Source organism: Theobroma cacao, chromosome 6 (assembly GCF_000208745.1).
Source record: "Theobroma cacao cultivar B97-61/B2 chromosome 6, Criollo_cocoa_genome_V2, whole genome shotgun sequence".
Taxonomy (NCBI): Eukaryota; Viridiplantae; Streptophyta; class Magnoliopsida; order Malvales; family Malvaceae; genus Theobroma; species Theobroma cacao.
In genome coordinates, this window is record NC_030855.1 from 13723408 (window position 1) to 13833164 (window position 109757).

The following is a 109757-nucleotide window of genomic DNA, read 5'->3' on the forward strand; positions in this document are numbered from 1 at the left end:
AAAATAAGGAGAAATGCTTAAGGAAAATAGATTTCAAGTTTAAATTGAGAAATCCTACCTTTTTCACTTGTTTTCCTTGATTTTCCACACTTTTTCTCTTGAAATTCTCCACATAGGGTTCTTGTTCTTTCTTTTCTTCCTTTGTTCTTCTTTGGCCGGCCATATGAATGAGAATGGGCTGATTTTGTGCTAATTTATAAGGAAAATAATGAATGGATGAGATTTTGCGCATGTCACCATTCCATTGATCCATGTGTCATACTTAGCCATTAAGCAATCTCTCTCCACCACTTAAATTTTCTCAATTATCCATGATAATATTGGGTAAAATCCATGTACTGGACAAGTGTTGGGTGGTGTAAAATTACAATTTTGCCATTGGGGTGGCAAACTGACTATTTTACCCCTATGCTTGAAAAAATGCCGAAATTAAAATTCTTCACTTCTCAAACTCAAATTATACTCCCAATGATCAATCTCAGTCAAAAATTCCAGCCAACACTCACATCTTAACCTCGGGTGGTAAAATGACCATTTTGCCCCTGAGTCATAAAAATTCCAATTTGAGTCCAAATCGGTCCTCGAACTCCGAATCACCATTTTAAGTCATTCTAAGGTTTTAAAATTCTTAATTTCATCTTAAAATCTCTATTCATACTAGTTCGACGCTTAATTCAACTTAATTGTACCATTTGGTACAATATTGTCTTTTAACAATTTTTAAGGTATCCAAGTAAGCAAACATGCATTCTTATGTAAGAATGGCATAATAAACATATTGTATAGTTGGGCTTGACATAAGATATATGATGAGGGAATGAATTACACTGACAAACTGCACATTGAAAAGTTGTCCAGGAATCCTTTGACTCTCTTAACAATTGGATGGCGATGATGCATTGCTAGATGTCAATCTTGGTCTATGGAATTGAATTAGTCAATTTAAAATTGAATATGATTCATTTAAATTAATTAATTAATAAAATTACAATTCAATTTCATTGCCAACATGTTAGGAACCTAATAGGTCACACATAAAGGTTGCAATTTGGATTAAATTGAAAGTGTGATTATTTAAGTTAGACTTAAATCAAATTCTAGATTTTAACTACTAAGGACCTAATTAAAAGAGTTTAATTCAAAAATAGTTAAATATTATAATTGTTATAACATTAAGGACTTATTTTGTACATTTTAATAAGTCTAATAATAAAATTAAACCTAAATATAAACATCACGTTATAGCCACTTTTGTCTAGGGCAACAAAAGAAAAAAAAACTAATAGTTTTTCTCTTGAGTGTTGCCACTCTTGGGAGGGTTTTTTCAGAAAAACTTGTCCATTGATTCTTTGCTAGAAATCAAAGAAGAAAAGAGGACAAATTGTTATCCATTTCCTAGTACAAGCTCGTGGCATAAAGCTTTCTTCTTGAGAAAGATCTGTTGTAATCGTGTGCACAACATTAGAGGCCAAATGATTGAGTGGTTGGAATTCTTTCACACAAGAAGGTGCTTGCGTATTTTAGCACCAAAAGGAATTCATTTGATTATGATATTATTTAGAAAGGTAAAAACCTTTTTCTTATTTCATATGGTGTTTAACTTTGCATTAAACAACCAATGTAATTCAAAGGTAACAGGCATGGTTTTTATTTTGTTTCAATTTTTGTTAGTCCTCTACATTAATACTCAAATCATGTTGTTCCTAGCAATGTAACATAATCTTGACGCATTTAATGATATCGTTAAAATCACGAAGTCTCATATTCTAGCTGTGAATGCTTCAACTAATATTGTTATTCTTGAAGGACTGGTTGAAATGGATCAAAATGGCCCACACTTGAAGCGTGGAAAACGAATACTATCAAAAGACAATGCCCTTCGAAAACGAAATGGGAAGAATAAGGAATTCACTCCAAAAGAACCTAGTATTGAGCTTGTTCCAAAAGAGCTTATTGATCTTAAAGAGGCACAAACCCATGAAACGATCATTGACCTTGGGAATACTGAGATCTTTATTACATATTGTAATGAGATTTGAGATCAAAATGAGATAATCATTGATGATGTTTTTGCACTTTCAATTGCTTATGAGATTTTGAACAATGATTATGAATCATGATCTATTATCGAATGTCGTCAAAAGCAAGATTAGCCCAAGTAGGAAAAAGCAATCCAGACTGAATTGGCTTCCCTAGCTAAGCAAGAGGTTTTCGGACCTGTAGCTCAATCCCTGACACTGTAAAGCCTGTTGGATACAAGTGCGTCTTTGTTTGAAAACGAAATGAGAAATATGAGGTCGTGAGGTATAAAGTCTGACTTGTAGCCTAAGGCTTCTCTCAGAGATGGATACGATTATCTTTTGTTTCCTTATTAGCCTAGCTATTTCAGAAAAATTAGAAATGTGTCTTATGGACGTTGCGGCGGCGTATCTATATAGTTCATTAGTCTCTGATATTTATATGAAAATTCTTGATGGGTTCAAAATGCTTGAAGCATACATTCCCTGCAACTTATTCTCAATAAAGTTACAAAGATCTTTATACGGGTTAAAGCAATCTAGTCGCATGTGGTATCAAAGCTTAAGTGAGTATCTAATTAAGAAAGGGTACAAGAATGATTCTATGTGCCCGTGCGTGTTTCTTAAGAAATCGAAAATTGGATTTGCTATGGTAGTAGTTTATGTCAACAATATGAATTTGATTAGAACTTTATAAGAGTTATCTAAAATTGCTGAATATTTGAAAAAGGAGTTTGAAGTTAAAGATTTGGGTAAAACCAAACTTTGTTTTGGACTAAAGCTTGAGCACAAAGAAAATGGGATACTTGTCCATCAATCAGCATACATTGAGAGATTACTTAGACATTTTAACATGGATAAAGCTCATCCATTGAGCAGCTCTATGGTTGTGAAGCTCTAAATTCTTATAAGGATTTGTTTCGTCCTAAAGAACCAGATGAGGAGATACTTGGTCTTGAAGTGCCATATCTCAATGCAATTAAGGCTTTGATGTACTTGGCACAATGTACGAGACCAAATATCATTTTTATGATAAATTTGTTGGCACATTTTAGTTCTAAGCCAACTCGAAGACACTGGAATGGGATAAAACATATCTTTGTTACCTCTGAGGAGCCATAGATTTTGGATTATATTATTCCAAGGATTCCGTTAAGTTTGGTTTAGTTAGATATGCTAATGCAGGATATAAATCTAATCCACAGAAGACTTTATCTCAAACTAGTTATTTATTTTGCTATAACAATTCCTCCATTTCTTGGCACTCTACTAAGCAAACACTAATAGCTACATCCGCCAACCACTCCAAAATTATTGCTCTATATGAAGTTGGAAAAGAATGTTTTTGGTTGAGATCATGATAACACGTATTCATAATTCTTGTTGTTTAACACCAGTTACAAATTCTCCCACCATAATTTATGAAGATAATGCTACTTGTGTTGCACAAGTCAGCGGAGGATATATTAAAAGTGATAAGACCAAGCATATCTGGTCCAAATTTTTCTATACTCATGAACTCTTAGGAAAGTCGACAAGTTGACGTTAAAGAGATTCGCTCCACCAATAAACCTGCAGATCTTTGTACTAAGTCATTGCCAACGTCAACATTTGAGAAATTAGTATATGGCATTGGAATATGGCAAAAGATTGATTTTTGCCCTTGGAGTGGCAAAGTGTCACAGCCCAAAACCCGAGCCATGACCGACGCATGGGCCCAATAAGCATAGCCGACCAGGCCCAAGCAAACCTCTCTATGTAAACCCGTTAGTAGTCCATCTATCACTTCTTTTTTGAAGGATCTAAAAATCATAATTTTTAATAACACTCTCTTCAAAATTTAAATCGTGAAAACCAAGTACATACAAAGTTTACAACAAATCTCACAATTTACATTAAACCATCACATACAAACATTCAACAGACCTTTGACAACCAGCGGAGTGACTCTGAGCATGGGTGCTATCATTGAGAGTCGTAGTGAACCTACCGAAAGATGAATAGGAGGGAGCACCTTGACATAGGATCCAATTACCTTCGATCCTGAAAACCAAAACATGAAGTTGAAAAGGGTGAGTATAAACCCAGTGAGTGAACATAGGAAGGGAACAAGTAAACGATCGAAAGATCTTTAGAAAACACGATGCACTTGTATTGAAACCATGCAATTTGTATAACATAAACAAAACTCGATGCCATGTTGACTTTTAAATCATTTTAAAATGTTTAGGAAATTCAACTTTCAACATTCAGTGCAATCACATTTCAAACATGCATGAAACACATCAAGGTCAATCCCAACTAGACAACATGGCTCAACTCACACAACTGCCATCCTCAACTCAGCTCATGTGCACTACCACACCGCACATAGCTAATATCCTCATGTGCACTCTCACACCGCACATAGCAAATATCATGTGGACTCCCACACCGCACATGGCAAATATCATGTGCACTCCCACACAGCACATGGCATATATCATGGGCACTCCCACACCTCACATGGCATATATCATCATCATCATGTGCACTACCACACCGCACACCACATCCCCATCATGTGCACTCCCACACCGCACATGGCAAATATCATCATCGTGTGCACTCCCACACCGCACACCACCATCATCGTTATGTGCACTCCTACACCGCACACGCACGGTTATCATTATCACTCAATATTACATTTTAATGAATGACACACATAACAACATGTAACAAGAATCTTTGCATGACAATACATCACATGCCATAATTCAGCTGGCAATTCAACATAATATTTCAAATACGTAATTCATCACATTATACGTTTAAATACGTAGAAGTATCACTTGTGAAAAACTTGTTCTCATGCATAAATTTTAAACGAGTAAACCAATGATATTCTAACATTTCATTCAACACATATGCATTTGTTCAAAACCTTTTAAATGCAAGTTCACTCACCTTAATAATGTCACCTTACAAAACTAACACCCACTGTTAGCTTTAAAATTATTATAGTTTTGATTATGACAAAATGATCAAATTTGCTTGAACATTATTTAACTAATCCTTGACAATTTCTTGAAATGATTTAACTCCCATACATTTGTTCTTACATAGACACAAGCTTGACCCTTGAAGTTATTGAACTATATCTATAAGCTTGTATGACTTAGGTGTATGAGTGCTTATAATTCTCATTCATTAAAGTTTGATTTAAAGATTAAGGGAAAATCTTGATGCACTCATTAAGGGGGAGTTTTGAATCTCTTGTTTAATGACAAAAAGAAAGAGAAGGAAAACTAAGTTAAATTGAGTGTGATAAGTTTTCATGTTTAATTTATGTGTGTGATGCTTAGTTATGGTTTTGTTGAATATTATGTGCTAGTTGCTTTCTACTGTGGATATTGTTATCTTGTTTAGCTATTATAGATATTATAAAAATTTTATTCAAAATCTTTAAAGAAAACTAGATGCATTGACTAAGGGGGAGCAACTCATTATGCGTAAAGATATGAAGCATTCATATTAAACATAAACATTGCATTCTTAACGTTGGAATGTTTTGTCATCATAAAAGATAAAAGACAGAGAATGTTGACTCTATATGGTTTTTATGGTAGCAAAATATTCTCATTCATTGGTGTCTAACTATATTGCTTAAGTGTGCAAGAAAATTAATACATGAAATTAATTAATTTACTCTTCAAAGACTATATCAAAAAAAAAAAAGAGGGATAAAAATAACAAGATGCAACTATCTAAAAAGGAGGAAGCTTATTAGTGAAACAAGGAAGAATGTTGGTTGACCAAGTTTCAAAATTGGAGAAATGGCGGGCTGAAGAGTTTGAGAAACAGAACCAACTTAGTCGACCAAATCAGTCGACTGACTGCTCTCTGCTAGAATTTGAAACTTGAAACAGAACCTACTTAGTCGACTAAGAGCTCTTTGTCTGCAATTTGAACTAAAGTACTACAAGATAAATTAACGGCTAGAACTCATCCTCAACTATTTCCAACGGCCATAAACTATCAAATTGCCGTCAGAGTTGTTTCTCTAAGTATAAAAGGGTCTTCCAATGGTTAGAAATCAGTTTTTGAGAGAATTGAAGGCTTTCAAATGATTTAAAGCTGAAAAACCAAAAAATCCTCTCTACACCTTGCTACACTTAAATGCCAATCTTTGTAATAGAGTTCAGCACTTCATCTTGTACCATCTAGATCAAGTCAGTGATCATAGGTACTTATTTATTTCTTCTCTTCATGTACACTTAGAGTGAGCGAGTCACTGTAAGGGATTTATTCAAGCTTGGATTGCTTGATTGAGTGTAAAGGTTCCAACTTAGCCTAGAAAAGTTGGTTGTTGGGTTTTGGTTGATCCCGGTAAAACCATTGTTCTAGGTTGTGGTTGAGCCTTGGAAAAACCACTTTGGGTTTTAGTTTAGCCCATGAAAAACTAGTGTAAAATGTTGTGGTTGAGCCTTTGAAAAACCACTTTGGGTTTTGGTTGATCCCGTGAAAAACCATTGCTAAAGGTTGTGGCTAAGCTTGCGAAAAGCCATTGTAAAGCTTGGTGAAAGCTTGTGAATTTCACCGGTCCATAGTGAATTTGTGGGAAAATTCTTGGTTGGATAATCAAGGTAGTGGATGTAGGTCTTGGACCGAACTACTCTAAATTGTTGTGCATCTTATACTCTGTTTTTATTTTCTTAAGTTCTGAAAATTAGTTTCCAATATTGTTAAGAGCCAAATTGTGCTATTCACCCCCCCTCTAGCAAATATTATAAGGACCAACTGTTAGTTAAAATCCTACTACACAAGTATATGTATCGAATAGATAGTATATTAGCAAGCAGGGTATCGATCTCACAGGGAATTGATTTAAAACTTTACTAATTACTAAAATTAGAACAATTCAATCTTATCCAAATAATCAAAATTTATTAATTAACTAAAACTACTGAACTAAAATTAAAACCAACAAGAAAAATCGAAGTAATAATAACTTGAGAAAATATCAAATCAAACAAGCCTAGGATCACAATATCCCTCACACTTCATCTAAATCTTACCTCTCTTTCTTAACTTATTTCAATGGGTTGAATTGCTAACCTAGAGTCCTAAATAATTTATAAGGGTCTCCCGACTCAACCTATAAAAATATCTATTTTAACCAAAACACTAAATCCCTATGTGATTTGAAATTAAAAGAGACTCATTAAGTGCAAGCTCTAATCTGGCTACATACGGCTTATAAGTATATCCCTATCCTATACGCAAATCAATTAATTTGATCATATATTATCCCAATTTTAGTCTACTCTAAACTCCCTTTCCCAAGTTTGTTTAGGTTCCTAGGTCAATTTAATTGGTGTCCAAGCAATTAAAAGCATTAAGAACAAATTGGAATAAACAATTCAAATCCCATTAAAAATAAGTAAGAAAGAGATTTAAAAATTTAGACTACATATGAGTTCAATGGCAACCCTAGAAAAAGAAAATTAGCTACTCATAACTGCAAAATAAAATAACATTGTATAAAATTCAATCATTGAAAGTATCAAGAATGATAAAAGCTAAGGAAGAAAACAAAACAATATTTTCCGCCTTGATCTCCAAGTTTCAGCTCAACTTCTAGTTTCTTGAATCTTTCAAAGGTTGTCTGTCTAATATTGTTAAACATATCTTGTTTATACTAATAAACTTAACTTAAAGTTCCTTAAGCTGACCTAGGGTTTAATTGGGCTTAAAAGTATAATAAGAGGCCCAAAATTCAATTGTCAATCTTTACAAATTTCCATTCCTGGCATAGTACGTCTAGCTATTTTCCAACGCAATTTTCTCTATCTTCAAAGCAGAACTGGGCAAAGTGATCTTCATAAAAGTTGTATCTCTGTCTCTTAGTTTTCCACTGATCCATGAATCGCATCATTTGGAGTCCTGTAGCTCGAGATATGGCCAAAATACTGAAGCCTATGCAAGCAGATTCTAGGTCTTTTAACATCTTACTTTTCAAAATTAAGCCCAATTACTTTTAATCCTACAAAAGAAATATAAAAACTAATAAATCATAACCAAATTAAAAGGAATAACATAAAATTAAAATAATTAACTTAAAAGTAACCTAATTATAAAAACAGCTAAAAATAAGTAAATTATAATTAAAAATTGAGGACTTAGCTAATATTTAATAATAAAATTAGAATAAAATAATTTCATAAAATAGAATTATCACCAACAAGTGGTATCAGAGCTAGTTCCCTGTTATTAAGGCTTAACATTTTTAGCATATATCCAAATGGCTCTAGAAAATTTTGTTGATGCTGAGGGTCAATGCATAAATATGCCTCCTCTATTTAATGGATCAAACTATTCTTATTGGAGTGCTAGAATGTCCATTTATGTTAGGGCTTATGACAATAAGATATGGGATGTCATTACTGTTGGTCCTTTCATTCCTATGATAACTAATTCGGTCAATGGTAAGAAAATTCTCAAAGATAGAAATAAATGGACAGAAGCTGAAATGAGAAGAGCACAAATCAATTCTAAGGCCATGCACACTCTCATTTGTGCACTTGATTATAGAGAATATAATAAAGTGTCCATGTGCAAAAGTGCCTAGGAAATTTGACAAAAATTAGAAGAGTTATATGGAGAAGCAAATATGGAAAAAGAATTGGAAGACAACTCTTACAAGGATCAATGCTCAACAAGCAACATGGCAAATGGAGACAAGGAATCAAGTGAAGATGAATCCTCAAATCGAATTGAATTATGCTTCATGGCTCTTGAAGAGTTAAAGGTAACTTCTTCATCATGTGAGCTTAATTCATGTGCTTTTGATGAATTACATGATGCTTTTGAGGATTTAGCATTAGAGTTTGAAAAAATAAATATGAAGAATAAGAAAATCATTTCCACACTCGATGTTGAAAATGAATTTTTGATGAAAACAAAATTTGATTTGGAAAAGGAAAATGAAAATTTGGAAAAGGATTTTAAAGCTTACCAAGAGCAAATTGATTTTTTGGAAAAAAGAAATTTTGACGTGAAAATAAAATTTAAAGATTTATTAAATAAGAAAGTGGAAGAAATATCAAACTTGTGCTTAATGGCCAGAGATGATGAATCCGAGGTGTCTTCTACTTCTTGTGATATTTCAATTGATGAGCTGCAAGATGAATATGAATGTCTCTATGATGAGTTTTAAAAGCTTGCATCAAAATATAAAATTTTGAAAAGAAAAGCTGCATCTCTTGAAAATGATTTGGAAAAGATAAGACATGATTTCAACTCCGTTTTTTAGCAAAGAAATTTTCTACAAATTGAATTAGAACATTCAAAAACAGATTTTGAAAATCTATAATTGGAGTTGAAAAACAAAACATATGCTTTACAAGTTGTAGTTGCTGAAAATACTGCTCTTAAGAATTTAAGAAAAGAATCATCAAGAAAGAGCACAAATTTCATAAGAAATGCTAATGATTTCTCACCTAGATGCTTTATATGTGATAGAACTAGACATTTATCCTATGATTCCTTTAAAAAAAGAAATGTGCAGAAAATTAGAAAAATTTAGGTTCCAAAAGGAACTTTATGCAACGAGACTAACTTTCAAGGATCCAAAGCAATTTGGATACCAAAGATCAAATGAAAAATGTCTCTTGCAGGTGTGCTAGAGCAAGGAGGAACAATTCTTGAAGAATGGATGCTCTCTAGTCACACATAAAGGAGAATGGGTGTTTTCAATGCTAAATTTTTTTTTAATGAGAATCTTGATTGCTTATTTATTGAATGTTTCATTCATTTGGCTTGGTTTCTAAAATTGTTTGCTTTTCTACATTGAAAATTTTAGTTGCCTATTCTTGCTTGAATATTAAGTGCAAAATTCTTTGAGCTTTATTGATAAATATTGGCTATGCAACTTGATTTGATATGATACATACTATAAGTTGCAAAGAAGTAAGAATCTAATGATTGAGTATGTACTTATATTTGATCTTGAATATATTATCATTCTTATTTTGAGAAAATTGTTGTATTAAGATTGATTGATTATGAAAAATTGTTTCAATAAAATTTCCTCATGATTTATGACATTGTTTCTATACTACTTCTTCGAGGAAAAATTATTTTTGTGGATAATTTTGAAACATGAAAGGTTAGACAATGTGATAGAAATATGAGCATACTTGATGACTTACACTCACACCTATTCAAGTAGCCTAAGACAAGGAAAATTGTGTTAAAAAAAATTATCTTTGATTTCCTTGTGCTTAACATAAGTTGACCATTTGAACAATCTTGATTTACATTCTAGAACTTGCTTGAATAGTTCAAGATGGTTGACAACGAACTTGAAAGTTTTAACTACTTTGATTGGTACTTTTAAAGCAAAATGAGCTTAAATGAGAAAAATGTTGCCATCCTTTAAGTTTAGAATGATTTATGAATTGAACAAGTGTGTTTCATAATGAAAATACTCATGACTTGTTCTTATTGGATGTGCATGCTTGCTTGTTAGCTTGAATGGTCATAAGGGCATTTTTGGAACATAATTGTGAGATATTTGCAAATGACCCTTGACATGCATATACATGATTCATTATGCCCATTACATATTTCATAAATCATTTAAAGCGTAATGAAACAAAATTGAGTGACATTGAACTCATGATTTTTCACAAAGCAAGTCTAATCTTGAATGTTTCAAGTTAAAAGTTTGCAAAGAAAGATTAAATCTTTATCAATTGATTTTCTTGCAAAATCTTTTTATTCTCTTTGATCGAAATTCATTCATTGTTTTTGATGATATAGCATGGTTGAGCAAAATTGATTTGATACATGAATTGCATAAATTCCATTTTTCTAAGTATTTCTCTCATGATTAGTGAAATTGATTGAAAGGGATTTCTTAAGCATGATTTTGAGTGTGATAATTTGGTATTAATGGCATTTTTCAAGCAAAGGAACAAACCTTCTTATAATGCTTGAGGCTTCAATGATTTCAATGATATAAAATTTGAACAAGTGTGCCTTATGTTGAAAATGCTATTATAACTTGATCTTATTGCAAATGATTGCTTGAATGACCTCAAGGGCATTTTTGTCCATATGCTAAAAAATTGTAAAAAATGCTAAATTTGATGCTTATTATGCTTAAACATTGTTTAAATGCTTGTTGTACATGTTTTAAGTCATAGTCACACATCATGATGTAAATTTAATATGTTTGAGCATATTAAAGACATGATTCTTCAAATGACCATTTCAACTTTTAAGCACTTGTGAACAATGAGCAATAAAAGCCAAAATTGAGTTCACATGTTTTTCTTGAAGAATCTTTGATCATACATGTCCAAAATGATGTTTTAACATGGTTAAAATGAAATTCTAAATTGTTCTCACACTAATCCATCTTTTGAGATCTTTATACCATGAAACATTGCATGTTTTGCACCTTTTTCTAGCTTTTCAATATGCAGGAATCAAGCATGATTAACTCCTTAGTATAGTTAGTCGATTGTTGTAGAAGAAAATGCAAACAGTGCTGTTGGAATAAAAAAAAAAAGGACCCAAGGGATATATAGTCGACTTTTGAGTACTTTAAAGCCAAAATGGACAGGTTTTGAGTTCTAAAATGTCTTTTTACTTTACATCTTGTCCATTACAATATTTTCTTCTCTGAATTTCCTTTCAAAGATGATTCTTGACTCTTAAAAACATGCATTATGTATACTCTTATGATCATTTGGTGCAAGTACATGCTCTTGAAATTGTAACATTTGTTGAAAAATGGGAAAACTTTCTTGATTACTTAAACCTATCTATTCCCAAGCATGACATTCATATTGATTCCATAAATTCTCATGCATTTACAACAACAAAATAGAAATATGAGAAATTGGTCATCAATGCTTGAATTTGTTAATCCAACTGGATTTTCATGTGCATATATTGAAAATATCTTCTCATGAAAATTGAAATATTCAAATACTAATCTAGGAACAATTCTTGAAATATATTTTACGTTTGTGCTTAAATGATTGTTTCAAAATTGATTTCTTGATTATGCATACTTATTCGATTAGGATGAACTCATTGAACTTAATGAAAATATTCTTGGTTCATCTACTGTATTGGTCAAGACACATGCTTATATGATTTTTCTTTATGCTTGACCTTAAAGTTTTGAAGTCTAAAACCTGACTTGAGCTATGCATTTGATTATGAATGTAATTGTCAAGTTTGATCATGGCATATATTGTGAGTTGACATAGTTGAAATTTATTTTGAATATGCATTTAAATGTTAACTATGTCTTTATTTAGCATTAACATTTACATGATCTAAAGATTTTGTGTGCATCCAACTTTAGCTTATAGGTGACCATAAACAACTTGACATGTCAAATAAAATATGGCCTATAGCTTTAGTTAACAATGAATGCCTAATGTGCTTTGATTAAATATATCTTTTTTTCTTGATAATTGGTATTCATTGATGATTGAATGTTGACTTTGAATATTCATGAGTTGAGTGCTTTACTCTCAACATTCTATAACAATTGATATCACTCATGAATCATGAATTATTGAGAAATTGTATGTACCTTGAACTTCAGTGGTTGCATATTTTTTCAATGGGTACATGTCTATATTGACCTCATGCTTGCATTTTGATGAACAAAATTGGAATCATTATTAAGGAAGATGGCCATGTTATTTCTTGTAATTATGTTTGTGCTTATTTGATCATAACTCTCATACATGATTGCAATAAATGCAAAATGCCTTAGTCATGCTTCATTAATAATGATATGCCTTTTTCGAAAGTTCTCCTTGCATTGACAATTTCATATATATTTTTGAGAATACATCTTGCAATGCTTGCTTTAAAATGACTTGTATGAATGAACAATTGAAAATAATTTGGAAGAATACTCACTAAAAATGCTTAATGATGATATTTTTTAACTTCTCCTTGAGTTGCTATTTTTTAGGAAATTTCCTGGAAATGCTTGATTAATACTACTCGGCTGATTGATATTGAGAATAAGTAATGAAAGTTTGATGATGATTGATAATACTTGATGATAATTGACAATAGTTGTCATGATCCGAAACTCCTATCGAGCTTGTGACAACCGCCGCGACGTCCCGATAGACATTCATTACCCGAAATATCAATTGAAACCTTGCAAGGCTTAACATCAGTTTTTCTCGCTTCCCCTGTGAGTATTAGTTACTAAAATTATGTTTTGCAAGATTATAAACATTTTTCAAATCAAAACAATAGAAAAATAATTTTTTTCTCATAAGGGCATTTCGGTTATTTTTCTTCAAAAATCTCGAAATCCACTAAAAATGTAGTATGCTGGTGCAAAACACATATTTCATAATCAAAAATAAATTTGGATGTCTAAAACATTCATTTAAAATGAAATTATGACTATTAAAATAAAATAAAATATTGAATAAAATATTCAATTTTCTCATAAAACAATATTTTTAGAACACTGCATAAATAATTTTTTACAGCGTAAAAGCAAAATAAATTCATATATATCGTAATACAGCAAGCCAGAGTATTTAATTTAATTTATAGTAACAAGTGGGCCCTCGAATAACCGAAAGTACGAAAAATTGTGAACCTACAGTTTGGAGGATGCATATCCAATAGTGGTCCTCGATGAAATCAGCTATCTATAGACTATCCTGAGCTTGAAATGGGTGAAAAAATGGGTGGTGAGATTATATAATCCCAATGAGTAAACAAATACCATCTAAAATATCTAAAGCCGAGTAAATGGAGACAGATAAAACAATTTAACATACTGTAATTCATCACCTTTCAACTTGTTTCAATCAAATAAAATCAATTCATATAAATCGAGTAATCAACATGGCTTATGAATTTCTTAAAACTTTGGCTCGTGCCAAAACCATTCTCATACCCAGTTATCAAGGATGCCTTGATCGAGGGCTATCCCAACTGAGTCCGCCAAGGCTGTTAAAAAGTTATGTATGCATAAATCATGTTTTTATTTTGAAAACATAGCCGTTCCTTGGCGTTGGCTGAGTTCCCCCTCACGTGGTGGTTTGACGTGAAGTGAACTCTAAAGTTTGACCTCGGGAGTTACCTTACATGCCTCTCCAATCGAGGTACATATATATGACCAAGTTTCGTGCACCTCTAATAGGTTGGTCCACAGAACTAGCCCACTGCAGCAAGCTAAACCCACCATACAATAAAAATTCAACAGCATGATATGGCAATTTTATCATTATCCAGCTTATCAAGGCAAACAACAGTTTATACATTTCAACACAAATACCAATTCAGCCATTCATGCCAATATTGTCATAAGCCAATCAATTAGAACCATAAATTCACAATACATCAAATGGTCTCCAATTACTCTATTTTCAAAGCCTTCATTCAATTTCAAGACCATTTATGAAATCATTTTATTTAAACATATTTTGTTTATAAAACCTAAAAATTTACTATTTAAACTCATTTTCCATAAAATCACAAAATCAGATAAAAACTACTCTAGATAATTAAGACGATAGTAAGGTTACTCACTATTTCGGGAGTCAAATTCCAAGTACTCCGATTCTTGATTCCGCGGGTACTATCTCTTTACTTTTGCCAGAATGCTCACCACCTAGACATAATGCACAATAAGTCATTTACTACATTATGCTAAATTGTTATAAAACCAATTCAAGCTTTATACTAATGTATGAAATGGGATGCAAATTGTTTGGATTACTGTTTAAACACGGTATTCTACACAAATTCATTTGGGTTCCTAATTAAATCGGTATTGGCCTAATTCGATCTATCACTCGATTAATTGGCCAATATGTCCAATTCAACTCCAATTAACTCCATTTTTCTCCCAATACTCCAAATCATTAAACACAGTTTAAATAACTTGAAATGTGGAAAAATCATCCTCACATTTTCTCTTGAAAAATTCGACCATTTTGAGTGCATTAACACCATGATTTTTCCTACTTGATTCTCACACCACAAATCACTAATTCCTAACCAAATCACTTGAAATAAAATCAAAATCATTATCAATATTCTACATGGAGAATTCGGCCAATGATGGGTTATGGGAGAAAATGAATTTTTCTTATTTGATTTTCATGCTACACATCACTAACTAACTAAAAACACTAGAATATCTTAAAATCTAAGCAAAACAACCATCAAATCTTCTCTCTCTAAATTCGATCAGCCATGAATCCTTCATGATATCTTGTGATTCAACCATGGAAAATGCAAAATAATGCATGGGAAAGGTAGATCACAAGTCAAAATCAAGAAATTTTACCTTTGATTGCTTGATTACTTGAAATCCACCAATTTTTCTCTTGAATTTTCACCTTAGGGTTCTTGTTCTTTCTTTTCTTCCTTTGTTCTTCTTTGGCCGGCCATATGAATGAGAAATGGGCTGATTTTATGCTGATTTTTAAGCCAAAAAAATAAAAGGATATAAATTTGACACATGTCACCATTCTATTGGTCCATGTGTCATACTTAGCCATTAAACAATCTCTCTCTGCCACTTAAATTTCCTCAATTATCCATGATAATATTGGGTAAAATCCATGTGCTGGACAAGTGTTGGGTGATGTAAAATTACAATTTTGTCCCTGGGTGGCAAAATGACTATTTTACCCTTATGATCGAAAAAATATCGAAATTAAAATTCTTCACTTTTTTAAACTCAAATTATACTCCAAATGATCAATCTTAGTCAAAAATTTCATCAAACATTCCAATTTTAAACCTCAGGTGGCAAAATGACCATTTTGCCCCTAGGTCATGAAAATTTCAATTTGACTCCAAATCGGTCCTCGAACTCCGAATCACCATTTTAAGTCATTCTGGGGTTTTAAAATTCTCAATTTCATCTTAAAATCTCTATTTGGACTAGTTCGAGGCTTAAATCAACTTAGTTGTACTATTTGATACATTGTCGTCCTTTAACGATTTTTGAGGTACCCAAGTAAGCAAACATGCATTCTTATGTAAGAATGGCATAATAAACATATTGAAGAGTCAGGCTTGACAATAGTGCTTGAAGACTAATGATATCTTAGACATGCCTAGGAACTACTTGGCAAATACTTCTTGAAAATATGAGTATGTGATGAATATGTTGAACATCTATTCAAATGCTCATATTTTTATTGGTTCCATGAATACTTGAGTATTAGGGAAATAAATTGAATATCCATATGAATGCTCATTTATTCTAGGCTCATAATTTCTCTCCTAATGTTTGATCTATTAAGGATCTCTAACAATTTGTGTTGAGCTTATGATTTCTTAAGGGAGAGTCAATCATTGTCATTGATATCATAACGAATTAAGATCTTCAACAACAAGGTTTGGTGAGAATTCAACATTTGGTGTTCTTCGTTACCGGTAACATCTTTCTAAACACCAAAATAGATATTGTGCCTTATATCGCCTCTCACTTAAACTTGAATGTTGAAATGCATAATTGGTATCAAGCCTTAAGTTTTCTCAATAATTGTCTAGCTTTAAAATTAGTATCAAGCTTTATAATTGTCTCTTCTCTCTTGAGCTTTAAATTTAATCATATCTTTCTTAAATATTTTGAGCCTTGAAGTTGATATGCTTGGAATGTTTAATGATAAGGGAAGTCTTTACTAGTACTTTACCAATTGATATAATGAGCTTTAAAATGATTCCATCTCTCATAATTGATATCATGCTTTTACAAAATGGGAGATTTTACTTATATGTATCAATTGGTATATTGAGCTTTAACAATTTGTATTGGAGTTTAAACATGGCTTATGTGCTTATTGAACATCTTTATGATCATCTTTGTTGGACTTCATAATCATTATGAGCACATTTTGCTTATAGTATATATTCATGTGGTTAAGTGCATATATATGATGACTTGGTGACTTTACGGTTACATATCCATGGTCTTAACGCTTATATTCTTGATGGATTTTGCTAACCATTATTTCTTAAGCTTAAATGTTTACTGCTCACTCTTATTAACCTTTTTGATATAACAAAAAGGGGGCGAAGGTTTATGAGAAAATTTAATTTTATGCTTATGTTGAAAGGGAGATTTTAAAATCATTTCAAATGCAAATTATGCTCAAAGTTTTGTCTTATCAAAAAAAGGGAGATTGTTAGCTTTAAAATTATTATAGTTTTGATTATGACAAAATGATCAAATTTGCTTGAACATTATTTGACTAATCCTTGATAATTTCTTGAAATGATTTAACTCTCATACATTTGTTCTTACATAGACACAAGTTTGACTCTTGAAGTTATTGAACTATATCTATAAGCTTGTATGACTTAGGTGTATGAGTGCTTATGATTCTCATTCATTAAAGTTTGATTTAAAGATTAAGGGAAAATCTTGATGCACTCATTAAGGGGGAGTTTTGAATATCTTGTTTAATGACAAAAAGAAAGAGAAGGAAAACTAAGTTAAATTGAGTATGATAGGTTTTCATGTTTAATTTATGTGTGTAATGCTTAGTTATGGTTTTGTTGAATATTATGTGCTAGTTGCTTTCTACTGTGGATATTGTTATCTTGTTTAGCTATTATAGATATTATAAAAATTTTATTGAAAATCTTTAAAGAAAACTAGATGCATTGACTAAGGGGGAGCAACTCATTATGCGTAAAGATTTGAAGCATTCATATTAAACATAAACATTCCATTCTTAATGTTGGAATGTTTTGTCATCATCAAAAATAAGAGATAGAGAATGTTGACTCTATATGTTTTTTAGATAGCAAAATATTCTCATTCATTGGTGTCTAACTATATTGCTTAAGTGTGCGGGAAAATTAATACATGAAATTAATTAATTTACTCTTCAAAGAGTATATCAAAAGAAAAAGAGGGATAAAAATAACAAGATGCAACTATCTAACAAGGAGGAAGCTTATAAGTGAAACAAGGAAGAATGTTGGTTGACCAAGTTTCAAAATTAGAGGAATGGCGGGCTGAAGAGTTTGAGAAATAGAACCAACTTAGTCGACTAAGTCAGTCGACTGACTGCTCTCTGCCAGAATCTGAAACTTGAAACAGAACCTACTTAGTCGACCAAGTCAGTCGACTAAGAGCTCTCTGTCTGCAATTTGAACCAGAGCACTACAAGACATATTAACGGCTAGAACTCATCCTCAATTGTTTCCAACGGTCATAAATTGTCAAATTGCCATCAGAGTTGTTTCTTCAAGTATAAAAGGGTCTTCCAATGATCAGAAATCAGTTTTTGAGAGAATTGAAGGCTTCCAAGTGATATAAAGTTGAAAAACTAGAAAATCCTCTCTGCACCTTACTGCACTTAAACGTCGATCTTTGTAATAGAGTTCAGCACTTCATCTTGTACCATCTAGATTAAGTAAGTGATCATAAGTACTTCTTTATTTCTTCTCTTCTTGTACACTTAGAGTGAGTGAGTCACTCTAAGGGATTTATTCAAGCTTGAATTGCTTGATTGAGTGTAAAGGTTACAACTTAGCCTAGAAAAGTTGGTTCTTGGATTTTGGTTGATTGCGGTAAAAACCATTGTTGTAGGTTGTGGTTGAGCCTTGGAAAAACCACTTTGGGTTTTAGTTTAGCCCGTGAAAAACTAGGGTAAAAGGTTGTGGTTGAGCTTTTGAAAAATCACTTTGGCTTTTGGTTGATCCCGTGAAAACCCATTACTAAAGGTTATGGCTGAGCCTGCGAAAAGCCATTGTAAAGCTTGGTGAAAGCTTGTGAATTTCACCGGTCCATAGTGAATTTGTGGGAAAATCCTTGGTTGGATAATCAAAGTAGTAGATGTAAGTCTTGGACCGAACCACTCTAAATTATTGTGCATCTTATACTCTTATTTTATTTTCTTAAGTTCTGGAAATTAATTTTCAATATTGTTTAGAGTCAAATTGTGCTATTCACCCCCCCTCTAGCACATATTATAGGGACCAACACCCACAAGATCTTAATCCAAGTAAGTCCTAAAATACCATCAGAACCTATATTTACAATTAAACCATGACAGCCTCTAATAAGTCATGAATTTGAACTTAAAAATTCTAACGAATATACACTAGCTAAATTGCATTTTAACCTAACATTTAATCTAGAATTCTAGTCTAATTCACAAACCCATTAAATTGGCTATTCAAATTTAAGGTTTCTTTACCTTGATGAACTTGGAGGCACAAAGATCAATAAAAACCTAATTTTTCCAAGAAAAAGAATTTGAAGAAATTAGGAAATAAAATTGAAAAATATAACCATAAATTCAAAAATTTCAAGAGTTGGAAATATATACCTTTTGGCTTTAAAAATGAAGATTTGAAGCTGAAAAACTCAAGTGTTGATGAGGGTGGAGTAGAAATAGAAAATGAAAGAAAGAAAAAGAGATTTTTCTCTCTCTCTCTCTCCCCTAGGGTTTAGTTATGCTAAAAAATGGGGTTAGAAGCTATGGTTTTTGTGCACAAATTTTTCTCTCTCACTCTCCTAGGGTTTAGCTTATGAGGAGAAAGAAGAAGTAAGAAAAGAAAGGAAAGGAAAAGAAAATGAAAAATTTAATTTCCATGGTGGTAAGGTGAAAATGGCGTGGGAGCATGAAGGAGAAAAAGAAAATATCTTTTGGGTGGATAAGAACTGGTCATGGGAGAAAAAGATAAGAGTCAAAGCTTCTTTTGGTAGCTTTGACCAAACTAATGATAAAATTACCATTTTACCCTTCATGGTTTTTTTCCCTTTTTAATTAAGTCCTCCCACAATCTTTTAATTCCAATTTCTTTCTATTTTTCCTCCTTAACACTTGTACCAATAAAATATCAAGTTCACAATTCAACGCGGTATCACATAATATTTAAATATATACTTATCTGCACTAATTTTATTTAATAAAGACACGCGAGCCCCCACTAACGTCATTTTTCTTTGAAATTCTCTCGTTCTTCTTCTCCCCCACTTAGATTGACCATATAATCCTCCTTCATGACCAATTTCAACATCGAATAAACTATTAATATTTTAATATTATTTTATTAATAAAATATTATTTTATTTCAAAATTTTTCACTTGTCTTTTTGGTACCCAAAATGTCCTATTGTGCCCCGATTCAATTCCGAATCACTTTTTATCTTGCCAATTCATCCTCAATAAAAATATTATTATTTAATTATTATTTATTCGAGTGTGAAATATTTTATTCCAAACTATGCCTTTCACCCTTCATCACTTTTAAACACTCTAATTAACCTCAATTGGCATCTGATAAGCTTTATTAGCCAACATATCAAAGTACGAGGTGTTACAGCCTCTCCCACTTAAAACGAATTCATCCTCGAATTCGAATTGACGTAGGCGAATAATCAAAGTCTTAAAATTCTGCCACATCACTTTCGTCGGGCATTCTTAACTTAGTATCTTGGCTTCATACGTTATATCGTCTTCCAATCTTTATAGAAAACTCGACAATTTCATAAAATATAATTATGCGTACTACACTTCTTGGATCAAAACAATATCATTTTTCATCTTATAAAGAGAATTCAAATGTGTCATTAATTCTAGTTGCCCCGCAATCAAATCAACCTTAAATTATCAATCATGCATGTTTACATAACCATTTACAATTCCTCTACCTTGATCTTTTATCAAACCTTCCAACATTCAAGCATTTATTCCACCATTGACTATGGGTCTAATTTATCAACCAATCTCTATTTTGTTTTACATACTTCCATACAAATCTCATTCAAGCATTTCATAATACGTAAGGATCAGAACAAGCTTTATTTATTCATATATGTTCTAGATCATGGATGATTCAAAATCGATAACCATTAGTAACCATATTTCCAAAAACAGAACTCCAGTACTTTCATGATCGATTACTTACTAAGTAGATCTCAACTCTTACAACAATGCATTTCAATAAATAATGACATTTTGCACACATCTTTATAGTCTTAGCCAATCTCTTTAATCAATAGCTCAACCACTCAAGGTTAAAATTGCTCAAAATTTTTTCTTTAAAGTTCTTTTCCAAGTCTCATCTTGATTACTAACCATTTCTATAATTCCAAAATCATAGTTAATTTATTAGTCATAAGCCACATACAAATATACCTAACTTGAGATTCCTCTAAGTCATTTTAGATGATGAATCTCACGGCCTCATTAGTTCATCATCCCGAAAATGAAACTAGACACTTATCTTTCCTTAAATGCACTTTAAAATTGAAGAATAATCTACTAAGACCTTTCCGAAATTAACTTCTTTTAGCCTTTTTACCTTAGAATATTAAATCCATAATTATTCATTCTCAATCATGGGCTTTATGTCAAACAAGGCAAATTTTAAAGTTTTCTTACATAAATTCAAATGCACAACTTTCATGCATAAGTTATAAATTTTTCCCCAAATCTTCATATATGAAAACTATATATTGGAGCTATACCAAAACTGATACATTGTTTTCCATTGCCCCTTAGGATATTAAATTCATGGCATACTTATCTATTTGTGTACTTCATAATAGCCTAACAAAGTCTAGCTTACAATTAGGCTAGTTCATATGCCAAGCCTCTCAGGCTATATCAAAAACACCAAGCTAATCACGATATGATAGAATTTTATGAACTCGTACCAAAAGTATAAACACTTACCTTCAAGCTGACAGCATTATAATTAACTTGTTCTCTACCAAGATCACCAATAGATTATCTTAGTCATTATCTAGTGCTATAACCATTGACAGAATATCATCATCGAATCAAATTATAACTAACTCCGTATGAGTTTTTGTACCAATTTGCAACAATATATTCATATATATATTTCCAAAAATTTCAACTTCAAGTAGTCTTAGGCATATCAAGCTCAATAAGCCACTTGTAATACTGAAATAACTAATAAATCAAGTTTAGGATCATCTCCTCTTATGTTTAATCAGATCGTGCTCACCGTCACATGGGGAATACTCAAAACCAGTTTATGTGTTCTATTTTCATACAAGAGTCAATCACTAATTAGCATCATCCCCAAGCACCACGTATCTTAAAAGCTGATTTTTCTTAGCCAGAATTCATATTCTAATATCATGCCTCTAGGTCATAGCTCATTACCAAAGTCTTCACTCGTATACGAAAACTTAAAATCTCAAATCATCATCTCTTTTCTAAGTAGATCTCTACAATTTTCATAGTGTATTTCTATTCCCTCACCAAGGGTAGTATCATCTAATCAGACCATATCATCATCGTTCTCTAAGCATTTGAAGCACAATTCAACCTTTGCCTTCCCTTAACAAGCACTTTACCTTGATAATTACTCAAAATAATTTGAAACTTGTGGGGGAAGCACGTTTCACAATTTATGCCTTGCATCTGCAAGTATATCGAGACCGCAACCTCATTAGGTCTACATAATGGCAAGATAATCATTGCCTCAAACCAACATTTCCAAACATCCTTATATTTTCAACACATCTTTATACTTCTGAGACATATCAGTCACGAGCCCCAACTTGACTAGATAGCCATTTGCTCTTTGAGTTTTAATGTTTTCTCATTGTGAAAAATCTCTTGAATTTATCTCACCAGGGTGTCCACAAAGTGGATACAAGTCCATAACTTACAGTCAATGCCTAATGTAGTGAACACTATCTCATCATTAAAGTTCTACGCTAGATCATATTATACAAAATATAATCTCATAATGATGACAATGAAATTCTAAGGTTCCACCCTTATCTATCAATCATAGCTCCCTTTATGAGCATATACTTATACACTGTTTGATTGTTCACAAGCCACTCATGGCCATCCAAATTCGACCTCTTATAGTAAGTTAAACTAGTATATTGTTCTTATGCTTTTCAATACACTTCCAAAACACTTAAACACATCCTTTAATAGAATTCTGTTGAGGACTTACACAATTAAAAGCTTATCTTCAAGGCCACTCATAACTTTAACAATTTAATGTATGTTCGATAACATTTAGCTCATTGACCCCATTGGACATTATTTTAAGATCTCCCAAGGTGTCTTTGCTATTATTCGAACCGAACCAAACTAACTTAATATATTTGCATTGATTATCCTTAAGCTTCTTATGCTCATCATAACAACTTCTATGTTTCACCTATCATTCATCTTAATGACTTTCGGACTTTCACAACACACTTCTCGTACATGTTAGGGCATTCTCAATCTCATGCCAAGCCTATAGTCATGTAACCACCAATTAGGCTAAATCCTTCTATGGGACATCTCCTTCCATACGATGCATGCGAATCACAAGATGTACAACTCCAAGTGTATGCCTACATATTGATAACCTCCATATATTTCATGGTCATGAAAACCACAATGTGCAAAACTAGCTTTCTATCACAAGTTCGCGATTGGAACATTAATCTCAACATATCTCATTTTGGACATATTTCACTACTAATATTCATATACCTTTACCATAACATTTAGTGCAAATTTGATTAAGCAATGATCTCTAAATAACTCTTAGGGACATAAATATCAAAGTGTACATCACCTTGCATTGCGATCTTAACTTTACTCACCAATCCTTAACCATTAACATTGGCAAGGTAGACAATTCACTTAATTGTTGCATCTTGCCTTTGTAGCCATAAGATCCAAATTTGTAAACTTAGGATGCAAAAGCTCCCTCCTCGAGCTTATCCAAAAGTCAACATTTTCTAAATCTTTTACCTTTGGAGAAATCAAATTCAAGACTAATCATTTACATCATAGGTTGCATACTGAACCATATAGACTTTTGAATTTATCTTTAAAGAAACTTGTATATTAAGCTCAAACATAGAACTCCATATGACATCTAGACTAAAATCAACACTTCTAAGTCATTTAACTTTAAGCTACCAAATCCACAACTTGTCGTTTAATCCTTTGGCTTCACTCTAAGCATAGCAAAATTCAAGCTCATCTTTAGAGCAGATTTGTTTACTAGCCTTTTACTTGATGACCACACATCATTTATAACAATCACAATTTATTCAAGTCAAAATATGCCCCTTATTACCATTATCACGCGTGCTGGTTTATATTGACCTCAAATACAATTCATAGTTATCTAATTTTCTTCTCATCGACCATCATGGAATCAAATTATAACTCCACCAAATTAACAAGTTATTACAGACCTATTAGTCCAACTCCACTTTCCTCCATACTTAGTCGAAGGGATATATCATTATATTAACCTTTTATTAGAAGCATTTGCTTAAAATTTTTTCAACAATCGCTTGTGTCTCAGGTGGCATCTAAAACCTAGACGATGGCATCACTTATGACCTTTATGTGACGTTAGCAAAAGGGTAGGTTACTTGGAATAACAATTTATATAACCTCTTGTCTATGACTTGTGCTGAAGTCACAAACCATAAACAAGACTCTACATTAACTCCGACAACTCCACTGACTGACACGAGAATTCTTAGGACTCGATTAAACCTAGGGCTCTGACACCAACTTTGTCACAGCCCAAAACCCAGGCCATGACCGGTGCATGGGCCCAATAGGCATAGCCCACCACGCCTAAGCAAGCCTCTCTATGTAAACCCATAAGTAGTCCATCTATCACTTCTTTTTCTTAAGGATCTAAAACTCCTAATTTCTAATAACAATCTCTTCAAAATTTAAATCGTGAAAACCAAGTACATAAAAATTTCACAACAAATCTCACAATTTACATTAAACCATCACATATAAACATACAACAAACCCTTGACAACCAGCAGAGTGACTCTGAGCGTGGGTGCTATCATTGAGAGTCGTAGAGAACCTACCGAAAGATGAATAGGAGGGAGCACCTCGACCTAGGATCTAATTACCTTCGATCCTGAAAACTAAAACATGGAGTCGAAAAAGGTGAGTATAAACCCAGTGAGTGAACATAGAAAGGGAACAAGCAAACGATACGAAAGATCTTTAGGAAACACGATGCAATTGTAGTGAAACCATGCAATTTGTATATCATAAACAAAACTCAATGCCATGTTGACTTTTAAATCATTTTAAAATGTTTAGGAAATTCAACTTTCAACATTCAATGCAATCACATTTCAAACATGCATGAAACACATCAAGGTCAATCCCAACTAGACAACATGGCTCAACTCACACAACTTCCATCCTCAACTCAGCTCATGTGCACTCCCACACCGCATATAGCTAATATCCTCATGTGCACTCCCACACCGCACATGGCAAATATCATCATCATCGTGTGCACTCCCACATTGCACACCACATCCCCATCATGTGCACTCCGACACTGCACATGGCAAATATCATCATTGTGTGCACTCCCACACCGCACACCATCATCACCGTCATGTGCACTCCCACACCACACACGCACGGTTATAATTATCACTCAACATTACATTTCAATGCATGGCACATATAACAACATGTATCAAGAATCTTTGCATGACAATACATCACATGCCATAATTCAATTGAAAATTCAACATAATATTTCAAATACGTAATTCATCACATTATACGTTTAAATACATAGAAGTATCACTTGTGAAAAGCTTGTTCCTGTGCATAAATCTTAAAAAAGTCAACTAAGGATATTCTAGCATTTCATTCAACACATATGCATTTGTTCAAAACCTTTTAAATGCAAGTTCACTCACCTTAATAATGTCACTTTACAAAACTATCACCCACAAGATCTTAATCCAAGTAAGTCCTGAAATACCATCAAAACCTATATTTACAATTAAACCATGACAGCCTCAAATAAGTCATGAATTTGAACTTAAAAATTCTAATGAATATACACTAGCTAAATTGCCTTTTAACCTAACATTTAATCTAGAATTCTAGTCTAATTCACAAACCCATTAAATTGGCTATTCAAATTTAAGGTTTCTTTACCTTAATGAGCTTGGAGGCACAAAGATCAATAAAAACCTAATATTTTCAAGAAAAAGAATTTGAAGAAATTAGGAAATAAAATTTGAAAATATAACCATAAATTCAAAAATTTCAAGAGTTGGAAATATATACCTTTTGGCTTTAAAAATGAAGATTTGAAGTTGAAAACTCAAGTGTTGATGAAGGTGGAGTAGAAATAGAAAATGAAAGAAAGAAAGAAAGATATTTCTCTCTCTCTCTCTCTCTCCTAGGGTTTAGATGTGCTAAAAAATGGGGTTAGAAGCTATGGTTTTGGTGCATAATAAGATAGGAGAAGGAAAAAGTAAGAAAAAAAAGGAAAGGAAAAGAAATGAAAATTTTGATTTCAATGGTGGTAGGGTGAAATGGCATGGGAGCATGAAGGAGAAGAAGAAAATATCTTTTGGGTGGATAAGAACCAGTCATGGGAGAAGAAGATAAGAGTTTGGAAGCTTTGACCAAACTAATGGTAAAATTACCTTTTTACCCTCCATGGTTTTTTTTTTCTTTTTAATTAAGTCCTCCCACAATCTTTTAATTCCAATTTCTTTCTATTTTTCCTCCTTAACACTTGTACCAACAAAATATCAAGTTCACACTTTAATGCAGTATCACTATAATATTTAAATATATACTTACCCGCACTAATTTTATTTAATAAAGACACACGGGCCCCACTAACGTCATTTTTCTTTGAAATTCCCTCGTTCTTCTTCTCCCCCACTTAAATTGATGATATACTCCTCCTTCAGGACCAATTTTGACATCAAATAAAATATTAATATTTTGATATTATTTTATTAATAAAATATTATTTTATTTCAAAATTTTTCACTTGTCTCGTTGGTACCCAAAATGTTCTATTATGCCTTGATTCACTTTTGAATCACTTTTTATCTCGCTAATTCATCCTCGATAAAAATATTATTATTTAATTATTATTTCTTCGTGTGCGAAATATTTTATTTCAAACTATGCCTTTCACTTTTCATCACTTTTAAATATTCTAATTAACCTCAATTGGCATCCGATAAGCTTTACTAGCCAACATATCAAAGTACGAGGTGTTACACAAAGTATCAATTACCCCATGTTGATTCAATATGTTTTTGATGATAACAAAACAATTTTCATTCATTAATGTTTAACTTCATTATTTAAGTGTGCAGGATAAAGTAAATTCCCTTAATAAAATGAATGATTAAAAGTAAAATCATATAATAAATAGGCTAATCAGTTAAAGTGAGATAGATGGAAAGAGTTAGTCAAGACAGAGCTTTTGTAACTGATTATCAAAAGGCCTTAATCAATTAAGGAATGGTTGGGCTACAAGTTATAGCAAAACAAAAAAATCATAATCAATTAGCACTAAGCTTAACAAAGGTGTGAAGTTGGACAATGGAAAACAAAGGTGTGCTAATTGGTTAAGGCATGAAATTAATTGGTTAGATTTCAAGACTTAAATAATCTCCAAAACACCAAAATTCAAATTTAAAGTGAAGTGGACAATTGAATGGAGCCAAAATGAATAAGTGCAAATTTGAAGATGTTTTAATTTATTAGAGCTTGTGTTAATTGGTTAAGTGTAAAAGAAGTAAAACTCCAATCAGTTAAGGGGATAATTAACTAGTTAGAGGAAGTCTGCTAAAGTAGAAAAGCCTGAAGACAAAGATCTCTTAATCAGTTAAAATCTCCTGTAATCGATTAATGCAGAGTACTCAACAGCATGACAGTACAAGTAAAGAAGCCATAATTAGAGTTGCTTATAACTAGTTAGCCGAACTCTGTCTACCTATTTGAATTTAAGCATTAGAGGATAAAATAATAGATAGAATGGCATCAAAGCTGTCTCAAATGACTAGAAACTACTCCTAACAAAAAAATCTGACTTTCTAAGTATGAAAAAAAGGTCCAACAGTCAAAGATGTAAGATTAAATGAGAAGAGAACCATTTTGAGAAAAAAGCCAAATATTTTTCACCAAAAAAAACACTTGTCCTTCATTCCAATTCCAGAAAAAGTATTTGAACTTGGTTGTAATCTTTTCAGAAAATTAGAGTGTGAGAAGTACTCTAAAGCTTGTTGAAATGGATTAAAGCTTGGTTTAAAAGCTCACCTTGTAAAAGCTTGGTGGAAGCTGTTAATTCTACTAGTATAGTGAAGTTGGGTTGAAAATCCTTAATTGGGATATCAAAGTAGTGGATGTAGGTTAAGGAAATCGAACCACTATAAATAGTCTTGCATTGTTCACTTCTATCTACCGTTCCTTACTTGGTGCCTTTTAGCTATCACAAGCTTTACATCCATCTTCCTATAATTAGTTAAAAGTTCTATCATTCAAAAAGGGCTGATCTTTAAAATTTTTAATACTATTCACCCCTTCTAGCACTTCAACTAGACCAAAAATTGGTATTAAAGCCATACCCTCAAATTTAAGGCTTAACATCCTTAGGGGAGATCCATATGGCTTTGCAAAAGTCAGTTGTTGCTGAGGGTCAATCCACAAATAGGCCTCTTCTATTTGATGGATCAAATTATGCTTATTAGAGCGTTAGGATGTCTATATACATTAGAGCCCTTGACTATGAAATGTAAGATGTAATCACAGGAGAACCTTATGTTCCCACCTCACTTAGTTTTGTCATTGGTGAGAGAATGCCTAAGCCAAAAGCTGAGTGGACTAAAGCTGAAGTTAAAAAGGTCCAAACAAATTTTAAAGCAATCAACACTTTTCACTGCACACTGACTCCTATTGAATTCAACAAAATCTCTAGTTATACAACAGTTAAAGAGATTTGGGATAAACTCAAAGTCATTCATGAAGGGACTTCACAAGTAAAGGAGTCCAAAATTGCCTTACTCATCCATAATTATGAAATGTTCAAAATAAAACCAGATGAAGATATCTCTACCATGTTCAATAGGTTTACCAATATTACAGACAAGCTCAATCAATTTGAAAAAACTATCCCTAAATATGAGTTAGGAAAAGAATACTTAGATACCTCTTAAAAAGTTGGAAAATCGAAGGTCACTACCTTCCGAGAAGCCAAGGATCTCAATGTAGTCACACTAGATGAAATTTATGGCCCACTCCTCACACATGAACTTAAAATAAAGAAAAAAGAAAATGAAGAAAAGAAAAAAGAAAAAAAGAAAAGAAAAAATGTTATACTCAAGATTAGTACACTTGAGGAAGAACTTGAAGAATTGTCAAGTGATGATGATGAAGAATTAGCAATGATGGCCAGAAGGTTTAAAAAGCTGATGGGATAAAAAGACAGAAAATTTGGAAGGAAAAATTATAAGAAAGACCAAGGTCTCTCTTGAAAAAATAAACACAAGGGTGATTTCAACAAGAAAGATGAGATGATTTACTTTGAATGTAAGAAACCAAGACATTTCAGATCAGAATGTCCAATGCTAAAAGAAGAATCTTCAAAAATGATGAAGAAACCAAAGAAAGTAATGGTAGCAACAACATGGTCAGATAGTGACTCCTCAAACTCGGAAAAAGAAAAAGAAAAATTAGAAGAAAAAATAAATTTCTGCTTAATAGCAAGAGAAGAAGAAGTTAAGGTAGCATCTAATTCATGTGATATTTTCTATGATGATCTATAAGATGAATATGATGGCTTATATGTTGAATTTGAAAAACTTGCTTTGAAATATAAAACTATGAGAAAAAAAAAGTTGTAGCATTGAATGAAGAATTAGCAAAAATTAAGTATAAGTATGACTCTATTTTGGATCAAAAGAATATGTTTCAAATTGAAGTTGAATAGTCCAAAACTAATTTTGAATTCTTGAAGCTTAAATTAGAAAACATTAATTTAAAATTACAAAGAGTTGTTGATAAAAATGTTACACTTAAAGTTAAAAAAGAAGAAAGATCAAAACTGAAATCAAAAGATGAAGAAAAGCATAAAAAACAAATAAGTCTTAGAAGAAAAATTAATGCAGTCTCATGTCACTGTCATGTATGTAGTAAAAAAGGTCATATGTGTTCTGAATGTTGTCATTTGAATAAAAACTTTCTTAAAACCAAATTGGTTTAGGTTCCTAAAGGGCCAATGGTTTGAAGTTCAACTAAAAGAGAGGCAACCTTGGTTCTTAAACAGTGACTGCTTTAGACACATGATTGAAAATGATAAACTATTCTCAAAGTTTGATAAGAGGAATAGTTGTAGTGTTTCCTTTGGTGATGACTTCAAAGGTATTATCCACGAAATTGGAACCATTGATAACATCTCTCAAACTAAAATCAAGCATGTTTTACTATAAAAGGTCTAAAGCATAATCTACTAAGCATTAGTCAACTTTGTGATAGGGGTTTTAGAGTATGCTTTGATTCCCATGGATGTCAAATGATTGATTTTGATAGTAACAAAGTTGCATTCATTGGCAAAAGAATTAAAAATATGTATGTCATCTTTCTTGATGAAATTGAGCCTAGTGAATCTTGCCTTATTGCCAATGATGTATGTGATAATTGGTTGTAGCATAGAAGGCTAAGACATACTAGCATGCACACCATATCAAAACTCTTAAGAAACAACCTAGTGATTGGACTTCCAAAGATATCATTCGAAAATGACAAGGTTTGTGATGCATGTAAATTTGGGACATAAGTTAAAAGTTCATTTAAATCTAAGAAAGTCAAATCAACCTTTAGGCCACTTGACCTATTGCATGTTGACTTGTATGGACCAATCACTGTTACTAATCTACGAGGCAAGTCATATAGTTTTGTTATTGTAGATGATTACTCTAGATATACATGGGTATATTTTCTTACTCATAAAGATGATGCATTGCTAACTTTTGTTAAACATTGTAGAAGAGTTCAAAATGCAAAAAGCCTCATCATTGTTAGTGTTAGGAGTGATCATGGTGGTGAATTCGAAAGTGATAATTTTGAAATTTTTTATAATGAAAATGGTGTTGATCACAATTTTCTGCTCCTATAACTCCACAACAAAATGGAGTTGTTACAAGAAAGAGTAAGACTTTAAAAGAAATGGCAAGAATAATGCTTTGTGAAAATAACTTGCCAAAGTACTTTTGGTCTAAAGCTGTTAATACTGCAACTTATATTTTGAACAAAGTTTTCATTGGAGCCATGATTTCTAAAACCCCTTATCAGCTTTACAAAGGAAAAAAACCAAATATTTCTCACCTAAGGAGTTTAAGATGCAAATGTTTTGTTTTAAATAATGAAAAACACACATTGGGAAAGTTTGATGCTAGGAGTGATGAGGTAATTTTCCTAGGCTATGCATTGAACTCTAAAGCATATAGAGTGTTTAACAAAGAACTTTAGTTACAGAAGAGTTAATTCATATTGTTTTTTATGAGACTAATGCTGCACAAAGGAAGGTAGTGTTTGATGATGATGATGCAGATGACAGTGAGAAGAAAATGGAGAAAATGAGCTTGAATAACAAAAAGAATGATGGAGAAAGCTTGAAGGAAAAAAACGATGATGAACCACCATTAGAAGACTTGCAAAGAATTGAAGAACAGCACAACAATCTTCTTAGAAGTTGGAGATTTCTAAGGAATTATCTTTAAGAACTAATCATTGGTGATCCCTCGAAAGGTGTCAAAATTAGAAGGGGATTAAGAAAAGCTTGTGAGTATCTTGCTTTCATATGACAAATGGAACCTAAAACTTTTGAGGAAGCTAAAAAGGAAGAAAGTTGGATAATAGCCATGCAAAAAGAGCAGGGCCAATTTGAAAAGAGCAAAGTATGGACTCTAGTTCTAAGGCCAACCAACCACTCAATTGTTGGTACAAAATGGGCATTCAAGAACAAGATGGATGAGTTGGGAAATGGGGTAAGAAACAAGGCAAGGTTAGTTGCTCAAGGCTACAATCAAGAAAAAGGTATTGACTAGGATGAAACCTTTGCCCATGTAGCTAGATTAGAAGCTATTAGGCTTTTACTTGCCTATGCATGCTTCATAAACTTTAAATTGTTTCAAATGGATGTTAAAAGTGCATTTCTTAATGGTTCTATACAAGAAAAGGTTTATGTTGAATAGCCCCCTGGTTTTAAAGTGTTTGATAAAATTTATCATGTATATAAATTGCATAAAGCTCTATATGGATTGAAACAAGCTCCTAGAGCTTGGTATGAAAAACTTTCTAAATTTTTAATCGAAAGGGATATTCTAGGGGGAGTGTAGATAATACACTGTTTGTTAAGAAAAATAAGATTGATTTAATTGTAGTTCAAATTTATATTGATGATATAGTATTTGGTGCTATTAATGAAAGGTTATGTGAGAATTTTGCCAAGAAAATGCAGGGAGAATTTGAAATAGCATGATGGGAGAACTAAAGTTTTTCCTTAGTCTATAAATCAAGCAATGTGACGATGGAATATTCATCAACTAAGAAAAGTATACCAAAGAAACACTGAAGAAATATGGTGTGATGAATTGAAATCAATTGGAACTCTTATAAGCCCCTTCACAAAGCTTGACAAAGATGATAAAAGGAAAAATGTGGATCAAAAGCTTTGTAAAAGTATGATCGGTTCACTACTTTATCTAACTACAAGTATACTTGATATCTTGTTCAGTGTTTACTTATGTGCAAAATTCTAATCATGTCCCAAGGAATCACATTTGATTACAGTAAAAAAGATTTTTAGATATCTCTTGGATATTCAAAGCTTAGGCCTATGGTACCTAAAAGGTACATCTTTTAATCTTTTTGGCTATTCCGATGCTGATTTTACTGGCAGCAAAACTGATCGGAAAGCATTATGGTACTTGTCAATTCCTTGGAAACATATTTGTGTCTTGGTCTTGCAAAAAACAAAATTCTATTACTCTATCAACTGCTAAAGCTGAGTATATATCACTAGGTAGTTGTTGTGCACAAATACTATAGATTAAGTAGCAATTAAATGATTTTGGAATGGCTATGCATAAAGTTCTCATTTATTATGATAATTTGAATTCCATAAATATCTACAAAAATTCTGTTCAACACTTTAGAACAAAGCACATAAAAATAAGGCATCATTTCATTAGAGATCATGTGCTTAAGGGAGATATTGAAATAGATTTTGCAAACACCTTACTTTAATTAGCTGACATTTTCATAAAACCATTGAGTGAAGAACAATTTTGTAGAATAAGGAGAGATCTAAGAATGGTTGATGCTAACAAAGTCTAAACTGCATTGAAATAATCATGTCTTTGATTATATATGGCATAATGATTGTGTTCATTCCTTAATGTAATCGATTAGGAAGTGTTTTGATTAATTATAGGGATGTTAAGAGGGAAATAAGGCTCATTATAATCAATTACGACCCCTTTTAATCAATTAGAACATTTCTATCTTAAGTTAGCTAGTCTAAGTTAGTGAATCCTTAATCAGTTAAAGGTGTCTCTAATCAATTAATGAAAGTCAAATATTGGGAAAGCCTTAAGTCAAAAATACAGTAATTGGTTAACACACAAGCTAATCGATTAAAACACCCTTGTTAACAAAAAAGGATTGTAACGCGGGAAAAATTTCAAATAAAACAAATAAGGCAGGTGGTTTGAGAAACCACCCACTCAAAATGTGGCTAATCGGTTAATAACTCCTCTTAAAAGACCCTTCAATTACTTAGAGAACCATTTCTTAGAAAATCAATACCCAAGAGCCTCTAGATTTTTCGTTTTCTCTTTTCCTCTGAAGCCCGATAATCCTTATGTAAAGAGAGCCCCATGGTGAAAACATCTCTCACACATAAGGTTGCTGAGAAAGGGAAAGGAAAAATAGAAAGTGATGATCCCCTAGCTCTTCTTTTGAAAAGGAAAGGGAAAACCCAAGAATCCTCAACCGAGAAGAAGAATGAGAATAAAAAGAAGATTTTAGAGAAAGGGAAAGGAACTACTGATACAAAGATCCCCACAAGAAAAGGTACCAATTCTACTTCTTGATTTAGGAATAAGTTGCATGCTGATAGATTTCAGAGAATATAAAATGCAACAATTTCATGTGGAAAGTTGTTTGATTGGTCTAGTTTTAATGAAGTACTGATAGTGAAAGAGGATTTGGAAGAATGTTTTGAAAGCTTTAAATTGAAGAATCTAAGTATCCTTAAGGATAGGATGTTTAACCCCCTCAATAGTTAAAAAATTTTAATATAATATTACTGTGGACAAAACTAAACTAGTTAATCAAGAAGAATTTATAGAAGATACTTGAATGTCCTCTTGAGTGGTAGAGAATTTCATATTAGTGCCCGAGACTTAAAGAGAATTTCTAAAAACAGGGTTTGAAGTGGGAGAATTTAAAATAACTAAAAAATATGATCCCAGTCATATTTGGGAAATTGTAATTGGAAAAAAAGAGAAATTTCCCTCCAGTAGTTATGCCAGTGACATTAAAAATGCTCAACTTAAAATTTTAAATTATTTTATTGCAAATACACTCCATGGAAGAAGTAGTAGCTTTAGCTACGTTAGTACCCATGACTTGTGGCTGATGGAAGCTGTGTTTAATGACATTCCATTAAATTTAGGAAGATACATAATTGAGAGAATCAAGGCAACTCTATTGGGAGACAAGGCCAACTTGCCATATGGCAACATCATTTTAGAACTAGTGAAAAAGAAGGGGATTTTGAGTATAAAATTCCAAACAGACTAGACCAAGAATAAAGATAAGGGAATTTTCTTAAAAAGTGTGCTGAAAAGGGGTTACAAACTAGAAAGTAATGAATGCATCAAAACCACAAAAAGTACACCACTACCTCTCACTACTGGAACCTTTTCCAAACCTTTCACCAGTGTTAGCCAACCACCCTTTCAAGGTGAAATAATTTTAAATCTCCTCATGAAGATTGATGGGTACTTAACTAAGTAAGTTGTGAAAAGAACAAGCATTGAAGAGAAACTTCAGCAGCTTGAAGCCTTTCTACATCAAGCCAACGTAAACAAACCCTCTACTTCTGAAGCTCCAGCCATTGCTGCAAGTATGTCTAGTGAAAGAATTGCTATTGAGCAATTTGATCCACACACATCTAAACATGAAGAAAAAAAATAAGGAAAGAGTAAACAGATAATGAAAATAAGCAAGATGCTACAATTCCTTTGAAAAAAAAACAAGGCCTAGAAACTGGACAAGAAAAGGAAAATGAAAAAGTTTAAAAAGAAATTGAACAAGAAAGAGAACTAGAGAAAGAAACTCAAGGTGAAGAAGAACACCCAATTACAGGAAAAAGTGATGGAAATCCCCCTGAAGGATCTGAAGGCATCCCAATCTCTGATTTTATTAAAGACATTCTTAAGGAACCTTAATTTGACCAAGCAAAACAAAGAGTAAAGATGGAGTAAAACGTTCTATCAACTCAAAAAGGGATAGAACAAGTTACTGGGGAAACAAATCAAAGACAAGGATTAAGCAGTTGATTTCGCTCTTATTGCCAAGAAAATTGCAAGAAAAGATAGAAAATAATGGCCACTAAAACCAAAGTTTTCATAAGAAGAAAATCTGCTAGAATTACTGAGTCCACTACCAAACCAACTTCTAAATTTGCATCACCTTAAGACATCTCTTCTAGATCTTTCTCATCTTCTGAACCTGAATCCCTTCATTCCACTCATGTTGAACATCTTAATGTGCACCTAGGGACTGATGAATCCTACTTAAATGAGTCCTTTTTCGAATCTGATTAGATAAGTTTCACCTTTAAGCCCCTCTTTTGCATGATGACAAAAAAGGGAGAAAATAGGAAAATAGGACTAAAAAGTAAGTTGGTAGGAAAGATAAGAAAGACAAACTCAGTCTTGAAGCTATGCCTCTATTGTCTTTGTTTTTGTGTGTTTTATGAAACAATGTTTTATGTTGTTGTCACGACTAGGAACTCCCATCGAGCCCATGACAACCGCCGAGACGTCCCGATAGGCACTCATTACTCGGAATGGCGATCGAAACCCTGCAAGGCTTAGCATCAGCTTTCGCATCTCCCCGGTGAGCGACAGTTATTAAATCTTGCATTTCAAGAAATCACAAATCGTTTCCAAATCAAAACAATATAATATTATTGTTTGGCTCACAGGGGCATTTTCATCATTTTTCTTCGAAAATACCGAAACCCGCCAAAAACATGGTGTGTGGGTGAAAAACACATGTTTCATAATTAAAAGTAAATTTAGATGTCTAAAATAATTATTTGAAATGAAATTATAATTGTTTGAATAAAATAATAATATTCAATAAAATATTTTATTTTATAAAAAAATAATATTTATAGAGAAATCCGTAAATAATTTTTGTAGTGTAAAAGCTAAGTATATTCACACGTACTTTAAAGCAGATAACTGAAGTATAAAATTTCTTTTACAGTGACACGTGGGCCCCCAACTAACCAATAAAGTGCGAGTCTGTGAACCTACAATTTTGACGATGCAAGGCTAACTGAAGTCCTTGATGCAATAGGCTATCTACCGGCTATCCCGAGCCTGAAATGTGGAGAATTGAGGGTGGTGAGATTATAAAATCCCAGTGAGTAAACAAATACCATCTAAACCATCTAAAGTCGAGTAAATAGAGACAATTAAAATAAGTCATCATATTATAATTTCATTACCTTACAACTCATTTCAACCAAATAAACAACTAGGCTTATGATTTCCTTAAAAGCTTGGCTCGTGCCAAAAATCATTCTCATACTCAGTTATCAGGGATGTCTTGATCAAGGGCTATCCCAACCGAGTCCGCCAAGGCTGTTAAAAAGTCATGTACGTATAAATTATGTTTTTATTTTGAAAACATAGTTATTCCTTGACGTTGGCTGAGTTCACCCTCACGTGGTGGTTTGACGTGAAGTGAACTCTAAAAGTGTTAGCCTCAGGAGTTATCCACCCGCGCCTCTCATACTGAGGTAAGATATAACGAGGTTTACCGTGCCCCTCTAATAGGCTGATCCACGAAAACCCGCCCACTGCAGTAAGCTAATCAATATCCCACCAATTCAATAACATGATATGGCAATTATTATAATTCACAGCCTTTCAAGGCTAAATACATATTTCATACATTTCAACACAAATATCAATTCAGTCATTCATGCAATTATTGTCATAAGCCATTCGATTCAAATCATAAATTTACAACATATTAGTGGTCTCCAATTACTCTATTTTTCAAAATCATTATTTAACTTCAAGACAATTTATAAAATCATTTCTTTTAAACACATTTTGTTTATAAAACATAAAGATTTGCCATTTAAACTCATTTTTCATAAAATCATAAAATCGGATAAAAAAAACCACTTTAGATAATTAAGACGATAGTAAGGTTACTCACAGTATCAGGAGTAGAAATACTCCTAGTCCCGATCTTTGGTGTAATCTCTTTATCCTTATCAAATAGCTCACCACCTATACATCACACATGACACAAAATTCAATAATTTGTGTCAATTTGTCATAAACTATTTCAGGCTCTCTAAATCTAAATGAATTCATGCGATGGGATGTAAAATGTCCGATTAATCGCTTAAATCTGATATTTGACCTAAGTCACACTATACTCAATCTAATCGGCTAAAATCTCCAATTTAACTCTAAATCAGTTCTTCTCACTTTCTACACTCCAATTATACCTAAATTACCTTAGTGACTATGAATGAGATTCAATTTATCAGTCCCGAGTCAATAATCACACATGTCTATACGTCGAGCAAAAATTCATATTTTCACACCAAAATTTCCCATTTAATTTCTAACCTCACCAATCATCAAATATCACCAAAATATCATGAAATATCATCAATTTCAGCCTCAATATTCTCCCTAGAAAATTCGGCCTCTTATGGGTAATGGGAGAAAATGAATTTTTCTTGTTGGCTTTTCTTGCCACACATCACTAACTAACTAAAAACACTAACATAACTTGAAATTAAATCAATCCAACATCATTCTCTCTCCATACCCATTCGGCCAGCCATGAATTCACCATAAAAACATGAAATTTAACCATGAAAAATAAGGAGAAATGCATGGGAAAGGTAGATCACAAGTCAAAATCAAGAAATTTTACCTTTGATTGCTTGATTACTTGAAATCCACCAATTTTCCCTTGAATTTTCCCACCTAGGGTTCTTATTCTTCTTTTCTTGCTTTGTTCTTCCTTTTGTTTTCCTTTGGCCGGCCATATGAAGAAAATGGGCTGATTTTGTGCTAAATTTAAAGTTAAATAATAAATGGTTATAAACTTGACACATGTCACCTTATTATTGGTCTATTTGTAATTTCTTAACTATTAAGATTTCTCTCTCCACCATATAAATTCCTTCAATTATCCATGATAATATTGGGTAAAATCCATGTGCTGGACAAGTGTTGGGTGTATAAAATTATAATTTTGCCCCTGATGTGGCAAACTGACTATTTTACCCCTATGCTTGAAAAAATGCCGAAATTAAAATTTCTCACTTCTCAAACTCAAATTATGTTCTAAATAGTCAATCTTGATCAAAAACTTCTTCCAACATATTTAACCTCGAGTGGCAAAATGACCATTTTACCCCTAGAGCATGAAAATTTCAATTTGACTCCAAATCTGTCCTCGAACTCCGAATCGCCACTTGAAGTCATTCTAGGGTTTTAAAATTCTCAATTTCATCTTAAAATCTCTATTTAGACTAGTTCGAGACTTAATTCAACTTGATTGTACTATTTGGTACAATACCGTCCTTTAACGATTTTCAAAGTACCCACGTAAGCAAACATGCATTCTTATGTAAGAATGGCATAATAAACATATTGTAGAGTCAGGCTTGACAGTTGTGCTATGAACAATGGTTAAAGTTTATGTCTTTATGATGGAATTGTGTTGGATATATACATATACATGTTCTTATGATTGAATGCCTTTATTTTCTATGGCTTTATATTGGATAATTTTATTTAGGGCACATATTTAGGAGAAACATATACTCAGGGGGAGCAATCTGTTAGAAATTTTCATAATATGGTGCCTTGAAAAGCAAGTATATTCTCATGCTTAATTTCATTAAATTTGTAATGAAAGTACATTTTGATAATGAGACAAAGATTTATTTTAAGTAAGCATTCATTATCAAGTTATTAAGGTGCCATGATTCTATCAAGATATTAAAATACATTTGTATGAAGAGTCATACATAGGAGACATGTATTTTAATTGAATCTAAAAATTATTCACAACCATAGAATAAGACTGGTCACTTTATTGTATAAACGCTGTAGTGTTCAGATTACTTCCAATTAAATAAATGTGATTCACTTCAAGGCAATGATGAGTCTCAAATCATCGACATGGTTAACTTCGAGTAATGACACTATAACATGAACTGAAATCATGTGAGAATCAAATTTAAGTTTAACCGTTACTTAAATCTTGATCTCACACTTATACATTTACTTATAATCGAACCAAAATCCTAATGGATAATGGACTCGTGTTTAATCTCCTTATAATCTCTGATTTACCATGAGCATGATCATCATAAAGCGTTGATCTAGATTCCGTATTTTGAGATTATAATCAAGATGAACATCTAAGAACATATATCCAAATAATGGAGTTCATAGTATTTAACATCATTTCTAGTTATTTTAGAAAGATTGGTGATTAATTTGAGCGCAGTGGATTGATGAATTAGCTATTCATCACATCTAGATACTCAAAAGATTAAATATAGAGTATTGAATCACTAATTGGATGAAATCTAAGACTAAGGGAAAAAATTAACATAAAGGGTAAAATGGTAATTTTAACTTTTGTCATTGGATGGTTATGAGGGTTCACAATATAAGGTTTGCAATTGGACAACTAATAATTAATATCAAGTATTGAATTGTTTCTTGTAATTATAGTTAATCCAAAAGTGCAACCATGAATCTATGGTAGAGTCATTTGATGGTTAATAAGCTTAAATTATTTTTTACTAAGATTAAGAATAATTCTAAGTTATAAGAGCTTGGAATATCTATGTCCAAATAGAATCCCCACTTAACTTCATAGAATTCAACTTGTTTAAGTAAGAATGCATGTTTTGATTTGATTAATTAAATTGTGTACAAAAATGGCAGCTTTAACATGTTTATCTTAATTTAGACAAGAAAACATGTCTGGTCTTAATTTAGACAAGAAAATATATTTGTTTTAATTTAAGACAAGAAAAATATTTTTTATTTAATATAGACAAGAAAACATATTTGTCTCAATTTGGAAAAGATAAAATATTTTTGTCTTAATTGAAGACAAGAGTTGTTTTAAATTAAGATAATGTTAGGAGGATTTTTGCAAAATGAATCTAGACATCCTTGTTGATAAAAAAAGACTATGTTTGACAATCACTCTTTTATTTATTATTAATTTTTTTAAATAAAGATGGATAATAATAAAATAAGAGTTATTATTCAATAAGGAGTTTTATTTTATCAAGAATTCTAAATGATAATTAAATAATTAAATTATTTATTCTTTAATTTTAATTTTGATAATTTTGGAATATGTTTGATGCTTCCATAACTCTATATGAATAGTCAAGATCGATTCAAAGCTGTTTGATTCTGATTAAACCCTTGAGGCAAGAGTTTTAATAAAAAGAGAAAAGATTAGAAGAAAAGAAAGGGACATATTTTTTTCTTGAAAAAGTTTCAACCATCACTTCTCTTCTCCTCCTCCGAACTTTATCGTATCATTCTTCCTCTGTCAAGCCCAGCTCTACAATATGTTTATTATGCCATTATTACATAAGAATGAATGTTTGCTTACTTGGGTACCTCGAAAATCGTTAAAGGACGGCAATAAACCAAATGGTACAACTAAGTTGATTTAAACCTCGAACTAGTCCAAATTGAGATTTTAAGATGAAATTGAGAATTTTAAAACCCCAGAATGACTTAAAATGGTGATTTAGAGTTCGAGGATCAATTTGGAGTCAAATTGGAATTTTCATGACCTAAAGGCAAAATGGTCATTTTGCTACCCGAGGTTAAGATGTGAGTGTTGGATGAACTTTTTGACTACGATTGATCATTTGGAGTATAATTTGAGTTTGAGAAGTGAAGAATTTTAATTTCGACATTTTTTCGAGCATAAAGGAAAAATAGTCATTTTACCACCGCAAGGGCAAAATTGTAATTTTACACACCCAACACTTGTCCAGGACATGAATTTCACCCATTATTATCATGGATAATTGAAGGATTTTATGTGGTGGAGAAAGAAAGCTTAATAGTTAAGAATTTAAAAATAGACTAATGGTAAGGTGACAAGTGTCAAGCTTTATTTCTTTATTATTTTTCTTATAAATTAGCACAAAATCAGGCTATTTCTCTTCATTATGGCCGGCCAAAGGAAGAACAAAGGAAGAAAAGAAAGAACAAGAACCCTAGGGTGAAAATTCAAGAGAAAATTGGTGGATTTCAAGTAATCAAGCAATCAAAGGTAAAATTTCTTGATTTTGACTTGTGATCTACCTTTCCCATACAATCTTTTGCATTTTTCATGGTTGAATCACAAGATATCATGAAGGATAATGTGCTAATCAAACCCTAAGAGAGAGAATTTGATGATGATTTAGATAGATTTTTAAGATATATGGATGTTTTTAGTTATTTATGGTGTTAAGTGTAAGAATTAAGCTTGAAATTCACATATTTCTCATGAGTTCATCATTGGCCGAATCTTTCTTGTAGAGTGTTGATGGTGGATTTGATTTTATTTCAAGTGAATTGCTTAGGAAATGATGAATTATGGTGAAAAAATCAAGTAGGAAAAATTATAGTGTTGATGCACCCACCATGGCCAAATTTTCCAAGAGAAAATGTGAGGATGATTTTGCCATATTTCAAGTTATTTAATTTGTGTTTGATGAGTTGGAGTATTGGGAGAAAAATGGAATTATTTGGAGTTGAATTGGACGTATTGGCCAATTAATCGGGTGATAGATCGAATTAGGCTAATACCATTTTATTTAGGTACACAATTGAATTTGTGTAGAACATTGTGTTTAGACGATAATCTGAATAATTTGCATTCCATTTCATGCATTAGTATAGAGCCTGAATTGGTTTTATAACAATTTAGCATAAATGTAGTAAATGGTTTATTGTGCATTATGTTTAGGTGGTGAGCATTCTGGCAAAAGTAAAGAGATAGTACCCGAGGATCAAGAATCGAAGTACTCGAAATTCGACTCCCGAAATAGTGAGTAACCTTACTATCATCTTAATTATCTAAAGTGGTTTTTATCCAATTTTGTGATTTTATGAAAAATGAGATAAATGGTAAATCTTTATGTTTTAAAAGCAAAATGTGATTAAATGAAATGATTTTATAAAATTGTCTTGAAATTGAATGATGGTTTTGGAAAATGGAGTAATTGGAGACTAATTGTTGTGTTGTAAATTATGGTTTGAATTGAATGGCTTATGATAATGTGGGCATGAGTGGCTGGATTTGGTAAATGTGCTGAAAATGTATGAACTGTTGATTTGCCTTGAAAGGTTGTAAAATAAAATAATTGTCATGTCATGCTGTTGAATTTTATTGAATTGGTGGGTTATAAATTAATCGCTGCAGTGGACGAGTTCCGTGGACTAATCTATTAGAGGGGCACGGTAACCCCATTATATTCATACCTCAGTATGAAAGGCGCGGATGGATAACTCCTGAGGTTAACACTTTAGAGTTCACTTCACGCTAAACCACCACGTGAGGGTGAACTCAGCCAACGCCAAGGATCGACTATGTTTTCAAAATAAAAACATGATTTATGCGTACATGACTTTTTAACAGCCTTGGCAGACTCCGTTGGGATAGCCTTCGGCCAAAGTATCCCTGATAACTGAGTATGAGAATGATTTTGGCACGAGCCAAACTTTTCAGGAAATCATAAGCCTCGTTGTTTATTTGGGTGAAATGAATCTATTTTATCTTATTAAAATGAGTTCGAAATGTTGTGAATCATTTTTATGCTAATATATTTTATCTGTCTCCATTTACTCAGCTTTAGATATTTTAGATGATATTTATTTACTCACTAGGATTATATAATCTCACCACCCTCCTTTCCACCCATTTCAGGCTCAAGATAGTCTGTAGATAGCTCATTTTGTTGAGGTCAAAAGTTGGACTTGCATCCTCAAAAACTGTAGGTTTATTGTTTTTAATACTTTTGGTCGTTCGTGGGCCCACGTGACACTGTAAATTAAATTTTATACTTTGGTTATCTATATTACAGTATGTATGAATTGATTTAGCTTTTACGCTACAAAAATTATTTACCGGTAACTCTATAAATATTGTTTTATAAAAAAATAGAATATTTTATTGAATATTTTTATTATATTCAAATAGTCATAATTTCATTTTAAATGAAGGGTTCAGATATTTAAACTTATTTTTTATTATGAATTATGTGTTTTATACTCGCATACTACATTTTTAGCTAGTTTCAAAATTTTTGAAAAAAAATGACCAAAATGCCCCTGTGAGACAGAAATCATTTTTTTATTGATTTAAGTTAGAAATAACTTAAAATCTTTTAGAACATGATATTTGGCAACGGTTACTAACAGGGGAAATGAGAAATTGATATTAAAGCCTTGCGGGATTCCGATTGACATTCCGGGTAATGAGGTCGATCGGGACACCGCGGCGGTTGTCACGAGCTCGAGGGGAGTACCGGATTGTGACATCCTCTCTCCCATTCTTAGCTAAATTTTTTAAAATAAAATAGTCATTAATTTTTAGGAAGAAAAAAGAGACAAAATCGGTTGCCATCTTTTAGTCTTGCATTCCACACCTTGTCTACTCAAGGTACAAGTTGCAAGCATTCTTAAAGAATTAGTGATAAACTTGATTGGTCCATAAATCATTCATTGGTATGGTAGTGTCTGAAAATAAGAATCTCAAAATAAAATGTACATTTTTTTCTTACTTAATAGATTCTTGTTTTTTTAAGATGTGATTATGTTACTTACAATCAAAATTATGTGTGTTTTCGCTTGTATAATTGGATTGCTTGCTTTCTTTATAAAAGAAATTTTTTGAAATCCATGCTTTACACAATCACATCAATCCGCTAAAATCTTACTCCAACAATTGGTATCAAAGTAAGTATTATTGCAAGTTTTGTTTCCTATATCTATTTAGCATGGTTGGCACCTTTGCATATATTTAACTATCTTGATGTGATCAATGTTTGATTATATGTTATAATGCATGATTCAAGGTTTTTACCACATTAATTGTTCTCGAAAATTTTGCATGTAACATTATCTTTTGGCTATGTAACAAGAAAGGTGGCATATCATTGCTATGTTTTCTTTTTTATTTTTTTTATTTTTCCTTAGATTTATGTAATTAGGAAAAGTTATGTAATTTTAATATTAATTGGTATGTTTGGTGCATCCATGGAGAAAGAAGATGAAAGCTAAAAGGAAAACAGTAATTAGGTAATATTTGATCTCTTTAATTTTTTTAATGACTATTAATTTTTTTTAAGAAAATGCAGTTTTTCTTGTACCAATTTTTTTTTTTAGAAAAAGTGTTTTTCTTACATTAAAATTTTGTTATTATAAAAATATTATTTTTTCTATTAAAATATTTTTCTCATTGATTAAAAAAAAAGGAAGGAAAGGTGGGGTGTGCTGTTGGGTAACACACATCAGCACAAGCTGCAACCAAGTGCAGCAGCAAGTTCTGCTTGCCTGCAGGCTACTGTAGGTGTGCAGCCCACCCTTGGGTTGTTGGGCAATAGCCCATTAAGGTGGGCCCCTTCTAAATTTTTTTTAATAAATTAATTTTTTAAAAATATATATATTCTTAAATTTTTTTCAAATTTTATTTTTTTATTTTTAGAAAATTAATATTTTAGTCTTGGATTGAAATTTATTTTATTTTGGTAATAATTAATGAGATTAATTAATTAAACAAAATAAAATTATTTTCTTAAATTAGGTTGAAATTAAAATTAAAATTGGGGATTTTAAATAGTCATAAAATTCAAAGGAGTACCAAATGGAAGTGATCTTAACAAGCAGCGGAAGTCAGCAAGATTAAAGAGAATTACAAGTTGTAATTTTTTTTATTTTATTTTTTCTAGGATGGATATTATTATTATTATTATTATTATTATCTATATGAATGATATTAATTATTATTTGTATGCTTGAAAACATATCATCTAGAATTAAGATGCCAACTTCTCTTAAGGAATGTCATGCATACATTATGTCTTTTAGTTGAAAGAGTTTTATGCTATGAGATACATAATGAACATAGGAAAATAAATCGCATCTAGATAAGATGGTAATATGGACTTAGTTATATACTAAAAGTGTTTAGTTGGAAACATAACCAAGCCCATAATTTGACTTAGGATATTCTAAAAATGCATCTAGAAAATCTAGTAAAAAGTCAAACAAAACCCTAAGTATAAAAATATTGAGTGGGAGAGGATGCTAGTAATCCTAGAGTCCACGGTCTTCATTGTTGGCCCATTGGCATGTGAAACATGTCACTCCTTACAAGAGGATATGAATCTAGATCATGATGGACTGGGTCTTCAAAAAGATAAATCTTTTTAGGTGGATTATAAAGTGAGACCTCCCATAAAGACTCACTAAATAAGGAGCTTAAAAGAATGAAACAATAGTTGTTACACTCAACATGAATTTACTATTAACCTACTTACAGTAGCTCTGTTAGTAAACTTCATGGACCAAACGAAGGTGCTCCTTAACAAAATTAAGTTTGAAGATACTATGTAACATAGTTAAGTGGGAGGGTCCTAGTTTGCCTAGTAGTAAATTCTCATGGTAACATAGTTAATTAGTTAAAAGTTCTATCACTTAAAAAAAGCTTATCTTTAAAATTTTTAGTGCTATTCACCCCCTTTAACACTCCAACGGGACCAACACCCCAAAAGTGGTAAGTCCCAAAAGCGATAAATCCCAAAAGCAGTAGACCCCAAAAGTGACAATATAGCTTAACTAAGGGAGAGCAATTATGGACTTATTGCACTATACTCTTTTTCCCTTTTGTCCGGTTTTTGTCCCATTGGGTTTTTTTTTTGCTTAAGGTTTTTAACGAGGCAGTAATAACACATCCAATTAGGCCACCATAATAGTGTTTCATCCAAAAGGGAGTGTTATGAAATATGGAGATATCACACTGCATTAGACTAATTCAAATTAGAATAAATTTGATAAATGATAAATGTATTATCCATATTCTAGATATTTTAAGATTAATCTACATGTGGATATTATCTAGGTTATAGTGTGGGATTTATAAATAAGATAATGTAATTTAGAGATGTATCTTGGTAGGAGATTGTGATAGTCATTAATCTGTTAAGGGCTTCAACTATAAATAGGGAGTCACCTCACCTTTATTTATATCACAGTTATTTTTTATTCTAAGCATTGCTTCAGTAATATATAAAGAGCATTATCTCAATATCTCTCTTTGCTTCTTGTTTCTATTATTTCTTTTAGAACAAAAAAAACAATTTATTGTGTGATTTTTTCTTATGAAAGTATTTTTTGTAACTTGTAATCTCATTAAATTTACTAATACCTATGACATAAACAAAGCCATGAATACAAACAACTCCACATAACTAGGGATATCCAGGTAAAATGTCTGTTATTTTTTAAGTACCCTAATTCGAATCCTATTATTTTATAAGATACCTAAACCTTATAAATATTTAATTAAAATTTTTAATTGCTATATAAACTCATATCTTAATATCCTAGACACTACCCATTAAGTATCTAATTAAAATAAATTTAAATTAATTTTTTATGTATATAATTAATAAAAATTAAATTAATAAATTAAAGTTAATCCATCAAAAATAAATAAAAACTTAAAATCATATTTACAACAATTAATAAATTTTATTATATATTAAATTAATTATAACAAATTTATAAATAAAAATAATATATACAAAATTAAATTTTATTATTAAAAATTCATCATTATCCACTTATAAAATATTCTCATACTTGACAATTCATATTTCCGTGTCGTAAACGTATCAGACACAATTAGACACGAAACACGTTAAGGCTAAATACGAACACAAAACGTTTAATATTCGTATCTTAAATTTAAAACACATATACGTATACGTCCAATAAACGTGTAACATGACACGACACGATTAACACGTTTATTAAAAGTGTCAATATACGACACGACACGATTAATAACACGTTTAACACAATTAACATGTTTAACACGATTAAATAAAAATATTTACAATTAAATATAATTTTATTATTTAAATTTAAAATCTATAATTATAAAAATAATTATAGCAAAACAAAAATAATAATAACATCAAATATAATAAAATTTAATATAAATAACATATATAAAATTTATCATCATATAATATGATAAAATACATCATTAAAATCTAACCTTCAAATACTAATAATATCAAAAATCATTCATAATTTTCAATCATAATAATTACATTATTACTTTTATAAAATTAAAAAAACTTATATAAATAATTATTTAAAATTATTTATATAAGGTTAAAATAATCTTTAACTATTAATTTTTAATAGGTTAATCAACATGTCACGTATACACGTTTAAACACGATAACACGATTAAGTAAACGTGTTTTAAACGTATTTGTCGTGTCTGACATATTAAGATATAAAAATTTTTATGTTTTAACGTATCAGACACGATTAGACACTAAACATGTTAAGACTAAACTCAAAATCTGTTTAACTTGTATTTTTTTCATGTCGTGTCTAAAATTGTCAGGTCTAAATATTCTCAAAGTTGTGTTTTTTACCATTAAACCGTTATCAGGACAGATGTGTAATTTGAAGGAGAGAGGGAGGGTAATATGGTCAAAGAAAGAAATAAACCGGGTACAAAAAAGTCAAGATCTCGAAATCGTGCTTTGTCCCAGTCCCTTTAACGTCATTGGTCTCAGTCTCAGGGCCTTGTTGGCTCTTTATTTACTCTTTCGCTTGACTGAAACGTTATCCATTCTCGCTTTTCCTCAGAAGCGCAGATTCTCTGCGGACAAACCCTAGACAATTTGACCCTGGAAAATGTCGGGAAAAGGAGCGAAAGGGTTGATTACGGCTGGCAAATCCACTAAGGACAAGGACAAGGACAAGAAGAAACCCGTCTCTCGCTCTTCTCGCGCTGGTCTCCAGGTCTCTCTCTGTCTCGCTCTCTCTCTCTTTCTTACCCTTTTTTCCCGTTAATTTCCTGCTTGATTTTGATGATGTCCGTGAATCAGGTTTTCATTTTGTGAGTTTTATCTATGAAGCATTGTTTAATTCTAGGAAAAAGTATAGTCTAAGATCAAGCAAATTTGATTCTTTTTTTTTATTATTTTAGTTAATTTTATTCTCACTGTTAATGCTTTACAATTATTTAATTTATTTGTATCAGTCTTCCGGCTCTTTTTGTTTTCTTTTTTTTTTAAAAAAAAGAACTGTTAAAATTACATTGGAAATGCTTAAGCAGGAATTTGCATTAGTATTTAGCTTTTTTTTGTGGAAATTTGCCTAACTTATCGCATCACATCAAGGTAAACAAAGTTTTGCAATTTAAAGGGGGGCGATAGCCGAAAAATAAATATTTATACATAGATAATTTGGCAATCGATGCAACTCCAATAATCTTTAGCTTTTTCTGTTCATTTTGACTTGTGGGTATGAACCATTTGGATTGGTTGTCCTTATTATTTCCGATGGTAAACACTTTATCTTGTTAAATTGCCCTTTTATAAATATATTTTGTAGCTTTGTTGCAAAGGATGCCACTGAAGGTAGTAGTTGTCTCTGTTGATGTTTGAATGTCGGTATTATTAACTGTGCTTTTTGTTGGTAACTTTTCATTATCAGGTTTTATATGTTGTATGACCTTAGTTATTGCAAGGGGAAACTTATGTGTTCTATGAACATTTGTGGTCCAGAATTCTGCTTTTTTAATTATTATTTTGTTTGCATGATGAGAGTGAAATAGAATAGGTGAAAGTTGGGTGGGGAATTGGGACAATTTGTTCCCATTGATATATCTGCTTCTGCCTTTCCATTTAACGGAGTAATTCTCATAGCTTCTGAGATTTGTATGTAATTTCCTTATTCCAAGGAGCTGGGGAAATTTTTGTGAAGGAGGTTTGAGGCATATGATATGTGTGAAAAACTAGATGGTAACTCTTGGTCCAGGTCAAATGACTACAATTCAGGATATGCTGGTTTAAAATGGGCTAATTTGCTATTGGGCTTGTTTTGTTTACTGGTTTAATATATTATGATGGCTATTAATAAGAGTAAGCCAACTTGATATTCATAAGATATTGTTTGTTTTTTTTCTTGCTGTTTTAAATGTTTATATAAAATGAGCTTGAGGCACACATTAAAATTAACTGCCATGAAATGATACCCAATAGTGAAGGTTTATTTGGGTTGGCTGCAAATTTCATAAGGGATTGAAGCACACCATTATGTGGATGTCTGTTAAGGTCTTGTCAATTATGATAACTGCTATGTATGGTCCTTTTGTATATTCCACAAGGCTTGTAGTTGGCAGCTAATATACTCTAGGCAACTTTTTTTGGGGGGGGGGGGGAGACTTCTTATAAGGAATTTCATTTCAAATCAGTATTTCTGTGTCAGTTAATTCTTTTTCTCATTATACTCAGCTGTGTGATGCAGCCTGCTGAACCAATTTTTGTTGACCTCCTAAAGTCTAGATGCAACATGATTACAATGATATGTTTGAGAGAGAGAGAGGGTGCAGGTGGGGAGAGGGAGTCTTGGTTAACTCATCAAGCAAAAGGCTTGGATGGATTGATCTTATTTATCATGGAGAGCAAGTCATGTTGGTCTGCCTTTTTTATATATATTGGTTTTGCTGCCTATTTGGACTTCTTGTTGTCTTGATCACCATAGACATCAGAATATCACTTACTATCATGAAGTTGTGCCCTTTGGTTGTTGTAGGTAGATATTCTGGTTGGATTGGTTGTATTTTTCAAATACAGTTTGGATAGGTCAAGTGCCATCAAAAAGTTCTGTGCACTTGTCTTAGATATCTAGTTAGCCAAATTTACAAACAATGGTTGTTTTATTATCTGCAACTTGTCTTGCTTCTAGGCTACCTGTAGGTGTCTTTGCCTTTTTGGTATGTTGAATTGATTCTGAAATCTTCCTAATCAGCATCCTCCTCCATGTTTAATTGAGAATGTATCCTGCATGCTAAATTGTTTTGCTGAAATTGGGTTTTCTATATGTGGTCAAGGCTTATTACTATTAGCATCATCATCTGTAGGATACGTGATAGACTGGATAATTTTATTGTACTTTGCACTCTAAGAGAACTACTGTTTCTGTAATTCTTCTAAAATATAATTATTTGCTTCTCATTATGAACCTTTGTTTTGTTTGTACTCTCTGTAGTTCCCAGTGGGTCGAGTCCACCGACTGCTGAAGACAAGGGTTAATGCAAATGGAAGGGTTGGAGCAACAGCTGCTGTATACACAGCTGCGATACTGGAGTACCTGACTGCAGAAGTGCTAGAACTGGCAGGTAATGCAAGCAAGGATCTGAAGGTTAAGCGTATTACACCTAGGCACTTGCAGCTTGCTATCCGGGGTGATGAAGAACTTGACACCTTGATCAAGGGAACCATAGCAGGTGGTGGTGTTATCCCACATATTCACAAATCACTTATCAACAAATCATCTAAGGAGTAGTTTATGTAATTGGACTCTGTTCGTTTGTGTCTGTACCCATAAACCTCAGAGAAAATGTTTGAGGCCTGCTTGTTAATGGACAAGGTGGATACTTGTTGTGTCAGTAGCTGATTATGGAGATTCAGGATGTTGAATTAGAAAGATGCTTCGAGTTGCAATTCTAGCGCAAACTGGTGATAGTCTCTATGGATGCTCTCTTGAAATGCCAGTTACTAAAAAATTTAGGAGGGTCTGGGTGTAAGAGTGATTCTTTTCTCCATTGTTATATACTAATCTCTTGCTTCGATTTTTCCTCCAAAATTATTCACTGACCCCTATGTCCTCAGCATTATGATTTACCATTAGAATTGCTGAATTTCCCCACGTCTTTTTGCGGGGGTAAAATGAAATTTTGATCTTTTCTGGTTCTTACCCTAAACAAAATTTTAAAGAGTAAATTATCTCCACCTCTTAAGATTTGAGAATGAACATTTCCTTTTGAAATAATATCAGTAGGTACATAGTTTAATGATATTGTGTGAATTTTATATTCATTTTACCTTTCTTACACCAGAGAAGAGAAACAATTAGTTTCTCTAATAGTAAAATTTATTGATTTAAGTTTATTGAATCAGTTTAATAAAAACGTCATAAATCATGTAATAATCCATATCACATTAAATCTTATGAAGACCCTAGAGCAAATTCAGGCAATTTTTGCATGCATGCAAACATTCATTTCAGTAACCAAGTAGCCTCAAATCCTTTTTGCTCCAACCATGTGATTTGACCCACACACCTTTGGCTAAGAAAAGAGCCAATGAGATACTGAAGTGGGACCAAAAATTGAACTTAAATATGAACCTAGAATTAGAATGTTCATATAAGAATTGAATGCCTAAAATGCTGAAGAAATTTTCACTGTACAAGTTGACAAACATAGTTACTTTCCCAGGTGACCGCAAAAATGTGTGGGATATCCAAATAGGATGAGGCAAAGAATTTACACACAAAAAATTGAACATCTGTTTCAGTATAGGTTCTGACATTGTTATGCTGGGTGTGACCCTGTATGCTGTCCAAAAATAGGAGACACCCTTGTCTACATCTTTGCAATGTGGAAAAACAAAAGGAAACCTTTCCTGTAAGATAAGAATCCAGCCAGTGTTACATAATGCAGAAACTAAACTAAATCCAGAGCTATAAAGTAGGAACATCAGCAAACTGAATAAGTTTTTGTTGATAGATCAAGTGCTTTACCAGAAGGTAGTTGACACCTCCAAATGCAACTAGCTACTGCTTTTCATCTTCAGCTGTTTCCTAACATTTTGTATCTCCTTTGCTTGTTGCTGTTGACACGAGAGAAGAACAGCAAAAAAGTTATCCCCAGAGACAAACAGGAGACCATAACAATTTTAACACATGTATGTAACCAATTATGAACAGAGAATCATTGGTAAAATGGGATAAGAGAATTTTGATGAGTAAATTTTCTCCATTTTATCCTATTTTTGGATATGCCCAATGATATCGTTCTTATTCATCCTACATAATCCCATTCTTAGTTTCTGTTGGTAATTTGTATTTATTTTACCTTTGACTTTGAGGATGCAGCAAAACCTAAGGAGAAAAAGGTAAGTAGCAAAATAAATGAGCAAATGGAGCTTGACTAGTAAAAAAGAACTTAGGATGTCAACACCTCATGTAATGCCTTCCACCACATATCTGATTTTTCTTGCAGTATTCGCCACTCCATTCCCATATCATATTCAATGTTATTGGGCTGGGAAGGATGCGATGTTGACTTTGCTTTTTTCTGGAAGGAAAAAAAAAACGGACAACTCAAATAGCACCCTTTAACAAAAAAAAGTTAAAAAGAGAAAAAGAAAAGAAAAGAGTAGATCAATATTTCAAGAAAGCATGAATTTGTTGATATAAAAATGATGTTACCATCTCTTCAGTTTGCCTCTTATGCTGGACTCTGTCAATGGTAAGATGACCGACAAATCCAGCTAATTTGCTAGGCTTCCTCAAAGTCTCTCTCTTAGCAATAACAGGTCTGCAATCAAAGCAAGCTATTTGTAAAAATATTTTTCTGCAATAAAAAATTTATCTATTTTTTTTATGAAATAAGATTTATCTAATTCATAACAACTAATTCAATTCAACGACTTTCAATTAAACATGTTTAACTTGATTAAAGTTTCCTTGCATGTTAGTGTATACACTATTATTCATAAAAAAAGCATATACGACATTAAATGCCATCCATGTTGGCAAAAATCTAGTCTAATTTTATTATTAAGTAATTTATAATTCTACTCATTCTTAGAAGTTAGAATCCTAAGAGTTTCTTACTACTTCATGTCATCACTATTATAAATTGTGCTTTATTTGAAACTCGGAAACATTGTATCGATTAGCAATTTTTATGATATGATATCTTATCATGCAAATTTACTTATTCTTAATGATGTTTTTTTTTTTTTTTGTTATAAAAGCAGATTGTTAAAATTATTATTTTTTGTGCTCTACAAATTCATAATGTTATCCAATAAAAGGATCATCTATCTTTATAAATAATAGATATTTAAATTCTCAATGTAAGTTTTTGAGTATGTCAATGTAATTAACGTGTCAAATCACATGCAATGCACATGACACAAAAGCTAATGCAAAATAAGAATAATAATAATAATAATGTTACTACCCCTATCAACTAGCTGTTCCCCATATTCTCAGCTATTCTTTTCCCTTTTCTTCTATGAGGAACCATCCACATTGTTTTCCAACTTTCCTACATGGCTACATTTTTCTACAGTTGAACTCTTGCTCATTAATAAGAATTTCAATTTATATTGTGTACATATACCACTTGTATCGAAAGGATGATTTAAAATCTGACGTGATGGCAAATGCAGAAATAGTTTCTCAGTTCAAGCACATTACCGGTCAGGAGGTGATATTTACCCTCCAAGGTATTCTGTATCCTTATATTTAAGTAACAAGTAGAACAGGTCAACATTTGCTAATAAGTTTATTAAAAATCAAGTGCTTAAGCGTATAAAAGGTGCTTGGATGAAGCATCCACTCCAGAAATTACTTTCCTTGTTCAGGAATAAAAAAGCGGCTTCATGGTGATGACTAACATCATTGAATGTGAATATGACAAGTACTTGATAACTACATAAAAATACTTTTAGATGGTTTGATTGATCCAAAGAAGTTCATAAAAGGCAGGCACTTTTCTTCCTCTGGAAAAACTAGAAGGAATCTTAGCAACCTCTATAACCAATTATAGGGGATTAAAATGTACCTTCTCTTCAAGGAGTAATGCAGTTTGTGAGTTTAAAAAAGTGGCAAATCCACCCTAAACCCCACCTACTTCACTCCTTCAACACTTAGACTGATTTCTCTCAAAATTAATAAAATTGATTAACAACATAATTACCCTGGATTTAATCTGTTGAATGAAATCCTAACTACTAGATTCCAGCAGCTGATTTCATGGAAACAGAGCATAAAAAAATCCAAGTAAAAGAACATTGTAATGTGTTTTGCATGCTGAAACAGGGAAAAAATCTAATAAGGGAAACTTTCGATGTCAACAACAAAGAAAACCTATAAAATACCTCCCATCCGCTAGCACTAAGCATCTCTTTGTTAAATGGGAAATTGCTGCGTCAGCTGCTTCTTTTGACTTGAATATAATAAGAGCCTTACCTGCTAAAACATAGAGATGCTATATTCACAAATTCAGGGTTGAATTTGTACAACTGATAACTCAAAGACCAATCTGAAAAGAGTTCATGTGATTGTTAGACAAAGTTTCTATATGCATGGAAGCCACAAGGAGGTAATGTACCATAGTGAGGGCATGAAAAAGTACTCTTCTCTACCATTTTTGCTTCAACCTTCTCTTTAAATGCATGCCAAACAAGATCCTGACAAGGAAATTTCAAATAAATTAATAAATAAAAGTAATAAAGAATACTTGAGGCCATGAAACATCAAAAAGATCTGTGGCTTGATTATGGTATCCTTAGCATTTCCAAGCACAATGGCAACAGTACACGTGATTTAACAACTTTAATCCAACATTTTTAAAGCGTGATTACAAAATAGTTACAAACATCCACGAAGCCAAGACATGAAAGCCAAATTTGGTGGTCTAGACTAAAAAACATATATCTCTATGGGAAGCCATGTAGTTAATTAACAAACAACAAGGGTAATACACAAAACCAAGGAAATTTATCACATACCTCTACTTCTGCTGATGTGTAAGATGGATCCAGATTTTCAAGTGAGACTAGACTACCGCTTTCTTGAGCTCTCTCAAGTCTTTGCTCCCAAGGCTGATGATAGATAATGGGGACAATGATATATTGAAGATAAGAGATAAACTGGTCAAGAGATGCTATTATAACCATGCCATCTAGTAAAATGACTAATTTTCAAGTTCCAAATCAGTCTTAAGCTACTATTCGTTGTGTTATGAAGTTTATATAATAACAAAAGGTGTAACACCAAAAAGAACTAAACCAAGCAACATGGACAATGTTTACACGAGAGGTCAAAGACACTATGGCTATGTCAGGGAACCTTCGGTGAGATGCAAATAACATGGTGATAAAAAAACAAAGCTGAAGCAACTAGCCGTTAACTTGCTAAAACAACTAGATAGCAAATAATGGAAATGGTGATAAAATAAAGGCTGAAACTCACTAGTTGCTTGAACCAATTTCTGCTATCCTGCAAGGACAAAAATGGTAGATATTAGAATTTAGAAGGGTTGCTGAAGTCATAAGTCAAATGCCAAATTTATCCATACACAAGCTTTCGCAGATATCTTATACTAAAGAGTCGCAGTTAAACACTCAAAACTTACTGCATGGGGTCTTCTTAAAACCTGTACAAGTTGATTATCAATTTTGGTGCCCCTATCCTGTCCTTGTTGATGATGTAGATTATCAAATTTTCTGCTTGCCCTCTCATCCAGAAGAAGTTTTCTCTTTTTATAAGGCTGGACCTCAGCTGTGTTGGTAAGTGAATCTTTAGGAAATTTCACTTCAGCTTTATCAAATTTATCTTGAACTTGGCAGTGTGAACTTCCACCATGCTGAGTCCCACCACTAGGAATAGATGTCTTAAGCCTTGGAGGAGTATTCTCACTTGGAAAATGCACTTGCTTGCTCGTGCCTACAGGAGCTGTCTTTGATTCTGCATGTGCCAGGAGCAATATAATTTCATCTAATCATATAATTTCATCTAATCATTTGAATTTATAATTACATTGTTCTAGAAAATAATGCATTGAAATCACCTTTCAGCAATGGGATTAGTCTGCTACCAGAATGGTCATCTCTTACAGTATTGCCAATTACTTTCTTTACCTTTAACTTGGAAGAGAAATTTGGTAGCCCAGTTTGCTCCTTAACATTTGATTTGAGATTGGGAGGGCCTAGTGGCTTTTGTTCTTTTTTCTTGTTGAAGAAGTGCTCCACTGCATGCATTTAAATAAACTGTTAGAGTATCAATAGTACTTATCTCAATTTAAAATTTTAGAGTAGACATCTAACCTTTAACTCCATCTACCATATCTGGAAAAACATCTGATATTGCAGGCCCTCCAACATCAAAATGGCAGCAGAAGAAATAATCAGCCCATCTCACGTCTGCTTCAGTTGCTTGTGGATTTCTACGATCATTTGATATGCAGACAACATTGCATTTTCCAACAATTGACTCCTAAATGGGTAAAACGTGAAGATCATATATAGTTCAATTAAAAATATCACTACAACCAATCAGGTAGCTTCTACAGTTTGAAAAGTTGTCCAAATGTAGAGCCAATATTAGATCAGCACGAACAAATATTGCAGAAAGCACTACTCCCCATAACAACCATTTTGCTGAACAATCACTAGTCAGTTTCCCCATTTTATCACCTATTGTACAGTATTATAAGCTTATTTAAAATCATATCCACATCTTCAATTTTCTTTTTACATGGCAGATATAGAACGGTTGTCCTACAACTCGTTTAAATAGATAAACTTCATTTCATGATTTGGTAAGTGTTCCTCCAATGTGGTTGCGCAAAAATGACCATGAATAGGTACATAACTATATAGCTACATGCCATGACATTTCATTGTGGCACCAAAGCAAGACAAGACAGACAGAGATTGAGAAAAAAGTAGAAATAACTTTCAAACAATATGAAACGGCTGTGGTTGCTCTAAAATAAGTACCTATATCTTTATTCTACCAATGGTGGCATAAAGCCATGTAAGAACACTATTAAGCTCATAAAATTCCTATATCATCATTCCTAGTATAAAAGCATCAAATTGACTATGATTTTGCCAAAGACCAAGTAACCAAATGGTATCTCCTTCTGCCTCTAATGAAGTTGAGATCAATAAAGAAATGACAGAAGTTTGCTTCTTGTGAGACCCATTGTTTTACACAAACTCAGGCCCCGTTTGGCAGTGAATTTGGAGCTCTGTTTGATCGCAGTTGTTTTGCGTAAAGGTATCCTGATTGCAATGAGTTTGCTCCCAAGTGCAAATGCGGGTTCCTACATACTTATAGGATTGATCACAATCCAAACATGCCAAACCAGGTCCAATAATGCTACTCAACTAAATAAAACTCAAAAGCGACGATAAAGCCAAATACAACATATACCAAGGACAGAAACAAGTTCAACAAAATTTCAGAGGATTAAAAAAAAAAATGCAGACAAATATGTGAGAATAAAACATCCAATAAAAACTGATGACAAATTTACCACAGGATTGACATTTGAGACCCCTGGTCCTTGACCTGAAGCCAAGAAAATCTCATTCCAACGCGGCTGATAATTTCCCAAAAAGTTTCTAATTTCACTCGGACGCATAAACCAAACGACTTTCACTTTCTTAGCGTGATCTGGACCCTCACACATCTTCACTAGCTTACCTATGGAAGCTTCGGGCTGGCCAAGGTAAAAGTAAACACAATCATAAACAAAATACTCCTCACCCTCGTAAGTAAATGACTCGTAGAACATAATGTCCCTGTTTTTGCCTCCAACGCCTTTCTCAACACCCCATTTGAACCCAAGGTTTTTTTCTTCTGAATTTTTCTCTTTGAGATGCGACATTGTGAGTTAATGAAAAACCAAAGCAAAAGGTTTTTTTAAAAAAAGAAAGAGAGAAAAAAAAGAAGCAAAATACGAAGAGACAGTAACCACCAAATTGTTGTGTATATTTCAGTACATGAACACAATACTTACATGTTTACATTGTCATTATTCAAGTAAAAAAAATTAAAAACACGCCAAAAAGAAAAACTAAAATCACAAACAGAGAAAGAAAAAACCTGCTGCTGACATTACTATTACAAGGGAAAGAACAAACAAGTAAAACCCAAAAGGAATTCAAACTAAGAAAACGAGAAAGATTTTGGTTTGGTTTGGTTTGGTCACTGAAAGGGTTTGTCCTAGAGGAAGGGAAAGCTGGTAACTCGCAAGGCTCTAATGACTGTGACAAGTTTGTGCTTTCACGGAAAAAGGAAAACGACTGCAAAACTTTTTGAAACTGGAACAACAAAAAATGGAGGTAGGGAAATTATACAGGTGCTACGTTTTTATAGGTGATGGGCAACTGGGCGTGGGCTCATCTTGCGCCTCAACGGTTGGGACTTGGGAGTCACCAGTTTAGCAGTAAACAGATTTCATGAGTCTAATTTATAGTGAATTTAATTATATTTTTTAATATAATTATTTTATAATTATTTCTTTTAAATTTAAATAATAAAATTATATTTTAATTTAATAATATTAAACATATCAAAAATTAAATTGCATTAATAATTTATTTTTTAATTGTATTTTATTGTATAAAACTTATCTTCACACATTTAATAAATTATTAATCTTGTGATATTACATGATTTTTAAACATATTTATGTAGGTGTTTTAAATCTTACAATAATTAGTTAATCTTATCATGTTTGTATTTACTTATTTAATTATTAATACTATATATTTATAATATAAGATTAAACACAAAATCCGAATTCAATCAAGAAGAAGAGAGATTGTTTGATTTTTGTATAATCCGAAATTATTGCACTCAAACAAAAGCTAAAACCTAAAAGCGCATGTTACTCGTAATTACTGTGAGGGTTTTTTTTTTATTTTTTGAAAAGGACACTGAAGGATTTAATTTTATTTGCGTGAAGGTGCATTTTTATTTTATAAATTTTATTTATAATTCTCTCAAATAATGAAGTTTTTTTAAATGGATAAAATTAAGTAAAATTGCTTATATATTTGTTTATTTAGAATTTTTTTAATGAGAGAATAAAAAGTTAACATGAGATTGATGCAAGGAAAAGTAATTAATTTAAAACAAATAATTTTCTCTCACTGAAAAGAAAGAACATGAAAATTTAGCAATTGAGCATAGCCTTAACCTACCTATCCACAGTAATCTGCAATGCAGAAATTTCATTTGCTCTAAAAGGGCAGGCATATCTTGTCCCTGTTTCTGTTTTCGATTTGGAAACATGTGGTTTCTCGACTTGTTACTCTATCCAACCATTCCAACATATATATTCGAACAATGTATGTATCACCACCCTTCAACATAAACCAACTAGTGAGCTCACTCGTCATGTTCCTGTCCCATTCATCCATCTGCACAAAGTGGATCACCAGGAATTCCTCTTATTCTGTTCAGAGAAGGCACATACCAACTGGCTAAGCATCAAATTGCTAAAAAAGTAGAATGAAATCCAAAGAATGTCAGTAGCACCGCATGTATCAGGTTCCACCACCCATCTGACTGCTCTTGCATTAAGCGCCAACTCCATAGCCATGTCATTTTCAAGAGTATTGTTGAGCTGGGCAAAATGAGAGGTTGGCTTTGCTTTTCTCCTCGAAACCCAGAAAAAAAAAAAACAAAACAAAAAGCGGAAAAAGGGTAGGAATGAATCAAATATAATGGTTAAGCATGGTGACTGAAGAAGCATCAATCACCATCTCTTCATGTTGCTATGTTTGACGTTGGCAGCCATAACCAAATGGCCATCATATGTAAACAGTTTTTCAGACTTCTCTAGAGTCGCTCGTCTACCCACAACTGTTCTGTACATCAAAGAAACACAACTATGTCAATAGAATGTCAAAATACACTAAACTGAAAGTTTTCTGTATTTTGATGTACATTCCTGCTCTATGGGAACTGATTTTCTTTGAGTCAGTAGGTGCTATATATGTATCAAGTATTTCCTATTGATGAAAACAAAACACTAGTATTCTTAATAGTTGTTGATGATGGTCCTGATTTCTTAGTTTCAGTTGCATTTGGCAAGCCCCCAATAACGAATTCTTGTAGTATATAGCCATCATGAAGGTCCAAGATCAAAATGACATTTCAAAAGAATCTAGATTGCTAGAGAAGAGAAGAATACATGCTACCTTCCATCTTCTTGAATCAGGCATCTCTTTTTGAACTCATATATTGCAACCTCTACAGCAACTTGTGAGTTAAATATATATAACTAGAGCTCCTCCTGTTAGGAAAAATAACAAAATTGCATATCATTCATCAAAACTGAAGGACAATAAACAGGAAGGAGTAACAGGGCAACTTGGGAGGCCATACCAGAGTGTGGGCTAGAAAAAGAATTTCATTGTCTCATCTCTGAGTAGGACAAAGGAAAATGATTTGATAAACACTCATCGATAAGATCATAATGGTTTATAGTTGTGTCGTGAAGCATGCTTTTAAGTCAGTAATAAGTGGTCTGACACAATTAAGTTAGAACATAGACTCCTTTCCGGTTGACAAGCGGTGTAGCAGTTAATACGCAGTGTGAGATATTATAAGCCATTTGTTTAGCCACAATTTGGAAATCCAAGATCCCTTTCCTTTTACTTATGTTATCTTTCACAAGGAAAATAATTTTCAAGCTACAAGTACAAGGGATCTGTTGTCTTTACTAGGTAGTCTATACATGCATGCATACATACATACATATGTAATTGTTTTAATCAGTGCTTAACATATCTTACCCCACTTCAAACTTCACAAGAAATCATGGAAAAAGTGCTTTTTGAATTATTTAAAAACAATGATATGTAGTTACATTTGAAGACTCCAATCACTCAGTTAAACCCAAAAACAAAATGCAGAGGTACAGTCCACCTAAGGGTTCAGGAAATCAAAATATAAATGCGAGCAACTCAGAGAAATATAGTAGTAAAGTTCAAGGACTTTAGCAGATGTACCTCAACTTGTGATGACGAGAATGATGGATAAAGATTTTCTAGCAAGGTAAGGGTGCTGCTTTCATTTGCTCCCTGCACTTTTTCTTCCCAAGGCTGGTAAAAAAGGGGGAACTGAAATATAAAAAAAGTGAATAATAATGACACAATCAAAGCTAGGGTACTATGTCAAACCCTTTAATAATATGCAGTGGTAGAGTAGAAAGATATTCCATTGTGCTATGAAGTGGTGACACTCATTTGTTCAATCTACCAAACCACATATAGTTCAAGAGGTTTTATTTTTTTTTTATCTTTTTGTTATTTAAGTCATATTTATAATTTATTCATGCAAATACATCGACATTTTTGTTGTATTGTTTTTATAAAAATAGTTGCTAAATTGTTTTTATAATTTTTTTTTTATTCTTGTGTTATTTAAAGAGATAAATGAGAAACAAAAAGTAAAATATTTAATGGTATGGACTTATTTATAAGGAGAGTTAAAAAAAATAAAAAAAATTACATACTATAATTTAATTAAAAGATAATAAATACAATAAATTGGAGTATATATTAGAAGGAATATAAAGGGAACTAGGGATTAAAATTTTGGGTCTCAATTTTAAGTCTCAGTCCTTTGGATCTCAACTTTTCTTCACAATAGATAAAATCTGTGTTATTATAAATAATAATATATTTATATTGATATTAATCGAAAAACATCAAAATCCCTTTATCATGGTAAAAGCTTTGTGATTGACATGGTATTAAATGAAGGGCCATGATTATTTCCAAAATCTCACTTATGAAATCATTTATGGCTCACAACATTAAAAAGTCAACTAAAATGCAACTTCCGTATTTTTTTTATGTTTCCATTTCAAACTCTCCTCCACTGATTGCCTTCATTTTCTCCTTTTTATGTTTTAACCCTAATTCATCAGTCTATTGCTCTTTCTGTTTTGGCCCATTTTATGGTTGAATTGATCATTCTTCTACTTAAAATGCTACCCTTCTTTACTTTCTTAAATTTGAAGCATTCTAATGTCATAATTGATCATCAATATGGGAGATATGACAGTCACACTTAAGTTGGATTCAATTTCAAAGGGTTCAAACTTGTTGTAAACATAACTATCTTTGAATTTTGACAAAATGCTCAAATGCATTCTTTGCTAATTTGATAAATGTACAATTATATGCCATTTTCCACTCCTTTAAGTGGCAAATAACAAGAACTGTTGAAACAAGCATCAGTAATTTAAGCCTTAACAAACAAAAATCAGATGAAAAAAAAAAAAAAAAACAGGTGAGAGCTCTACAAACACCCCAGAGAATTAGGGTTAGGGTAAGGCTCAGAACACATCAAAATTACCCAAAAGAAGAGGTTGAATTTATATCTTCATTTCGGGGTAAATTGCTTGAAAAGAGAAAAAAGGGGAAGGAAAAATAAAGATAGAAAGCCCTACAAGAGATGAGAACCCTATTTATGTAAGTTAAAAAGAGGTGTCCTATTGCCTATGCAATTCTGGTTTGGGTAGCAATCTGCCTATGAAAGGTGAAATAGCTGCAAGTAATGACTTGGGGCATTCCTCATGCGGAAGATGGCCACATCCAGATATTGCAACCAGTCTCTGCATGGCAACAAATGTAGCAACATTAGATCAATCGACAAAGGATGGAAATTAATTTCTTTTCCTAAAACAGCAAGATTGTTGTTTGTAAACAAGACATTCAAAGTACTCAACAAGTCCAGTTTGACATATTGCAACAAAAACCCATTCTTTCAAGACAAGAATGCTGTACACAATCAACAGAGGAATTTGAGTAGAGTTTCTGTGTGCCAGTTCTTTCAATTTCTTGAAGAATAACACTCAGAATAAAGAGTGATGCCAAGATAATAATTAACCATCATCATTTATTAAAACTTTGAGAACAGACAATGCAAACAAAAACAGATTACTTACAGAATTTACAAGTTTCGAAGCCATGGCCTGGGAAGATTTAAGAGATATAAGGGCATCTTCAGCACCAGCAATGACCAATATTGGCATCTCTTCAACTGCTTTCAGCAGTGATGTCGCATTTTGTGGTGAAAGTATTGTTTCATATGACAACCTGCCTATCTCATGAAGTGCTTCATCCCAACCCTCTACACATAGTGGGGCCTGGTTGCAGCAAGATCAGATCAATTAAATGGGTCAACAAAAGAAAGTTTCCAAACTAGTACGCTCTAATGCAATTTCAGAAGCTTATATTAAAAAAATAAATAATGACTGTTATAAAATGATTTGATTGAGTATGCTATGCAGAAAGATTATAAAAAATGTGACCAAAAACTCAAAATAATCTTGTTGCATGTTGTTTCATAGGCTAAAAAAAATGTAGAGTTGCAGCAACACAGATGAAAATTGCTCCTCTCTCCTTTTTTTTCCCCCAAATTGCAAGATTCTGTTAGCCACCTACTGGGACTCACTAAAATCAGTCTTTCCATATGCAAAAATTGACTTTCCTCCATGTTATCACTGTGAATGCATGCACTAACCCTTCGGGGTTTTTTTTTTTTTTGTCTAAAGTTTCCTTCCCTTAAAGAAACACTCATTCATTTTGCAACATAAAACATAGTTCTAAGGAACCTACACATCTGCACTCAATAAAATGCAATGCATTTGAGACTCCAATGCACTGATTCTGTAGTATCTTCTCTAAATTTCTCCCTCTTCACTAATTTTATATTTCCCTGCACAATTTTACTGACTAGAAAAGAAAGCTTTTCAGGAAAATGGAAAAATCCTTAATGAAGCTACTGTTCCTTGGCAGTTAGTCAACAATATTTATGCCTTCATAAGGTTAATCATGATACAGCTTGATCAAGATAAAACACATTGACACATTCATAAGCAAGATAAATTATTCTACGTTTTAATCTTGCAGCAAATATACCTTATAGAGGCTCAATACTTCTGTTGTTAACTTGGTTGCATCATACCATGAACGTCGATTCACCACTTGTGTAATTTCTGTTCGCAGAAGTGGACGAACCAAGTGCTTCTTCCCAAGTGAAGTGCGCAAGAGTATCCTTGCAAAGGCAGGAACAACTTCTCTTGACAAGCTAACACTTAGCAATACCACTGCTTTGATTGTAATCTGAGTAAACCAACAAATAAAATAAAGGACAGATGGTAAGAACCAAGCTCAAAGGTTTTAAGCAATTCTTACTGTCTGAGTTTCAAGTGTGTCATCCATCATTTATTTGATCAGAGAATGATCATCCAATTTATTAAGTCTACAATTTGGAATTTCACTCCAGTACACAACTACTAAATAGTGAATAACTACCTCAAATCTGATATGAAATATTCTAATTAGTTAAATCCACAAATAAAAATGTTCAGACATCAGGAACCAGTCAATTGAAACATTAAAGCAGACATGAATATATAACTCCCACTAGCTGTATTCTTCTTAATTTAATAATCTTTTAATTCTGCTACATTCCAATAAGTTAAACGCAAAACTAAAATTCTTCAGACATCAGGAACCAGTCAATTGAAACAGGAAAGCTGACATGAATAAATAAATAAGCACCTCCCTCACAGTGTTTTCATCTTAATATAATAATTCTTTTATTCTGCTATATTCTCCAAGTAAATTGCCATTCCTTTCAGTGATGAAAATTTCACTTTACTTTAAACAACCAAAGTTTAATTTGCACATTTTTTATTTGGACGTCTTCAATAAACATTTAAAATACCAGTTACCTAGGTGATGTTACCTACTTGATTTAAGATTGAAAGTGGAAAGGTCAAATGTGCAAAATGACCCTTCTGGTAAAGCTTGTGGAGAAATTGTGAGATTCCCTAAAATGTACAAAACTACTAAACCAAAGTCACTTTTCCAAATTATTTTTCCGGGTTCAATGTAAATGGAATTTCCTATTTGTATATGTGACAATCAACTGTCTATGACAAAACACAGTTTATCATAGGCAGCCCGGAGATTTTCCTTGTTTCACCACTTCAAGTAGCTATACAACGGTAAAAGCACCAATAATTGGGAGTGTCAGTATAGCATAACACCAGGATACCAAATATAACTCAAGATACAATTTGTTGTCTTAAACATCCAAATTGGTAAAGATAAATCATGAGAGCTTACTCACATTAAAAGAATTCATCGAGGCTTGAACTTTTTGTACAGCCTTCAAAGCAAGCAGGCCTCCATCATCATGGCCAACAAGCACTACTGAAGAAAACCCCATCTCAGAGCAAAAGGAAAGAAGCAAGTCAACCTGAAAACATATGACTGATTAAGTTAAAAAGCTGAAAAATGAAAAATACAAAATGATCCCAGCAAGGAAAGCCCATAAAAACTCAAGAAAGGACTGCAGATCAATAAACTACAAGAGGCCTAAGCATTCAGAACTGCTTATAAGCCACATGGTAATTCATCCTGCCTGCCACAGAAAGATATCACTCCTAAACAATCAAATACATCCAAAAGAGTGCCAAACCTAACCTGAGTTTCAAGCTTGTAAGGATTGGGCAACTCTTTCCCCTCCCAGTCTTTCCGGCTTGGCCTAGAAGTCAATCCCCAACCAGGCCGATCAAAAGCAGCAACTGCACAACCAACCTGGCGAGCAAGCACTCCCATTACATGCCTCCAAGAAAAGACTCCCCCTCCAAACCCATGCACTAAGACAATACCAAACTGGCCATTTGCTTCTATGTCTTGCTGTAGAGTCCCAGAGTTCAAATGACTCGTCTCAACCTTTGCAACTGTATCCTCAAGACTCAAAACAGGAATATCTTTAGAAAGAACAGGAGAGGTTGGGGAACCATCCAACAGTGGAGCATAAAGAGAAGAGCTGTGAAATTGATTGCTATAGCTCCTGTGAAGATGGTGATATTGTGTTTTCGACAACACACTTAGTGCTGGCCTATCAAGCTTTAGCTTTCCAGGAGCCACCTGTGGTGTGCTACAAAGTTTAGGTTCTAGAAAGGTGGTAGACGACAAAGACCTCGGGGGTGAACCAGGAAAGCACAGCTTGTAATGAATGCTAAGCCCTTGCAATGTAATGAATAAGCTATCCATGTCGGCAAGTAACCTGACAGGGAGCTCTCCTTCATCACGAGATTGCCCAAATGGCTTTCGCCTTGTTTCACTATCACTTTTTGGAGTTTTCCCTGCAGAGGGAGTGGGAGATCGTGGAACCTTCTGGAAGCCAGAGAAAACATTTTTGCATGACAGAACCTGCAATAACATGAATGTTACTACCAAAAAGAAACACAAAACTCCTACTATGCAATGAAAAGCTAAGAAAGCTAAGCTATAAAGGACTCTGCAATTAAATTATTTTACCCTATGGTAGAATCAGACAACTGAATAATATTTCGTGAAATTAAAAAAGCATTAAACTGTTTATCAAAAAAAAAAAAGAAACAATAAAGATTACAAACGAACACCTAAAACCACATGAACTTCAGTTTCTTTCCCAATAAACATGGAAAAAGAAAACCTTACTTCATAAAAGAAATGTTACTCCGCAATGATAGAGTGTTTCTTACAAGCAACAAATACTTATAATCCATTTAGTTATTACATTTTTTTCTTGATTTTTTCAATTTAATTTTTTCTTTTAAAAAAGTTGCAAGAAAATAAAAGAAAATGATAGAAAGCAAAATCATAATTGATTAAAACTGATCAAAGAACTAAAATGCAACATCAATTCTAAAATAGTCATTTCATAATTAAGTAAAAAATCATACATTTTGTTCTTCAAAAGCATTAAAACTTAAACTTCGAATATTTCAAAAAAAAATTATTTGCTTGCTTTTTGCTTCAGAATAAATGCAACACTAATTCTAATAAAATTATGCTAAATTAAGTACAATCATGCAATTTGTTTTCGAAAAAAATTACAACTTCAATTTATCTGCTTGGATTTCGCTTTGTGAAACCAGAAAACCAAGTAGCAAAAGCATAAACCAAATGCTAAACTATAAAAACCAAAAATGAAAATGACCCAGAAAAGAAATGCCTGAAAACTTACTGCTTCAGGGTCAACTCGATGAAACAAAAGCTTTCTCCTTGCTCTACAACTTGTTCTATAAGCAACTACAGTGTGACCAAGTGCAAAAACTACTGACGAAAGAAACAAAACAGGCATCCCCCATGATTTCTTCAAGTGAAGCCTTTGCCTTGCCAAGGAAGAACCCGACGATGCCTCTGCCTCTATTTGAGAACTCACCGTAAACACACACGCTTTAACCGAAAGTAGAAGAATCGAAGCGAATGAACATAAAGTAACCGTTCCTAAGTAAGGTCCATGGGACAATGCTGGACCATCACACATCGAATATACACCTGCCAATTATAACCAAAAACAAAAGTTACTGAATATTTAAATAAATTTCTTTTTTTTTTTTAAATTAAGAAAATTAAGAATAAAACTCGTACAGGTGATGATGATAGATCTGAGGATGGATACGAGAGGGATATCGGCTAAGGAGTTTTTGAAAGCGTAACGACGAAACTGTTGGTTGAAACCGTAGCACGTCACGCACGTGAAGCTTGAGAGTAAAAGGAAAGGGACCATGATGTCGCCTACCGCCACCAGCAGCGGTAGAGACGAAGCTAGAAGCGAGGCCAACATCGCCACCATGAAAAAAGCCGTCCGTACGATCCTCCTCCCTTTTTCCACCACCATCCATGCTTTCATCACCATGATCGGAATCGAAATCGAATCGGACGGCTGCTATATTTTCTTCCAGATTTAAAAGCAAAAACCTAAAAAAAAAAAAGAAAATTTTCTTTCCTTTCCTTTTTGTTTAATAAAATTAAGTTGGAGTAGAAACCCTAGACAAAACCGATTGAAATGCCGGATGGGGTGGCCTCTCGGCCATCTACCGACTAAGGAATGGGGCAAAGGATAAATTCACCGCTGCAGGATATCGGAGTGGTGCGTCGTGAACCGAAACACCATTCCTCTAGGTTTCCAAAAGGGAAAAATAAGAGGAGAGAGAGAGAGAGAAATGGAAGCTTTAGATTTTAATATAATCGTCTCAGAGGCATTAGAAAGTATGGAGTTGTCTCTGTTTTCTGAATCCTCTCTCTTTCTCTCGCTGTGTTTTGGTTCTTCTTTCTTCTTTGATTTTCGCTCTCTCTCTCTTCTCTTTTCGTTTTAGTTCATTTTATATTTTATTTATTTATTTTTTATTTTGAAATTAATCTTTTTATTAAGTGGGGTTTCTTTCTATGTTTTTGTCGTTTTGAATCATTTTAATTAAATTACTGTAATCTTAAACTGTAGTGGCAGAGATTGAAAGGGGAGAAAATAATGATTAATCAGCACAATTTTTTTGGTAATCTGACACCGCTTGATTCTGGCCTGGACCGTATCTGGCAGCTTTTTTCCTTTCTTTCTTTTTATTTTTGACAATAACTACGTAGTATTTTTTTTTTAATTTGTTTGTTTGACGAATTTGCCCTTTCTAGAAATTCTTTCTTTCGTTTTTTCTTTCAAATGTAATTGAAGTGGATTAATCGCAAATTTTGCCCCATTTAAAACCTAATTGATATCCCACAGTATCATTTAAATCTTAATAAAGAAAATTTTTTTCTTCATTATGTTTAAAAAATATATAAAATATTCAAAAAATTTAAATACATTTTTATTTTATTATTACTTCCAATCAAGTAACTTATATTTTTATTTTAATTTTAAAAAATCCTTTTTATTATTAATTATTAATAGTTAATATTAAATAAAAACATTACTTATTATTTTATTTCAGATAATAATGACATATCATAATGAATGATAATATAATATATTGATGTGATATGATAATATAAATATATATATTATTTTTTATTTTTTATATCAATTTCATAATAAAATATGTAAATGTAAAATAATAAATAATATTTTTATTAATAAAAATTAATCAGCATTAATCAAATATATTTATTTAGTATAAAGTAAAAATATAAAAATTTAATTAAAATAATAGAAGAAAGAAATATTATTTTAAATTTTTTAACTTATATAAAGATTTTTTAAAATATTATTACTTATTGATAGATATAAAAAATTAAATGAAATCTTAAATTGTAATCATAAAAAAATGGGAAAAAAGAAAGAAGAAGCCATAGGCAACCGCTAAGGAGAGAGAGAGCTCCAAGAACCAGACCGTTAGATGGGTAACGGATGGATGATGGTCGGGACCAGAAATCTAAAAACGCACCCCCACTTTCTCCCACGCGAGTCACGTCACATCACTGGTTAGGGTCCCACAATACTTCCAGTCTGTCCCCTCTGGTGCTTGACACGTGGCTATTCAAAGGACAGCCTGTCTCTCGTTGTTTCAAGGATATGCCCTTGTTTTGGGTTAGTGGTGGTGGGGCCTTAATGGAGTGCGTCTTGTAACGGTCGGATTTTTCAAAATAGTATGTATATTTAGTTCCATTACCCGCAATTTGTAATTCCCCCGTTATGATACAAATTTCCTTTTTTTTTAATTCAGAAATAATAAATACTTCACAAAATTCTTGTTCATTGGTATTGAGACTTGAGAGAGTTAGATTAATGAAACATTTTATTTATCTTTTTAAATCCTCTAATTTTAGTTAAATTGTTATTTTAAGGAATAATTTTTTAATTAATATATTATTTTTATCAAATTCAAAAAAGGATTAAAAAATTAATAGTATGCGTATACATTAAAATTTTAAAATTGATTTATAATGTTGAGGTTCAATTTTTAATATCACAAAATAAAAAAATAAATATTCAAAAATAAAAAATAATTTTGAGATAATCAAGAAAAGTAAAAGATAAAAAAAGAATAAGAGGAAAAAGTAAGTGCATGGGCCGATTTATTTACCGCAAACGGAGATGTGGCAGCATCAGCACGCGCTGTTTGAAACCTTTTCACATTTTTTCGTAATTTGTGCAACATGAAGGCTGGCGGAGTGCCGGATTTGGTTCGGCCTAATTGCCTAGCTGTTGTTTGTTCTAGTGCCTACAACCTAATTGCCTATTCTAACAAGCAAGTCATTCAACCCCATGTGCATTCTGTTTCTTTTAATATAGAAAATTTTCATCAAATTTGAAAACTAACCATATATTAATAATACAGATTTGATTTATAAATATTACTTTAATAAGTGTTTACAAATACTCTTTTAACATTTGTAAGAAAAAAGTGGTGTAATGTTTTAAAAAGTTACTAACTTATTCAAAAAATTTTAAATAAATTTTTATTTTTTATTACATTCAATTAAATATTTATATTTTTTATTTTAAATTAAATAAATTTTTATAATTATTAATTATTTATTTATTTTAATTAAAATATCAATTATCATTTTTTATATCACATGATATTAACTGGAGGATGAAAATACCATGTCATTATCATTTATTATAACATACTAATATATTACGTTAACATCACGTAATATAAAATGATAAATAATATTTTAATTAATAATAATTAATCAAATATTAATTTTAAAAACTTATTTTACTTAAAAAAGGGTATATACGTTTAATTAAACGTAATTAAAAAATAAATATATATTTAAATTTATTTCAATAATTTTTAAAAAATTAAATATTATGTTAAAAAATTATATTAAGATGAATTTAAAACGGAAACAGGATGAAGAGAATCTTAGTGACCTTTTTGTGTTTTTTGTCCTTGGGTTAGACTTTTATGGTTTGAGAGAAATCAAAGTTTATATTTCGTTCGAAGATCACATGATAACAAGCAGAAGGAAATCTCTTTCCTAGAAGAATCTTTCTTAATTTGTCTTTTTTTTTTTTTTGAAATTCTTTCTGATAAGCAAAATTAAACTAAAGAAATGAATAGAAGCAATTGAGTGCAATGTATGATCATCTGACTATTAAGACTAGTAGTGTTTGACTTTTAAAGATGTTGTTGCAGGCAGTGTCGGTCAAGGCTCGACTCTTTAAGCTCCATATGCACTTAATGTAATCTAATTAATTACTCTTTATCATTTGTTTTATCGATTGTTGCTGCTTAATCCCAACAAATATATAACATCAACCTTGTCCAATTCTCTCAAATAAGCTAGAAATTAATAAGCATAATCCTCCTTCAATCTTACCTAAAGGATTCCTTTCTTCTCCAATTGAAAAAGGTTTTTGCAAAGGGCAGCATGGAATTTTCACTTGCTGGAAATCCAATATCCATAAAGGAAAAAGGGGAGGGGTGTGAATTCCGTGATGATATCAAGTCTGGAGGAATTTTTCTGTATTAGAAGAAGTCAAAAGAAATGAGACCTTTGTTACCCAGCGAGTGTGAGACAAAAGGAAGACTGAAAACATGAAAATGAGACGTAAAGCCAACTGCAAAAGCAATGACATATGAGTCACCCCCACCCCCCACCCCCCACCCCCTTTCCCTCTCACACTCAGCTGCTCCGTCTATCCTATCCATGCCATGCTGATGTCTCTATGGGCCCTTTGTGTTGCTGCCAATCAGATAAAGTTCCTTACAAAACAGATTCCTTTCAGCTGAAAAAGAAATATGGAAGAATCCCCTTGTCAATCTTTTTATTCCATACTATGAAGCTTTTCCTCAAAAGAAGATCAGGGGAATTTTCATTTTTCTGTTTTTTGGGTAATGGGTTCAATTTTCAGCTCCCAGCTTCTTACACTGAAATAGAAAGAGAGTAAACAGAGGTCAACTAATTCAAAGAGAAAATAAAAGGCAGTTCTAGTGTGCACAGCATGAGGAAGATGTTCATAATTAGAATTGTCTATCTTAAACAAGTAAGAGGTAAATGAACAGATCAGTGAGATATTTGTAGTGGAGTTTCAGTGCTGTAACACCGCTGTACCTTTGCTTTTATTATTATTATTATTATCAATTTGATCATTGATTATCAGTCGCTTCCAAAGCAAAGTTGTGGAGAGGTTCAATGCTTAGACTATAATATTTGTTACATCTTTGATTTGAAGTAAGTTACTTTCTGTATTTGTTTTTTAATTAATTGTTGGATTATGTTGACAGCTTAATCATGGATTATTGGATTCTTGAGAAGGTTTCAATTATGAATTTGACTACGAGGCAGGCAGGGCCACTTGAATTGTCGAAAATACATGCAGCATTATTTGAGAATTATGCCACAAATGTTGCTTACATCAAAGACTTATCTACAAGGTGACAGGGTTTAGGAATCATCTTTTGCTTTCTTTTTTCTTTCCAAATGCTTTTCTATTTTTTGTTTTTGCACAAAATGTTAACTTGTTTTACACAATTTCTCTATGAAGCATAAGAACCGTGGTGCTGTGAAGATACCCAAGTTGAAGTTGACATGAGTCGGAATTATATAATATATATATATATATATAATATTTGAAAAAGTCTTTTTAATTATTTAAAAAAATTTAAATAAATTTTTATATTTTTATTGTATTAAATCAAATCATTATACTTTTATTTTGAATTAAATAAATTTTTATAATTAAAAATTAACTAATTATCATTTTAAAGTTGACATAACGCCAACGCACTATTAATATAAAAAATGAAAAATATTATATGATCATATTTACATAACACATTAACATGTCACATAATCATCCATGGTCATTATCGCGTAGTATAGAATGATAAGTTGACTTATAATAATTAGTCAACTATTCTTTTCAAAAAAAAATAATTAGTCACATAATGAATTATTTTATTCAAAATAAAAACATAAGACTTTAATTGAACATAATAAAGGAATAAAAATTTATTTACATATTTTTAAATAATTTAAAATTTTTATTTTTTTTAAAGAGAAAGAGATAGGCTAAGCCAAGCTCTAAGTTGGCTTTTCTTGTTCGTCTTTGTGGATAGAATTTGGTACAGCTAGAGGAGCTACAAGAGTGAGTTGTGCAGTATTAATAAAAAGAAAGTCTCTTTTCTTTTGATCATTTTGCTTCTTAATCTAAAACTACTAAACTTTAGTGTCCAACTAAAGTTTAGTGGTAAGACCAGAGAGGTCCACTTGAAGCATGTGAAAGCCAAAAAAACAAATACAAACATTATCCTCTCTAATCATCAGCCACCAACAAATTCTCAAGTCTCTCCTTTTTGTTTCCCCCATTCTGTTTATCTTCTGACTTTTTCTATTCTATACATATTTCTGCATTTTCTTTTGGGTTTTTCTTTGTCTTTTTATTATTTCCCTTTTAATAATCCAAAACATTTATTAGATAAGCAAATGGATCAAAATGCTGGCAAGTTGCCTCCATTGGTCCCCTTTGTGGACTGTCCCTCCACCAACTATGATAATATTTGACAAGCAGCCCCACAAAAGAACATATCTACTGCCTCTTTGGAGACTTTGAAAACTGAAATTTAATAATCAAATTACCCCAACCAAAGTCTAAATTTGTACAGCATGGGGACAATAATATATGCAAATTTTTTTATTTTTATTATTATATAATTATATATTTAGCATGCTAATAAATTAAAAATATTCTTAATAGCTAGGGTCCAAGCTAGATATGACCGAAACAAAGGCAGGCTTAAATCGTTAATCATACTTTTAATCTTCTAATTTGACATGAGAATCTTCATCTTTCTCAATGCTATAGAGCCACCTGCCTTGAATGATACCTTCTATATATATATATACATATCAGTATTTCTAAAGTCATGCTTAACTCAGCATCACGAGGAGGCTTAATGATAACGAAATTTTGTCAAATTATGCTTGTAAGTTCTTTGATGATAACGAAATTTACATAAGATAGCCGTTCTATTTGAAAATTTGAATCATCAAAAGCACCTTATTATTGACGGCTAGATCATTCATATAGAAACTAAATAAATAATACTATTGTTAGTTATTATCAAAGAATGCCTCTAAGCATATCAGATATTTATTTCTGAGGAGCAGTATCCCACCATTTGATTGAATGAGAAATACATAAATTTTTTACATAATTTTAAAAAAAACTCTCAAATTATTTACAAAAATTTAAATAAATTTTTATTTTTTTTATTGTGTTCAATCAATTTTTTGTACTTTTATTTAAAATTAAATAATTTTTATAATTAATAATTAATTAATTTTCATTAGTCAAAAAGTTATTTATTATTTTATATTTATTTGGTGATGAAATGATATTGATGTAAATGTTGAAAATGTCACATGATTACATCATCATGTTATATCATCATTAATTATGACATATCAACATGTTATGTTAACGTCACGTGATATTTTGATTAAAATAACAATTAGTTAACTATTAGTTATAAAGACTTATTTAATTTAAAATAAAAATATAAAAATTTAATCAAATGTAATGAAAAAATAAAAATTTATTTAAATTTTCTTGAATATTTTATAAAATTTTTGTAAATATTATGTCTATATTTTTTTGTTCGAAAAGTTAAGTTACAATCTCTCGTATTTTTTTTTTTAAAAAAAAAAGATATGAACTTAATGTTTAAATCTCCGCTCCCTTTATACTTATCATATGTATCAACAAAAAAACAAGTATTAACATTTATATTATGAATATCCAAAATAAAAATAAAAGAACAATAATAAAAAAATATTAATGAGTAAATCATCCTAAAAGACCCAAACATAGGAAACCAAAAGAGAAAAGGGTTTCATATTTGGCAACACAAATGAATTTTACGGAAGCCACCTTGAGAGGTGACCACACAAGGAAAAATAGTGTACATTGAGACCCAAGTGGATGTTAAAATTAATGTAATACACATAATATGGAACTGATCTGTGGAAATGAGATATATAGAATCCAAGTGAAAACAACATATTTTGAAAGGGTAAATTGTGGGCAAAGAAATGAAATTACCCGAAATAATCTTTGAAAACTAACTATTTCTCCATATTCAGTCTAATCACTGTCAATGTAGAGAAATCTTTCATATGATGACGACAGTTTTAATTATTAGGAATTTAAAAAGAATTCCCACAATGAGTGGTTTAAATCCACAAAGAGGTGGTATCACCATCAACAACGAAATCTATGAAAAGATATGAAGATCATCTTAGTAAAGCATTAAAGCTTGATTATGAACGCTTGAACTTGGTTTTTATTCTCCTTTATAAACATCTTCTTTTTTGTTGTGTCATTTTCAGCCTTTCTCATAGTTCCATTAGCTCCCACTTGAAAGAAAATGAAGAAGACTTGCAAGGAATTGTTGAATCATCCAAGAAAAACCTTACACCCTAGGATTTTCCCTCTTCCCTCTCCTAATGGAGTTGGTTTGAAGTGATGGAAAGTAACTTCGTCCATTGGAATTAGGTTGTTGAGGCGTATTTGTTGCTTGCTTGGTTGGATTTGAAATAAATAAAAGCAAAGGTAATAGTTATTGTTAGTAATTTAATGAGTTTTACTACACAAGGAAGTTGAGAAGGAATGGGTCATCCTTTTAATGTAGGGTAGGTGTCTAAACTCCCAAAGAAAGTTGTACTATATAATAGATGGACTTCTTTCCTTCCCATCCCTCTTTTCTTCCTCACCTACCACCCCAAGGCACTAGGTCCATGCCATTCGGTAGAAAGTGTAGGGACTATCAACAAGGGCATACAAAGGGAATGGAATTAAAAAGAGGCATACATTTCTTTGGAATTAAATAATAAAATATGGCAATTAGGATTTGAACCCTAAATTATAAGGTTAAAAAACTTTCATGCTGTTGCTTTATATTAACATGACAAGAAGTCTTTATTTTTAAATAACTCTCTTTGTGTAGTTTGGTCTTGTACTTGTATGCATTGAATTGTGACACATTCAATGACTTAAAAATGAAACTTAAAATATGAATGAAATTTATATTAATTTAGAGTTAAAGGTTTGGATCATATATATAATAATAATAAAATTTCCTGCCTAACCATTTGGATGATCACCAGTACATGCATAAGAACAAGTCGTGTGTAATGCATAAACAATTCAAATGTTTCAAATGCTGACCAAGTAATTTTAAAAGCATAAACAAAGAATTCTTTTTGTGTAGCCCAATTGAGCTTTGCCGGTTGGATACTTTGGGGTTGTTAGTCCAATGGTGAGTTTGGCACAAAGCAGGCCGACGGAGTAATTTAATTATACGCTTGTTTGCATATTGAATGGTTACAATGAACCTAATTGCATTGCTTGTTAGGATCCTGAAGCTTTCGATGGGCAACCATGGCTGATGGCTCTAGCGCCTAGTGCAGTGAGAACACTTGAAGGGTTTACCCAACCAGGGCTTTAATAGTGTAGACCTTGATAGAATTGTTCTTAATTCGTTTCTAAATATGTTTTGAATTTGATGAAAATTGTTTGAACCAAAAGGAAGACTGCTCATTAGATTATACTAAGACCACGTTTTTGGTTCGTAGAATAAAATAAATATTATACAGAAATGAAATAAAGTAAAAATAGAATAAAAATATTATTACGTTATTTGGTTGATGAAATATAATTAAATAAGAATTGATATTATGACTTATTGTAATGTTTGGTTTATAAAAGTAATTTTAAAATAACAAAAGATTAGGTGATAAAAAAAATAATACCCATTATTATAATATATGGTTATATTATTTTTATTTTAAAATAGTAATAATTCATAATTTATAAAAATATTAATATTTTATTTATAATTTAAATATAATTATGATTAAAATATTAACACTTTTAATTAATTTTCAAGTTCTAAATATTTTATAATATATAATTAAGAACTTAAGCTCTTTATTATAATAAGATTTATTTTCATCAAAAATAAAAATACTGTTTATATAATTTAGTAAAATTTATACCAAATGACAAAATTAAGTAAATTTTTTCTTTTTTAATCATTTAATTTTTATTTTCATTAAAACTTTAAAATTTAAATAATTTAATAATTTATTGTGAAAGTATTAGTATAATTTTTTATTTTTTTCTTTATTTGCATTTTTATTTTTAATTTATATTTTCAAAATTAATATTAATTTTTTATTTATATTAATTTAATAATGACAAAATTAAATTTTTATTTATCATTTATATATTATTATAATTAAAATATTAATAAATTTTTAATTTAAAATATTAATTTTATAAGTTTAAATTTATAATTTTTGAAAGTAATTAAAAACATTTTAACCCAAAATGTTTTGGACTCGATTTTTATAAGTGTGGAATAACTAATACCATAGGGAGAGGTGATATTAACTATTTCAAAGTTTTGAAAAATAATAATTCTTTGAAATGACTATTTCTTCCTAACAAAATGGACGGAGGAAATTTTTTAAAGAATAAGAGGAAGGATGGTTATTCCCTCATCCAAACATGCCATATATGTTCTCGAATGCTCAAGGCCGAATTAGTGCCTAGAAATCTGGAATAGAGTCCCAGGCTCAACTACATATCAGGCCCATGAAACGATTGAACAACGTTGGCCGATTTTAAGGCCTTTCCCACATGGGCAATGTTGACCAACTAGTCCAAAAGAAGGGTAGAAATTGAGTCGTTTGGTAATTGTGACTTATTGGGTATGAGGCTCAACATTGTTGAAGGCCTTCTCCAAATCCGTATTAACGCCAACGCACGGGAGGATCAAGTCCTAATTGATGCTGCCCGCCGCTTTGCTTCCAACGAGTGGGGGTTGGTGAGAGTGGGGCCGCCTACCAACCAAGAGTGGGAATATGTCATTGTCAATAACCAATCTCACGGTGCCCTTAGCAAATACGTAATTGGCTGCTTCTCATTCAAGTCAAATTTTCCGTATTCAACGTTTGCAATCCAATATGCAAAAAACTTAATAACATATCTTAATTTTACTTAATTTGATCAAATAGATGTAATAATTCATATTTTCGTATTTAATTATATAAACATAATTAAAATACATAACATAATAAAATTAAATACGAACACAACATAAATAATTATTGATATTAACATCTAAAATACGTATATAAATATATTTAATAATCATGTAATATGATATAACTAACACATTTATTAAAAATGTTAAAATTTTTTATACGACACGATATGATTAATAAATATGATTAAACGATTAATATAATTTTTTTAAACACAATTAATACTTTTAACTTAAAATATTTATAATTAAATATAATTTTATTATTCAAATTTAAAATCAATAAATATAAAAATAATTATAACAAGATAATAATAACATTAAATATAATAAAGTTTAACATAAATAATATCCATAAAATTTATTATCATGCTAATAAAATCTATCATTAAATTTAAGACACAAAATATGATAACAATAAAATCAAAATTTATTTAATTTTATTATTTTTATATTATATTATTATACCATATCTAAAATTATCAAATTAAATAAAAAATATTTGATTATAAAGTACCTATTGACATATCGTTATTGTGTATTTTTTTAAAAAAAAAATTTCTCAAACTTTTACGAACGAAAATTTGATTCAAACCCATCAAATGATTTTGTCCATATCCTAAGCCAGACTGTGGAACCCCTAATAAAAAGAGGGGTTGAGTCCACCAACTCTTTGCCCACTCCCTCAAAAACTTGGTTGGTGAAGGCTGCTTTGTCTCTCCCCACATATCCATACCCGCAGCCTATAATCCCACCTTCTCTCTTCCAAGTCCGCTTTCCTCTTCTCTCTGTTCTTCCCTCTCTTCCATTTCAACAACCCCAGCAGCTAACGTTACTTTGCAACACCTTTTTGTGTTTTTTTTTATGGTCTTTCCTTCTTCTCTCGAAATATACTCACGCCAATTCCCGCTGCCTTCCCGGAACCATACGGCGCGCAATGGAAGGCGAAAAGCCTGCGAATTTCTGGGGGAACTTGCCGGAGGAAGAGTATTACACGTCGCAGGGTGTCCGAAACAGCAAGTCTTACTTCGACACACCCAATGGGAAACTCTTCACGCAGAGCTTCCTGCCGTTGGATCAAAAAGTCAAGGCCACTGTCTACATGACCCACGGCTATGGATCGGATACCGGTTGGCTGTTCCAGAAGATTTGCATCAACTTTACCACCTGGGGTTACGCTGTTTTCGCTGCTGATCTTCTCGGACATGGCAGATCAGATGGTCTTCGTTGCTACTTAGGTACTTTGAGATATACTTCTTTTCCGTTATTGAAATATATAGATGATCGTTGATGACATTTTTTTTTGCTCAGTCATCTCATGTTATTCTTCATTTTGACCCTGCCTGCTCAAGCGATGAAGGAGCTAGCTAGATTAAAACTTTGGGGGAAAATACTATAATTTAAGGTTGTTTATCTTTTTATATTTTAGAATGAATAAACTACATTAAATTTTATTTACATGTGCATTTATTGAATTTTATGGAATGATAAAAAAGCATTATGATTTCTGTTAGTGGTCATCGATAATGTGTAAAGTCATCATTACTTGTAATAATAATTATTTGTATAATACGCATAAAAGAGTTTACTAATAAATCCATGGCGGCAATTGTTAGCCTTCATAAGTACGTTCATATTAACTTCCAAACTCTTAATGATCAATCTATGAACTTGCCATCCATTTGTAGTATCAATGGTCATTGCCCCCTTGATTTCAAATTTGTTTAGCATGTTATTAGAAAACATTGAAACTTGGTATGTGATGAACGTTTGATTGCTTATTGAAATGCCTGCAATGATGATCACTTGTGCATGAGGAGACAAAAATTGTTCACTTTCCATTGGAATTAAAAGACTAATCATCTGTTTTCTATTGTAGTAGTGCCTAATCTAATAAATGGGAAAAGAAAACAAAAAGAGTCACTAATCACATAACAGACGGTTAATTCTTAAAAGGATTGTATGTAATGTAGGTGACATGGAGAAAGTTGCTGCTACATCCTTATCATTCTTCAAGCACGTCCGCTACAGTGAGGAATACAAAGACTTACCTGCATTCCTCTTTGGTGAATCCATGGGTGGAGCAGCAACAATGCTGATGTACTTCCAATCAGAGCCCGACTTTTGGACCGGCCTGATTTTCTCAGCCCCACTCTTTGTCATGCCTGAGAACATGAAACCTAGTAAGGTCCGGTTGTTCATGTATGGTCTGCTCTTTGGACTAGCCGACACATGGGCAACAATGCCTGATAACAAGATGGTTGGCAAGGCAATCAAGGACCCAGAAAAGCTGAAGATCATAGCATCAAACCCAAGGAGATACACGGGGCCGCCGAGGGTTGGGACCATGAGAGAGCTTGCCAGGGTGTGCCAGTACATACAGGATAATTTCTCCAAGGTAAAGGCACCGTTTTTGACCGTCCACGGGACAAGTGATGGAGTCACCTGCCCAACATCATCCAAGTTGTTGTATGAGAAGGCATCCAGTACGGACAAGAGCTTGAAGCTGTATGATGGGATGTACCATTCGTTGATACAAGGGGAGCCTGATGAGAATGCTGATCTTGTGTTGAAGGATATGAGGGAGTGGATTGATGAGAGGGTTGAGAGGTATGGTTCTAAAAAGTGTTAGTTTGTAGTAATAAAGTTAATGCCCTAATTGGTCTTTAATAATGGGCGGTTTGGGGGATCAAAATGTGTTGATTAATTTGAGTTTTGAGGAAACAAAGAAGTCTCTCAACCTAAATGTGGTTTATGATGATCAATAGAATTATAATGCGGTGTGTCATGTTTGCGTAGTTGTAAACATTTATAGTAATTATAGGGTGATCTTTGGTTCTTGTTCAGTTGAGCCAGGTCACTCCATGGGTTAGATTGAGCTTCAGTCTAAACCCAAGAAAGGTCCATTGGGTTAATACGTGGAGAGTTGCAGAATTCTCAAGTTGCTGGTTTCATCCATTCGGCCGGTTGGTGACCCAAAACCACTGTGGTTGTGGCCTTGTGGGATACCTTTTTGCTTTTGAGACCCCAACCCATTACCCCATCCTATCACCCAACAAATTTATTTGCATTGCTCAACAAACATTACATGAAAGGGAAAAAACATTTGCACGGGTTTCTCCGCTAAATAAAAAAAATGGTAACTTAAGATTTGATTTTTATTTGTTTCAATATCTAAAATGGGGAAAAATCTAAAAAGTTCTTTTAAAATACTTCAAAACGACACTTTGAACCTCCTTGTTCGAAAATAATGTGTTTTTTTGTCTCTTAATTATTAATCTTGTTAGTCAATAGTTAAAAAAAATTATACCTAATACTACATAAATATTTTAAGACATTACAAATTCCTCCTTGTTAGTCAATAGTTACAAAAAATTATTCCTTCTTACATAAATATTTTATTTTTGGTCAAAATGCCACTTATTAGTTTATATCCTGTGAATATCGAAGGAAAAACTCTACTTATTTCATTCATACTATAGTATATATACAACATAAATCCTCTAAAATAGGAAAAGAATAGAATTCCTATCATTATGCTAATTAATAAAATCCCTATAATTGTGCTAATTCATAATTCCTGTAATTACGTTATTTACAGATTAACTTCCTATTCTATAACACTCCCCTTCAAGCTGGAGCATAGATGTTAATTATGCCCAGCTTGATACAAATATAATCAACTCGAGCTCCATTTAGAGCTTTTGTGAAAACATCTCCTAATTGATCTTCAATTTTAACATATCTTGTAAAGATGAACTTTGCTGAAACTTTTCACGAACAAAATAACAATCAATTTCAATATGTTTAATTTGTTCATGAAACATAAGATATGAGGCAATATGAAAAGCAGCTTGATTATCATACCACAACTTTGTTGGCAATGAAGACTTAAAACCAAGTTCAATTAATAGCTGATACATCCATACTATTTCGCACACAGATTGTGCCGTAGCTCTGTATTTTGATTCTGCACTAGATCGAGATATTATATTATGCTTTTTACTTCTCCATGAAACCAGATTCCCTCCAATAAAAACACCATATCCGTAATGAATCTAACCAATTAAAATGAAAAATAAGCAATAAAAAGGTTTGATTTTACCTTAATAACATTTCCCCAAGCTCAAATTAACTCCAAATTACTCTAAAAATCCATTTAGGGCTTAAGGTGTTAAGAGGTTAGAGAGAGAGAGAGAGAGAGAGAGAGGTGTTAGGGTCTTAATCTTAAACAAGCAAATAGCCGAAACCTTTTTTTATTTTTGCCTTAACCCAAGGATATATTGATACATTTGGTAATGTATTGATATATCTGCCTTTATTTCAACTAAATCTATCAATATATTTGACAATGTATCAATAATTTCGGGTAGAATAGCTCAATGCCCAACATGTATCAATACATGGGGGGGATATGTCGATACTTTTTCCCCTGGGTGCTCTCAACCTCAAATGTATAGATACATTTGGATAATGTATTTGATACATGTTCATCATTAGCCAAATCTATCAATATAGTCTTGAATGTATTGATAGAAAATCTCCCGGAGGCCTTTATTATTCATCCTGCCAAGGATATATTAATACATTAGGGGATATATTAATACATTAGGGGATATATCGATACATTTTCTCCTGTAGGTAGATTTTCAGCTTCCCGAACTCACAAAAATCCAAACTTAATACCCTAAAATAATTTCCTATTGATATCACACTTCAAACAAATCTTATAACCTTAATTCCATAAACATATATCTTTAAATATATCATCAAATTCAAATCGAGGCCTCAAATCTTAGTCTTTGTCACATAATTCCAAAAAATTTACCTAAGTGTCAATAAGCATACCTTCATATACTTAGCATAATATATCTCATAAATTATTGTTAGTTAACTTAATTTACACCAAGAATTGGGGGTATTAAATTACTAACAAAAATTAAATTAAAAGAAAACTTAGGTAGATGAAACACAGAGGGCAAAGAAATTTACAAAGTTGGATTAATAGTTCTAGAACCAAGAACACAAGAGGTTGACCCAACTGCTAAATGACATTAGAAGAGGCTGTTTGTGATTGGAAAGTGAAAAAAAGACTCTGATTACCTGTCATATGATCTAAGGCACTAGAATCAATGACCCATTTAGACGATGAGGAAGCAAGACATGTAATGGATTTACTTGACTTAGGATAATAGTGATAAGATGAGTAATGGATTTTAATGATTTTTTGTACTAAGAGAATTGGGCAAATTCATCTGTAGAAACTAGAATTGTCTTCTTAGAAGATGAAATGACTATAATATCAAAGGTTGCAACATTTGCTGATTGAATTCGTTGTGACCTATTTTAAAGTTTCCTACAATAGCACTTTGTATGGCTCTGCTCATGATAATAATAACACACAATTCATCATGACTCTTGACTGTGACTATTAACATCTTTGTCACGATTACTTGTTCCCCCTCCTTTGTTACCACTTCTATTGTTTTGACGTCCAGCCTCATTCCAACTGCCATGACTTATAAGAGCATTATTATTAGATTGAGGTGAGTGGGAGCTTTTTGTATGAAATACTCTCAAAAAAGTGTCATGCAGAGAGGAGATTTTAGAACCCGAAAGAATATAAGATTTGATGATCTCAAGCTCCAAAGGAAGACTAGCATGGAAACTCATAACAGTCATTTGCTCCCGTTAAGCTTGCTGAACTTTCACATTAGGACTACAAGGCAACAAAACATTAAGTTCCTCGTAAATTCTTTTAAAATCCATAAAATAGGTTGTGAGAGACCTATCTTGTTTCTTTGCATTGTAAAATGCTTTACACAATTCATAAATACAAAAGATATTCCCTTCACTAGAATATAAAAAATCTAAATAATCCATCAACTCTTTAACAAACTCATAGTGATTAATTAAGTTAATTTTCTCATCCTTAATGGAATTTCGAATCTGTAAGAACAACCGTTCTTCTTCCTTCATCAAAGTTTACCTTTTATTATCAGTAGGAGGATTGTTAGTAATATGATCATCCTTATCAATACTTCTTAAATAGATCCGAATTGTCTTCCATGTGAATATAATACCATGTGAATATGGAAGAAAAAACTCTATTAATTTCATTCATAATACATTATATATACAACATAAAACCTTTAAAATAGGAAAAGAATACAATCCCTAAAATTGTGCTAATTCCTAATTCTTATAATTATGTTATTTACAGATTAACTTCCTATTCTGTAACATATTCATATGACACTGATATGACGTTGATGTGGAGAGTGAAAAATATCACATTATCATGTTATTATGTTAAATTAGCATGTCATGTTTTCATCAATTATGATATGTTAATATGTCATATAATCAATAATTATGATATGTTAATATGTCACGTCAATACTATGCAATATAGAATAATAATTCACATTTTAATTAAGTTAATCATTAATTTTAAGGGTTTATTTGACTCAAAATAAAAATATAAGAGGTTATTTGGCTTAAAATAAAAATATAAAAATTTAATTGAACACAATAAAAGTAAAAAGTTTTATTTGAATTTTTTAAAATAATTTTAATGATTTTTTTAGATACTATATCAAATAAATATTTGTAATATCATATGTTAAAAGTCCTCGACATCTTAATGTTAAAATTAGAGAATTTAGTTTAGAGGTTTTGAGTTTAAATTTTAAAATAAGTAAAGTATGATTTATGAAATTAAAAAAAAAATTATGGTATAATAAAAAATCATATATAAATAACTGTTACTGAATGTCGCCTATTTGTGACACGTGTAATAGCTCAACCAAAATGTTGGTGAAAATATGAATTTAAAGATAAATTTGTTGAATGAAGGCGAAACCATGACCCATTTGCGGAAGCAAATGACATGTCAAAATCTGAAGGTTGCTTCGGGCCCAACCCAAAACGCTTTTAATGATGAGAAATAATGACACAGAAAACCTGACGTGTCCCAACAAAATACCGTTTCCGTCCATGTAGTGGGCATCGTGGTCTCAAATCTCGAGGGTTTTTGTCATTTGCCAATTGGCACTGCCATCCCTTCCTTACCTTTTTTCAGCCACGTGGATGGACGACCATCGCTCCTTTTGGCTCCGTCCAATGCTTTTGAACCCTCCATTGTCAACTTGTGTATCCTTCCTGAAATGTACACCATTTCTGGCTTCTTGTTTTTGATTTCCTATTATAAGTCTTCTTTTATCATCATTGAATGCTGCGTGGTCAAATTTTAGGTATACCGTTTGGGATTTTTCAACCAGGGACGGAGCTAAATCGGAAGATCAAAGATAAAAAAAATAAAAAATAAAAATTTTTAAAATTAATATGTTAAACTTAATTAATAATTTTTTTAAAATTGAATTCGGACAACTTGATGAATTAAGTATAAAAAAATTATTTGGACAAATTATATATATTTTTAAAAAATTTATTAATTATTTTTAATTTACTCATACTTTAATTAAACTTAAGAAAAATTAATACACTCAATATCTAATATTTTTATTTTATTTTTATTTAAATTTAAAATACTAAATATAAAACTATAATACACAAAGTATAAAAAGTTAAATATGATATATAGGATTTCACATAATAATTAAATAATAAATAATTAAATAGAAAATAAAAGATAAAAAAAACTTTACTTCCTTAAAATTTCACTTAATGATGATGAGTGGTTTCATTTTTTTTTGTTTAAACTCTCAAACTTGTAAATCTTTTTTGAAGAATGAAATGTGTTTTAGTGTTATTTGTATTAATTATTAAAAGAAATTCTTTTGAGGAGATCATTTAAAATATAGATATAATAAATAAAAAAATTTAAAAAATATAAATAAAAATAGTTTTTAAAAAAATATATATATAATAAATAAAAAAGTTATAAAAATTTGGGAGGCCATGAGATACATTACCCTCCGCCTCTATATTTGGTCAAGTTGTTGAAAGTTTTTAAAATATTATATCTGAAGTTTTGGAAAAAAAAATATTTTATAATTATAAAAAAATTCAATTTTTATGTGTTTACGATGATAAATGCATATAATACATTGAGTGAATTTCTCTTTTTGTTTTAATGAAATTTAAAAGCAAACAAAGTATTTTAATTTTTAAATTAAGAAATAAATATGTAATTTTTTTATTTGTATTTTTAAAAAATTTACGCTCTAAATAACATTAATAAAGAATTACAGATTCTTAAATCTAAGATTTTTTATCATGAAAATGAAGTATCAAATGGAAGAAATCAATCCCACGTGGATGGAGTGAACTATTTTAGTAATTAGAATATGTAATTAAAGATTTTATTAATAGTTAGTATATATTTCAGTTTTTACCAAATTTTGTGGAAAATAAATTAAATTTAATATTATCAAATTGATTCAGTTTGTTCTCCAAAGTCAATCACACCCTTGAAAATAAATCTTTTTTATCTTTCATTTATCATGGAAGATATCTTTTACTTAACCTATTTGGAATGTAAGCATTTGCCATTTAAGCTTTAATACAGAGAGTAAGGGCTTGACATTTGAGAAACAACAAATAACAAAGGGGGACGTCACAGTCATTGCTGACCTTTAAGCAACCAATGTTTATAACTTTAAGACGACAGCGTCCGTGACCTGCAAGAGCTATATCCGCCGCTGCCAACGCCATATCCCCATCACCGTGCGCCTTAACGTGACCGTAGACGCTACGTCAGATGACTTTCCAAGGGAAAAGATCCTTTGCAATTTTGCACTTTTATTTCTCCTTTGACGGTTCATTCACGTGTTGCAATATTTTTACGCCATCAGACTCCTAATCAAACCCTTTTGCAATAATAGTCAAAAGACTCGAGACTTCATCTCTTTGATCCCCCCACCTTATTTGGAGATCAATCAAGACGACTAAAGCCAGCCACAATGACGAGGAGTACTGAACCATTTCAACCAACCCATGGATTGAAACCAGTTGTTTTGGACCCAAATTCTCACCGTCCTCTTGCAAGTTTGGAGTGGTAAACAAAAGTAGCTACAAAACCAAGAAAATTAAGTCTATTATAACCCAACAGAGGCTCTTCCCTTGGGATGCAAGTTGCTCAAGAAAACATGGTGCTCACCGCTGGAGAGAGCAAATTAAAGGTTATGAATTCCTTGGGACCTGAGGGCCTAGCCAAAAAAAATCATGGACGGTTGTGCTTCGCCTTGGAACTTTGAGTGGGACACGAAGCCCTGGCTGGCCTGTGTAAAAATTGTCGCCATTTTATATTTGGTTTTGTCCCACACTTGAAAACATGGCACCAAGAGGGCGGTAGGTGACCACGTTGGTTGCAGACGTGCCCAATATCTACTCTGCCACCAAATCAATTTCTCTGTTTAAAAATATTTGCATCAACCCGTGAGTCATTTTCCTGCAGCGTCTGATGTATTTTGATGAATTTCCATCTCTTCAAAGACAATAAACAAACCCATTTGCACTGGACCAAGAAATCAACTATAGATTGGGGTATTAACTATAGATTACATGCTTCCATTTGCATCCTGTGAACCTTTGGTTTTTTTTTTTTTCCATTTTTTCTTTGTTTTTTTAGTAAAAAAAATTGGGTTTTGTTATTTATTCCTAAAAGGAAGTATATAAGCTGCAAGCCACTTGTTTGGACCTGGAGAATTTTGGTCTAACGAATCATCGTGTTCATTTTGAACTATGAACCTTACAAGAAAGGCACGCCCATGTTTGATTTTCGGCAGAGACAGGTTTTTGATGAAGACTGCAAAGAATTATTCTCTGAAAAGGATGTTTGATCATACAATTAATAAACCCAAAAAACAAGTTGGTAGGCTGCTACCTCAAGAATGTTTAGGTGACAGCCAAGATTTATACTAAAATTATTTCACATATGGAGCCCTCACTCCTCTGAAATTCACGGTTATTATTTCGTAGTTTGGTTCCATCACTGATCTGACTTATATATCAATGTTGCACAGACATTGCCACCGGCCAGTTCAATTTCATTTGGCTTCTTTTATGTTCTGGAGACGGGATTGGAGTTTGTAACCTTGTATCAATGGTGGGTTAAGATCCACTACATAGTCTCCATTGCATGGTACTCGTTGGCTCCTAATCAAATTACAATACTCTGTCATAGCTGCAGATGTGATTTCCATGGTGGCTCATGGTTAGCAATATCCTTGAACAGTTTCATTTGGAGACAACTAAGACATGAATGAATCTTACCATTTTTGATAATAATCATTTAACTTGATTATTATACATTTTTAGAAACATTTAAATTTTTTGAATTCAAGTATGGAAATATTAGCAAAATTAATAAATATATATATAAATAAAAAATCATATGTACATATATGAAAAGGATTACAACATTGGTTTGATTTTGTTAACATAGTTAGGTACCATATGATATAATATTAACGAAAATCGATACGAATTGATATGTTATATTTTATTTGATCAAATATTAAAAGTGAATTATATGATATACTACTTATGAGTTTTATATTACTCAATTACTAAAAACTCATTATTTTTAAAATATGAAAAATTACTTTGAGTTTCAATTTTCAAGATTTGGACTTTAAAAAAATACTAAAAAAAATCATATAGATCTTTGACTCCAACCTCTTTCATGAAAAGTAGACTTTCTATTTAAAAATATATAGTATTAAGAAGAATATTGAGAATTTAAATTAAAAAACAATTATCTTTTCAGTTTGTACTATATATTCTTCATTTCATTTAATAAATATAATTTTTTTAAAATTGTTTTCTTTATTATATATATATATACACACTTATTCATAATTAATTTCAAAATTTTGACAATACTCAGTATTTTAAAATAAAATTTTAATAAACAATACGTATGTGGAATTAACAATTATAAGGACCACTAATTTCTCTCTCTCTTTCTTGTTTTATTAGTATTTGCAATTATCTATTTTTTTTCATAAAACTAAATTTAGACAAAGTAAAGAAAAGTTGATAATCCACGTGATTTATATCCCTTAACTCGTGGGTCTAAACCTACTCTTTTTTTCCCCTTTAAATGGGGAATGGATGTCGTTTCAAACCTAAAATTGTTGGCAAGATTTAGGTTTTAGCATTACTTTGGCATTGAGAATTTAGTATTGTGTAAGGACCTATAGAAAATCGAGAATTATCTTTTAAAAAAATATGAGAAAATAAATAAAAAATATACACAAACTTAATTTTTGGAATAAAGAAATAGATACAAATACATGGGAATAACTGAAAAAAAGAAAATTTATGATAAAAAAATATAAAAGCATAATAAAAAATGTACCGCTTGGCTTGGTAAAGATGGAGTAGTTTACCTTAGAACGCCATAACTTTATCTTTAGGGTGTGCCTTCGACTGGTCCACCCGAGAATAAAGTGGCAAATATCTCCAAACTCCAAATGTGGAAAAAGCCCCAAACAGATATTTTTATTCAAAATGGTGTGCAAGTTGCACGTTGGACGCTGGGGGTTGGGTGAGATTGTAACTGTACACACTTTGGGATACTTTTCCCTTCCCTTGTGACTGTCACTGTACCCATCCCTTGTTACTTCCTTCACTTTCCCCGCTTTTCAGTTTCTTTTTTTTTTTTTTTGTTTTAATTTTTTTTAAATGTGTTCACAGTTTCTCATGATTCAGTGAATTACCCTCCATCTGTTCCCCTCTGATCTGCAAAATTTTGTCTTCTTATTTAACCGCTCTGCCCCCTCCTCTGACCTCTTCTTAGTGACCCTTCTAAGAGAAATCTCTCTCTTTGTAGACTTCACAAAGGGTCCTAATTCTTTACCTTTGATTAAAAGAGTTTTTATTTTTTTGTTTTTTCCCTTAGGGTTTGGTTTATGTTCATTCCATATATAAAGGGTATTTTTTTAATACCCATATTCTTTCTTTGAGAAAACAATCTTCTCCAGACTCCAGCCTAGCCACCTTATCTCTCTATCTTCCTTCCGTTCTTTTATCTGTTTCTGTGTCTCTCTTATGTTCTAGACAGGAGTCAAAGCTTTTCTGGGGTTTTGAGTTCTCAGTTCTTTCAAGGACCCTTTTAAGAGAGACATGGAAGCTGTTTTACAAACCAGAGGGCTTCTTTCATTGCCACCAAACCCAACCAGAGCTAGAAGCCTTTTGAACCCCTCTCAAGGCTTAAAGCAGAGGCTTTTTGCTTCGAAACCCTTAGGCGGCTTATCTCTATCTTACAAAAAAGTTCCAAGCGTTGTAGCAAAACCAAATGGTTTGTTCGCAGAGGGGAAGAACTTTATCTGCAAGGCTGAGGCTGCTGCTGCAGCTGATGGGCAGCCTTTGTTTGGTGAAATTGGTGAAACGGAGAAACCGAAATTCTTGGGTATTGAGCTTGTGACCCTTAAGAAGATTATCCCACTCGGATTAATGTTCTTTTGTATCCTTTTTAATTACACAATCCTTAGGGATACAAAGGATGTCTTGGTTGTGACAGCTAAAGGAAGCAGTGCAGAAATTATACCATTTTTAAAGACATGGGTAAATTTACCTATGGCTGTTGGCTTCATGTTGTTATACACAAAGTTGGCTAATGTGTTGTCAAAGCAGGCTCTTTTCTACACTGTTATTGTTCCTTTTATAGCCTTTTTTGGTGCCTTTGGGTTTATGCTGTATCCGCTCAGCAATTACATCCACCCTCAAGCTCTATCTGATAAGCTTCTTGCAGTTCTTGGACCAAGATTTCTTGGTCCTCTTGCTATTATGAGGATTTGGAGCTTCTGTTTGTTCTATGTCATGGCTGAACTTTGGGGCAGTGTGGTGATTTCTGTTCTATTTTGGGGGTTGGCTAATCAGGTGATTTATATTATCTTATGGAATTGAATTTTGGACAATGATTTATCTGCATCATTGTTTAAGCACGTTTATGTATTTTGAATTTTGGATTCTGATGTCAGGAATTAGTATTTTTTTAAATAAAACTTTTAAGTCTGATATGCTGGGAATATTTCTATTTTATTTTTCTCAACAAGCAGATCTCATGTTAGAGATTCCTTGTCGTTTCTATCTCGTAAGCTGGATAATTTGAACTTGTTGAGGATTATATAATCTCAGTCATCAAGTTCTCTAATTCTGTTGTTTTGTTTGTTTATGCTTTTGCCAATAAGTCTACATATGTAGGCATCACCTAGAGTTGAAATTGTTATTTATAATTGCATGTCTTCTTCATGTAAAGGTAACCAGAACTGATAGTGTATGCTCACTTTCTTTATTTTAAAACTAGTTAGCATGTTCAATGATATGTTTGTTTCAATGATTTTGCATCTGTTCGTTAATTCCGGTTGCTTTTCATTCGTAAATCAACACATGTTCTAAAAGTTGTTTTGGAAATCTCCTTTCTACTCTTCGCAATATAGAGCTAAAAGTTTTACATTTAATGAATGCAATTCTTGCTATGTAACTTTTGCTTACTACATTAAAGTGATCTTAATGTTTTGCTTACTGTACAATTGGGCATTGGCATATAGAAAAAATATATGGAGGATAGGCATGCTGATTTCATTTGGACAAACTTGTGGGATTGAAGTTCTTCTTCCTTTTTTTCCCTCTTCACATCCATGTACTTTCTTCATATCCTGCTGTGTTACTTACCTAGGAAATTGTTCCTTCTATATGATCTTTTAATGAAAAAAAAGTAAGGATTGAAACTTTGAAGGTTTTCCAAATGTAAATTTATTGTAACTATATTTCATAGATGAGTGGTTCCTGATGTAAACTTATTCTATCTTTTAATTGAAAATTCTTCTTGCTGGACGATTCTTTTGTTCCCTATATTGGTAAACAAACCTTATAGGGAATTAAAAAAGAAAGTTCCGGAGATGCACGAGAAATAAGAAACTTGTTTCAGCTGAGATTTCGTAACCTGTATCATGGTTGAGTTGTAATTCTGTAGTTTAGATGATCTGCCTCCCAGCATCTCTGGGTCTGTGTATGAAGCAAAAGAGAAAGGGAAAACAAGAAGAAGATATTTCAATCTTACCTCTAATAATCCAAATTTTCATTGTCTTATTTGAATTTGCACCTTGTATTTGTTTATTTATACAGAATCCAAGCAATTATGATTGTAGCATTTGCCTCACATGTTTATAGCTACCTATTACTTGTATTTCTATGCTTTGGATTAGTGCATTTTCTCCAGTTTTTCTGCATTAGTTGCATGTCTGAGGTCTTTGCCTGATTGAGAATTAAAGCTGTTTTTACCTACGGTAGCATTTCTTTTGTGCAGATAACTACTGTAGATGAAGCAAAAAGATTCTATCCTCTGTTTGGACTTGGAGCCAATATTGCCCTCATTTTCTCTGGTCGAACTGTTAAGTACTTTTCCAATTTGAGGAAAAATTTGGGTCCTGGAGTTGATGGTTGGGCCATCTCCTTAAAGGGAATGATGAGCATTGTGGTGCTGATGGGGCTTGCTATCTGTTTCCTTTACTGGTGGGTGAATAAGTTTGTTCCTCTTCCCACACGTAGCAAGAAGAAGAAGGTAATTATTGGTTAACTGTTTTGCTTATCATATTTTGTTTTCTTACATTCTTAGGCTCCAGGATCTGTTTAATTTTGTTTTATAATTGGGAGAGGTGGGATTCGAACTCTGCTTATTAGGTAAGGGGATCATGCATCAACTAATGAGCCAAATACTCGGGTGCCAGGATCTGTTTATTTGGTTTCAAATATTCGTATTTTTTATTTTTACAAGAGATAGTAGAATCTTTCAAGTTTCTGAGGTATTACGAGTAAAACAGGAGAAAAAAACTTTTTCATTAAGTGTCTTGTGATTGCCATTAAATTTCTTATCATAATTTAGTCACTTTTGGTCGTTAAGCAGGTTGGTTGGTCCCATTCCCTTGCCATTCTAATTGTGATGGACCATAGTACCATTTACCCTTTTTTTCTTGACATGGTACATAAGTTCTTAATTTCGGGTCGAAAGGACTGCATGAATAGCCCTTCTGTTATGCAGAGAAAAGTTTTGCTACTTATTCTAGAATTATACCTGCAACCATATCATTATGTATTGGTATATGCATGCAGTCTGAAATTGTGAGGTCAAAACATATATGAAATCATGTTTTCCTTATTGTCAATCCCTTTGCAGGAAAAGCCTAAAATGGGAACAATGGAGAGCTTGAAATTCTTGGTGTCTTCAAGATACATTAGGGATCTTGCCACTTTGGTGGTTGCATATGGTATTAGCATCAACCTTGTTGAAGTTACCTGGAAATCAAAGCTTAAAGCTCAGGTAAACTTATCTGGTTATTTTTTGCATTTTTTGATCTCCATGGGCTTATGAACTAATGATTCTCCTTCCATATTGCAGTTTCCAAGTCCGAATGAATACTCCTCCTTCATGGGTGACTTCTCAACTGCCACTGGAATAGCGACATTCACTATGATGCTACTAAGTCAATTTATATTTGACAAATATGGATGGGGAGTTGCAGCCAAAATTACACCCACTGTCCTGCTTCTGACCGGAGTTGGTTTCTTTTCCTTGATATTATTTGGTGATCCACTTGGACCGGGTCTTGCAAAGTTTGGCATGACTCCTCTTCTTGCAGCTGTCTACGTGGGTGCCATGCAAAACATTTTCAGCAAGAGTGCAAAGTATAGTTTATTTGATCCTTGCAAAGAAATGGCCTATATTCCCTTGGACGAGGACACCAAGGTTTGGAATCTTTACTCACAATTTGGACTTCAGAATTTTTTGTCTACCCTCTAATCATTTACTAATAACTTATTTGATTCAATTTTTAGGTTAAAGGAAAGGCTGCCATTGATGTTGTCTGCAATCCACTTGGGAAGTCAGGTGGTGCGCTGATTCAGCAGTTTATGATCTTGACCTTTGGGTCACTTGCGAATTCAACCCCTTACCTTGGAGGGGTACTTCTGGTGATTGTTCTTGCATGGCTATCAGCAGCCAAGTCTTTGGACACCCAATTCACAGCATTGCGTAAGGAAGAAGAACTTGAGAAGGAGATGGAAAGAGCAGCTGTTAAGATCCCAGTTGTGTCTGAAAGCGGAAATGGCTCTCTTGCAAGTGGTTCATCACTAAACCCAGCAGCAGGTGACTCGACAGGAAGTTCATCTGAAACATCAACTCCAAGCAATATTTAGAAAATAATTCTTCCATTTGTTGTGGAACAGGAAGAATAAGCCGCTGATAAGAAGCAGTGACTATTGCTCTAGAATTTATTTTTATTTATAGAAAGAATAATAGCAAAAAGCGAATATGCTTCTTTTGACTCTTTTCTTTTTTGAAGTCCACCTTTTCCTTAGATGTTGAGCTTAGTGTTTGTTCAGTTACTGTATTATGTAGGAATGCATTTGGATTCAAATTAAATGAAACCCCTTTTTGATCTAAAATTTTTGAAGTATTGCTTATTAAATTTGTTTATACGTGATACTTGTATAAAAACACTTCCGTTTCATATCTCGGATTGATAGTTCTGTAAACTTGTATCTAACGTTTCATCAGAACAGCTGCTCTCCACAATTCTGGTGGAAGAAACCATCCTTAAGCTTCTTAAGGCCAAATTCTTAATCCTCTGTCCTACTTTTGATTTCTGGTTACCTGAGGTTGAGGATCAGTCTGCAACTATTTAGGTTCAGGGTCAGTCAAGCGTCCGTGAACTATGCACATTTGATATTCCGGGCTAGGGATGAGGAAGGCTCCTGGCAGCCCAACTCGGAAAGCCTTCTTAACTTCAAATACGTGTCCTGTATTTTCTGGTTTCATGACCGTCTCTGAGAAAGGCTTATTGGTGTCAGCTGCTTCACAAACGCAGGACTTAGGGCCCAAGATTAGTTTGTTGGGCCTACGCAGTACTGCTGACGGAAGGCCGAGAGAAGTTAGGCTTATTGGCATGCTTTCCCTGCGACTGAGAGGGCCATTCCTGCCTAGAGTTGCAGTTTTCGACTTCTCGAGCATCACCAAGCAAAAACTAACGGTTCACGTGTTCACTGTGCCATGCAAAAGTATACATAACCTTATCTTCGGCTCATGCATGTCTCATCATATATGTGTACGTTTCCGAGCAAAAAAGTTGTTTCGTTTTGGTTTTGGTCCTCCACCTTGGCTTCATATAGCCTGCTTAATCATTTTGACCAGGAAATATAATGACCCATCTGATATTCCAAGTAAAAAATGATTTGGAACTGTACCTTTCCTAACAATCATGGCCATCACGAATTTTAAGGATTAGTCATAAAAGTCCTTCAATTTTCCCGTTTGCTTTTGAAAACAAAATCTCTTAATTCAGGACTACCGTTACTTTTTAATTAGTTCAACAAATTGTTCATTCACTCTGTGCTTTACAATGGGGTGATAGCTAGGTCGAACTAGGAAATGTTCTGTTTTTGTATAGACTTTGATGTCATGTAGAGCGTGTACCTCCAGCTGCATCCCAAAAACATCATGGAAGGCGAGAGAAATATCAGTTTCAGGTCACTTTCACTCGAGGGTGGTACTGTTATAATTAACTTTGTTCTTTTTAGCTGAACCAGGGAATAAGTTCATGAGGTGTCACTAGATGGAATAATCTAGCATTTAAAGAAACTTTGTCTTTCTTCTTTCTTAGTTCTCACAATGGAAAGAAGCTTGTCTTCACTCTCTGCCTCTCTTATCCATCTTCATCTTCACCTCTCGGCCTCCCAACGCCAGGAAAATTAAATCCTCAATCTCAAATCCCAATTTATCACTTTTTCTCATCAGCTAAATAATCTGTTATCCCCAAAAAAACCAATGTTATCTTCTCAAACCAAACAAATATTTCAAGGGTGTTTTAGTCAGTTTCCCTTGCAAATCCTATTCTCGGCCATGTAGCTTAGGACCTATTACTCCCCACGTTTGCTTTTATCTCATACAGGTAAATCTGACATGAAATTCTTCTCAAATTACAACACTGCATAACCTGCTTCCCCTCAATTTTTCTCTTCTGTTACTGTTACGCCATGATGAAGAAGCTAGCCTTGCAAGAATCCATCACTTTCCCAACCCAATCCGCGCCTGACTGCTGGTTTGACGATACATGTATCCTGGATATGGACTACTTTGTCAAGACCATATCAGGCATTAAGGCCAAGGGGGTCCGTCCTGACTTGATCGGTTCAATCATAGCGCATTATGCATCAAAATGGCTCCCTGACTTATCCAGCAATAACACCGAAAAGGGTCTTACGAATTTCGAAGAATCATTCCCAGAGAGTATCACAGCTTCCTGGATGAAAAAAAGATTCTTTGTTGAAACCTTAGTGGGGATCTTGCCTCCCGAGAGAGACTCCGTCCCATGCAACTTTCTCTTACGCCTTCTCCGGACGGCCAACATGGTCGGCGTAGAACCTGCCTACAGAGATGAGCTGGAGAAACGGATTTCATGGCAGCTCGACCAAGCTTCACTGAAAGAGCTGATGATTCCATCGTTTAGTCACACTTGCGGCACTCTGTTAGATGTGGAGCTTGTTATAAGGCTGGTGAAGAGATTTGCTAGCCTGGATGAAGGGGCTAGAAGTGGTGCTGCTTTGGTTAAAGCAGCTAAGCTTGTGGATTGCTACTTAGCAGAAGCAGCCCTGGATACCAATTTGAGTTTGGATGAGTTTATTGCACTTGGTGGAGCTCTTCCTAGCCATGCTCGTGCCATGGATGATGGCCTGTACCGTGCCATTGACACTTATCTTAAAGTAAGTTCATATTATTTCCAATTCTCTTTAGTTTAGTCCCAGCTGCTGATTAAACAAAAACACTTTTAAATAAGTAAATCTCGAGTCCTTAAATTATCTATATTTTAAACATCAGATAAGTTCAGGATTCAACACATAATTGTGACAAAAAGTTAACGATATTAGTGATTAGATCAGATGTTTATACCAAAATTAGCTGACTCTCTGAGTGTTAATGTATGGTTACTTAGACTTTAGATATCAATCTCTCATGTTCTAAACTGAGAAATCTCCAAAAAATTAGGCCCGCAATAGGGGGGGAATGGGAACGAAATGGACAAAAAAAATTTTGGGACAGAATAACGCCATATGGGCCCGTAGAAAGATAGAGGTTGTTGATGAGTAGTCACTAGTCACCAGAAAAAGATTCTTCATCAGAATTTTGTAAGTTTTAGGTGGCCAAGGTTCTATATCTACATGGATTGCCCTTTTATCTTCGGTATAATGCTTTGAGCTGGATTTTCTGCTGTCTAGTTCTGTAATCTCGTGAAAGCTAAAGGTAATATAAATAAAACGTTTCCATCTTTGGATTATTTGGGCACACAAATTTGGAGCAGCAATCCATGAATGCTTGTGATGTTCTTTGAATCACATTGTCTCAACAGTCTCAAATTGGGGTTTCAGTTTTGAAATGAATTACATTGGATTATTTGATTAAGATGTGGATTGAATCAAAGAGACAAAACGAAAATTACATTGTTGCAGGCACATCCTGGTGTCCCAAAGCAAGATAGGAAGGTTCTTTGCAGATTAATAGACAGTCGAAAACTCTCACCAGAAGCATCCCTCCACGCTGCTCAAAACGAACGTTTACCTGTTCGAGCCGTAATTCAAGTGCTATTCTCGGAACAAACAAAGCTCAGTCGACATATAGATTGGAGTGGGTCGTTTAGTGGAACAAGGAGTCCAAACCCGGGGCTGGAAGCCCCTGCTCGGTGCCTGTCGAAACGTGAAATGAACGCTCAGCAAATGGAGATAAAGAAGCTGAAAGAGGACTTGCTGAAGGTCCAAAGCCAATGCATTGCCATGCAAATGCAAATGGAGAAAATGTTGGATAAGAAGAAGGGGTTTTTCAGGTGGAGGAAGCTTGGGCTGAAGCCTTCGTTTAAGAGTAGCGTGAGTGTTTTTGAGAAGATTGAAGAAGGAGAAGGAGAAGGAGAGGTTGCTTTCGGGCTGCAAACGCCAATGGATATGAAAGCAAAGCTTGTTCGAGGTAGGACTCCTCCCAAGTGGAGAAAATCCATGCCTTGAAAAGTGAAGTAGGACTCCCAAAAATAAATTTGATGTTTGTTTATTATTAATTCTAAGCTAGGGAATAATGTAGGGGCTGAATAATATGTATTTGCATTATAATGTATTTCCAGTTGAATTCAAATAAGAGGCTACCCTCAGGGATATTAACATTACATCACCATGATCAGTCTTAAATGTAGTTTGCTAGTTTCATTGTAATCCTATGCTTCTGAAAAATTACCTTTTGAATTTTAAAATTGTTTAGGATTTTCTACAGTAAGGTACCTCATAGAAAAACTGATGAAATATATAATTCTTTATATATTTTACAGCCATTAACATCTATCCAAGTACTTGTAGAGAAATTCAGTACAGATTTAGAAATCTTTTTTTTTTGGAAGATTAAAGTGGATCATTTCTTTATAAAGAACTATTACTTACAAAAACAGAGAATTAGCAACTGGTGATCTTCCAGTTAATACTGTCCTAGGATGGCTTACAAAAAAACAGCCATGACAACAACCTGTTAAACTACACAGAGTACATAACAGATTTAGAAATCTAGTTAGAGAAAAGCTAAGGCGGTGCAGGCAGCAGCCCAGAACATACAACAAGGAAGATGTGGGCATATTAACCCATTTCCAGAAGCACTTCTCCCTTTTGGACTGATTTGCTTTACTGTTAATCTAATTCACTTAAATCCTTCAAATTGTTTTGTTATGGCTGATATATTTCTTATCCTAGCAGCAGCAATTCTCCACTTTCCTTTCGTTTTTTCGTTGCAATAGCTCTTTGTGCAACATTTCTGAATGAGTTTCCACCGCAATCTATTTCAAATTCATCCTTCCTTTCTGCTAGTGAAGCACTTCCTTAACTGCAATGGCCTCAGCTTCTAGACTGATTTGAGCTTTTATCTTCCTGCCAACTCCCCCAATCAATTTCCCATCTTTTTCTCTTGCGACCACTCCAATTCCTGCATTCTTTGTCTCACTACAAACTGCACTATCACGATTAATCTTTGCCCAAGCAATCTTTAGCTGAATGGATAAATTGAGAGGTCTGGTCTCTGCTTTTGTTAAATTCAAAATTTCTGATATAGCGCTCTGGATCTTTCTGATTAATGCGATTGGATATCAGGAGTTTTCTTCTGTAATGCTGCTGTAAATGCATCTTTCCTTACAAATAAACCAGCGAGCATAAATGACTGTCACCATTAATCTGACTTTATGCTCTGAGTGCATCTGCTTGTTAATCATCATTACAACCACACCTCGAATGTAGTAGCTGCTCCCTCATCCACCTTGTAACTCACAATCAGGCCTGGCCAGACTACTGAAAACCAATCACATGTGTAATGTGCTCAATTGATTCTGCTTCATTTTTGCTTATGGACACAACCGATATTCTCTTACCTTCCTTCTCCACAAAATTAGACAAGTGGCTTTAGAATTAGTACATACCCTCCACAGGAAGTTTCTTTTCTTGACAGAGATTGGCATTTTCCTAATTACTTTTCATGTCGAGTCCTCAATAATATGTGATGTAGAGGTATTACTTTCTCTACCTCCCTCTGATGTATTGGTTGTGGTATGATATCTAGCTTTCACAGGGTACTCACCATCAACGGTGCTTGGCTAAATGATCCTATCCTTTCCACCATCTTGGCAAATAAGAATAGCAGAAGTTGCTGAAGCAGCTTCTCCTGAGATTCTCCCTATAATTTTGTCCAGCTTCCATGATCTGTCTTCCCTGTTAATGAGTTCTGAACCTATCATTGGAAGATTCTAAGCATGCACCTCACCTTCATATAGTTGTGTTGGCGGAATAATCTTAATAGACTCAAGATAGAGTTCAACTCAACATATCAGAGAAACAAGTTGTCAAGGATGAAAAACAGAGTAAAGAAGATATTTTGTTCTAAACAATAGGCCATTTTTTGATATGCATTATCTTAGAAGATATACATTACAAGACTTAACAAGTGTAGATGCTTAATTTTGGTTAGCTATTATTTTTGAAGTATTGTGTTATAGAAAATTTACATTAGGGGTGTTTTAAGCATGGAAGCACTCAGTGTGTTCTAAGTGCAAAAGAGCCCAAGGGTGTTTCAAGCGCGGAAGCGTCCAAGGGCGTTCTAAGTGCGGAAGTGCCTAGGGTGTTTCAAGTGCGGAAGCGCCCAAGGTGTTCCAAATGCAGAAGCGCCCAGGGGCAATCCGAGCTCTGAAACACCCAAAGGCATTCCCAGTGCGGAAGTGCTTAGGAGCGTTCTAAGTGCAGAAACACCCATGAATAAGTATGGAACAACTATTTGTACAGGGAAGTGAAAGTAACTCAGAACAAGTGACAGGGTTCATGAATTATCTTTACATTTGAGATGTTTTAGAAAACTTGACTTGGTGGCTCAGATATAGAGATAGTTAAGAGGATTTCTTCTTAACCTTTCTTTGAAGTACATGTGCTTTACCCCTTTTTTCTTTCTTTGCTCCTAAAGAACACATGTAGCGCACTATCAAATGCTACTACTTTATTATCCAAAACTTACGCCCATTACCCAACTACATGGTTATTCTTTTAAATATCCCATAAGCCGTTGTTTAACTGATCTTCCCTGACAAGCACATGCTCTATGATTGAACATGTTCTTTTAATTACTCTTAAGAAAGTGCTCTTGTTTAGTATAAATGTAAAACCCGACCCTATAAATACATGTCATAACATACATGCACTGAGTAGCATGTTATTATGTTAGGAAAATCCCTAAAAATAGACGAAACACGGTATTGTACCTAACGGTACACTTGAATTGATTTAACCTCGAACTAGTTCAAATAGGAATCGTAGGATGAAATTTAACATTTTATAGTCAAGGAATGACTAAAAATGATTGTTCGGAGTTCGAGGGTTCATTTGGGGAAAAATTGAAAATTTTGATGTTCAGGGGCAAAATCGTAATTTTTCCACCCATGGATAAAATTTGAGATTTTGAGAGAATTTAGATCAAATTTGACAAATTGGAGAATGGTATGAGTATAAGGGATGAAAAATATGTCTATGGGCAATTTTTCAGATTTTGGGGCAAAAATGTAATTTTTGACTTTTACGGGGGTAAAAGTCAAAATTTTAAAATTACTCCACCAAGACTTTGGATAAGTCTGAGAATTTTATCTAAGCTATGGATATGTGGGACACGTGTGTGGTGAAAATTTGAAAACAAATGGATGAAATTTTAAAAACGGACCAATGGGGAAGTGACACATGGCATTTTTTTAATGGTTTAATATTATTTTAATGAAAAGTCAGCCCATTTGAACTTCATTTTAAGTGATGGCCGGCCATAAGGAAGAACAAGAGAGGAAATAGAGAGGAAAGGAAGAAAAAAAGAAAAACCAAAGAGAAACAAGAAAATTCAAAGGGGAATTCGCGTTTTTCGCCCGTTTATGCGTCTAACGGTAAGATTTTTCGATTTTAGCTTGATTTCTACCTTTCCTATGCCTTTATTTCCATTAAGTATGCTTGAGGAGAGAGATCAAAAAGTGATATCAAGGGGTGGACGAAATTCTAAGGGAGAGATTTTGGAATTTTTAGGTTTTGATTTTTAGTTAAATTGATAGTTTTAGTTAGTTAAATGTGTTTAGAAATTAAATTGGGCAAGAAATCATTAAATTTTCACAATACCCACTCTTGGCTGGATGCTCAATGCTGTACAATGATGATGAATTGATTTTATTCTAAGGAAAATGAAGAGAAAATGATGAAAAACGATTAAACGTGATAGAAAAACAAAGTAGAAAATTAACCGAGTTAATGTCCCATTTTTGGCCGAATTTTCCAAGGAAGGGAGTGAGCTGATTTTGTTGTTTTTAGAAGGTTATTGGCTGATATTTAATGGTTAGAAATGTTGGAGAGAGAATGGGATGATTTAGAGCTAAAATGGAGCGCGTTAGCAATTTATCGGGTAAAGTGCCAAAAATAGGTTAATACCGCGTTTAAGCCATTTTTGGCTATTGCATTTCATACCATGCATTAGTATAGGATTTAAGTCAAATATATAGTGATTTAGCATTAATGTGATGAATTGAGTAAATTTTTGCAATGTATCTAGGAGGAGAGCCTTCCGGTAAAGGCAAGAAAATCGTACCCGACGAGTAGTTATCGGGGCACTTAGGAAGCTTTTAGTTTGTACAAACGGTGAGTAAACTTATTATTATTGTAAATTATCTAGAGTTTATTTTTAAATGCTCTTTATGTATTTTATGAAATGAAAATGAGATTAAAACGGGATTTTTGATGTTTTACAAACAAATATGACAAATAAAGATATATTAGGTTGATTATGAAATTGAGTAATTGGAGGCTGTTAACTGTCTTGAAAATTATATATTTTCCTATGAATGGCTTATGAGATATGAGTATATGTGGCTATATTTTGTAAGTGTATTGGAAAATTTATGTAAGCTGTTTTTACTATGCAGGCTAGATAAATAAATAAAAGTCACGTTATACTGTCGAAATTTTATTAAAATTGATGGGTTAGTCATTGCAGTGACGAGTTTCCATGGACTGCCTATTAGAGGGGCACGGTAAACCCGGTTATATAGTTACTCCGATTGTAGAGGCAGGGAGGGTAACTCTTGAGGTAGTATTAGAGCTCACTTCACGTCGAACCCCCACGTGAATGTGTAACTCGGCCAACGCTAAGGAACGGCTTGTTTTAAAAATAAAAATGTGTTTCACATGTAAATGTTATAACAACCTTGACGGACTCGGTTAGATGCCTCAGCCAAGGTATCCCCGAGGATTAGTTTTGGCTTGAGCCTTGTTTTTAATAAAAGACATGAGCCTTAACAACTGTTTTGGTAAATTACAAATATTTTATGGTTTAAGAAATAAATTGAAAACATTATGAAATGGTTCATAATTTGTTGTTTAAACTTGCATCCATTTTACTCGCCTTTAGATATTTATGATAATGTCTGTTTACTCATTGGGATTTCAAAATCTCACCCACTTCTTTTCCAGACATTTTAGGTCTGTGGTAGCTTGTAGATACCTTATTTTGTCGAGGATTCTAGTTGATATCTCTACCACACAGACAGTAGGTTTCTAGCACCAACACTGGGTGTATTTTGGGTCACTTGTCATTGTAACCATTATTGTACATTATAACTTTGTAAATTTTTGTATGTGTGAATTTATTTTACTTACACGTTACAAAAGATTTCTTACACGTGCTTCTATAAATATTGTTTTATATAAAAAATGCTATATTTTAATCAATATTTTGAATAGTGATATTTATCTATAAATCTTTTTAAAATATTTTTGTCTTTTGATTTACTTGCGCAGCAAACTACTGGAAATTGTTTAAAATGGAATGTTTAAAAACGATTGCTCACAGAAAAGGTAAGAAACTGATATGTAAGCCTTGCGGGGTTCTGATTGGCATTTCGGATAATGAGTGTCAATTGGGACGTCGTGACGGTTATCATGGGCCCGAGGGAGGTTCCGGGTCGTGACAATAAATATAAGGGAGTGAGAGGTTAGAAGGCAATCAGAAATCATTAGACACCTAGCAGACATTATCTTGAAAGCTCACTCTAGACTCCTCCAAATAGTTTTTCTATTTAGCCTTTCCCATTTGTCGTAATCTGTAACTTTTTTCACCTTTTCTTATCCTTCACCATCTGCCACCAAAGCAGTTACGCCTTAAAAACTGCTCCAGTCTTCCTCTCTGTCGCCTTTTACGCATCTCGATTCATTCATTACAACACGTCCTCTCTCCTTACCAAAAGAACCCTCTACATTTTGGTGACTTCATTGGGGAAGAGTGATTGTAGTAAGTGAAAAATTAGCCAAAAATATTTTATCAGAGGATTTGGAGAGTTCTCCCGACAACCAAGAAACTACAGTTCCCATCTATGTCCAAGAGCTTATGAAAATGCTTCAATCTTCTCAAGAAAAGATGCAAGTGCTAAAGGAAAACAACAAGTGGATGATGGAGACTGTTAACCAGTTTACGTCCTCGATTGCCACCGCCTCTCAACCTCCATCTATGCTAGTAGAAAATGTCGCTAAAGTGGTCAACAACAAAAATGGAAGAATGGAGAAAGCACGACCAACCCACCCCACAATATCGCAAATCCCTTTGTTATAGGCAATCCCCTTATAGTAACTCCTTCCACTAGCGCTCAAAGTTTTGTCATAAAAAAGGAGTTGAATAAGTTGCTCAATCAGAAGAACAGGAGTCTTAACTTCTTAAAGTTTGACCTGAAACTACCCTATTTTGCCAAGGTAACAACTAAACCATACCTTAAAGATTACACCAGCCCAAAATTCAAACAATTCAATGGCAAGACTGGTGATGCTTGAGAACATGTCATGAAGTTTGTAGAAACCTTAGGAGTCGCAGGCTTGGACGACGATTTAAAGATGAAGGAGTTCTCTAAGTCCTTTATTGAGAAAGCCTACACTTGGTATGTTAATCTCATTCTTGACTCAATTGACTCTTGGAACCAGATGTGTAGAATGTTCGGAGAAAAGTTCTTATCTACCCAAAAGAAAGTGACCCTTATTGACTTGAGGAGAGAACATCAAAAGGTAAGAGAGGATCTTATAGAGTACATCTAGTAGTTCAGAGAACGTGTACTAGATATACAAGATTCTCATGATGAGAAGGAGCTGGTTAAAAACATCCAAGGTATGTTCGATAAATATAGGGTGCATTTGGAAAACTTACCTCTTCCTACTTTTACCATTTTAGTTGAAGCTGCATGACGGACTAATAACATAGTCCTTAGGTAAAAAGTGGCTAATCGTTTCAAGAGGAGGAAGACCCTGACTGTGAACATAATCCAAGGAAAAGGTAAAGAAAGAAGAAGACTTCGAGAAAATCTAAGGCCAAGGTGTGAGAACTTTAAGGAAAGATAAGATGAAGAGATTGCTGCGCCTTCTCCATTCTCAGCTCCACTTGATAGAGTAAGGGCATTCTTTCAAGAATAGATGAGAGATGGAAAAATAAATTTACCTTATGTGTCAAGATCCCCAACGGCAGAAGAAAAGTCTAATCCACATTATTGCGATTATCATCGTGCGGTGGGTCATCCATTTGCTAAATGCAAAAACATACGTAAGATATTTCACATGAAGACACAAGCAGGAGAAGTCTTGATTGGAAACAACAGGATTCAAAATAATCCACTCCCTTGGCATCCAAATGCTCGAGGACATGTAAGTGTAGTTATCAATATTCAGGACGAGTCTATTTCTCCTTTAAACTAAGAAGAGGATAAATGTGCCGTTGCTATGGTTACCTCTTCCATTGCTAGCTCACTCATGAAGACACCTAACTATAGGCACTTCTTTGATCAACTTTGCTTCTCAGAGGAATCAAGGAAGAAAATAGCCACAATATTAGTACAGATAGCTAGTTTATAAAATAGGGAATACAACTTGGTGGGATAACCTATGAAGAAGATGACAAGTGGATATGAGAACGCCATAGTATTTACAGAAGTAGAAATGTGCACACCACATCCCTATCACAACAAACCACTCAATGTGGAGAACAATGTCAACAGATACCCAATGCGAAGGACGTTCATTGATGACGGTTCCTCGATGAACCTCATGCCACTGTTTACTTTGAAGGCTATGAATATATACTTAAGGAGTTTGCGTCATCTTATGAACATCACTTCCTTCGACAACAAAGAAATTAAAACTCTGGGACAAGTCATGGTGAATTTTAAGATGGATGTATTTAAGACCCAACTTGCTTCCATATCATTGAAGCTGATGTGGCCTATCACCTCTTTATAGGAATTAAGTTCTTACATACTCATAATATCATTCCTTCTTCGTGCCACCGATGTATCAAAGGCTACTAGAAGGGGAAGGAAATCTTCATTCCAGTAACCAAGGCACCATTTGAACGCCATGAGGTAAGTTACACTGAAACTTCTTTCTTGGAGGAACCAATAGTGACACCGGGGCATTGTAAAGACACCTAGGCGTTGTGAAAGACACCAATCGTGGCGAGGTTGAAAACCCCACTAAGGTGAATCACCAATCTTGGCAAGGTTGAAAACCCCACTAAGGTGAAAAATAGCCAAAATCCCACTTTGGTTGCCTAGGCCAAAGATATTAAAACCTTTTACTCTTTAAAAAGAGCCTAGAGAATTAAGCACTCCTGTTTAAGAAAATATTATTTATTAACTCTCAACTCTGAATGTCTTACAACTAAGCTCAAGGGTCCTATTTATAGTATTATAGGTCCAAATCCTAATAAAACTCTACTTTATATTTTCTAATACAATTAGAATAATTAATAAGAGATTTAAATAAAATAGGTTTTCTATTCCTAAATAGAACATGACTATCCTAATCAAATACTAATTCTTAAAAGTATTAAAATAAAAATAAGAAAAGAATCCTAATCTAAATAAAATAAANAAATACTAAATTCTTAAAAGTATTAAAATAAAAATAAGAAAAGAATGCTAATATAAATAAAATAAAGAAAATAAATCCTAAATCAACTAAATTAGCAAAAACTAAATACAATTCTAGACGCTCCTGCGTTATTCTCCTCGGGTCAGAAAAACTAAGCTCTGATGGGTAGGCTTGGACATACTCCATGTTGATGTCTGGATCCATATATTGTCATAGTCCATACCAACCATTTGATCAATTCATCCATTGTTTTGAAGGTTGTTTTCCATTCATCTCCAAGTCGTATTCGAATTTGTTGATATGCTTTCTTCAAATCGAACTTCAAAAACACTCTAGAGCTAATGAACATGTCATCCAATCGAGGGATAGGAAAATCATACTTAACTGTAGTCTTGTTAACGGAATGGTTGTCCACAAAGCTTCTCGATAAGTTTCCCGAACTTTGGTTGACCAATTTTGTTTGACCATATGTGGGTGAAGATACTTCATTCTCCTTGGAGACTAATAAGAGACATAAATGGTTGGACTCACAATAAGCTTTGTTTAAGCCAGACATAGTGACGAGTGTTTTATCTTCCTCTTATCTCTTTGGTCAGTCTTCTGGCTTTAATGGAGTTAACATAATTTTTACTCCATCCTTAATGAAGGAATAAGTATTATTGTATCCATCATGGTGAGCTTGACGATCATATTGCCATGGGCGTCCTAACAACAAGTGGCATGCGTCCATTGGAATAACATCACACCAGACTTCATCTTCATACTTATTTCCAATAGAGAATTGAACACAACAACGTTTTGTTACCTTAACTTCGTTTCCTTTTCTCAGCCATTGTAACTTGTAAGGATGAGGATGTATTTCAGTTGGAAGTTTCAACTTTTCCACCATGTAGTTGGCAACAACATTCTCACAACTTCCACTATCAATAATGACATTACAAACCTTCCCTTGGGATGTGCATCTTGTATAGAATATGTTACGACGAAGTCAACTTTCATCTTTAGTCATCATGGCGGTGTTAAGGTTACGACGAACAACAAGAGCTTCTCCATGGTCAGCAGAAACTTTGTCTATCTCTTCGTCATCATACTCATCATAGACTGGTTCTAATTTTTCTCAATGCACATAATCTTCTTCTTAAGAGGACGAATTTTGATGAAACGGGTTAATGTCATTCTCTTCATCACTAGAGCTGTTATTGTTGATTTGAGCATCACGTCTTACGAGTTGCTTTTGTAATTCTTGAATTTGCTGACGTAGTTCTGCAATCTCAATCTCGTGATTATCTCTTTGACGTCTTGGCATCATTTTATTGTATGATGATGATGATGTGGTGATGTAGAGAAAACAAAAAATGATGATATAACTATAAAGCAATAAATAAAATTACTCAAACAGGGAGTATAGAAACTCAACAGCGATCATGAACTTATGTAGTGAACAATGATCCTCCTGCTGTGATACCAAACTGACACCGGGGCATTGTAAAGACACCTGGGCATTGTGAAAGACACCAATCGTGGCGAGGTTGAAAACCCCACTAAGGTGAATCACCAATCTTGGCAAGGTTGAAAACCCCACTAAAGTGAAAAATAGCCAAAATCCCACTTTGGTTGGCTAGGCCAAAGATATTAAAACCTTTTACTCTTTAAAAAGAGTCTAGAGAATTAAGCACTCATGCTTAAGAAAATATTTTTTATTAACTCTCAACTCTGAATGTCTTACAATTAAGCTCAAGGGTCCTATTTATAGTATTATAGGCCCAAATCCTAATAAAACTCTACTTTATATTTTCTAATACAATTAGAATAATTAATAAGAGATTTAAATAAAATAGGTTTTCTATTCCTAAATAGAACATGACTATCTTAATCAAATACTAATTCTTAAAAGTATTAAAATAAAAATAAGAAAAGAATCCTAATCTAAATAAAATAAAGAAAATAAATCCTAAATCAACTAAATTAGCAAAAACTAAATACAATCCTAGACGCTCCTGCGTCAAATAGAGAAAGGAAAAACTACCATAGCTAGGCCCATAAGTGTTCCACTTCCACGATGGGAAGAATACACCTAGAAAGAGGAACAAAACATATCAAAGAAGAAGAAGCGAGAGCAAAGAGAAGACGCTCTGAAAGAAAGAGAAAAAACTCCATTAGGATTGTCATAACCCAAATTTCGGGGTATGATCGACGCATGGGCTCAATAGGCGTAGCCCACTAAGCCCAAGCAAGCCTATTTATGGAATCCCGATCATTAATCTCAACCATCATTTCTAAAACCACATATTATAATTCTCAACTAAAAATATTTCAGTAACATTTTATAGTGACCTAATACTCACCATTTTATTATGTCAAAATAATGTCGCCCGTTTGCCAACTCTTAGTGGCATAAGTAATCAAATATACATATTTGACTTATAACATGGATCCTAGTGGATTACATTACATATACGTGTTCACAGGTAACAGACTCTTGACCGTTAGCGAAGTGACCATGGGTGAAGGTACAACTACTAAGATGCTATAGTACCTACCAAGAAGATGAGCATACGTGGACACTCAATCTAGGTCTCGACTGCCTTCGAATATAAAAACATGAAGTTTAAAAACGTGAGTATAAAACTCAGTGAGTGAACATAAGAAGGGAACAAGCAATTGATAAGGAGAACTTGGAAATCATGATGCACTTGTTTCAAAAACAATACAATTGATTTAATTTCTTACTAAAAACACCTTATTTCAAACTTTGATTAATAACCTCATAGTGTTGCAAAAATCCATGATCAATCCATGAAGTTAAATGGATGAAAAATATGTCAAAATCAAGCAAGGTAGCAAGCATGACAGCAAGTTTCTCGCGACAGTGAGAAATAGTCTCAGTTTACATATGTTTCAATTTATCAAGCATATCTCCCACTACAGAAGTCCAATTGACCTGATTTTTTGACCATGAGAAAGATAAGAGGTAGGACTACAAATTTTATGTTTACCACTTTTCCCAGTTCTGAATGAAAAGTGGTCAAAATCTTCATCAAATTGGAAACACTACACTAGAGCTTTGGGACCACCCGAGAGTTTCTCGCTGCAGTGAGAATCCATTTTCGCTGCAGCGAGAAGCTCCAAAAAATTTCTCACTGCAGTGAGAATTAGGCCAGTGCAACCCCCCTCCAACCCGAGAGTTTCTCACTGTAGTGAGAATGAATCTCGCTGCAGCGAGAAACAGAGCAACCTAGTTAAAAAGGGTCTTGTTACATCAAAAGCCATTTTCTTGTTGAAATGAAAAGCAATTTGGGAGCAATTAACAATGCCAACATCCAACACAATCACAATTATTTTCATAAACTTTCTATAACATACACACACACACACACACACACACACACACACACACACA

The 109757-nt window shown here is 32.9% G+C and overlaps 6 protein-coding genes and 2 long non-coding RNA genes across 10 annotated transcripts; 4 read left to right on the plus strand and 4 right to left on the minus strand.

Moving 5' to 3' along the window:
- On the minus strand, positions 24786–26401 carry LOC108662521. The gene is made up of 4 exons (XR_001928402.1): positions 26129–26401; positions 25997–26032; positions 25753–25808; positions 24786–24951 (listed from the first exon to the last, which is right to left on the minus strand). It is a non-coding gene; the product is annotated as an uncharacterized LOC108662521 (long non-coding RNA).
- On the minus strand, positions 36452–38114 carry LOC108662490. The gene is made up of 3 exons (XR_001928361.1): positions 38075–38114; positions 37340–37413; positions 36452–36489 (listed from the first exon to the last, which is right to left on the minus strand). It is a non-coding gene; the product is annotated as an uncharacterized LOC108662490 (long non-coding RNA).
- LOC18595797 (probable histone H2A variant 3) lies at positions 47960–51087 on the plus strand. Its single transcript, XM_007023902.2, has 2 exons — positions 47960–48237; positions 50491–51087. The coding sequence occupies exons 1-2, from the start codon at positions 48130–48132 to the stop codon at positions 50785–50787; spliced, it is 405 nt and encodes a 134-aa protein (XP_007023964.1). The 5' UTR covers positions 47960–48129; the 3' UTR covers positions 50788–51087.
- On the minus strand, positions 51626–58457 carry LOC18595798. 3 transcript variants are annotated; one of them, XM_007023903.2, is made up of 13 exons: positions 57566–58457; positions 56349–56517; positions 56093–56272; positions 55658–55989; positions 55495–55521; positions 55032–55124; positions 54632–54710; positions 54399–54489; positions 52717–52825; positions 52466–52582; positions 52361–52386; positions 52027–52115; positions 51626–51908 (listed from the first exon to the last, which is right to left on the minus strand). In XM_007023903.2, exons 1-12 carry the CDS (start codon positions 57917–57919, stop codon positions 52076–52078), a joined length of 1617 nt encoding a protein of 538 aa, XP_007023965.2. In that variant the 5' UTR covers positions 57920–58457; the 3' UTR covers positions 51626–51908; positions 52027–52075. The 3 variants fall into 3 exon arrangements, with proteins under 3 accessions (XP_007023965.2, XP_017978149.1, XP_017978150.1); XM_018122660.1 differs by having other exon boundaries at positions 54399–54492; XM_018122661.1 differs by lacking the exon at positions 52361–52386 and having other exon boundaries at positions 54399–54492.
- Positions 62185–68196, minus strand: LOC18595800. The gene is made up of 7 exons (XM_007023907.2): positions 67494–68196; positions 67087–67400; positions 65553–66287; positions 65197–65325; positions 63978–64181; positions 63002–63202; positions 62185–62668 (listed from the first exon to the last, which is right to left on the minus strand). The coding sequence occupies exons 1-7, from the start codon at positions 67759–67761 to the stop codon at positions 62546–62548; spliced, it is 1974 nt and encodes a 657-aa protein (XP_007023969.1). The 5' UTR covers positions 67762–68196; the 3' UTR covers positions 62185–62545.
- LOC18595801 (caffeoylshikimate esterase) lies at positions 78568–80839 on the plus strand. The gene is made up of 2 exons (XM_018123924.1): positions 78568–79143; positions 79879–80839. The coding sequence occupies exons 1-2, from the start codon at positions 78843–78845 to the stop codon at positions 80535–80537; spliced, it is 960 nt and encodes a 319-aa protein (XP_017979413.1). The 5' UTR covers positions 78568–78842; the 3' UTR covers positions 80538–80839.
- On the plus strand, positions 89477–94329 carry LOC18595803 (plastidic ATP/ADP-transporter). The gene is given in 6 exon segments (XM_018123691.1): positions 89477–90757; positions 92187–92441; positions 93054–93197; positions 93276–93623; positions 93713–94051; positions 94054–94329. Coding segments are annotated over 6 exon segments (1908 nt in total). The 5' UTR covers positions 89477–90001; the 3' UTR covers positions 94120–94329.
- Positions 95527–98079, plus strand: LOC18595804 (root phototropism protein 3). Its single transcript, XM_007023914.2, has 2 exons — positions 95527–96634; positions 97379–98079. Exons 1-2 carry the CDS (start codon positions 95909–95911, stop codon positions 97922–97924), a joined length of 1272 nt encoding a protein of 423 aa, XP_007023976.2. The 5' UTR covers positions 95527–95908; the 3' UTR covers positions 97925–98079.

Bases quoted from the DNA above. Each gene is read 5' to 3' on its own strand.
- LOC18595804 (XM_007023914.2), top strand. From the start codon at position 95,909: ATGATGAAGAAGCTAGCCTTGCAAGAATCCATCACTTTCCCAACCCAA. The intron at 96,635-97,378 runs GTAAGTTCATAT...ACATTGTTGCAG, and splicing joins CCATTGACACTTATCTTAAA to GCACATCCTGGTGTCCCAAA.
- LOC18595797 (XM_007023902.2), top strand. From the start codon at position 48,130: ATGTCGGGAAAAGGAGCGAAAGGGTTGATTACGGCTGGCAAATCCACT. The intron at 48,238-50,490 runs GTCTCTCTCTGT...TACTCTCTGTAG, and splicing joins CTTCTCGCGCTGGTCTCCAG to TTCCCAGTGGGTCGAGTCCA.
- LOC18595801 (XM_018123924.1), top strand. From the start codon at position 78,843: ATGGAAGGCGAAAAGCCTGCGAATTTCTGGGGGAACTTGCCGGAGGAA. The intron at 79,144-79,878 runs GTACTTTGAGAT...TATGTAATGTAG, and splicing joins TGGTCTTCGTTGCTACTTAG to GTGACATGGAGAAAGTTGCT.
- LOC18595800 (XM_007023907.2), bottom strand. From the start codon at position 67,761: ATGGTGATGAAAGCATGGATGGTGGTGGAAAAAGGGAGGAGGATCGTA. The intron at 66,288-67,086 runs GTAAGTTTTCAG...ATGTTATTGCAG, and splicing joins ATCGAGTTGACCCTGAAGCA to GTTCTGTCATGCAAAAATGT. The intron at 65,326-65,552 runs GTTAGGTTTGGC...ATATGTTTTCAG, and splicing joins CTTACAAGCTTGAAACTCAG to GTTGACTTGCTTCTTTCCTT.
- LOC18595798 (XM_018122660.1), bottom strand. From the start codon at position 57,919: ATGTCGCATCTCAAAGAGAAAAATTCAGAAGAAAAAAACCTTGGGTTC. The intron at 55,522-55,657 runs GTAAGTTTTGAG...TTGTCCTTGCAG, and splicing joins TTTTAAGAAGACCCCATGCA to GATAGCAGAAATTGGTTCAA. The intron at 52,116-52,360 runs GTAAAATAAATA...TCGTGTCAACAG, and splicing joins CTGCATCCTCAAAGTCAAAG to CAACAAGCAAAGGAGATACA.